At 34.1% G+C, this 144,179-nt stretch overlaps 7 protein-coding genes across 10 annotated transcripts; 5 read left to right on the forward strand and 2 right to left on the reverse strand.

Annotated features, from left to right (window-relative positions):
- Positions 1-1,086: 1,086 nt before the first annotated feature.
- LOC128206395 (lymphoid-specific helicase-like) lies at positions 1,087-33,808 on the reverse strand. Of its 2 annotated transcripts, XM_052908801.1 has the most exons (27): positions 33,718-33,808; positions 33,207-33,326; positions 32,484-32,656; positions 31,763-31,863; positions 31,313-31,412; positions 26,931-26,987; positions 26,094-26,212; positions 25,059-25,501; positions 23,192-23,283; positions 22,699-22,785; positions 20,509-20,637; positions 18,861-19,043; positions 18,338-18,412; positions 17,165-17,313; positions 16,460-16,585; positions 16,136-16,238; positions 14,426-14,587; positions 14,018-14,035; positions 13,468-13,526; positions 12,807-12,942; positions 11,652-11,735; positions 11,018-11,137; positions 10,523-10,639; positions 10,189-10,348; positions 8,428-8,540; positions 7,907-8,006; positions 1,087-5,421 (listed from the first exon to the last, which is right to left on the reverse strand). In XM_052908801.1, exons 2-27 carry the CDS (start codon positions 33,316-33,318, stop codon positions 5,405-5,407), a joined length of 3,135 nt encoding a protein of 1,044 aa, XP_052764761.1. In that variant the 5' UTR covers positions 33,319-33,326; positions 33,718-33,808; the 3' UTR covers positions 1,087-5,404. The 2 variants fall into 2 exon arrangements, with proteins under 2 accessions (XP_052764761.1, XP_052764762.1); XM_052908802.1 differs by lacking the exon at positions 14,018-14,035.
- Positions 33,809-40,627: 6,819 nt separating this feature from the next.
- Positions 40,628-43,126, forward strand: LOC128204838 (NXPE family member 3-like). Its single transcript, XM_052906246.1, has 4 exons — positions 40,628-40,777; positions 41,287-41,556; positions 42,115-42,335; positions 43,120-43,126. Exons 1-4 carry the CDS (start codon positions 40,628-40,630, stop codon positions 43,124-43,126), a joined length of 648 nt encoding a protein of 215 aa, XP_052762206.1.
- Positions 43,127-45,995: 2,869 nt separating this feature from the next.
- On the forward strand, positions 45,996-46,649 carry LOC128204839 (NXPE family member 2-like). Its single transcript, XM_052906247.1, has one exon. It carries the CDS (start codon positions 45,996-45,998, stop codon positions 46,647-46,649), a length of 654 nt encoding a protein of 217 aa, XP_052762207.1.
- Positions 46,650-52,494: 5,845 nt separating this feature from the next.
- On the forward strand, positions 52,495-57,406 carry LOC128206178 (uncharacterized). Its single transcript, XM_052908483.1, has 3 exons — positions 52,495-52,865; positions 56,133-56,183; positions 56,377-57,406. The coding sequence occupies exons 1-3, from the start codon at positions 52,685-52,687 to the stop codon at positions 56,997-56,999; spliced, it is 855 nt and encodes a 284-aa protein (XP_052764443.1). The 5' UTR covers positions 52,495-52,684; the 3' UTR covers positions 57,000-57,406.
- Positions 57,407-68,945: 11,539 nt separating this feature from the next.
- Positions 68,946-74,603, forward strand: LOC128205292 (uncharacterized). The gene is made up of 4 exons (XM_052906824.1): positions 68,946-69,095; positions 70,529-70,700; positions 71,480-71,673; positions 73,898-74,603. Exons 1-4 carry the CDS (start codon positions 69,047-69,049, stop codon positions 74,002-74,004), a joined length of 522 nt encoding a protein of 173 aa, XP_052762784.1. The 5' UTR covers positions 68,946-69,046; the 3' UTR covers positions 74,005-74,603.
- A 14,224-nt stretch (positions 74,604-88,827) lies between these two features.
- On the forward strand, positions 88,828-95,024 carry LOC128207020 (uncharacterized). 3 transcript variants are annotated; one of them, XM_052909814.1, is made up of 7 exons: positions 88,828-89,353; positions 90,663-90,897; positions 91,211-91,455; positions 91,719-91,845; positions 92,919-93,049; positions 93,328-93,743; positions 93,872-94,062. In XM_052909814.1, exons 2-7 carry the CDS (start codon positions 90,795-90,797, stop codon positions 93,915-93,917), a joined length of 1,068 nt encoding a protein of 355 aa, XP_052765774.1. In that variant the 5' UTR covers positions 88,828-89,353; positions 90,663-90,794; the 3' UTR covers positions 93,918-94,062. The 3 variants fall into 3 exon arrangements, with proteins under 3 accessions (XP_052765774.1, XP_052765773.1, XP_052765772.1); XM_052909813.1 differs by having other exon boundaries at positions 88,833-89,353; positions 93,647-93,743; positions 93,872-95,024; XM_052909812.1 differs by having other exon boundaries at positions 88,837-89,353; positions 93,328-95,012.
- A 44-nt stretch (positions 95,025-95,068) lies between these two features.
- On the reverse strand, positions 95,069-97,491 carry LOC128207021 (uncharacterized). The gene is made up of 3 exons (XM_052909815.1): positions 97,198-97,491; positions 96,387-96,534; positions 95,069-96,027 (listed from the first exon to the last, which is right to left on the reverse strand). Exons 1-3 carry the CDS (start codon positions 97,484-97,486, stop codon positions 95,577-95,579), a joined length of 888 nt encoding a protein of 295 aa, XP_052765775.1. The 5' UTR covers positions 97,487-97,491; the 3' UTR covers positions 95,069-95,576.
- Positions 97,492-144,179: the final 46,688 nt, after the last annotated feature.

Here is a 144,179-nt window from a genome sequence, read left to right on the forward strand (position 1 = left end):
ATTTTCTCTAATTTTTCGTTTTCTTAATATCACGGACCTATTTGGTTTAAATGTCCGTGCTAATATCGATAGAATTAATTTCATGCCCAACCATCGTAAGCTCATTTCCAGCGATATGCTTTAACATACCAGCTTCGGCACATATGCTTTTTGCCTATTTTTTGTGTGTTAAAGACCATCGGTACTCTTATATCCAACATAGATTTAGCACAATTAATAATATTCTTTTAATATTCCAAAAAGGATGAATAAATGTCGAAAACAGTGGTTGTTATGAAGGATGCAGAGTTTAATTTGAAAGAAATGAGCATTAAGCAGAGTATTTCTACCTTATGAGAATTAAGTAGAACACAGCAAGTATTTTAGCATTCACCAATCATTTAATATTTTTGTGCTTTCTGCTATTAAATACACGGTTACAATCTTGTTATCAGTAATTAATATTTTCCATAAATGCATGATTTAGTAAGTAGTTAAAGGTTTACCACTCAAATTTTATGTTTGTTATACAAATGTATGCCTCAAAACAGTAGTAATTATAGCAAGTGTTCAGATGGACTGAATCCACCACCGTTGACCAATTTGTATAAATAGTTCCACTAGCGATAGGCGATCGGCTGGATTTTCAAAACATGTTGATCGAACAGCCAGACAGACAGGCATACATACAGACAGACAGACGGACGGACAGACTGACAAGACAGACGGGCGGACAGACAGACTTATTGACCATTCAATCAGATTAATAATTTAATATAATATCAGAAAATCTAAGAGAACAAATGTGGTGTCATTTCGCATCTAGTGAGTAAGTGCTGGTAAACAAAATCACACTCACTGCAGGTCTTAAGTATCACGTAAAATGAAGAAGTGAAACATTTTCTAACAAACAGCAAGCATAAATTTCGAATTGTCAACAAAGCATCGACACCGGCAAAACATCGTCGCCAACTTTCAGGCCAATAGTCGACCCACCACTAATGTACACAGTGCTAACACGGATACTTAGCTTCTACCGTACTCAAAATACATTAATCAAATTAATTTCTATGAACAAGGCAACACAAATAATATTCATATTTTTAATTCTCAGAATAACAAATCTAATTTAATGAACACATTTGGTGTAAGTTATGACTGGTGGAAATAGTGAATTAACAGTGCAAATAATGTAATAACAAGTGGAAATATAACATAACAGTGATTTTGAAGCTGGAACATGAGAAATAACAGTTCTTAAATTGTAGCACTAGCCTAGGTAGCATTAAACGAACAATCTAACAGCAGAAATAGCGGTTTTAGGAAGTTTTTAAATACTCATAACTTTTTAAAGGTACTTGCCCATGTTTTTAATGCATTTTTTTTTTGTAAAACGAAATAAAGTGTGGCAAATTATAAGGTGGTTAAAACTTATATACCAAATCTGGAACCCTTTAGCGGATATTTGCTAAAATTTCGTTATTGAGAACAACAATATTTATTAGTGTTGATGACGCTGGCGGGTCAATTAATAATTGTCCTGGTGGCCTAGTGGTGAAGGCATCTGTTTTTTTCCTTGACTACTGGCATGGCTTCGCACCCCACTTAAACAAAATACTGTTTGTTTACTAAAATTGTATTATTTCTATCTGCAAAATAATGGTAAAATAAGAGTTTCCAGATACATAACAGTGAAAACTAATTTTTGGTTCAAAAACATGAAGCGATTACTTTTGAACTGCAGTTCTTTTTTAGTAACACAAAACTATCACGCTCATAATGGTCATATTGTTTGTATACATCATACTTACAAAAAGACATTTTTCTGTTTGTGGCAGTTCAAATTAAAAAAAAAAAACTGTTCCAAGAATTGAGTAGTAAGTAACGACTTTATATACAATGTAAACACGAACAAACTGTAATGCTATTGCTGAAAAACAAGAATACATTTTCTTACAACATCTTGTATATTGCAAGAGGAACTGCACCAGTATTCGGAGAGTATCTTAAGTTATATCCTAACTTCAGCCATTTTCCAAAGTTTATTATTTCACTGATCATTTGATATAATTACTTAATAAAATCCGAAATACTTTATTATCATTGATGTTATTGAAAATACATGTTTTTTTAAATCCTCTTTTTTCTTTTGAATTGACTATAAAAAATTAGATTCAACTTTAAGTTGTGAAATGACTCAAGATATTTTATGAATACCGGCCCTCGTCACAGTTGGATTAAAATTTACATGATGATTACAGTAAACATTTACTTACATACATACATCATAATGTTATTTTTTAATTCAGAATATGTGGCAAACATAACAAGATGTAACAGAGCTACAGGTTTTTGTATTACAGCAGATCATTGACAAACATGAAAAAGGCCAGGGGGTGAATTTGAGTATGACAAATTCATGCCCAAGGCAAGATAAAGGGCTTAGCCCCTGTTCAAATTGTCTCCAAAATAATTTATATTAATTTCAATGAACTTCCTCCTGTTTTCAATGCAATTGTTAAAACCAAAAACAACCTTTACAACAGTTTGAAGATAAAATCTGTGTGTCGATGTCAGGATTACCGTAATCCTGAACCTAAGAACCATGTATGGAAAACATGTAGAAATCCATTCTGTAACATACTAGTAATATATACAAGTTGTAATTAATGTCCATGAACATGGATGTACGTGGTACATCCTCACTTGTGTAAAAAATACAATTACATGACAAAAGAACATCACAATAGTATCATTAATTCCTTGAGTGTTATACTTGGGAACAAAATTAAAATTCGTTTCAAACACATGGTAAAAAACCCATATCATTTATAACACAATCATACAGTTTCTACAATGGTTTACACAAGAAGTTACTGCCATTTTACCATACATGTACACACATAAGCTCATTTAAAAGCATAACATATTATACAGATAAAAATCTTACTTCAGTCTCTCTTAATGAATGCATTCCAGATGCATTTAAACAGGTAAATGAAACATAGTTATATGAACAATCATAAAATCATATAGTGTTTAAACATAAATTGTACAACATTGATTAATACTTGTTTTTAAAACTTAATTCATACAACTAGCAAATCATTGGTCTGATACCATTATCATAATAATTTGAAATGATGTGTAATGAAGGTAAACAGTAGTTACTGTCCAGTTCATTACCAGGTGAAGTGATCGTGTTGATAATGTTATGGCAATTCTAACTACGCAACCAACAAATAGCCGATTATCCTATATACTTCTGCATCTTATTCTAAAGTGATATTAAAATATAAAATATGTCTTTTCTTGTTTTCCGCCAGCTCTCTTTTTTCTTTCAACCAAAATTTTTGATTACTACAAATTGAAGTCAGATTTAGTGATCTCCAGCCTGTTCTTAAAACAATATTTTAGTGGTGTCCATTCTTAATTTCCAGGTATGAATATGCAAACATGGCAAAAAGTTTTCTATCAACTATTACAATAAAATGCCAAAAGATTGACAACAATAACGCAAAGAAAATAATTCTGCCAATGCCAAACTAAGAGTGTTCATGATGTGTACAGAAATATACCACAACAACAACAACAGGAACCTACCTAACCCATACTTAATTCAGCTTGTGGAAATCAACTTTTTCTTAATAGGGCTTACAGACACAACCATTCATCATACAACTCCAAAGCAATTTTCAAGTTTTAGCATATTTTTATATTCAACTGAATTTCAAGATCCACTAAAGAAGAATCTCAATTAGGCCTAAAAAAAATGTTTGGTTAGGGTTACATCCTTTTCAAAAATAGGTAGGGTAGGTAGGCTTTTTTTTTATTAGAATGTCATTTTCATCATTGTATAATGGTGTAAAAGCTATCTTCTGTATACATTTAAGGTTTTAAACTACATATTAAAAAGCAATAAAAACAAAAAACAAAAACAAATATTATTTTTTTTGTTTTTCAAACTGACTATAAAAATGGTAGGGTCGGCGCCTATTCCGTAGGTAGGGTCGGGTAACCCGAACCAAATGTATTTTTTTTTTAGGCCTTATTGTTCATTAAGTACATGTAATTAAGTACATGTTATTTTATATTAGCTGCACTGTTACAAAGTTTGAGGATGGGTAACCATGTGTATGTCTCCTGAGTTGAAATTATCAATAACAAAATATTAGCACATCCCTGGCCATGTAATTATCACAAAAGATGGTCAATGATGTTTTTAGAAGATTTTCAATGATGTCTTGGAGCTTGAATGCTGACATTCAATGACGTTATTACATCTAGGGATATTAAATGGCGATAAATAAGGATGTCTTGAATGCTGAATGGCGATATTCAATGTCTCGGATCTTGAATGGCGATATTCAATGTCTCGGATCTTGAATGGCGATATTCAATGATGTTTAAGATCTTGAATGGCGATAAATAATGATGTCTTGAATGCTGAATGGCGATATTCAATGTCTCGGATCTTGAATGGCGATATTCAATGTCTCGGATATTGAATGGTGATATATTCAATGATGTTTAAGATCTTGAATGGCGATATTCAATGATGTTTAAGATCTTAAATGGCAATATTCAATGGTTTAAGATCTAGAAAGGCGATATTCAATGATGTTTAAGATCTTAAATGGCAATATTCAATAGTTTAAGATCTAGAATGGCGATATTCAATGATGTTTAAGATCTAGAATGTCGATATTCAATGATGTTTAAGATCTAGAATGTCGATATTCAATGATGTTTCAAATCTTGAATGCTGACTGGCGATATTCAATGTCTCGGATCTTAAATGGCGATATTCAATGATGTTTAAGATCTAGAATGGGGATATTCAATGATGTTTAAGATCTAGAATGGGGATATTCAATGATGTTTAAGATCTTAAATGGCAATATTCAATGGTTTAAGATCTAGAATGGCGATATTCAATGATGTTTAAGATCTAGAAAGGTGATATTCAATGATGTTTAAGATCTTAAATGGCAATATTCAATGGTTTAAGATCTAGAATGGCGATATTCAATGATGTTTAAGATCTAGAAAGGTGATATTCAATGATGTTTAAGATCTTAAATGGCAATATTCAATGGTTTAAGATCTAGAATGGCGATATTCAATGATGTTTAAGATCTAGAATTGCGATATTCAATCATGTTTCAAATCTTGAATGGCAATAAGCAATGATGGCTTGGATCTTGAATGGCAATTTTCAATGAAGTCTGGGATGCTGGCTGGAGATGTTCAATGATGTCTCATTTCTTGAATGATAAAATTCAATGATGGCTTGGATCTTGGATGACAATATTCAATGATGTCTCAGATGCCGAATTGGGATATTCGATGGTGTCTTGGATCTTGAATTGCTATATTAAATGATGTTCAATCTCGAATGGTGATGATATTCAGTTGTGTATGTTTAGCATCGTGCTTGTCCTGAAATGGAAAAAGAAGAATAATGAAAGCATTAAAAGACATTTAATAGTTTAGTCTTGACCTTCTATCAGTAAAGGACACCAATAGGTATGTATTTCACATTAAGAAAGCAGAAATAGGTATGCATGTGTTCTTACATAATCATGGCGTTTCTTATATCCATTAAAACATGAAATACATTATTAAAGTAAACACATAAATACTGGATGCAGATGCAAGCCTAGTCTAAGCTATCCTGTTTTTCTTTGTTGATAAAGGCTACAAATATATTGGCAATAGTGTTTACACACTTCCACACTATATTCCCAGTTTTTAAAATAATATTTCATTGACAATACATTAAAGGCTTTATCAATATTTTACATCAATTCTTTTACCCGAAACACTGACAATGCAAAACTGCATGTTGTTACCCCTGCCTTCAATTGGTTATTTACCTATAAAAACATTTACTTAAAAGCCTGGAGTAAATTGTGCACTTAAGCTGTCAAGATATTATGCCAACACACATTGTAACCAAGTTTGATAAAGATTTGATAACGGGTAATGAGGTAAGAGAGCAGTCAAGATATTATGCCAACACACATTGTAACCAAGTTTGATAAAGATTGGATAACAGGTAATGAGGTAAGAGAGCAGTCAAGATATTATGCCAACAAACATTGTAACCAAGTTTGATAAAGATTGGACAACGGGTAATGTGGTAAGAGAGCAGTCAAGATATTATGCCAACAAACATTGTCACCAAGTTTGATAAAGATTGGATAACAGGTAATGAGGTAAGACAGCAGTCAAAATATTATGCCAACACACATTGTAACCAAGTTTGATAAAGATTGGATAAAGGGTAATGAGGTAAGAGAGCAGTCAAGATATTATGCCAACACACATTGTAACCAAGTTTGATAAAGATTGGATAACGGGTAATGAGGTAAGAGAGCAGTCAAGATATTATGCCAACACACATTGTAACCAAGTTTGATAAAGATTGGATAACGGGTAATGAGGTAAGAGAGCAGTCAAGATATTATGCCAACACACATTGTAACCAAGTTTGATAAAGATTGGATAACGGGTAATGAGGTAAGAGAGTAGTCAAGATATTATGCCAGGGTTCGAATTTAGACTCGCATACTCGCAAAATGCGAGCGACATTTGGAAATTGCGAGTGACTTTTATTCAAGCTCGCAAAATTCTGCGAGTGGCTTTTTCTAGACCACAAAATGTTAAAAGGAAAGTAGAATAAACATGAACTTAATTCCGCTATGTAGTCGAGTGTAAACAGCATATAAGTGGCATGTTTACACTACCGGTATAAAGAAGACAGTACGGAGTCACGCTCTAGTAGGTTTTCAAATATGGAAAAGGCCGAGTTTTATCTCGAATCTTTCCGGGATGCTCCGAGGCGTGCATAATACAAAGTAAATACAAATGACGTAATCACCTAGCTCAATCATTGGCTAAATTTAGCGCTTTTGCGCACTATATGTAAACCCCATCATCCTTTGAATATATTTCCACCCAACTGTCAAATGAATAGTCTTCGTTATTGATATATTTCATGGTACAAAGTATCCACGCTACATTTACTGTTGCTTTTTTATTTTAAATTTATTATTTTATTGTTTTTAATACTTATAGACTTAATGAAATCTGTAGCGTGCTTGTCGAATGGGTATTAAATTACCTGATGGCGAGGGTAAATAAACATTTTTAGTGAACAATGTCAAATTATTGGACAGCTTTGTTATCAAAAAGCTGCCAGCATCAGACGAGTCTTTCCATACCCCCCAAATAGAATAAGCCATCAACAAGTTCTAGTAGTCGAGTCACTCAAGATTGATACTTTTCAATAGTCATAATATGTCTTAGGTGTTAATTTCTACTTTAATTAGACAATATTATAAGGGAATAAAGCAAATAATAAAATTGCAAGTTGATTTGTCATTTTGCGAGTTGCCTCAAAATGCACTCGCAAAATTTTGCGAGTGCTCCTCAAAGTTAAATTCGAACCCTGTATGCCAACACACATTGTAACCAAGTTTGATAAAGATTGGATAACGGGTAATGAGGTAAGAGAGCAGTCAAGATATTATGCCAACAAACATTGTAACCAAGTTTGATAAAGATTGGATAACGGGTAATGAGGTAAGAGAGCAGTCAAGATATTATGCCAACACACATTGTAACCAAGTTTGATAAAGATTGGATAACGGGTAATGAGGTAAGAGAGCAGTCAAGATATTATGCCAACACACATTGTAACCAAGTTTGATAAAGATTGGATAACGGGTAATGAGGTAAGAGAGCAGTCAAGATATTATGCCAACACACATTGTAACCAAGTTTGGTAAAGATTGGGTAACAAATACTGAAGTAAGTAAGAGATCGGACATGAAAAAGTGCTGCAGCACAATGATGACACAGGACAAGATATCCCTATATCAGCCATGCTAGGCAGATGACAGACATAACCAAGTGTTACCTTTCCTGGCCTTCATATTCTCCTCAAACTCTTTCATCAACTCGGACCTGTCCAGCAGTGCCTGCATGTCCTCCTTGCTCATCACTTCTCCATCCTTCATCTGTGACAGGAATAGAACAGAAATGATTGACATATATGTATGTATGTATGTAAGAGTGACAAAAAAGCAAAAACTTGCTATTCCTCCGTGACAAACAAGGGCCATTAGTTAATAATTATCAAAGCTGGAGTTATGGGCCTTGCTGTACATGTGCATATTGTCTCTGGCAACAGGTGTACCAAATTTCTTTTAAATATCTTGTTTTTTTGAGTAGAAAGGATCAATTTCTTAATACTAAAGGTAAGCCTTCCAAACTGGTTCGTATTCCTTGAGACTCGAAGTATTTCGCCGGTTCCTGGGAGCCAAGAGGATTCAACTGTATATGTAAATTGGCTTTTAATATCTTTGCATTTTCAGATTCAAAGTTCTGGGCAAAACAGATATAGTCTAGTAGTTGACAGTCCAGAGTTTAACAAGGTACCTCTTTGACTACATTCGAGTGGTCTCTGGACTTGAGCAAATCCCAGAGTTCTTCTGGACACAGTGGTTTCACCTCACTTGTGAAGTCCTTGTCTATGCCTCTCTTGAACTTTCCTGTAAAAAGACATACAAGCATTATTATTAAACCTTAAAAAGTATTACACCAGGGGTTCTAACAGCTGATAATGGTCAATCCTGAAAAAACAAGCATTTTCAGTGAAAAGATATCCCCCGCCAACGATGGCTTGTTTGTGCTTGATGGCTTGTTTGTGCTTGAAGGTTAAAAAAAATCTCAGAAAGAATAAGATAAGCACATTGGTTTATCCCTTTCCGAGCCAAATTATAAAATATCGACCGGGACAACTTTATGATAATTTTTTTTAACGAAATAAATCAGAGGGATGATTAAATAAAACTGTCTTTTCCGAAACTGCTTACTCGAAAACATCTATCATTGCAAAATAGTACAGTATAAGATAAGACGCCACCTTTAAAAGCGGCGTCTTATCTGGAACTGCACTATTTCAACAGCATAGGTATGCGGTGAATGGGTTAAAAATCGATATTACAAAACTAAGGGGATGTCATTTATTATTACTTAAATACCGGTAACACAGGAAAAATATGAATACTAGGTTTTGCTACTTAAACCAACAGTGACACAAATACAATAGATATCTTTACTCTTCTTAAAGTGGCGCTAAAATGCATGGGTAATTATATATCAGACAGTGTTATAATAAATGTAAATGATTTGATACCATATTCATTCGGTTGACTTCACAACGGCACATGTTTTGCCCAGTTGCAAACATGGATCTTTTAATAAATCAAGGGCAAATAACTCATATAGAAATTACACAATCCAAACTATAAATATGTTGGTTCAAATTTATTTCAAGTTTCAAGAATTTCTACCAACTAGTTACTGAGAAATGGCTGTAAATGAGAGTTATTCAAAAAATCAAGGGCAATAACTCCAAGTACAATTGACCAATCCAAAAAAAAATGAACAGGCATCATCCCAGTATAGTAATTCATATTTATTTTAAGTTTCATGAAATTCTGCCAGCTAGTGACTGAGAAATGGCTGTGAATGTGCATTTTTCAAAAAATCAAGGGCAATAACTCCAAGGACAATTGACCAATCAATTTTTTTTTTGGATGGGCATCATTTTTCAGTATAGTGGTTCATATTTATTTTAAGTTTCATGAAATTCTGACGGCTAGTTACTGAGAAAACGCAGGTGACGGACGGAAGGAAAGACGGACGGACGAACAACGCCATTTCAATATCCCCCTCCCTATTTCATAGGCGGGGGATAAAAAGCTGTGCGTCTGTCTGAGTATGAGGGATGCATGTCCTATACAGAGTAAAGGGGCTTTTTTATGTAATTTATATTCATTTCAAGGTAATTAATTCCTCCAGTTCTTATGCTTATGTCTGAATTTTCAACTGTTTCCTGGTCTGAACTTAAATGTTCTCAATACGGACTTCAGGATTAATCCTTAACCTTAGGATCTCATATTAAACACAAGTAGGGCTGAACCAATTTCAGTGATGGTTTAGCGGCCACAATAGGCCTCAAACGGGGCAAAGCAACCTGCAGCAATAGTAGAAATGGCTTCAAGAAGCCCATTTGAGGGCTTCACATTTGAAGCAAACTGTCAATACTAACTACAAAACAAAGAAACAACCAAAAGCAACCAGTTAACTGTTTCTTTGTTATGATTGGACCATATGGTAAAATTCTCTACCCACCCTTGTGTATAATCATCTTCTCCAGTTTTCTCTTTCCCGCTGCGCGCTCCACAATTTTCTGATCTATCGTGTTGGCGGTCACGAATCTGTACACCATCACTGGCTTGGTCTGACCGATACGATGGCAGCGGTCCTGGGCTTGTAAGTCATTCTGGGGGTTCTGGATATACAAAATATTGTTATGAAAGCCAAGTTATTGCAGTTAGAGACCAATTCTCTGGCCAGTTTGCTTATATTAATAAATACATATTTTTTTTTTATGGTAGTACCAATCACTATCATAGATCAGGTTCATTCAAAGGCCTGACACTGGCAGTCCGAGTTAGTAACCTACCCAGTCGCTGTCGTAGATGATGACTGTATCAGCCCCTATCAGGTTAATCCCAAGCCCGCCAGCCCGTGTACTCAGTAAAAACACCCATTTGTCCGGGTCAGTGTTGAACTCATCCATCTGAAACATCATGTTTATTTTATTAACACAATACTTCAAACAATTTTGTTCATCATAATAATTGTGTCATAATTTGTGTAAAATCTTAATGATTAAGAACAGCAGGGTGAGCAAGCCCTTTTGTGTAAAATCTTGCATTTTCAGAACAGCGTGCCAATCAGGGAATATGAGAATTTTGCTGCTTGATTGAAAATTTTACCTCAATGGCTCGGCCATGGCAGAACACTAACACAATTAGTGCTTGGTATTAATTATAAAAGAAACTCTGCTATATAAAATCCTGTTATCTTTTTGTACCATATACAATGATTTTTGGCTATGCTTATTTATAAAAGTTACTTTTTTCAGAGTAAATTCAATTAAAATTATTTGCCTTACTGCTATCTGTCGATCTTCGACCTTGGTGTTTCCATCAAGCCGACAATGCTCTATTTTCCTCATGTACAGGTAGTCCCCAAGAATGTCCATCATCGTTGTAAATTGGGAAAAGATCAACACCTGTAGGCAAGCATAAGGAAAATATACAGTAATGGTAAATCACTTCTGGTATGTGTATAGAACCTACAGGAAGGTTTGTCTAAAAAAATGAGCACTAAATCAAAGCATGCCATTTTGAATACAAGAAAAGTCATTCTGTGCAAACGCCAACACTGGTCTGTTGTTTTTTTTCAGATTTGAAAGGGGCATCACCAGGTCTTAAAAAAGATGTGCCAATTGCCTCTAAAGACATAGTGTACCAAGTTTTATTTTATTTTTGAATATCTGGAACTGTTTTTAATGTTATGGCCGTTGTCAAAATAATATTTATTTATGTTTTGGTCCCTGCAGCCATTAGATCTGCGAAAATCCACAGACAGGTCACATCTCTGTCTTTTTCATGCAATATCTTGAGTTGGCCCGGTTCATGAGGTTTAAAATTCAAGACACCGTTATCTTATCATTGGCAAACATTGGTAAATTGATATTTAGATGATGAACAATTAGTCATTTTAAACTGTAACCCATTGCCCACCTTATGTCCATCTTTGTGGAGTTCCATCAACATCTGATCCAGTACCAGCATTTTGCCGCACTTCCTAACTATGTCTTCATCCACCTGCGCAGTAAAACAAATTGTTTCATACATTTTTAATTTCCATCTAAAATATTGAAGGATTTAAACAGGAAGTATAGACACACTCTTTACTGATTCCCTGCAACACAGTAGCATGGTGCAAATATATCTCCTCATTTCTATTCCAAAGAAATAGGGTATTCGATATAGTTTCACTTCCTGACAGAAACGAAATAAAGAAAACCCTTTCCTAATTTCATCAAAAAACAAATAATACTCTGGAGGTAATACAGTGCTCCAGTTAGCCCATTTTTTGACACCAGTCCGCCCCTGCCCCTTTTCTTATCGCCCTGCCCCCTTATATCTGGGTAGTTCCTCTTTCACGATTGCTTTTGTTTTCGCTCTTTATGCCGTATGTGTCCTTTTTATTTTCAGAATCATCAACAAAGATTGACGGCCCTGTACTCGACTGTCATAAATGACATATTGCGCAATACACATGATAGTAGTGTTTCCGTTGGGTGTTTTAAGCACCTACATCAGGCAGTCCTTGGTACTCAGTGGGTACTCTTATCATGTACTCGCCAAGTAATTTCCAGTCACATCAAGTGGGTACTCATAAAAGGTACTCACCAAGTAGTTTCCAGTCACATCCAGTGGGTACTCGTATAAGGTACTCCCCAAGTAGTTTCCAGTCACATCCAGTGGGTACTCGTATAAGGTACTCACCAAGTAGTTTCCAGTCACATCCAGTGGGTACTCGTATAAGGTACTCCCCAAGTAGTTTCCAGTCACATCCAGTGGGTACTCGTATAAGGTACTCCCCAAGTAGTTTCCAGTCACATCCAGTGGGTACTCGTATAAGGTACTCACCAAGTAGTTTCCAGTCACATCCAGTGGGTACTCGTATAAGGTACTCACCAAGTAATTTCCAGTCACATCCAGTGGGTACTCGTATAAGGTACTCACCAAGTAGTTTCCAGTCACATCCAGTGGGTACTCGTATAAGGTACTCACCAAGTAATTTCCAGTCACATCCAGTGGGTACTCGTATAAGGTACTCACCAAGTAGTTTCCAGTCACATCCAGTGGGTACTCGTATAAGGTACTCACCAAGTAATTACCAGTCACATCCAGTGGGTACTCTAGAAGGTAGGGATGATTGCACACTTTCCGTAGCTGCATCATAATGTTCCTCATTTGTAAGCTCAATTCTGCCTCCGGGAACAGGTTCTTCTCTGGCTTGTACCTGCAGTACAGAGCACCATGCTGATATTTCCATGTAAAAGTTCAAACCTGAATAAATGTTATTTATTATTTTAAATTCATTCAGTTACAAAGAGAGAGTCCCTCAAAAGGGTGCCTATGCCGATCAAATTTACAATCTGATTGCCAATTTTAAAATTATGAAATTATGAGAAGACTTTGATATTTCAGCCACAACTCATTTCCGCATCATTTTTCATTAACAAGGGCACTGTAATCCGTAAAGGCCAAACTAAGCGCATAACAGTAAGCTTTTAAGTTATGGACCATGCAACAGTGTATTGTCACTGGTTAAATGTGTACCAGTTTCCTTTGAAAAATTTTGAATACTTTTTCAGTCTGGCCTTCACAATACTGAATTTTCTGAAAACCGAGCTAAAAATGGATTTCCACAACTCACCAAATACAGACAGATCCTTAGTATGACCAAAAAGTAGCTGAACATATCTTTTCAATTGGTATCATAAAGTGCACATGAACAATGTTATGAAAATTATGTATTACTTACGTTCCCTTGCCTCTGATTGGACGACCTTTAGCATCTAAGTCCACTTCTATTTCAGGTTGCTGAAAAAAATAATTTATTTTAACAACATATGCCACATTGAATATTTTAGTGAATGATGCTTGGTCAGTTTCTGTTGCTGAACTGTGTGGTCATCATCCCTCAGCCTTTTAATGAAAGATGATGCATGTCAAAGTGGAACATGTTGCCACACCTTTCAACAACAGAAAACAGCCAGTTGACCATTTTCTGCAAATAAAACTAGCACAATGATCAAACTTTAATATTTTTGCGGACTTTATTTTTTAAAAAAGTAGGAATAGTAGGAGTTTTTTAGAAAAAAGTAGGAAAAAAGTAGGAAAAGCAGGAAAAAGAAGGAACACTGGAAGGCCTAGAAATGCAATTCTGGAAGTAAAATTTTAATCTCATATTCAGCCTAACAAAACAAAATAGGCACAACAATTAAATAAAAGAATAACATAAAATCTATATAACATCTGTATAAACAAAACAGCAATAAAAACTGATTATTTAGAAAGCAACAAGGATATACCTGCCACCACATATCAATCTGTAAGTATTAGAAATGGAGTAAAAGGACAGTAATAGGGACTCTTGTAGAAGCTGAAATTCTCTTTCTATTCAAAAAACAGCTCACCTATGGTATTTGCAGCCTATTGTATAACCGTGCTAAATACTTTGGTTTCATTAAACTTAGTCAAAGTGTTTATCGATTGGTCCAATACTAAGAATTAATATTAACCAACCAATTATCCAAAAATAAATATCAACCAATCATTTCTTTTAAATGTGCAAACTAGCCTAAAGATAATCTTTGAACAACGAGAGCGCCATCTTGGGGAAGTGCACTGTTGCCATTTTCTGGCACCCTGCTTAAGATAATTGGAAGTTACGACATAAATCCTTCATTAAAACTTTTCTCCTGAACCATATCACTCACATTATTAGTTTTGAACTTGTTGAGGATTGTCCGGTCAACAGTGGATTCGTAGAACTCCCTCTGAACATTGCTGAGGGGCGCATACACGATCAGCTCCTTCTTGGGAGGAATGTCAATATCAACATCAGCTTTAACGCGACGCAGCATGAACGGGGTTAGGATCTGAAAGGTAATACAGTTTATTTGGAGAATATTAACATCAGCTATCACGCAACATAAGAAGAATGGGGTCGGGATCAGAAAAGCTAATATTGATCATGTTTTTCAAAGGAAATATTTGAGATATCATAACATACATATGAAAATATAAATAATACCTCAAAGAAATTCATTTTCCTCCAAGGTATCTTATAAAAACATTATTTACTGTTCATAACAATCATATTTGGCATGTATTTATAATAATATGCGTGTATCCATAATTGCGTTACAATCAGAACTACTTCATATGAATATGTGACATTGTAATGCATTCAAAACAATTTACAAAATTAAATGTTTCCATATGTATTTAAACTAAAGATTTTGAACACAAGTCCATGTGCTCAGCTTATTTCTTGACATACTTATCAGCATTCTGTAATAATAATGTACGTAAGTATCAATGAATGTGTCATCAATGCTTTCCAAGGATGACAAGACACCAAATATCTTAAGCCTGAAAATTTAGTTTGAGTTTCAGGCCCATAGTAAGGTTACAGGGGTCAGACCCCTTATCAACCTATTGCAATTATCTCAATAACTTTATATAGATAAAGAAGCAGATTATAAGTATCTTCCATGGCTGAGAGTGTAAGATAGGTTCATTCCGACACGAGCGTTGGGTGTTTTGCGTAAACAAGGTTTACAGAGTTTCCGCAAAAACCCTGCGTGAGGGTCGGGATGAACCTATCTTACACGAACGGCTATGGTAGTTGCTTTTTCTCCCACCTCAATTAAACAGAATTAAGTAAAAATGTATTTTTTGCTGGAACTCTTATGTGCTTAGTGAAAAAAATTACGTATGGATATGCGATAATACGTGGTTGTCATGGATATGCTCGTAGTGATTCAGATTTTGTTAATACTCAGATCGCTCTTTACTAAGTAAAGTGAAGCATTATTTCTTAAAAGGTGCATGAAAACTGTTTTATGGTGACATTAAAAGCGAGAAATAATTATTTATCGTTCTAAATATTGCCACAAGACAAGGTTTCCACGATGCTACAGACGACAGTCTTCAACAAGGGAGGTAATTACAATGTGATGACCATTAAAAAGGAGTTCCATACGGGCATTTTATCTTCGCTCGTGGGCAAGATAAGAATTTCTAGCATGGTTAAATTATTGGATCTACTTATATAAATCTGGGGTGGGAGAAATTGAGTTCTTGCATTAATGAGACACCTTCTTGAAATTGTTTCCAAGCTATTTATATCCATTTCATGGTACTTCTTACTACTTTTAATTCAAATATAAAGCAAACAAGAGAAAGAAATTGAGCTGGACACAGGGGCAAACAGACAGACGGATGGTGCGATTTTGATATGTCCACCCTTGGGGGCATAAAAAAAACACCTAACAACTGAATGGCAATCTGAAATTGAAAGCTATCAATCAATATTTCAGGACTAATCGAAAACATTAATCATCACAGACTTAACTTTGTTCATTCTATATCATATATATATAGTAACCCCCCCCCCCCCCCGATTCCCCTCATAACTATACTTGATGCAGCATTCCAAGGATGTTGGTCTTTTTCTCCTCCTCTATGATAGCCTCATCCGCTGCATCATCTGATATCACAGTCACATCAAACCACGTCTCAAAACTGGAAACAACATGACAGTCATATTTTTGAATACTGTTGTTGTTAGAAATTTGAACTTTTATGGTAAGACCTACATTCCCAGATCATTTCTGGCAGTAGAAAGTGTAGTAGAGACAATAACTCCTTTTGTAGTGGCGTCCCCATCTGCAATAGCCTGTGGGTCTTTTAGAACAACTTTACTTCCCTTAGTCAATGAACTGGGAATACAAAGAAAGACCCACCTTCCCAGATCATCAAATATCTCCGGCAGTAGAAAGTGAAGCAGGGACCATAACTCCTTGAGGTTGTTCTGTAGTGGCGTCCCTGTCAGCAATAGTCTGTGAGTGTTCTTGTATTGCTTCAATTCTCTGAAAGATACACAAAAAGTTTGTGTGAAAAAAACAACAGAAACATAATCACCAGATGGCATCAGTGCCAATCACAATAACACTACAGCATACCACTACATTATCAGTGATATTTTTTTAATGAACAAACCAGTGACTCTTACTTAATAAAATCAATACAGGAGAACAAGAGAAATCTACATATGGTACAAGGGGCTCATATCAACACAGGTCTTGGTTGTAAAATGAATTAACTTAGTGTCAAATTTTCGTTGTTTAGCAATATTTATTTGTATTTCAACTTTCGCAAGTATGAAAGATGTAAAAGATGAAAGAGGGAAATTTGTAATCATGATTCATCTGTGATTTGCATACAGATTTAAGGTTGGTTATGACTAAAATCCTTTCATAAATTGGGCCAAGTTTTCTAAGATTCTATAACATACTGGTGATTCCCTAGTTATTGTGAAGACAGATGAGAATTTTGTCAACAATTTTTATGCTTTTTATGAAATAACCAATATCTGTTTTACCTCTTCAATGCTTTGCCTTAGGGCCATTAGATCAGTGAATATATTCAAGTTTGGAATGTATACTCACTTGAGCAGCCTACATTCTGTGTTCTTGAGTCTGTGTCCCTCGTCCACTATCATGAAAGTCCACTCAAACCTCTGTAAGTTGGCCCGATCTCTCATGGCGATATCGTACGAGGTAATGACAATGGGCTGGATCTTAATGCCAGGCAGAACCTGATATAAATGAACTGGTATATAAACTGTTGGTGTAATACACTGGTGAAACAAAGTTGATAAAGGAGGAAACAAGTACATTTAGCAAAAATTAGAGCTGTCACAGGAGTGAAGAATACCCCCAAATTCTGCCTGGACGCAGGAATGGCAAACTATTTTTTGAAAAAAAGGCCATAACTCCAATGTTTTGTACACTGCATTTACACTGATCAATGTGTATTGATCAATTAAAAACCATTGAGTAATTTAGAAGTTACGCTTCTGAAAAGGAAAAGTAACAAAGGAGAATAACTCTGTAGTTAGCTGATAAAGAGTTATGGTTCTAGTACACTGCACTTCCTATTATTATGCTTAACCCTTTTATGAAGTTTCGTTCTATTCAGAAGTTTTCAAGTTATGCTAGGAACAAATAAAATTGCAACAGACCAGCCGACAAATTGGATGTCAATTTAAGGGTTCCCACAAATCATAAAAAAAAAATCCTTGACCTTTCCCTGACTAAATTCCAATTTTCCCTGACGGAACTACCAGGGTTCATAGGAGCTTAATTGGTCATCTATGAGCATAATTAATAATGTTGGTCCCCATCCTCCCCATCAGCCATCCCTTACCAAGTCTTCTTATATAGTGTATTGGCTATTTTTAAAGTCATCTTTTTTAGCAAGAGTATAAACTGATATGGCCTTATTTCCTACTTTTTGCTATTTTACACATTGGATCAACAGCCTCCAAAATTTCCCTGACTTTCCAAGACTTTTGCATATTTTGCCAATTTCTCTGACCAAATAAAAAAAAATCCCTTACCTCGACTTTTTTTCCTGACCGTGGGAACCCTGAATTTTGTTTAAAAAAAAAATACATGTCAGACCGTCTATGGTCTTATATCAGCATTTTAGCTGAAAGATTTTTCTTTTCTTTTTTTTTTCAAAAATTAAACACTGCACATGTTTTTTTTGCTAAATTTAGGCAATGGACGGTTTCACCTAAATCAAATAAGTTCTCTATAGATAAATGGATACCATACCTCATGTTTCTTCTTCATCTTGTTTGTAAGTCGAGCTCTCTCCTCCCTCGTTCCATGGTAAAACAAGATCGGCAACTGTGGAGAAAATTTGTTAAAAATACATGTAAAATACATACAGGTTTTATCTGAATTTTTATACATGTATGTAAATATACCTTCAGTTTTGACAAATTATTTGATGAAATACAGATATTAGGTGCTAAATTGATTATTAAAGCTTTTTTTAAGGAACTGTCAAAAGTCGACATTAATACCAACATCTCAACTCGCCTAGACATCCTTATATAAATTTTTCTTCACTTAAAAAGCAGATAATTGAACTTATTTTCAATGCCATTAATTTGATCCATATTTGCCAATAGAGGCTTAGAATCATTCACATTATTGTTGACAGCGAACCTACAATAATGCTGCAAAAGAGTCACAATTTTTACTAATATTTTCCTGTGAATACATGTAAAATGTTTTAGTTAATTTAAACATGTAGCTTCAGACAAATTAAACCAAAAGCCTAAGCACTCACTCTTGGAGCAAATCTTTTGAATTCATTTCTCCAGTTTGGGAGAGTTGACAGTGGAGCTATGACGATGAACGGCCCAAGAGCCCCCATCGTAACAATCTGACACATCAAGGCCACACATTGTATTGTTTTTCCCAAACCCATCTCATCTGCGAGGATACCATTGACTCCATTTTCAAACAGCACCTGTAAGAGAAGACAGTGAAGCTATAACAATGAATGGCCTATAAACTCTAGCTTGTAGCGATCTGACACATCAGGGCTGCACATGTATCATATCATTTTACTGAATCCCATTTCATATATCAGGATACTGTTGTTGCCATTTTCTAACAGCATCTGTTAATAAGTTCTAAAAATTGCTGTCATTGTAATAACACACACTTTTATAATCAGGGCATACATAGTTTATTTCATTTTTTTAACTAAAGCTTTTAATTCAATTACTCGTTTTGCATTGAATTGGTGTACTTGATCTTTTGTCAACCTCTACCCCGCACAAATCCTCACTGAATCCAAATACGATAGAACCCCCAGATAAAACTGCATACAAAACATTTCTCAACCCTGTGTATAAGGCCTTAAAAAATACATTTGGTTTGGGTTACCCAGGGTAACCCTACCTATGAAATAGATGCTGACTCTACTATTTATATGTGAGTAGGTATATTTTTTATATATAAATATATCTTCTTTCTTTTAAGTGTGTCAATAAATACGTTAAAACCTTTTTTCTGACAAAAATAATCTTACATACACTACCTGTTTTGGGAAAGGATGTTACCCTAACCAGGGATAATTCTAGTAATCGATTTCCGCAATATCTCGCATAAAAATCGCTCAAATCGCATCAAAATGACTTAAATGCGAGATATTCTCGCGCTTGATCGCAGTTTGTGTATTTTGTGCCTTTTCCATTTTGTTGTTTTACAAAATAAAGCATCGTAGTCGCAGATAGCTTCTTGTTTATATTTATTGAATTACTCACGAATTGCCTCCCCTACATTGAATGCATTTGTCTTATCGAATCTTTTGATCGATATCGTCCACGCACTAAGTCTTGTTTTCAAGCGTTTTTGTGACCCGGAATAATTTTGTTTAAGCGGGTTACCACTGCATTTTAAATGCGTCTACAATATCGAAAGCGTCAAAATGTCTAATCAGAAAACGTTGTTTGCATTTCTTGAAAAAGGCCTCTGGATCAAAATAAAATACCAGGGCCAGATGAAAACAACAATGGAAAGCCTTCGTCTCCCAAAAAAAGTCAAAGCACCTTTCAGCAAAAATGGCTTTATCCTATTTTTTGCTCAAATAAAAGGAGTATGAATGTTCATGCTGTCTGTACTGTTAACAAGTGTTTCCTTCTAGTCAAACAAGTGTATATATTATATCTATATACCTATATATTGTAAATTTGTAAATATATTGATATTCATGAAACAAGTTACTTTTATGCATTGTTTTATCACTGCGTTATCCATGTATTATAAAAAATCTCACTGAAATTAAAATTCTCTCACCAATTTTGGACAAATGGGATCAATTCTCTCGTTGAAAATCTTGAAATAGAATTATCCCTGCCTAACTAAACCATTTTTTTTTTGCCCTTAGTGTAAAAGGTTCATTCTCATGGCCGAGAAATAACACCTACCTTGAGCCAGTTAAGTCCTTCCACCTGGTAGTTTCTTAACTTCCCTCCTGTCAACAAGGCTGGCCTGGTTATAGTGCCGTCTGGTTCTATATCGGGGAATCCAGTAAATAGGTCTATGGCATTGGGGTCCTGTGGGCAAGATTCATATGAGAAGGTAAAGCCTTAACATCATAAAGTTTTCTGATGGTCCTCTTGGGTAAAATAATGCATGTGAACTCAGTAAGATAAAGACAAGGAGCTTCATCAGGCAATATGTTGTTTAAAAATAATAATATCCTTTACAAAAACAGAGGGGTGAATAAAATTGCAAATGAACTAAAGATTTTCAAGTTCATAATTCCAGTTAGAGTACTCCCCAAAAATTAGACAGTGCAACTTTGTTTTAATTCAAACACCGCAAAATCCACAAATTCATTTAATCTAATTTCAAGAGATGCATAACAATGTACGCAGTGTTCGACACTAACGGGGTCCCGGGATCATGAGGACACCAGTTTTTCGGGAGGGACACCTGAACTTCAAAGTCCGGTATTCCGTCGGGACACTTAAATTTTGACCGATAAAAGCTAAACATCAATAAATAAATAGCGTTTCTTTTATTTATTACATAAATTTAGGTCCCCCTAAATTTCTTAAAAGTGCATGCAAAAATGATATTATTATTAATACATTGCACACACTAAAGCGAAAGTGTGGCTGACTTTTTGACTATAGTTACGTCATGAATCTATAAATAAACAGGTCATTTCACAGTGCGCATGCGGGTTAACACTTCCATTTTGTTGTTTACATTATCAACAAGGTCAGAGGTGACAGACTGTTATTATCTGTACAAAAATTATGTTAAATTAGTTTGCTTATGTGTCAGAACCGCCCAAAAAAGATGCCAACACTACTAACCTTGATGACTTAATGATGCGACCTTCGAGTTGTTACACTAACATTTACGGCACAAATACCGGAATCCTACTATTCAACATTTTTTGTTTTATGCTTTGATCGAAACAACATAGAAATAAAATTCCCAAAGTTTTATAAATGCAATCACAAATTTTACGACATTTTGGCGCAAAAATTAATATACACAATTTTTCGGTCGTCTGCTCTTCCAGTATGCACTACACCTGTTGGGCAGTCTGATTGATTGATCAGCAGCTCTACTTAATATAAACTTGAGTCTTCACAAGCCAGATGTAATAGTCCAACTGTTTCTTGATCAAAAGCACTGACATGTGACAAGACCCTGAACCATGACTTATTTAATGCGTATTTTAAGAAAATCTAAAAATAGTACCAACCATCAAGTTTTTGTTTACATTGTATCCATCTTTGTTTTTGACTGAAAACAAAAGGGACTTAGACATTCTACCGCTTTTGAACCCAATCTACTGACTAGGAGACCCATATCTTCCTCTTGCCATCGCCAGAGGTTCATATGTCTGACACTGTACTATTAACTTGTCATTACATGCTGTTGAAAACATGTATAATATGGTGTTTAAAAGACAATGAATGTGCATGTTAGATTTATTATTAAAACAGGTTAAGTAATGAAAAAAATGTAAAAAATGGAAGGGACTCCTAATTTCATGAAGGGACATCTGATTTCAAATGTTGGTGTCCCTTCGGGATCCCTTGGAAAAATGGTTAGTGTCGACCCCTGTGTACGTGTTGTAGTGTCCACAACAGCTTGCCCTACTGTGATTGAAAGTATGATAACTTTTTAACTACTCCAGACTGACCAACAAAATTTTTGGAAAATAAGCTAGATACATGTACCAGTTGGCAAATATATTTTTTTTTTCTATTACGAGAAACTTCAATTTTTGCTCTCAAGTGCAACACATCTGCGCAAAATATACTGAATAAGGCGTTTAGCAAACCCCTTTGGCGAAACAAGCCAACTTCTTACACCAGTGGTCGAAATTAACACAAGCCCACAAGCCCTGCACTGGATAAATTCTTTCGGGCTTGCTCAAATTCTGAATTTTATATAGCAGGGCTTGTTAAAAAATTTGATGCCAAGAAATAGTATAATAATTCGGGCTTGTTGATCTAAAAGTCTAATTTCGATGACTGTTACACTTGTGCTCAAAATAATCTAGCAAGCCCTTTTATATCAAATCCACAATCTGAGCAAGCCAAGAAAGCATTTCACCAGAGCAGGGCTTACGGGCTTCGTCTGCTAACCTTTTTCTCTTCTTTCATTTCCTCTTCCTCCTTGTCATCATCTTCCTGGTCTGCTTCCATGACCAGCTTCTGTCTTTTACTGGAGGGCTGGTAGACAAAATAACAACAGGTCAGTTACTCAGATATCGTGAGTGACTTGGTAACTTTAACATGAATGAAAAACTTGATTTCAAAAGAGTTTGTGTCTTGTTCATTGTAAATTATTTTTTTTAGTAAATCAAACAAACCAGGCTTTATTCTCAAAGTTCTTAAGCATAACAAGGTTAGGTGGCTTATTTTATTAAGCAGATATATTTCTTTATCATAATTTTACACACAAAAAATATTGTGATTATCATAAGGAAAAAATTCTTAAAAGTCTGAATACCCTTAAACAGGTATATATTACAAAAGTAACAGCGAAATAAAAATAGTGAGTTCAATGCTATGCTGTTATAAGGGGCTTTAGATGTTTAAAGAAATTAGCACCATACAAGCTGAAAATAAAACTTACTGTAAAGAAGTGAGTTAACAATTTGGCTCCCTGTGGTGATTTTTCATTGTAGTTCAAACTTTTCCTTTTTCTGCCTCGCTTTGATTTTGTGTCTGTAAAAAAAATTAGGTCATGTTTTTATTAAACCTATTGTGCAATGAATTTACATGTTGATTTTTGAAATGTCATTTTGACTGCTTGCACAATCGTAGTGCTGTAATGTTTGACAAATACTAGACTGACTATTTGACAAAAATCATCAACCAAGGTAAAATGGTCTGAGATTGAAATATCACCATCTTTATGTCAGGATAAATCCATATTTTTATCATCTCTAGAAAATTCTGAAATATTTGACAACAAATAAGCAAAAATACAACTACAAATTTCATACATGCAAATGAAGATTCAACAAACAATATCAGAACAAAGAAACAAAATCAAAAGGGAACGAAAGAGAACATAACTATAAAAAAAAATCTAACAAAGGGTCAGGGTTTGTTTTTTTGAGGAATTATGGTACATTGACCCATTCACTTTGGAATTTGGATATTTTGCGTCATTTTGCAAAAAAAATGCATTTAAAAAAAAAAAAAATTTACGAAGGATAAGTATCCTCCAATGCCCTTCTTTAGTTGTTAGCATGTATATCAACTATTAATTTAACAATACTTTTGCCAAATAGAACTTGTCTGGGGGGTTTTCTTTCTTTTTTTTAAAGAATTTCTCATGTGGAAATTGTTTTCCAAATTAGCGAAAAATTCCTTTAGATATTTGGAAGATATCTAAAAACAAACCAAACATCTCTATAAAACCACCCTAAAAATGCCGGAGTCTTTTCAATTAATAAACTGAACAGTGAACATAAATATCTAACATATCGGGTCCTCATTTTCCATATCTTCATGGTCACTTTCATCTTCAGCCGGTATAAGCTTCTTTCCAAGACAGTCTCTCAGACAATCCTCAAAATCTACAGACAATGTACAACTCGGTATTTATAGTTCAAAAGTACATGTATGTGCATACAAGCTGAAACCGTTAAAACTGCACTCTCACAGATTAAATGTTTTGACAACTTTTTCTCTCTCTTAGAACAAGCCAATTTTTGCGAAAATCCATGGAAACCAGTTAAATAAGACTGCTGACAAAAAATTAGATCCCATATATTCATAAGTTCAGAAATTGATGTTTTAAGCATTTTTCTTAAACCGTTAGTAACGGTTTAGGCCATAAAACATTAATTTTCTAACGGATATATGAAAATCTACATTCTGATTTTTTGTCAGCAATCTTATATCATTGATTTGAAGATATTTACGCAAAAATATGCTCTTTTCAAAACAAAAAATAAAAAAGTAGTAAAAATGGTAAATCTGAGTGCAGCTTTAACTGCAGGGACCCTTTTCATTAAAAGATCTTAATCTCAACTTCAATAATCACAAATCAGTTATCACTAGAAGGTATATCACAAGTTACCTGACCGACCCTATTTTTTTGCCAATGAATAAAAAAATTGTTGGCATTTCATAACAAACCTTTATCTTTTAGGCCTAAGTGTCACAAATAACAACATTTAGATGTTATTTGATTTTCTCCACTTTCTTCTCTGACACGAAGATGAAGCAACATAACAAAAATATGATCATCATTTAGAATTTTGACTACAATCGTCTATGATATTTATTGAAATAGGCCCGAGGAACTGGGTTTCGTACAGAATTATAGTTGTATACTTAAAATCTGTAGGGACACCATCGATGACAATACTTAATTTTTTCTGTTTCCTTTAGTGTTTTTAATGTTAATTCGTCCTTAACCTTAGTTCAGTTCATAATAATATATTGCACATTGAGAACAGCAGAGCTAAAAATCAATCCAAACCAACCTTGAGTCTCAGCATCCACTTTCACTCTCCCGCTCCTCCTGACCTGTGGCGTATCATTCTCTTTCTCTGACCCAGGGGACATTGACTGATCGCGCGCAGACGAACCATCTCTATCTTCCTCTGGCATTTCGTTGTCTTTCACCTTCATTTCAGAGTCTTTCTCTGACAATTTAGTGTCTTTCTCTGACAATTCAGAGTCTTTCTCTGTCATTTCAGTGTCATTCTCTGTCATTTCAGTGTCTTTCTCTGTCATTTCAGTGTCTTTCTCTGACGGTTTAGTAACTCCCTCTTCAGGTACTGTCGTTTGTGAGATTCTGTCCGAATCTTTTTCTGAAGGATCAGCCTTTTGCGAGGTTTCATCCAGACTGGGTTCTAATGCTTCTTTTGCCCCCTTAATGTTTGGCGTAGAGCTGGCTATCATGCCAGGTGTGGATGGTGATGCCCTGAATATCAGACACCATTATTTCACAATTTTTATATTGGCAACGCCATTTTTAAAATTTGTTGAAAATAAATTATCCTTCTTGATTTTCATTAATAAAATCCTAACAGGAACTTGCAGATACTCACCTTAACAGGATATTGTAAATCTAACCCTTTCAAAGAGGTTACTAAAGCCCATGGGGAAAATTGAGCATTTAGTGTCTCATTTTTAAATAATCATTATAACTATAAATGATTATGATTTATAACTGAATCAAGCGTTTCTCTTTATATCTTACCGTATAAAACAAGAATGTGTCCCTTAAACGCACAATTCTCTAAGGAATCAGACCTTTGTGAGGTTCTGTAATGCATTTGTTTAAAGCTAGTTATTTAGCTTGCACAATACTGGGTAGACTTCTGTATATGATGACTACATTTTAATAATTAACATACCAACATAGCTCCAGATACCACATGTATACATCAAAAGAAACAGATACATGTACCACAGAAATATGTATTTTTTTTCTTTTTACATCATTTCATTTATCTGCTCCAACAATTTCTATTTAAACAACCAGCATTTCTAGCAGACCTCCAGTCAAATACCTTGATTTTGGTGTAATAGCTGGAGAATTAGCGGCAGACAACTTGGACTTAGGGACCGGAGCTCGAAGAGACATTTTTCCTCTTGTCGATCTTCTTGATGAATTTGACTCTGTTGACTTCTACAAGAAAAAAGCTCAGGTCATGAATGTTGTGTATTTATCATATCCTTATCATACTATTACAGTATTATGATATCTGTGCATGATATGCCCCGGCTATTGGATCTTTGCTGCATGATCCCCTCTCTGGTCTTTGATATTTATTTGATTGTGATAGAATTTTTCAGTGACTTTTCTCTTACCAATTTAGGCATGCGATTTGCCCTAAACCAATGATAAAAAACCTTCCCCTATCCAAATGTGAAAAAATATATCCCATTTTCATAATTTGAAAATAATAAACTTTTTTTTCTTTCTTTTTTATAAAGCATCCTTGTTTATTTCTTGGCATTCCAAATTTAAAAGAAAGGCCCTGGCCTTATTCCCAAAACAGTTAAATAAACAACAACAATACTGGTATTAAATCTATCCCTAGTTACATGATATGTTCATTGTGATTAACACCCAAAGACATAATAATGTCTCAAAATAAAATTAATGACCAGATCCTTCATATTTTTGCCATGGTTTATGTATAAAGAGAACAAAATACAAGATCACATTACTTTTTTTATCAGCAAATTATATAGTGAAATTAATATTTACTATTCACAAAAATAATTTGGTTCATAAAATTTGGTTTGGCAGGTAATTAATTTTTTTCTCAAAATAACCAGGCCTGAAAATGTATGGGGTATTGGGCGTAGTCTTGTCGTTAATAGAAGGAGAAGATGCAAACCTGGCTATTTTCAGTGTCCTGAGAATGATCAGCTAAAACAGCTGCATTTGTTTTGGCCTGAAACATAAAATACAACAATTACACATTAGCCATATCAAAATAATTTCATTAATTCTTCTGTCAGTGTAAGCTTGCCTTAATTGAATGCACCAGTCTAAGACGATATGCTATATTATCCAGTGTATATTGTCAAAAGAACTTTGCTTATACAAGTGGTTAACTGTTTGGTATCAGATATGATTCCAACATACCCGCTACAGGTTGTCAATAGGAAATTTCAGCTAAGGGTCCAGGGAGTCTATGAATTCTATTTCTTTCTCAGGAATGTAGTTTCTAATGAGACACAATATATTCCTGCTAAATTCTTCACCATATCTAAAAGCTTTCTTACTTGCAGCCAAGTCTGGTAACATTAATGCAAAAAGCTTCGGCTAAAACACGGTATTTGTCCATTTTATATTTTTTTGTTGTTATACATAGATTGAAGGAAAGTGTGTGATTTCAAACTTAATTCTTTGCAGCCAAAGCATGTAACCTAGTCCACTCCTGCTGGCCTCCAAATTTCAAGTGAAAATATCAATTTGTATTCGAGTAACAGCAAAAAACATATCCCAAAAATGGCCATTTTCAAGCGTTATGCTGTCTCATTTGATTTTTATATATATTCAAACTGTTATATATCTATTTTGCATGATGATTTGGAAAAAATGCATTACCTCAGCTTATAGAAAATTTCAAGTGCTAAATTTTGGTGGGTAAATCAAGAAAATAGACAAATTATTACAGAAAATATGACTTATTAACATAAAGTGGTGCTTTTGCCAATTTTTCAAAATCACAATAAGTATCCCTTGTTATATGCATGAATAACATTGAAAATTCACCCATTTACAAGTGATAACTGTTTTGTAAGACTGATTTTTAATCAAACTTCCAATTTTTTGTTGCTTTGGGCATTCATGATTCACATTCTTAAAAAGAAGGAGGTTCACCTGTAAGATTTTCAGGGTTAAAAAATCTGTAGAGTCCGTAACCATGGGTTTGTATCTACATATGTATTAATGACAGAAATGTGGCATTCCACAAATAAAAACCTCTGTATGAGTATGTTTAATGGCTGAAATATTTTTGGAATATTTTGATTTTAAGTTGCATTTTTTTACATATTTAATGTTACGGACACTACAAAATCTGCCTTCAAATTTTGATTTGAAATTTCCATTGTTTTCAATAGCATATTTCCTTATATTTTTTCATGGTAAAAGCAATTTTTTTTATTGTGCAATATTGCATCATCTTTTAACTATTGGAAAATACCAATAAAACGGCTGATGCAACAATATTTGTGATGAATTATTGCATCATCCAAAACAACCGCCTTTCTAAGAAATACAACAGTGCAGCTGTAATGATGGAATCAGCTAAGAAAATGGCTTATTTTGGGTAATAGTCGGTCAGATTCCAGCAAGAAGTCCTTTCAAATGGAAAACACTAAAGGTGTTGGTTCCAGTGATGCTCTAGGTATGTATTATCCTTATCTAAACATTCCATGCTATGTTACGTAGGGTCCGTAACCAAAACCATATGTCTGTACATGATGCCCTGAATTAATGCAATTCTCCACATGAAATGCACATGTTGTGATGCTTATTTGTTGAAATTGCCATGCCCAACATATAACAAACTAAACTGGTCTTAACAGGTTGTTTAATGGAAATCCTATGACAGTATGACACACAATTTCATTTTGTGTAGCCTATTACGGAGCCGAGATGAAATATTTTTACATAAAGATTGGCGTGTATGCCAATGAATACAATCAGTGTTATAATATACAGATCACAGACACAGTGGATACTTGTTAAATGTACAGAATTGAAGCTTAAGTAATATTTGATTTGTACTTGTACTCAGGTTACAGACTCTACAAAATACGGCCACTTGTTTCTAAGTCTACTGTAAGTATGTTCAAAAACATTTTTATGAACAGAAACAATACAATTGAACCATATAGGGACATTTATACCTTTTGAGGTTTTTCTTTTCACAAAACCTGTCTTTATATGAAGATTTATATACCATATATATTAATATTCTAAGGTATACATTGAACCCAACCGTTTAAGGTTAATTAATATTCAGAATGTCTTTTTACAGAAGAGAGCAGAAAATCATCACTGCGATCCCGGAAACTTGAAAAAAAATGCTGAAATGAATGCTGAAAAGAATGAAGACATAGAAAAGAAGCAAAAGGAGAAAAACAGGCTGAAAGTCAAGGCATGGAGAATGCGTCAGAAAACAGAAAACTCCACAAAATATTCTGAAATCAAAAAGAAAGACACAGAAAGAAAGAAGGAAGCTCGAATGAAAGTGAAACTCATGGCCAATTCAGATCCTGAATTAAAAGCCTCCTTAAGAAAGAAAAAAGCTGAAGAAATGAAAAGATACAGACAGAGAAAAAAGATGAAAACAACATGTTCTTCTGAAGATCCTGGTGTTAAAAAGAGTAAGAAACCGGCTCTGGAAGAAAAAAAGAAAAAAGCTGTGAAGCGAACACAAGCCTGGAGAATGCGAATTAAACTTAAGTCTCCTACAATTCCAATTGTTAACACAGTTGATGAAAATGACAGTCATGGAGAAAGCAGACAGAACAAAAGTAACTTATCCCGTGCAACAGTATACAGACGAGCGCAAATGGTGAAAGGCATTCTGCCTAGGACACCAAAGAAGAAAGCCGCCATTTTAAAGAAGCTTATTGAGTCACCTTCAACATCCAAAGTACTTTCTGACCAAGGAGTAACAATGACACCAGCTTGTAAGAAGAAACTTGAAGTAGCAGATGCTATAGTGAGTTCCTCAAAATGTGAGAATATAGACATAGTTAATAAGTGGGAGAAAAGAAACCTTGATGTTATTAGTAAAGTCCAAGAAAAACTAAATGTAAAGAAGAAACAACCATCTAACAAGGAGCAGCCTAAAGCAACCTGCAAAGAACAAACAAAAGGACAGAAACAAATAACTTTGAAAAGAAAATCGGAGACCAAGCAAGCAAAAGCCAAGAGGAGAAAAATAGAAGAGACAGCAGCAACAACATCCCAACAAGATACAGCCTTTCAACCTGGTGATTTTGTTACCGTTGGGCTCAAACCGAGAAAAGGACCCATAAGTGTTTACGTTGCTGAAATTACAAGTAAATCTGAAACAGAATATGGGCTTAAATATATGAAGAAAGCTGGAAACGCATATGTGTGGCCTGAGAAGTCAGACGTTTCTCAGGAGCCAACAGAACATATCATTTCAAAGCTAGAAGCTCCTGAACTTGTCAATGAAAGAGGTCATTTTAAATTCAATACACAGGAACTCGGCAAAGTTAAAGTTAATCTGTTGAAAATACACAAACATGTGTATTTCAAATAGAAAATGTTGAGCATGTGTTGGTTCTTACAATGTGTAGAGTCCGTAACCGTAGTGCAGTCTATTTCTATCTCATACAAAAAATATGTTCTATTGATATAAACAGCAGAAACTGACTATACTTGATAGGAAAAGTGTTTATTTTAGAAAAACAATGTGCTTGGGGCACTTGGTTCTACAAACTTTAAAAGTTACAGTTAAAGTTGTGTGATCATTTTTGTCAATTTTTAGAGTTCATCGCAACTGGGATGAAATATGTTTTTTTTATGCTTATCTCAAGCAGAGATTTTATGCATTTGTTTGTTAACATTCTAATTGTTAGTTTTCTGTGTTAACCTGAATAATACAGACTTGTTTCCATTAAAATCTTTGTTGTTATATGCCTGTTGTAGTGTCTGTAACCTTACACTGACCTGTATGTAAAAGTCGCCAAAAAAATAAATTTATAAAAGCGACTGTAGGAAAACAAATATCATTTCCAATGACTGAAACTTTAAACTAAAAATGGACAAAATTTCATGGCCCTGCATGGAAGTTCATTTTTCCACCTTGGTGAGACACTTAGGTGGACAAATACCGTGTTTTAGCCGTTTATGTGTTCTAGTTTAAATATATTTGTTACGCATTTTGACCTGTTTCTTGGTCCATAACCATAGTGTCCCAAGAAATTATATATGGGTGACATATTGGGGTTTCTGATAACTTTATAGGTTCCCAATACTTTGAAATTCCTGATACTGCTATAGCAAATAACATCCAATGTATGTCAAGTGCAAATTTTACTTCAAGCAAATAAAACTATTTAGAATCATACCAAATTTTACTGTGGATAATAAGCGGATATTCTCAATTTCAGTGTGGTCTTGAGATTTATTAAATCAGATTTTACCAGACTTCTTTCTCGCCATTTTGCTCCAGTGTATGATATTTCTTAGCGTTCTATTTACTGTAAATTTAGTACTTCCCACCTTGTTAGCATCTTGAGCCTCTCTTTTTTCTCGGTCCCTGGCCAATTTCTTCAACATGGCATCTCGTTTCTTCATCTCCAATGCTTTCTGTCGCTCCATTCTGAAATATGAGTATTTTAATTTGTCTTCAAACTACTTATAATTCTCAATAACTTCAAAGACTAGACAGCAATTATTTATTCCACTTCAAACAGACTGATTTCCGTTATGTCTTGAGATACATATTTCGTAAATATATTTTTTTTTACCAGGGTTTTTTCTAACCAGTTCCATCCAGTGTTTAAAGTATCCTACCATACTTTTTACATGAGAAGAACTTGGAAGAGTTGCAATCAATAAATAACCCTTGTTTGAGGTATTCTGTATAATCTTCATAAGAAATTTTGAGGCGATCAAATCTTTTAAGTGTTGCAATCAATCGATCACCCAATCTCTCAATCAATCACTTACCTCTGTAGCAGGTACTCTGTATACATGTTACTCTTCATGAGGAGAACTTTAAGTCGCTCGTATCTTTGTTCCTTACTGTCCTGTTCCAGGTGGAGCCACATCTGTTAAACAAAAGCAAATATATAAAGGTGTATAAATGAATGCTTTTAAGAGTTGAATTAAGGATTGACAAATTCCTCAAAAGCCCAGTCAGTGGAATCTTAATAAGTCCAAACTGATCTATTACAATAATTGGCTTCAAACACTGGAACAGATAGAGCTATAACAAGAAATTTTGTTCAAGCTTCGTTATTATTTGCTAGCTTAATATGACAATGAAAGCATCATAATGAACTGGGTGCTAGGGAGAAAAGCGCAGAAAATATAAAAAAAAGAACTGTGTTTAATTTAAGAAATGGTTTCAACTGCAAAATATGGTAATTTTGCATGCATTTATACTATTATTATAAAATTAAATTACAAAAATTACATTTTTTTACACTTACATAGTCTTGGACATTTATTTCTAGAAAAGCAGAATATTACTTCCTAAAGAACAGGATGCAGTATTATTCCATTACTCTTCAGCTAAAAACTTACAATACCTAAACTTGTAACTTAAACATGTAGTCGGTCAATAGCTATTTATAGCTAACGCTTCTCTGTTATGTCATACCAACTGAAAATAAAATTTGATATCTTGTCTTAATGTATAACAGAGAAGCTATCTGCTTGCTGTTACCTCTTTTCTCTTCCTATATTCCTCTTTATCCTCCTGTTCCCTCTCTTGTTCCAGCCTGGCTTCCTCATCCACCTCGGACTGGGTGATAAGCTCATTGCCCTGCACTGATTGTTCACTATCCTGTACAGATGCTACTGTCAGTGGGGAGTCAACTTGTCGGGAGGCTGTCAATTCTGTAAAATGAAGATTTATACCATGATTTGAATTGAAAAAACACAAATAACATGTCTGTAAAAGGCCTTGTTTAAGCCTACAACCCTCTCCAATCTGTGGTATAACACAAGGATGTTTATTATCTTTATTGCCGTGGTGTCTTTTCTCACAGGTCAGTTTTCACATCTGTCAAAGCATAACTTTTTCAGCCCATTTTGTAAAGACTGCTTAAATTTGAAATTCACCAATGAAAAATACACAGGAAATTTGGCACTCTGCTGTGACACCAGGGCAAAACAGATGCACAGCTGAGGATGCACACACCAGATTTTCCTTCAAGACTCAGCTTTCAAACATTTTTTTATCAATTCTGTTTAGAATTCAGACTTGGTTGTCAATTCCATATCATGGTTTTGTATTACTGTCAGATGTCGATTATTTTTACAAAAAGGCAATTAGATTTTTATAAAAAAAATGGTTAAATTCATGGCCCAAGTGCATCATTAATATTTATGTCACCTTTTTCACCAAGCATTAAATTTTCATGTAACTTTAAATATACAACTTTACCAGCAACTGCCACATCAGACCCAGCTCTGCTAGCTGCATCCTCCTCCGGCATAGTAGCATTATCTAAATCAGGCTTAAATGGAGAGGCCTGGACTAACCCCACCTCACTCATCTTGATTTCTGTAAAACAAATTATACTAACTGTTCACAATAAATTCATGCAAACAAAACCCAATAAAATCAACAGTATGATGTCTGAAACCGTGGTGGCATTGTAATGATTGTTTGTCAATGAAAAATGAAACTTTCACTTAAAGATTAACACTGGCTCATATAATTCTGGCAAGGTGTGTTACAATATAGTGTTTGTGGGTCAGAACCAACCGCCCGGTTAGCTAAGTCGAAAGGAGTGACGTGCTTGTTCTGACGATCGTTGATTCGTTCTCCACACAGCCTCACAGGCATATGTCGCGAAAATGAGTGACATATAAACAGAGTAGCACCACTGCTACGCGTTTAAATAAACTCGTTCGCAAAGGCTGTTTGTGTTAGATATACTTAATTTAGTTACCTTATAATGCCTTGTGGTTAGATGCAACAGAATCGAGATAGTATGCAATATTAGTTGTACGAAAGCCCTCGCGCCAAATTCGTCATTTATGTAACAGACGACGGAACACTGAACAATTGTAGATTACAGTTCATTATAAATTGAAAACATCGCATCAGTTACGTCCCTTGACTCACTGTGTGACCGTCCCAAAATTTCAACTAATTAAATAAATGTGATTGGCTCTGCATTGTAAGAATCTGCTAGATTTGTAACTCCATCGAAAAAAAGATAGTTACATGTATACAGCTGCAGAGCGTTCAGTAAGGCGAGCGTGTACAAAACGCTCGCAAACGTTTTGTTTTGTATCTCTGTTGCAACTCAGCGCATACACGTTAAGCGGGAAACCAAACAGCAAACATTCGCCGCAAACATCTTAACTGAGCGCGTTGCGGATGTGAACAAATATTGATGTAGCACTAATTAATTTTTCGGGCGGTCAAAATTTCATGAAACGCTCATTTTGGTCTGTTTAGCCATAAGTCGAAATTGTATTTAATATTTGTATTGAACAGTAGCTGAAGAATACCATACACTTCGACAACTGTAATGATTCTACTTTATTTTGTTTAAATTATCGAACAAGGTTAGTAATAGTAAATAAATTAGTAAATAAATAAATAAATTAAAAGAAAAGAAAAAATAAATAATGTAACAATGATAAAACTGCTGCTGCTGCTACTGCTACTGCTGTTACTACTGTTACTGCTTCTGCTTCTATTTCTACTACTTCAACAACAACAACAACAACAACAACAACAACAGCAACAACAGCAATAGCAACAACAACAATTACTACTACTACTACTGCTACTGCTACTGCTTCTACTACTACTACTACTACTACTACTACTACTACTACTATTTCTGCTTTTGCTACTGCTGCTGCTGCTACTGCCGGTGCCGCCACCGCCATTGCTGCTACTGCTGGTGCTGCTACTGCTTATGATACTGCTGCCGCCGCCACCGCCACGGCCACCGCTACTGCTGGTGTTGCTACTGCCACCGCCGCCGCCGCCACCGCTACCGCTACTGCCGCTACTGCTACTGCTGGTGCTGCTACTGCGTTTTAATGAGTGTGTGGTATGTATGTGGTGTTTGTATTTGTGAATGTTGCGCTTGAATCACACGGTATGTATCTCTAGTTCATTGTCATTTGGGACCTTACTTTGTGCCCCTAAACAGGGTTTTTAATTTTTCGACCACTCGGCTTGTCCCTGCAGATTTCACTGTACTACTTATGAAACTCAGAGAAGATAAATTCAAACGTTTAACTGCTACTTAGAAAGATCTTTCTGCATAATGTGAATATTACAACTTAATTTAATTGTTTTCAGTTTATATTAGGATTATTTTAATTGCTCATTTTATATAAATGGCTCAAATAAATACTCAACTTATGCATACAATTTCCGAAATTCATAGATCCATAATAATGTATTATTATGTGACATCTGCGCATATCTGTGACAATTTTGTTGGTACTTTTTACATAAGATATATGTTTAGACCATACAATATTAATGGTAAGGCAAATTATGCCGTTTGTCAATAAACGCTGAAACTGGTAATGTACATAAATGCACATTAATTTACGAATGAAAGTACATTGCTGGCACCATCTGGTTCCCATATAACTCAGTGTCTGTTTCTTTTGCTCGGGCACAATATTCCCATATATCTTATAATTAGGATGGATTGTGTACGTCAAATAAGGTAAACGACACTTATTTTAAGAATAATGAAATGTATACTTCAAAAACATATCATTAATGGAAAAATAAGACATGAATATATATTTTTATCTTAAATTTATCATATGCTTTGTACTTATTATTTTAAGAATACATTAATGTATACTTTAAACACATATTATTAATGGAAAGATAAGACATGAATATATATTGTCAACTTAAATGTATGATATGCTCAGCACATTGAAAACACAGGCGTTTGATCACATCATAAAATAATGTTTTTTGTAATATTGTAACTAAAGTTATAGCCATGATAACGACATAATCTCTAAAAGCAATTTTATTCATTAATCCCTGATCGTTCAACTTGTATTACCCACCATAATCTCCATGCTGATGTTCTTTAGAGACCTACGAAAACTTGACATACTTCCATCAGATCGGCTGAATTGCCTGTTAAACACGTTTCTGGACAGAAATTGTAGCGGCATTTGGTTTGCATGATACACGTCTGTTGGTCTTAAGAAAGAAAACACTTTAAGAATTATTTGTGTTAATACCAGCACTGACATGATATTGATTGACTGCTATTTATTCCACTAATAACATGTTTCAACTTAGGTGAGCGTTAGTTTCCCCTTCCCTGAATGCAATAACGAGATTTTGTACGACCAGTTTTAAAAACATTTTCAGATATTTTTCTTCAACCTTTTCGACCTAGGAAGACGTTGGCGTCCACGTGCTTTGTTCTTGTTTTATAATTGGTTATCTTTAATGCCATCATTCATTGTAAGTTCGCGAGAGTTTGACATCATTCAAATTATTTCTGAAAAGTCTGTCAACATTGTTACTTAGTTTTTATGTCAAAATGCCCCAGACTACCTATTCAACAATGTCTTGAGAGTTCTTGATGATATCTTGTCAAATAAGAAAGTTATTTACAAAAATAATGAAAAGTAGTGGATGAAATTTATTTCCGGGTTACAAAAATGCAAATATCTTTTTTTAAAATACCTGCAATCAAAACAAAGCCCCAAGACATTGTTGATGGGGCAGTTCCGATAAATTTGACTCACAAACATATATATATCCTCCGAGTTTCTAAGGCAAAGTGGTGTACACATATTCCCAAGTTAGCTAGCTATCTTTGAATGTCTATATCGTTCCATTGAGGAGTCGATTCCGATGTTCCGGGTGGATTTATTCATTTGCAGGGCATACAGTGTGTGTATACCACGTGATTAATTTCGTCATAGGTGCTACGTCGGAAGGCAATATTTTGCTTCAAATAAAGACTTTAAACAAAGATAACTTCACTATTTTTTCACCATTTTGAATGAAACAAAGCACAGTCTATGCCGCTTACGGAGCTCTGCCTTCGGTCTTTTACCAAAGTTTGATTGAGAGTTTAGTTTTCAAAACACTTCGACAAACCTTTTCACAATACGGCCGTCTGACGGAGCACTGTCAAAATATTATTTTGGAAACAGGTTTGTCGAAGTGTTTGATAAAACAAAGACGTACGGGGCTCTTTAAGCGCCATAAACTGCTCTTTGCTTTATTTAAAATGGTGTAGTATAAGAAAAGTTATCTTTGATTTAAGTCTTTATTTTAAGCAAAATGTTGCCTTCCGAGGTAGCATATGTGACGTAATTTATCACGTGGTATACACATACTGGGATAGGTGTACACCACTTTGCCTTAGAAACTCAGAGGGTATCTTTGTATCGATCTGCCTATTTTCAATGATCTCTTTTTTCAATAATTAAGGTAATCAGCTAATGTTTTGTTAATTTTAATTGGAATCATGTTCCGGCAAAAATGACATTTTATTGTTGTTATTTAGCAACATCATTTATATCATCACTCTGTTTATTTCATGTATCCGCTGTATCTAAAAATCTTATTATTTAGTAAACATTTGATTGTTATACATACCTTTATTAAATACAATCCCAACCTGCATTAATTGAAATATTATTATATTGAAAGGACTATGGCATCCAACGAAATACTACAAGATGCACTCGGCTTACTCCCAAATAAAATTTACCACAATTAATGCATTTGCTTAATATACCATACCAAAAAGTATGAATAAATGTCAAAAATAATGGTTCCTGTGAAGGATACCGAGCTCAATTTAAAAGAAAGGGTGCAGAAAACACGGTATTTCTACCTTGTGAGACTATAGTAGATCACAGTAAATCTTTTAGCACTCACCAATCTTTTTTTTTCAGCTATAAGAGACACGGTTTCAATCTTGTTATCAGTAATTAATATTTTCCATAAATGCCTTATTTAGTAGGTAGTTAAAGGTTTATCACTCAAAATCGATGTTTGTCATACATGTGTATGTATTGATTTTGAATAAGAGTGTCGCTTTTAAGATGTATTGAGTTTACATGTAAAACAGTGGTGTGTCATGTGAACTTTTGAGATAAGTGGTGTACCATGTAAACTTTTGAGATAAGTGTTGTGCCATGTAAGCTTTTGAGATAAGTGTTGTGCCATGTAAACTTTTGAGATAAGTGGTGTGCCATGTAAACTTTTGAGATAAGTGGTGTGTCATGTAAGCTTTTGAGATAAGTGTTGTGCCATGTAAGCTTTTGAGATAAGTGTTGTGCCATGTAAACTTTTGAGATAAGTGTTGTGCCATGTAAGCTTTTGAGATAAGTGGTGTGTCATGTAAGCTTTTGAGATAAGTGGTGTGCCATGTAAGCTTTTGAGATAAGTGTTGTGCCATGTAAACTTTTGAGATAAGTGGTGTGTCATGTGAACTTTTGAGATAAGTGGTGTACCATGTAAACCTTTGAGATAAGTGTTGTGCCATGTAAGCTTTTGAGATAAGTGTTGTGCCATGTAAACTTTTGAGATATGTGTTGTGCCATGTAAGCTTTTGAGATAAGTGGTGTACCATGTAAGCTTTTGAGATAAGTGGTGTGCCATGTAAGCTTTTGAGATAAGTGGTGTACCATGTAAGCTTTTGAGATAAGTGGTGTGCCATGTAAGCTTTTGAGATAAGTGGTGTACCATGTAAGCCATGTAAACTTTTGAGATAAGTGGTGTACCATGTAAGCCATGTAAGCTTTTGAGATAAGTGGTGTGCCATGTAAACTTTTGAGATAAGTGGTGTGTCATGTGAACTTTTGAGATATGTGGTGTGCCATGTAAGCTTTTGAGATAAGTGGTGTACCATGTAAGCTTTTGAGATAAGTGGTGTACCATGCAAACTTTTGAGATAAGTGGATTACCATGTAAGCTTTTGAGATAAGTGGTGTACCATGTAAGCTTTTGAGATAAGTGGTGTGCCATGTAAGCTTTTGAGATAAGTGGTGTACCATGTAAGCTTTTGAGATAAGTGGTGTGCCATGTAAACTTTTGAGATATTTGGTGTGCCATGTAAACTTTTGAGATATGTGGTGTGCCATGTAAGCTTTTGAGATAAGTGGTGTACCATGTAAGCTTTTGAGATAAGTGGTGTACCATGCAAACTTTTGAGATAAGTGGATTACCATGTAAGCTTTTGAGATAAGTGGTGTACCATGTAAGCTTTTGAGATAAGTGGTGTGCCATGTAAGCTTTTGAGATAAGTGGTGTGCCATGTAAACTTTTGAGATAAGTGGTGTGCCATGTAAGCTTTTGAGATAAGTGGTGTGCCATGTACACTTTTGAGATAAGTGGTGTGCCATGTAAGCCTTTGAGATAAGTGGTGTAAGCCATGTAAGCTTTTGAGATAAATGGTGTGCCATGTAAACTTTTGAGATAAGTGGTGTGCCATGTAAACTTTTGAGATAAGTGGTGTGCCATGTAAGCTTTTGAGATAAATGGTGTACCATGTAAGCCATGTAAGCTTTGGAGATAAGTGGTGTACCATGTAAGCTTTTGAGATAAGTGGTGTACCATGTAAGCTTTTGAGATAAGTGGTGTGTCATTTATACCCGAAATATGTTGGTGATATCTATAGACTGTAAAAAATATTACATTGTAGTTAATGACCAGCAGCAGCTAAATTATATATTTAACGTTTTTTGATTTAGGAGTTTTGGGTTCAGCAGATATAAGTTACATTTCTCGTTGTTTCGTTATTGACGGGATTCCTGAGTCGGTTGGGATTTTCCAAAGTTATATTTAGATAAGGTCAGCCCAAGAATATGCTCAATTTTGTATACTTACCCGCATTGTCACGTTAGTTTTATTTTCAGGTATCATAAGCGGATGAGTGTATGTTTTCTAGCAGTAAACTCCGTCTTCTTATTATGCGTGTACAGTGCGACGAAGAATACGCTTAGACGCTTACGCAGTTCGCCAATCACGAGGTTTGAAATTAATCTACTCTGATTTAAGTAATATTTATTTTAATAAATTAAACAAAAGAGTACGTAGAACCTTAAACATGATTACTACATGATTCTGGGGTGGGGAGAGGATTGGTTTGGCGCAGCCAGCGCGCGCCCTATAAAATCGTCCAAGTTCTCTTGTTTTCAATAGGAGAACAAAGTAATAAATAACGCCCAAAATGCACAATTTCGTATAGGAAATTGTTAAAATATCCGAGAAGAAAGTTTCGGTTCTTAGGGAGGGACGCTAGTCAAATGGTTACGCCTCTAAGATGCACCCTCTCTAACGTCAAATCCTGGATCCGAACCCGATATGGTATAACTCAACAGCTTAAAGAGCCCCGCCTTTGTTTTATTACCGGAGTATAAAAAGGTGATTAGTTTCATCAAACATTTTTACAAACCTGTTTCGAAAATAATGTTTTGACAGTGTTCCGTCACGGCCGTTTTGTGAAAAGGTTTGTCGAAGTGTTTTAAGAAACTAAACTCTCAATCAAATTCTGGTAAAAGACCGAAGGCGGGGCTCCGTAAGCGGCATAGACTGCGCTATGTTTCATTTAAAATGATGAAGGAAGAGTGAAGTTATCTTTGTTTATAAAGTCTTCATACGAAGCAAAATGTTGCATTTCGACGTTGCATTTATGACGCAATTTGTCACGTGGTATACACACACATTGATATGGACGTGCTATGAATATATGAACAAGTTATATATACTACTTGTGTATTGTATGCACTGAAAATGTCTGTCAAAGGTAGAGAAGAGAGAAAAAGTAGTATTCTTTGTTGGCTATAAAAGCTAGTAATAAACCCACAATACGTTAAAATTTAAAAATGGAACGGGTTTTACAATATTCTGTTCTGTTCATAGTCGATTATCTGTATGATTCTGTTGGCTTTTCGTCAAAACAAACTAACATAACGGATCAATATCCATTTCGCCAACATAAAATCTTTGAGCGAGTTCCTAAAGCTGAAAAAAATGTTGATCTTATAATTTCCTAACTAAATTTTCAGAGATAAAGAAATACCTTACGCCTCGAAACTTACAGACGAAGAACATGGACGATTAGCCTTACCGTTTAAATACCTCTTGACTGAAAATGAAGCTATGGACGAGGGACCTTGTTATACAAATGTTGAAGTTGCTGATCCGTCCCAATCGATTATCACCATGTCACGTAAGGTATTTGTGATATACTCAAAACACTATCAATGAAGTTCACAATCAACTTTCCAATATACATGTAGGATATTAGTATAATAAACTATCACATTCTCATTTAGGATATTAGTGATATACACAAAACACTTTCAATGATCAAAAATCAATTCACAATCAACTATCACATTTCGTGTTCGGTACTTGTCACAGTCTATTAAGTCTATCGAGAGGTTTAAAATTCGCGAATACATGTTATATAATCATCTGAAAACAATAATTGAACATTTTGCTAATAATTCTGTATTTATGTTTCTTAGCAGATTGGAAGGATCGTTTTGAGCTTGGCGAAGTCATAGAAGTTAGTGTCACACTTGTCACTTATGGAGGAGTTCGAAAGACGAATGGAGGAGATTTTGTACAAATAATAGTGAGAAGCCGAGATAATACGACATCTTCGGTGGCTTATAATACAATAGACAACAGAGATGGAACGTACACATGCTCTGTGAGATTGCTTTGGGAAGGGCAAGTTGAAGTGGTCGGTATTCTAGTATTTCCAAAGGAAGTAATTGTTGCGGATTATCGGCTTAGAAATGAGGTAAGTACTAGCTCGTAACTTGATCTAATTTCCACACGAAGTAAATCATTAGTCAGACATGCAGTGGCTCTATTCTTAATACCAACTTTGTTGAGACACTGGAATTGGAATGGTATGCCGACTTTAGACATGGGTTTCCTTACTATCACTCATATCGTTATTCGAACTATTCTACATACGGAATTCAAATTTTTGTTAATACAAGTGGTTGTGTATTTAAACTAGCTCATTGTCAATTGATGATTGTAAGACATATCCCTGTTGTTTCCATTGCGTTATTACGTAGAGTAAACATCGTAACAACTATTAAATAAATAACTAACAATAACCATGTAGCTAACGAGTGTAGGACAAAATCCCCCCGGACAAAATCCCTCCAACTAATTTTTGATTATATCCGCTTTGTAAAAATGATGGGAGTGATTATGTTCGCATTAAAAAAAAATGATCGGGGGGGGGGGGTATGTCCACCTATACAGAAATGATCGGGAGGGATTTTGTCCAGGGGGATTTTGTCCACCTCCCGTAGCTAACACCTAACTCCTTCTTACTTCGCAGATCTTGTCTACACACGGAATAAAAGCGCTGTTCAAAAATGGGAACACAGAAGAAGAACACTTTTGTCATCCAAACCATATACACCTAATGAGGCGCATGAACTATTCCTCCGTCTGTAATTTCACATATCTTAACTCTGGTATACCTTGGTATTGTGGAAGACCAGGCAACATTAATCTCCTTTGTAACGATTGGGAATATCTAGCATCCAGCGGCGTTGGGTATAACCTACCACTTTCAAAAGTTGAATATGAATTATTTCAAAGGTGTGTACATTATTGTGACCAACTCATGTTCCAGTTAACTCGTATTTCACTGACAGTTCCAAGGCGGTTATCCCATCATTTATTTTCACAGCTATTTTCAGTGTTTGTATACCCTGTGATAAACTATGTCATATATACTATGTCGGAAGGCAACATTTTGCTTAAAATTAAGACTTAAAACAAAAATAACTTTTGTTTAACTACAGCATTTTAAATGAAAAAAGCGCAGTCTGTGTTGCTTAAAGAGCCCCGCATTCCTTTCATTACCGGAGTTTGATAAGATGATTAGTTTCATCAAACACTTCGCCAAACCTGTTTCCAAAATAAAGTTTCGAAAGTGCGACGTCAGACGGCCGTATCGAGAAAAGGTTTGTCGAAGTGTTTTCAGAAACAAAACTCTCAATCAAACTTTGGTAAAAGACCGAAGGCAGAGATCCGTAAGCGGCATAGACTGCGCTATGTTTTATTTAAATTGGCGGATAAATAGTGAAGTTATCTTTGTTTAAGGTCTTCATTCGAAGCAAAATGATGCCTTCCGACGTAGCATTTATGACGCAAATTATCCCGTGGTATACACACACTGATTTTGATGCGTGTGTGGTCTCTGATTGTTGTGTTTGTATTTGTGTATAAGGCCATTTGGGCCCTTGCTTTGTGCCTCAAAACAAGGTTAAGTTTTTGAATGTTTGAATACTGGGCTTTTCCATGTAATTTTCAATTTGTATATTTGTCATTGTAGTTGCTAGTAAATATATTTGACCACCGTTTTGTCCTGGTTTTTACACTTGATCAATGCCCCGTAAATAACCATGATTGTTAGATTGTTTTTGCAGCATGCCAAACCGAATATCTTTATTTAAAGTTATGGTGGTCATTAGTCTTTTTACTCACATAAGATGTTAACTTCGGATGACTGGTGATTCATATGATTGATATGCATAAAATACACGCATATAATTACATAACACATACATGTTGTATGCTTAATGGTTTATATTTATGCACAGTTGTTGAACAGAGCCTCTGAAATGAATTTTAATTTGACATCAACAAAGCCTTTGATACCGAATTGCATAAGGTCTGCTTATCATCTTACAATATCTTGTGTATGAATCAAATTACTATCATGGTTCTGTAATAATCGCATTAAACGTGAAGCTCTTTACGGCTCTAAGTCTAGTTGTGTCTTGCTTGAGGCTGGAGTTCCGCAATGATCTATATTAGGTCCATTACTATTTTTAATTTGATTGATATGTTTTCACAACGAAATTGTCACACATTATGTCTCCTGTACATAATGTATGACGGTATGATGCCAGGGTTTCATTCATTCGTCACACCATTTTCTGTCGATTCTAAAAGTTACCAGCTCCGAAAGGCCTCTGATAACTGAGCGATTTTGACACTACGCTTTTCGCTCTTATAATTTATCCTTTTCGCCTTTTACTGTATGAGCGTGTAATGAACATTATGAACATACTTAGAATAGTACTACAGTTTCAATTTTTAAACAGTTTTTTTTTAAAGTCAATCTTTAATTTGCACTTCCTACTTCTCCGGAAAGAGACGTCTGTTGACTGTCTATATTCGACATACAGTGCATTTAGCTACATTATTTTATACAGAAACATTGTGATTCCACCCTTTGTAAATACAACCTTTCGGAGAGAAACATTATATTATATATCGTTTTAATAAGTTTCTATAAATCATGTACATACTTGTATAAGATGTAATTGCAATGCGATTGTCTTTATATATATGTCGGATGAAATATGTAAAACTAATGCGCCCGACTGATTTTGCAGAGGAAGACAGCAAATCGGGTCGCCCCTGTACGTTGAGGTAGTCGGACCAAGCGGTTGCTTTTTGGCTCCTCCTGATCGTCCGTGTACAGACCTGAGTTTGCGAAAATTGTGGTCACATGACAGACCAAGTGGATATTTTTTAAAATGGCAATGGATCCCTCTTCATTGTCCGGGTAAGATAATTGTTATTCTACTCGTCGCTTAAAGAAAATTTTAATTTCGTGCTGGGGTCATTGATAGATGTAGGACCACAGCCAGGTTTTGATGAGTGAAAAAATGATGCATTGTATTGGGCTGTTAAGAACGTTATAAATTTAACATAAAATATAAGGAATTGTGATTAATTGAATTGATTGAAGGGTTTTCTTGCTAAATGTGTAAAGTGTGTTTGAGTTCATTATTATATCATAAGTCTTTAGAAGAACATAATAAATGTTTGGCATATTTAAGGTTTTAATTCTATGAAAGCAGAAGAGTGCACCTGCTCGTCTCCGTAAGGACAGAAGAATGCAGCACCATTCAAAAAAGCTAAAGTCCTAGCGGAAGTCATTACTGTCAATACACAGTAATCAGACTGAGACTGCTATGTTTTAGAAATGTAACTACATTTTTGTATTATGATTTTGAACGAAACCTAGAATTGATTGAAATGGTTCCGGTATGAGATAATAAATGTGTCTTCTACTTGTTTTTCATGCTCGTCAAATGCTGACGAGCATTCTCTACAGATACATACAGATAAATAACCGTGTATAAAATACAAACAAAACCCAAATTACGAACACTCATGATGAACACCAATTTAAACAAATATTTATTATAAACAAAGCGAAATTTACATACACAAATAAAACAATTACCTTTCCTTAATTAAAACAAAACGTGGAGAATTGTATAAAAACTGACGGATAATGCACAGAATGAGATTAAAAAGGCCTAGTAAAGATGAAATTCAAACAATGTTTATAATAACATCGTTTACAGACAATTTGTGAAGGTAGATGTGAGATTATGATAATAAAATAAGAACAGTTTTAGAATGACAAAAGCTTATAGAAGAACGGTGGTCATTTGGTGCTGGCAGACACGGTGGGAAGGTCCGATAAAGATGTAAAATTGATATATATTTGAACATGGTGGAAAATGTGCTTGTTGATACTAAGAGGGACATGTTAATATCCTGAAAAATACCATTTAGTAACTAATAATATTGTTTACGTCGGCGAGATTGTCAAACAAAACTCTTCTTTATTTGGCTGTAAAAGAGAAAGTTTTCAATCCCCCCAGACAATAATTGTGATACTAGACAATATTACGGAGGACTATAAAATGAAACCAATAGAAAATGTTTATGTTGAATAATTCTTTCTCGTCAAGTTTATTTTGTTTTATTGCATAATAACAAGTTCACTTTTAACATATTTGGAGCAAAAAAACTATAGCATAATAAGCAGTGTTGATAAGTTTTATGGTATTGCCCACATTGATATGACTATGCCGTAGAAACAAGTTTAACCCCGCAGTAGGATCGTGTTCCTGTGAACTTGTGAACTGACCGTTTCAAGGCGGTAACCCCGTGATTTATCGGTAAAGCGGTATGAGAAGTCTGTATGTTCTGTTTGTAATTGTGTATGTAGTGTTTATACGTTTGTGTTTCGAAATAAATGCCATTTGGTTCCTTGGCTTATGCTTCTGAACAGGTTTTGTTTTTGAAAGTTTGACATCTGGGTTTGTCCCTGTAGTTTAAATTTTATAATTGTAAATATCATGACTATCTTCTGCTTTTCCAATTGTAGTGTTGACACAGATGGAAATGGAGCGGTGCATTCAAAACAAAACTATCTATCTACTCGGGGATTCTACCCTACGACAATGGTTTTCTATTGACCTGCAGAAAAGATTCAACTGCAGCATTTCAACGGAAGCTTGGACGAACGACAAATGGCACAAGCCTACCGAGTGCACAAATCGAATCAGTAACCTAACCATCGTATGGTATCCCCACAGTCAACCGTTTTTCGTCGGAGATGGATTCGATAAAATCAAATACACGTTAAAATCGATAGCACGATACATAGACGACATTGAGGGAAATGAAAATGCCATCGTCGTCGTACATGTATTTTGCCACAACATTCCATTTCATCCAAATGTTTTTAGAATAAAGATACAAACCATACGTGACGCAGTTAAACGATTATTAACACGGAACCCAATTGCGAAAGTCCTTATTAAAGGGCCCCATTCGTTCAAGAACAGTCCACCCAATCCAAGATGGAATGATATGTTCGGTCTTGTGTATGCTAATATATTGTATGAAGAATTCATTGAACTTCATGACAAGGTTTATTACCTGAATAACAGAGATGCAACTGATGCTCAACAAACGGAATACAATCATCCTGAGGAGTACATAGTCTGGGCAATGGTCAGTCAAATGCTTACTTTTGCTTGTTCATAAGTGAAGTGTTTATACAAGTAAAAGCTTACCCTTTCTTGCTTATGAATGAAGTGTTTTAACATCCAACAGTTTCCTTTTGAATATTTATGATTCAAGTATTACAACATGTTATAGGAATGTGTTGTTTTACAAAGTAAAAGCTTACCCTTTCTTGCTTATTAATGAAGTGTTTTAACATCCAACAGTTTCTTTTTGCATATTCATAATTCAAGTGTTACAGCATGTTACAGGGAGGTGTTTTTTACACATATTTATGTTCTGTTTTATCGAAGTTGCATTAAAGAACGTTGTTTTCAAAGTTTTACTGACCGTTCCAAGGTTGTACCTAACAAGCCTTGATAAACATAACTAGTTTTTTATATATAGTATGTATGTACTGTGCTGCTTGTGGAGTTTTGTGCTGTTCTTCCATGTTTCTTGTTTGTGATTTTATGTTCTATGTCTTTGGCGTTTACCCAGTGCCATTAAACCGGGTTTATGTTTAAACGTTTTGCTAATGAGCTTGTTTCTGTAGCTTATCGCATAAATATTATCATAGCGCCATATCATAATTGCCCGATACGGTTTTACTCAAGAAAAAAATAGTGGCGAATTATGTTTTGAAAAAATGATGGTTAGTTTTAGACACGCTGCCATATTTTATTTGATGTCTTATAATACCTGGTTTGTCGTTCCGATGGTTGAAACAACAACTTCTTGGTTAAATTACGACGCGAACTGCTTTTCTTTTATATAATATTTAAAAAGTATGCACTAGTTACGAGTTCGTATATAGAGTGTTTACGTATCAACACACATCTGTATAAATCTTTTGACAAATTGTATGTGTGAAAATGTATGTATATCTGTGTAATTTTGAACAAACATGAGTTAATTTATATACATTTTTACAAGTTTTGTTTAAATTCCCCTCCATAATCTAAGAAAAAACGAACATTTGAAATAATGATTGAAGTTCAGATGTAAATAAAATAACATTAATTTGCATTGGATGGCCCTGTACTTAAACAATATAGATATCGTTATGTTTGCGGCCGAAAGTTTCTGCATCATACACGTCAGAATAGTGTCTTTTTAGTGTTTTTTATTGCTTTGTGCCACAAAGCTAGGTTAATTTTCAGAATTCTTTTACGTCCTTAAGTTCGCTACGCAATTGCATGTTTAATCGAGTCCTTAATTAAAGCAAATAAATAAAATTTACAATCGCTCATATACATATAATTATAAAAAGTCATCATTGAACTTCTTCGTTTCAAAATAATAAAGCTTTTAACTATTAGTGCTGCATTTGATCGAGCGAAACCCGGCTTCAAACCGTCTAGTCATCGCAAGCGTGCACCACGTCTGTTAGCTTCACTTTTTAACCATAACTCTTGGTACTCAAATGTCGCTTGAACGCTAATGTATTTTCGGCCATTATTACACCGTTATGATATTGAACAGCTGGATGCATATGGTTACATAACGTTAATACATAACCATTTATGAGGCGAACATATTGCTTTTATGTATAATGTTAAATTAGTTTGACAACACCTTGCGCTATGCATATTTAGATATATCATTAAAATTTACCTCTTTCAACGTGTACTCGATATATATGAACACGTTAAATAATATGTTTTTGCCAAGAAAGCAGCATTTCACAAACGTCCAAAAGGAATTTAAAATAAATAAATAAAAGAAGTTAAATGTTTTTTTAATGTTGGTATTGACAGTACCTTGATTGTAAAACAATATTTAGTTAACCAGTGAATAACCTTTCCCATTAACTTTTACAGGGATGGGTGTATTAGATTAAACACGTAGAGGACAGACCTCGAACACCTCGAGCAGAGACAACAATACACCCTCAACGTATGCATCCAAGTCTAACTTCATGTACTGTATTTATACTTACAGAATTAAGATTACAACAGGGCTGAGAAGGAAGTTTGAACAAGCCGCTTAGCTAAGCATTTAAAAACGAACTATCCATTATCATATCTTTAATGTAATTTAATGTATATTTAGTCATTGTATACTTTACACCAACTTTAAGCAATAATTTTAAAATCATTTTTTGAAACTTCCCTTTCATCTAAAATCCTACAGTGAAACAAACAATTATCCCTTACATACACATAATGATTATTAGTTCCTTAATGTCAAAAAGAAAAGAAAAATGAATAAGAGAATGGTCGATAGGCGTTATTAAAATTGATTTATAAATACTTAACTCGGTTTGTTCGGGGTCATTGCATATGACTAAATGATTTCTTAAAATACATTTTTCGCTTTCAAAAGTCGATGCAAGGGGCCTCGCAATTGAACGTTCAATTACCAGTTTCTTACATAGGTCGCACATCAGTTCACTAAAGAAAAACTTGGTATGGACAGGTATAACCGTTAAGTTTGCAAAATTTACAATAGACAAAACAAAAATAGTTGCAATAACTTTTCGGTCTGGTGTTTTGATGTTATGATGGCAGCTATTCGCGATGTCCCAACCAACCCAAGGCTTCTATTTCTTGCTTTGTGTTGACCTGGGATTTCGAACTCAATATATTGCCATACGTACATTACAATTCTACCTTTGTTTTGTTTGTATTCATACATCCAGACCACTTGACAATGTAACTTAAAATCACGTGTCTACAGATAGGAAGTTTTTACACTGAAGTCGATTAAAATTAACCAAATTGGTCATCTGTGCCTTTTATATCTTGGAAGAGGCCAAGATCAAAATCATTGATACAGGAATATATATATATATATATATATATATATATATATATATATATATATATATATATATATATATATATATATATATATAGATCTTCAATACTCTAAATTGTAACTGGGCTAAGCATTAACTTGATGATGAACTATTAAAAATCAACAAGAACACACATTGTCCTTGTTCTAGCTGTTGTCTAAAATTGAATAGCCATTAGAACGGAAAATTACTTAAATCCGGACCGCCGTACCACCAAACCGTCCATTTTCATCCTTGCTTTTAGAACTATACTTGAATAAATGTATATTTTAGTTAGAAACATTCATATTTCAATATACAGAAATGCTATTTGATTTGTACATTATTGAAAGTAGTAATCATTTATTTCTCAGTTCGAGTAAGGTTTGTATTTGTGTATGTCGTTTTGGTCCTTGCCTTGTGCCCCTAAACAGCGTTAATTTTTTAATTTTCGACGATTTGGCTTGTTTGTGTATTTTTCATTTTATTATTGTGTACATCAGATGTACAACGGACATTAATCGGCTATAAAAGCGCGTCTGGGAAATTGGTAAGTTCTCACTCGACCGTTTAAGAGGGCACAGTATAGGTTGATGCGATAAATAAATATATTAATGTTAATGCATTTTTATTACAGTACAATATACGAATTTATTGTGCCCCTTTATTACAGTACAATATACGAATTTATTGTGCCCCTTTATTACAGTACAATATACGAATTTATTGTGCCCCTTTATAACAGTACAATATACGAATTTATTGTGCCCCTTTATTACAGTACAATATACGAATTTATTGTGCCCCTATATTACAGTACAATATACGAATTTATTGTGCCCCTTTATTACAGTACAATATACGAATTTATTGTGCCCCTTTATTACAGTACAATATACGAATTTATTGTGCCCCTTTATTACAGTACAATATACGAATTTATTGTGCCCCTTTATTACAGTACAATATACAAATTTGTTTTAAATTACAATGCATAACTACCGCGTAGAATGAGCGGGACAATAACCCATGGGTTCCGATGATCATGAATCTCCAACGCAGTGATCTCCCCTGACAAGCCGAACATATATCTGCCAACACAGGATTTCAACTATATGAATTTTATCACATTTTTCATTTTGTATTATTCTCTTTTCTTTGAACAGTTTTCATCAATGTTGCATTATTCAAAGGTGCAATGACGTCAACACATTGTTTTAAATTTAAAATTGAGGTTACAATATTTACCGATATGATATATGGTAACGTGATTTGCAGTGATTACTGTACTGAAAGGCAAGTAACACTTTGTTGTGTTTGACTATGAATCGGCCGTCGTACAAGTAATGGACACGCTTCTCCCCAAGGTGTTCAGGGTTCTTCTCCGGCATGGGTTTATGTAAGTTTGGTTGGTGGTCACCAAGCAGGACAAGTTGGTTTTCTCCGGGCACTCTGGTTTCCCCAACATCACAAGACCACACTTGCGCAACATCGTGTCGAAGAGAATGATTGAGCATTAAATTGAAATAACTTTCTTTACAATCGTTGTTTTATAATATAGTTTTAAAAATACTCTTACAAATTGCAGTCTTTTGATAGCTGTCATCGCTTCACGTGTGATAAATTGTCTCTTATTTACTATAAGCCTATTTTTTTGAGATCTATTTTTATGATAACAATTTTGGTGACTTCTTAGAGTAAAAGATTAAAATTTCTGATATTTTTCTTTCTGAAGTTTCAATAATCTCCTGATTTTGAAAAGCATATTACCTCGAACTGCTTTTTAGCAGAAAGTTGAGCATATATGGGCAAACATTGGATGATCAGATTGTTTAATTATTAAATTGTTTTGATTTTAAATCTCAATTTGTTTCTTTGAGAAAATCAGCATTTATTAAACATCATTCAATGGTGACAGCAGCCCCGATTGAAATGCAGTCTCGAGTTAAGACTAAATTCATTGGCACTTTTATGCCTTGAGTTGTATATTTTCACAATGTTCAAGTACTTTGTACTGTATACTTCAGTTGCAGGACACGCGTTAATGGTTCTAAAGTTATACGATCAGATTATAAGAAAAAAGTGCTTATTCGAAGAAAGACCAAAACATTTCTTTTGCTATGGAAATGAGGAAAAACTTATAAAAAAAGATTTTCGTCAGATCTGCTTGTCTTTAAAAAGGTTTAAATTGTTTACCATGCTTACAAAATACATATTTTTCTTGTTCTTTACTGGTTTTCTGCACATTTGTGCTTTGCACCCATCCGATGGACTATTTACAGAGTTCATATTTAAGAAAACGACCATTATAAGCGGAACAATTCTCTCCGAAACATACTCACGTAATTCTTTCTCTTATGCATTAAAATGCAAAAAAAAACACAAAACGGCTCGGAGTGTACATAGCTCAATAAACTACTGTAACGATACAGCAAACCGGAAGTGCAGATAAATCGACAGACCAGCGACAGGATCAGCCTCTGTGGACGGTTTAGGATTGAGATATAACGTGAAGGTGATCTAAATATGTACCACGGTACTTTCTGCCGTTACACTTCATACATATCGTGGGACAATTGGTTGACAAAATCTCGTTTTTAATGAATATGCATGAGGCAGGAGTGACAACTCTTCTTCGAATGAATTCGCTTGTTACAATCAAATATGGTTCAATAAATTTACAGTGTCAGTAGCCTCCATGGCCGTGTGGTCTTGACTTATGCCAAATATTATTGTATTGAGAAGGCGGACCCGGTTCAACTCCGCATTCGCCAGAATATTTTTCAACTGTAAAGCATCAGGTACTTTGCGGAACCAATGAAACTGCCTCATTAATAATGATTACGAGACTTTCTTAGCCAAGTTGCCCACGGTACACAACGAAGCATAGCGTGTGATGAGACAGCATGGTTTGGGCAGAGTGAAACGGCTTTAGCCAAAACTTTTAGTAATTTTTGTCAATTACTAAAACTGTAATGGAAGTCAATATTTCAAAAAAGTATGTATTAGCAAAAGGGTTCCCGCGTTTGACTTTTAATCTTACATTTCGTTTATGATGACTTCCGGGTATAAATCTGCATACACGACATAGGCTTAATATTCGTATCAGTTTTCTTTCATGAAGCACCTTTTATGGTTATTTCATCTTCCTCATTGATAGTTATCCTTATTCCGTTCTCATTAATAATTCATGAACTAACGATACCTCCTTTCTTCTGCTTTACGACGGACAACTGCATTGGAGGAAGGTTTAAAATTCACACAACTGAAACTTATAATTGACACAGTCTCAAAAATGGATCTAAGACAAGCGGTGTTTGTTCTACTAATTTTGCAAGGTTTAGCGAGTAGAACCTTGTACTGCCTGGCATCACAGACATGTAAGGACAACGATATTCGTACGGCAGTGTTGCTGAACCGTGAAACCCAGACAAACCTCCGGGAGATGAAATTGGACATGGAACAGCAGCTGCAAAGTAAGATTTCTATATAGTTCGCAATTTACTTTGATATATGTCATTTTTATAGTTAACTTTAATTTTAGCGGAATGACACTTGTTAATTGTTTGATTAGGACATTTTAGTCCAGACATTATATACATATTATCACAAAAGATGCATAAGAGATTATAAAAATTAAAAATATATTCCACCGGCTGCAATTATCGAACCCGATGTTTCGCAATTTACTTTGAAATATATACTTTTATAGTCAAATACAATTCGGCGGAATTAAATGTGTCGCATGTTAGATTGGCATAAATTATAAAAGTTGAAAAAAAGATTTGATGCATGTTTTCACTAATATTATCATTTATTGAGAACCCGTTTTTGTTTGATCATTCTCTCCAAAAAAAGGATAACGTAAAAGTACAAGGTGCATTAGCATCTGTTTTTATGTGATCAAGTACAAAAAAATCTGACAAAAAGAAGACGCTTTGACTTGAAATTAATCTATAATATATGTATATATATATATATATATATATATATATATATATATATATATATATATATATATATATATATATATATATATATATATATATATATATATATATATATATATTTAAGTAAAACAGAACAAGAATAAAATATTCAAGAACTTGTATGCCAAAATTTGATTAGATACCGGTGTGTTAAATACTTCACGATTAACGGTTAATGTTGTGTTGATCGAGATTAAAAATATCTGCATTTTTCGTTTCGCATCCGGAGTGAAATTATACTATAATAATGTTTGCATTATTGTTTTGTCTTTGTTAGTAACACATGTCAAGTTAACTCGTATGTTCCTTTGACCAAGGCGTTTTTTGCTTATTTTTCTTATTCTGCAGTACTTTGAGAATTGTCGAAATCGCTCCATTTTTTCTTTCATTACTCTTATTTAATTTAGAAAGTATTATTTTCCTGCTTCCCTTTTTAATTTGTATACTGACTTTATTTAAGGATATAAAAAGGAGTCATAAAACCGCTACGTAGCGGTTTGTATATAAACATATCAGCTCCTCTTATTGTTTACGTATTGCATTTCATTATAATTTATTCCCCTTGAAACTAACAGGTTTGTAAAGAATGGGGTATTATTATCGTGTTTTATTACAACTCTTTTCCATCATTTACAGGCTTGCGAAACGAATTACAGGCTGCATATCCTCGGTTTCTTTTGTCAATGGGGTAGTTAATATTTAAGTGTGAAACTGTTAAAATACCTGTTTCTACAGGATGGTCATGTAACTCGACACCTATTCGCTGTCTGAAAGCAATTGCTGTGCGGTGTCATTTTTATCGAACTACTGTAAACTTTTATGTACTCGTAGGCATGAAATTACGTAGTAATATGGAGGGATGGATAAGGACGGACGGATGGATGAACATATATATATATAGATATAGATAGATAGATAGATGGATGGATGGATGGATGGATGGATGGATGGATGGATGGATATGGATGGATGGATGGATGGATGGATGGATGGATGGATGGATGGATGGATGGATGGATGGATAGATAGATACTTACATAAATTGGTAGGTAGGTAATATGTAAGTTATTCTCTGAAATGGTATGTTCACAATGCTGAAACAACGTAAGAACAACGTCGGTTTATCTGCAATAGAAAAAAACAATCGACCAATCACAAACTTGGATCTTTTAGTTACATAATTATTTCGAAAATTTTGTGTTAATCGAAATTTGAAAATATTTATGTTAATTATAAAAGCGCACAAACTGGTTGATGCATATTTTGTTTAAATTTTTTATGCATTATCATGTTTAACTCACTTGACTTAATGATCAAATTAGAAAAAGGCATATGCTTAAGGTACAGATGAAGACATATTAGCGAAATTTTGGCGCATTCTTAAATATGCACCATTACTCCCAAATAAGATTTTAACATTTAATACAATTGTTTGAATATACCAAAAAGGTTAACAAATGTCGAAAACAATGGTTCTTATGAGGGATACCTAGTTTAATTTACTAGTAAAAGAAATGTGCAAAAGCACGGAATTGCTACCTTATGAGACCATAGTAAATCGCAGTAAATCTTTTAGCATTCACCAATTATTTAATATTTTCGCGTTTTCAGCTATTAAATACACAGTTTTAATATTGATAAAAGTAATTAATATTTTCGATAAATGCATTATTTAGTAAAAAGTTGAGGGTGTATCACTCAAAAGTATGTTTGTTTTACATGTGTATGAATTAATTTTGAATAAGAGTGTCACTTTAACTGGGAATTTTGGCTTCGCAAGGGAGTAGTTAATATTTGAGCGTGAAACTGTCAAATGCTGAAACTTATCTTCAGGACAATCTTGCAAACCGATACATCTTAGCTGTTAGCAATAATAATTGCAATGTGGTATCATATTTGTCGAACTACTATAGAATAATATTTACTCGTCGGTATGACATTTCGTATTTTTTACAAAAAATGCAATGACGGAATGTCAGTCCGTTGATTTTTAGCTCGTTGGATGGATGGATGGATGTGGATGGATGGATGGATGGATGGATGTGGATGGATAGATGGATGGATGGATGCATGCATGATGCGGTTTTGAATATCTTGGTTATTCATATTTCATTGTCCTTTTTTGTAAACATCAATATACATACAAATTAAACATAAACACAACTCATTTAAAAAAAGAAATGGGTTGGGCTGCAAGTTATAACAGCATTAGTTTCAGATGTTCTCAGATTAACTATAAAGTTTGGTAGAACTTCTGTGATAATTTATATTTTGAGACTAAAGAGTTTTTAACGATAATAATTGAAAAATGCTCGTCAGTTATTTACTTTTAAACCTACTTGTTTATTTAGTATAAAGGTTAACGAATACAGATAGTTGTGAGCGACGCTTAACGTAATGGGATCTTGTAATGGGATATATTGAATTTAGGAGTACACAGTATCTATATATCTATACATATTTCAATGAAATATATATCCTGTTTAGAGGCGATAGATAAGTGCCCAAAACACAAAACCGTTTAACGCCAAATGCGTTACCATAAAATTGTATATTGAATCAATTTCTTTCATTTCGAATATACATTGTTTACAGTATTCTTCAGGTGAACACTAATTAAACATTACATTTAATATTGGGGGCTATACTGTTTTCGAACGTTATATCGATTTAGAGAAAACAAAACATTGAAATGAAGGCACAAGTAAAACCATGACTGCAATTTCTATCAATGGATATTGTATTATTTTTCAGACCAGGGACAAGAGCTTACACAGATGCAAGAACAGTTGAATTCACTAATTGGTAAATCAAGCATCTTTCTTAATACTTTTGATCTACAATAATGTATGTGTTTCTATGTAATTGGTATATAAACATGACAGCAATTTTGATATTGATATGCAATGGATTATTAGGAACAAGCCAAACAGTCAAAGAATTAATTTGATCTAGTGATAAGAAGGAAAGAGGTGATTACAAATTATTTTCCTTGTAGACATAGCAGACACGGTGAAAGACTTGAAGAAAGAAATAGAAACACTGAAGACAGCTGTCGTTGAAACAACTGTTAATGTTACAAGCAGCAGTATCTACACCAGATGGGGCCGACGCTCGTGTCCTGATGATACAGAATTAGTTTATGAAGGGTTTGCAGGGGGTGGCGATTATCACGATTATGGCGCGAGTAGTAATTACATATGTCTACCTAAAGATCCTATATTTGTTGGTGAAGGATCAAATACGGGTTATGCAAATTACATCTACGGTGCCGAGTATGAGACAAATGGCACAACCATTCTTTCTACCTTGAATGACCACGATGTTCCGTGTGCTGTTTGCCGGGTTGCTGGAAGAAGCATTGTCATGATCCCGGCGAGGAATGTCTGCTATAGCGGATGGCAGAAGGAGTACTCTGGCTATTTAATGTCGTCTTATTACGGACATTTGGGGAACAAGGAGTTAGTTTGTATGGATGGATCTCCTGAGGCAGCTGAAGGAAGCGACAGTAGGAATCAGAATGGTGCATTGTTTTACATCGCTGAAATTAAGTGTGGGTCGTTAAAATGTCCTCCTTATCTTGCAAACGAGGTGATAACTTGTGTTGTTTGTTCCAAATAGGATATATAGATAATACTACACAAGTAAACATTGATGCGCTCTCTAGCATATTTGTAATGCCCCACTATTAAGAAGCTCCTCGCCATTATTTCTACATTGACCAACGTTCATTTAATGACTTGGGACACAAGATAGAAGCTCATAACGAAACGCCTCCTCCGTTTCTCTGTTTATTTACATGTATGCATGTGTTTTAAAGCCCTGATACACAAAGCTATCTTTTTTCTTGAAACTAACGTTGTCTTAATAATCCATGCTAGTATATAGGAAAACGGAAGAGAAGACACGATATGATAATATTAGAACACGACCTGACGATGGGCCGGGTGTTATTACTATTTATATTAGTATTGTAAATATTATTTGTGTTATGCACATGTCACTATAATAAACAACTTACATACTTACTTACGTACTTATCTGCTAATTTGGCAACTCGTGACAGCATTTCTCCTCGTGACTAAATTGTATGTAACTTAAGTGTCAAATCATGTGACAAGCTCGGAGACATGTAAAGTACCATTTAAAAATGGCTGTTATGCATCAGTCAATTGTAACCACACCCCTCCCCCCCCCCCAGGTCCGGGAGGATACCGGGGATAGCCGGGGAAATTGGCTGTGTTTTTACCTTTCCGGTGGCACCGCAGTGTCGGCTGAATGCGCTGGTTTTGTCTTCGAGCCAAATATAACGGGGAATTGGCCTTACCTAGGGTCCCTGGGGTGCGGGGGCATTTGGCGGGGATTTTACCATCAGTTCGTCCCCGATTTTACCCGGGCTTGGCTGGACCGAAAGTCCCCGCTATTCCCCGGACCTGGGAGCGTGGTTACAATTGACTGGCGAATTACCATGAACGTCTCAATAAATATTGAAACCCGTGCAAGAATAACACTTCCCTTTGACTTTTATTTGATAATTTATATATTTATGTAAACCCGAAATACTAGTAGCCAGTGTGTGTATACCACGTGATAAATGACGTCATATAACGTATACTATATACGTGAAATGTACAAAAATGCGTTGTTGTTTTTTCCAAAAATAAATAAATAATTTAAGGTACGCTGGAGCCGTAGGAAAGCCTCGTTATCTGGCAACGCAGGTGCCCTCGGGTAGGATTTCTCTATCCGGACCGGATACACATGACATATATTATTAATCTGACACACCCCATGCTAGATTGGTCACGCCCTGTGACGCAATCATGTTTATATCTTTTATTGTAAACTTTATGTAAGCATAATTCCGATATTTCAATAGATGTACCGGAAATGACCGTGTATATGTACACTGTTGGTATTGTTTTACATTTTACGATAATAGAATACTCCCGGTAATGGGATCACAGACCATATAAATATTTCTAGCACACCGGATAGGCATTTCCGGTGAATTCAGCCGTGCCGGAATAATAATATCTGTCATCTGTACCCGTTCCGGATAAAAAAATCCGACCCGAGGGCACCTGCGTTGCCAGAAAAAATATCTATCATGTGTGTCCGTTCCGGATAGAAAAATCCAACCCTCGGGCACGCTGCGTAGCCGGTAACTCGGCAAGCCTCTTTACCTGGCAACGCAGGTGCCCTCGGGTCGGATTTTTCTATCCGGAACAGGATCACATGACAGATATTATTATTCCAGCACGTCTTATAATTTACGTATTGCAATTCAATTTGATATATTATCCTTCATACTCACATAGAGAATGATGTATTATTACCGAGTTTTGTTACAACTCTTTCCATCATTAACAGGCTAAAGGAAAAATCCTAGTGATAAAGCATGAAGTTAAAGATCCCAAACAAACTTACATTTCTGTGTAGAATTATTTCCTCATAGTACAAAATTTACAATATATAATTATCCTAGGTTTAAATAATATTGATTTCAGTAAATCATTTTTCAATTTCAATGATAAAAATACGTTTGCGAATAATAAAATGATTTAGTGTGGCAAAAATGCGTGAAAAACAGAATGGTGATGATGCAAAAAACATGGTTGAAGATGATGGCCATGATATAAAGTTTACTTTGCAGCTGCCGTTCCACCTTCAATTTCATCTCCCAAAGGGTTGTCTGGGTTTCTCGGTTCAGCAACACTGCCGTACGAATATCGTTGGCGCTACATGTCTGTGATGCCAGGTAGTACAACTTTCTTCATGCTAAACCTTGCAAAATTAGTAAAACAGACACCGCTTGCAATAAATCCATTTGCAAGACTGTGTCAATTTATTTTTTCGGTTTGTGTGAGTTTAAAATCCTCCTTCAATGCAGTGGTCTGTTTAAATGGATGTATCATTTATTCATTAGTTATGGAAATACAAGGAGGATAACTATCAATAAGGAAAATATAATTTATTATCATGTTTCATGTAATATGGCAGAAACGGGTATTAAGCCTGCATCACAGACGCATAATGATACTCGAATGTCATATAGGCGAAATATAAGATCACAATTGAAGCATGGGGACGGATTTGCGAAATTTAGTTTTAAAGTAGTAAGTTCCATTACAGCGATAGAAAATAATTAGAAATGACTAAAGTGTGACATATTGTTATAACTCAAAAACCGTATCACCGTACTCAAACTAAATATCTATGGTTGCAAATTTCTAAAAAGTAATGGAATAAATTAGGTTATATGAGTAGTTATTCCATAAGATATAAAGCATCATTTGTCATGCCCTCAAAACAAACATACATATACAGGTTATTGTAATGTAATTTATCGATCAGAAGTTTAAACACAAACATTATCATGAGGATTTATGTACACATGGGTTTTAAATGATGGAAACATTTCGGACACTGTACTTTGAAATATGTGTGTAAAATATATCTAACCGTTTAAAATGCATTTATTAATGAGATTAAATGCACTTAAGCAAACGTGCATTTTCAATCTACATGTATTTCCATTTCTTTCTGAAGCTATTGTAATAAATTTTAAATATCATTACCAAAGTAATGTAGCTTTGTTCTGTAGTGTCAATGTCTAAAATGTTTTATATCGTCAGTGTTGTCGTGCATGACCATCTTATTTACAAAAATATACCTGTCAAAGAATCTTTCACTGAGAATGAAGGAAAATGGTCGCATCATTGTACACATTGATGCAAATATGTGATAGTACTTTATTGTTGAAATGAAAACGCTAACAGCGTAGAAAAAAATATCCAGTGAAATTCCGTGACTTATCGGCGAATAATGCACACTAAACTGAAATTTATTCTTGTGTTTATGCCATAACATGTCTATATATTCAGATTAAAGGTTAGAGACCACTAATTAACATTTTGTTATCCGCAAATACTAAAACTAGAATGTTAGTAGGCTATTTCCCGATGACAGAACGATGAACCATCAAAACCATAGCCTTCCATTTGTCTTGACGAGCATATAGGGCTTCTGCACCACGTATATAAATTGCTATATCACTTTTTAAACCCCCCCCCCCCCAAATAACAAACAAACGAAAAACAATAACACTCTTTTTTCATTTTGAATTGATTATTTCACCAGTTTGTTGTTTTATCTAGTTATTTATTTTATGACTGTTATGTTAAACATGTTGCTTATTACAGGCCGTTTCCTAGCATTTTATTTCGGATATAGAATGGTTTGAGCAAACATGAACGAAACATTTTCTCCATACTAATTTTATGAAAGAACATAACAGCTACTCCTTGAATTAGTTTAGTTAAATAACTGCAAACAACATTACGCATAATAAGAATGCTGTTCTCTATAATCGGAAATCACAATTCAGGTATTGTTTTCACGATTTCACGTTTTCAGTTCGGGTTTCCTGAAACTCAGTTTATCCATCCTTTGGATAAATAAGCTAGAAACACAGGCAACGATGGTCTGAAAACATGCATATATATATATGGAAAATAACATTTGTACAATGACTTACGACTGTACACTTCCAATTATTTACCTTTAAAAGAATTATACATAATCTGTGTGACTCTAGTTTTGTGACTGCTGGCCCTTTAATTAAAGCCTTAGTTATGTTTAGTGTTTAGTTGAATGTTCTAATTGTGTGCTTTGTATGTTAATATGATATCAATGTTATTCTGTATTTAGGATTGAAAATATATCGTTTATAACGTTTATACATTAGAGAAAATACTTGCAAAAAGGTCACCGAACTAATTCATAATTCACAGTTTATATACTGACGCCTTATGTATTTGATGCATTCTAAATAGCGCCTAGCAATTACTGATAGACATTGTAAGATATGCTGTTGAGAGTTAGATTGCCAACCAAGGGTGATATAACATGTCAAGACCATCTGGTGTCTTATTCAATACAGACCTATTATCTCATTCACACGTGCTCGGTGGATCAGACAGGTATCTTTAATGATTAAATATGATCGGGAAAAGTGATTCCCCGTAATGTGTTCAGGTCTTAATATGTTGGAGATGTTTTAGTGGATTGATAAAGATAAAACTAATATATGGACAACAGTTGGACGCCAATCATGTGCGAATTGCTTGTCTCTGCCTTTGTATCAGCCAATTAAAATAATTCATTGAATTTAACAATCGTATGTCAAACTTTGGATGCATCCACGCATAGCTTAGCAATTTGGTGACCAATCATATGGCTAGAACGTAAGTCCATCCGTCATTGTAAGTATTTTGCCTGGAATAATGTTTACGGGAATATATTTAGACATAACTTTATCATGTAATAACACATGGATTTTGTTTTACATACCACGTGTTTTGTTGTTTTCCAACCATTACAGTTCGACCTGCCCTGTGACTTTGCATGAAACTTATATATATATGATTGTCTTACAATGGTGTAATAACGTGGCCTACCAATTATTGCCAATAAGTTTTACATTACAGAACGAACGCATAGACAATTCTATGAAATATAGAAGTCGGTCAAAATTGATTGACCACATTCTGGCCCAAATTCTAGTGCGAAATGTATACCTGCACGAAATTACAATTTTACTTGAAAACACAAACCACATACTGAAGAATTGGGACTTGAAGCGGATTAGAGTGTTAATCCGAAGGTAAATTTATTCAGTACATAGATACTACAATGAAAACTGCAGGGACAAGCCCATAAATCGAACATTCAAAAATTAATCCTTTTTAGGGGCACAAGGCAAAGGCCCAGACGGCAATGAACTAGAGACAGAAACATATCCGCATCACGCACGCACGCACGCAAGCACGCACGCACGCACGCACGCACACACACACACACACACACACACACACACAAATACAAACACTAAAATACAAAGACAAAAAATACACAGTATACAAAAACACAAACACAAACAAACCGCACCCTCATTAAAATTGCTTAACCTATACGTGAGCCTCAATGCCGATGGATCGGTATGATTTACTGCCATACTATGCAGAATAGAATCTTTTGCCAGGCTCAGCTTCCCTCAATATTTACTATTTAACGTCTTAAATCTGAATTTGAGACTCAAGACTAAAGATTCAAACCCCAAATCCTAATTTCATTGTAAAAATGCAATTTGAAGAGCAATACCTTTACTGTATATGATTAAAATCACAAATATTTCAAGAATTTACTCATCTTCTGTTGACATAATTATTTCTGAAACATGCGGAAAAGCATTTTCAAGACGGTTAAACTTTGTGTACAAGGTATTTGTTTCATCTGAGCAACCATTGTCATTTTGAAAACGTTAAAAAATAACGCATTCAAAGTATTAGAAGTACGAATAATTGATTAGATCATATGTTTTGATAGCTTGTTGGAAACAAATATTAATCGATTCTTTTTTTTCTAAAATTCACCAAAGATAGTTTTTCAAATTGTTATTTTTAATGTAAAATTTATTTATAATTCATGTTTCGTTAGTTTGAGTATTTTGAAGTTTCTGAGTACTTAAACAAATGTTCTGGGAATATCAATGTCGGAGACAAAAAATGTGCAATTTTAATTTGAGGATTCTTGAGCAACACTGATTCTTAATAAAATCCTACTGAAGAGTGTAAAAGTGAGTATGTCTCTTAATATTATTTTCTAATTCGACCTAACATTTGTCAAAGCATTTGTCATTTAAGAAAAAATCTGCAAAACATGTTTTACTCATAGCACTTGCCAATGTGCGGCTGGTAGCAATTAACAGAACACCAGAGATAGTCGGTCCATTGTAATGCACTGTTTTTAGAATTCGGTAAATATAACAATGGTATTAATAGGTGAACTTTCCAGTTCTGGCAAGAATATTTGTTTAAAAAAGAAGTCAGTAAAAAAATGATTCGGATGAATCGGTTGTCCTTGTAAAAATAACCGTGAGTATCCATTCAGCGTAAATGTCAAAACGATGCAAAAAGTACATATGCGGTTTTTGCCGTATTCATTTAGCTGGTCTTACAAAATAATGTACTTTTTGTATATATATATATGTATCTTTTGATCTTGAATACACAAATTTGCTTCGAATTTGGAAGACGAATCAGATAAAGGTAAACTTCTTTAACAAAAGCGCCTCTTTCAAATATGTTATCCCTTCTTTGTAAGTTGATGTATATATATGATAAGCTGCCAAATGATTGAGAATTAGGCCAACAAGTGTTTAGTTTCTCAGGCACCATCTAATTAATTTCCTTTACCCAGATTCTTTATTCATTTCTCAATGAGTTTAGTTCTATCAATGTATTTCAGAGTTTAAGATTGTAATTGTTTTGTTTTTGTTTAAAAAATGAATATTCCAATTGTATGATATCAAACATATGTAATTATTTGTCGAACACCTTTATATATTTCAGTTTAATATATGTGACGTAATCAAGCCAGGTCACAGGCGAAAATTAAGTCATGCGATAAATCAAAGTTTTCAAAACGCTTACTTCTGAAATGTAAGATTTGTTTATTTTTTCCTGTTTGTTTATAACAGTACAAACAAACAAATGTGGCGCTTAAAATTCAGCACTTATCGCCTTTTGTCATTTACAATTTTGACCGCGTTTTACCCCAAATTGCGTCATATTTTAAGCATAAATGACCGCAGTTCTGAAATAAAAGGAATGTATGAAATGAATAAACAATCCGGCTCTCCCGCCTTTAAAATTAAAAGTGTTCCTGGTGAATGTCTCACGCCATTTTTTTTCTTTGATATCTTCATGCAAATATTGTTGTTAATACAAATTGGCCCCAATTGTGACACCAATGCATTTAACAGGAGATGCACAGCAGGGGATTATCATACCAAACATTCCTTAAACTAGGCCTTTAACTCATCTGTATTAGGGTAAAGATTATGGTATAAACACGATTTTCGTCTTGCTACGTAATTGAAACCATGCGGTTGTGTGTTGGAAAACAAATTGCTGATCGCCGTAATAAAATATCGCAATTTGCATGCTCTTATGTTCCACGGAAGCTGCATGGCCTTATCTCGGCTGTAAACGCTAAAACTGCCCAATAAAGCAACACAGGCAATTGTTATTCGCTATCACAAATAGATCTTGCATGAAAAATCACATATCAACAGAACAATTTCCGAAATAATGTCGTTACTTAAGTATGTTTGCGTGACAACGAGGTATCTAGTTCGAACATTGTGTTATCTATCGCATTCAAATTGCACATTAAGATCCATCTATTTATGTTAGTTCGGATATTTACGCTGTTGTACGAGTATAGCGGTTATAGTCGTTAGTTATATGATTCATTGATTGTATAATAGCCTTTTGAGCATTTGTATCGCCATTTAAAGTCAAACCGGCCAGTTAGGCAAACAGTTTTTGGTAGTCCACCCAACGTACCATTTGAACTTAAATGGTAATGATTACAAAACGATTGTGAAAAAGGTATTAACATTTCTTATCTTTTTACTGACATTGATATTTCTTGGGAGTTTTCCGCTTTGGTCTAAAAACATTTTAAAGGAGTCGGAAAGTATAACGTTATCATTTGAGAAGTTCCAAAAGAAACGTTGTCTACGCGAATATCAGCCATCACCATGCACCTAGTCTCGGCCATGGCTCCTGTACATGTGATTGCAAATTTAAGATCAGAATACGTATAGCAGAGTATAATGTAATCCCAATGCTTATTCTTTATTGTTAATCGAAATTTGCACTCTCCAAACATGATATTTATGTTTTAAAAGGTAGAAAAATCCATTTCTATAGAAACTTACGGAACCAACCATGAGCAGCATAAACATGAAACTATAACTTGAATAGGATTTTTTATTGCTGAACTTCAAATCTGGTCGCATGCACCTAGTCTCGGCCATGGCTGCTGTACATGTGATTGCATTTTTTCATTCTTTTATAATCTTAACGAATTTCTTAAAACCATTGTATTTTTTATTAAACCAATGTTTATCAATTCCATGTGGAGATTGAATGCTAACCCACTTCTTTCTTTGCTGCGACGAATGCAGATACAATATTATAATTAATAAAGCGTTTGTACTTCGCCAACTCATTAATAAACCTGTCAAATTCTGGTGATATTTCAGACCGAAACGGACGTAAACAAGGAAGTATGTTGGCAAATTGGAGTTTGTTGATGAATGGCTATTAATATATTTTCCATAATTCAAGATCTCAAAAGATATCGAGAAATAAATAAATTTAGACTGATTATTCAGACGCATATAGAACATATAACGGTGTGGTTAAGAATGCTTAAATATATAATTGAAGTAAAAATTCTACATTTTCTGTTCAAAAAACAGAGAAACCATTCCTTACTTCCGAAATTTTGAAAAATACTTATATAGTCGAATCAATATTGAACGTGAAATAGCTATTATGAAAGATAAATTAAATGTGCATTTGCTTTTCTTTTATAATCATCAGATATATAATTCATTTTAGAAAGCCAGATTGTCTCTTCTCCTTTTCTTATTATTTAAAAAAAATATGGGAATTTTCTTTCTTTCATTTTTTTTTTCGCCCAATCTCCCCCATTTTTCTATATCAGAAAGTCGATAAACAATTGGTTCTTGATGTGAAAGATACTTTTTATATACATGTCAAATGTTTTCTACGTATAGCTGTATGAAGTGCTTTTTGTATATGTTTGAATAAACAAAAATACAACGAAAAGTACAGGGACAAGATCAGTTCGGTTTTCCTTTCTGAAATTTTCTCAAAGGGTAACACATTTTTTCGTTCTCCAAAAATTGATTTTATTTGGCATTTCTGCGGTCAATTTTCTCCCAATTTCTCGTGTACTGGTAAATAAAATCGTTCAACGAAACGTTATCTGTATATCTCAAGCAATATTAATTAAATATTATTATTGCTTGATGTTTCGTTGCCTTGTAATCATTTGAATTTGCATACCACGCCTGGTTGGGATTTCGAACCTCAAGAAAATATTTATGTTATACGTTAAAGGTTTCAAGGTAATAAAGATTTCCACTGTAAATCATTTCTCAAATTCCTGCTTACATATAACTACATTCTCATTTGAGAAACCATACCAGAACAAAGATAGTGGCATCGTTCATGCTCCGTTATGGGAAAAGGACCAGACTTCTGGAGCCGCACCTAAGACCAACAGGTCAAGTCGTCTGGCGGCCAAGACAACACATCATTTGCAATAGGGCCAACAGTCTGCACGAGTCGGAGGGAAGCCTTCATATGAGTTCCCCGGGTATACGGCCCTGAACGAAGGTCATAAGCCGGGACAAGGATTTCCCGATTAATGCGCGCAGATTGTCACAACAACATGTAAGCTGTTTCAAGCCACTTCCAATACAATTCTGCCTCCATTGGTTACACTGTCCAAACGGCTTAGCACCTGTCCAAGAAATAATATCGCTAGACAGTCTGTTGAATTATCTATCTTGCTTGACCCCCTGGCTGATATGACGTCAGAAAACAGCATACCACTTTTATTTTAGGGCGTGCTGAGGTCGACAAGGGTCCACAAAAAATTCGCTTCTTTCCGATACTTCCGGTCGCGCAACCTCGCCCCACCGTCATTCAGGCGACATCTGGGACATAGCACATTCTCCACTAGGTATTGCCATCCTTAAACAGTCTTTGTCACGTTTATCAAATATTATTGCTGCCAGTTTACTTTTATATGGTTTTACATACGGTTTAAAGTTGAATTACGCCGAATTACGGAAAGCAATGGAGTCTGTTCACAATAGGGTGAAAATCTATGTCGCAAATCTACATAAGAATATGGTGGCCATTACTTAAAACAGACAGAGATAAAAGTTTTTACGATAAGGACGGTGTCCATCTTCTAATTTTGGCTTTGACTTGCCTTTCCAATGACGTTTAAGCCATGTACGAAGTCATAATAATATATCTTGGTTCGCTTGTTCGTTGTTAAAAGTTTTAAGAATTAAAAATGTTACCTAATTCATCTATGGCTACAAGTAACTTAAGCTGTTTTTTTCAATGCACGACTTCTTTCGGCATATCGACCGCCCAACATGTATTTCTGAGGGCTTCCGGGATTCCATTACGGCCCTAGGTAGACATTTCTGGCGGTGGATCCCTTCGTTGATCCATATGTCGGCTTCGATGTGCCAAACTATTTCGAATAACGAAATCTGGAACGTTACCGCTGGTTGTCAGGGTCCGCTGCCGTCGATGACTCTAAATATGATAAATAATTTGTGATCGGTTGTATACTTTGTGAACACTTGTTACTTTGTAAACATTCGCTACTTTGTGAATATTTGTGACTTTGCGAACATAAGTGACTTTGTGAACTTTCCTGATTTTGTGAACATTCGTGATAGGGATGACATGTATTGTCAAGTGACGGTATTGTCTCCCGCTTTCCCTAAAATCCGTCCATTCTTCTGCCAACACTTAATATCAAATTACATTCATATATAGATTTTATCATTTAATGTAGAAATTTAATATGTATAGCCTTTTATAACTTACCTATAAGATATTATGATGTGTGAAGTTTATATAAATAATGTGAACTGTGGTATAACGTGAACAGTCTTGATTCCTAAATTTTTCATAGTTTAGCGTCTAGAAGTCTAATATGAAGCCGTTGGCCAAACTATATAGCCAGGACCTTCAACAGTAGATACAAGATGTCCGTCAAATATCTGAACAAAAGATGAGAGATTGAACATTGTCAATCAACCTTACATAGCTTAGTTAAGTTAATAAGTTTTTTTTTAAACATTTTATTAACAGTTCGTAAGGTTGTTTTCGGTCCTATGCAATTCCGAAAAAATCAACTATTCATAACATTATCTGCTTCCTAATTTGGTTTACATGAATGTATTATACATAACAAATAGCTAATATATCACATACTCTATGTAGCTATAATATACTCAATAGTACCTTTTTTTGTGCATAACATAATTGTTATAACATTCAGTGATAGAACAACGAATTTGCTATACATCTTTTCGCTCAGAAGCTATTAAAATAAAACTACACAAAAATATTATATAATTAAAAACAATGAATGGAATTATATCCTTTTAAATTTTGTAATTAATATAGTATATTTATTGCGCTGTATTGTATATGTTTTGTAAATATTTCAATTAAAATAGTATCCGATGTTTGGATGACTTTACTTCTCTCACTGAGATAAACGGAATGTTTTAAATCACTGGTCATAAGCTATGACAGATCCGTGTTGAGATTTAAAACTAAAGTACAAAATAATAAGTAGATGATAGCATGCTGGTATTGTTTAAGCCCAATTATCTTTTGGCACAACAAGATAAATATTTCAAAATATTGATATTATTCTTAATTGTTAAAGTCGCAAAATGATCATCGTGGTAAAGAATAGGCACGGGGCCTTTTGTTTAAGGACAATCCACATTCAATGATGAATCCAGATTAAAGCCATTTTGTGTATTCAATAAAACTCTGGTTCAATAATTATGCTATTCTTTTGTCTATTGTCACAATGTACAACATTGTATCAATTGGAATAATAGGTTCAAATATCATCATGTGACAATATTTATTAAATGAGCTATTGTAGAGGCTTTGAGTTTTATTTATGATCTTCATATATACTGAGTGAACTGAAAACATACAGTTTCAATTATGAGCGGGATATTTTCAATTTTGGCTATTTTTCTCGCAGTTATCACAGGTATATTTTATTCTATTTTTTGTTTATCTAAGCGGAATACTTTGTAAAAGTAAATATTATTAGTTGTTTAGTACTCGAAAAGGGAACACTGGTATTACAAGTATAAACTTTAATATTACACATGGTGTAACGAATGCAGTTATTTTATAAGAATGTCATTATGCGTATGATGTTTTGATTGTTTTTATTCACACTGAACAACATGAAATCTCATACTTGCACTCATAACCACGTGTATACGACTATGAACATAGTGTTTCAAGAACTATGAAAACATACATCATTGGCTTAAACACTAAAAATACGTCATACGATTTAGCAGTCCAGACGGCAATCTATCTATAAAACCTCATTCTATTTTTTTTAAATAGTGGCGGGAACCTATCACTTTCTTTTCATGTGCATATTTTTATGATCATGATTAAATTTCCTAACAAATGAGTGTACCTGTTATATTTTAAAAATTAAGTCTGTTATGCGTTTTTCCCAACCTCTTCACTCATCTTCCGCTAAATCCGAGCAAATTCGATACATAAACCCGTAACCAGCCAGTCGAATTTCGTACAATTTGGAAACATTGCAGAAGTGTTGAAAACGGTAAAAGTTTCAAGGATAGATAACATGGATATGATAATAAACACTTGGAAGGCTATGTTTAAAATTCAAGAAAATATTATAACTATATGTAGTACCTTTACTTTCGTCTCGAGTCAAGCCTTCTTGCAGTACCATTTTAAACTGGAACCAACCATTTGTTCTCGTGGATTCCCCGCCGTATAACTACCTTAATTTAAAAGCATACTTGATTAAACTGTCCAGAGTACCTGCTCAATGTGTTCGTGTGCTATAATATATTTTTACAGTGTCCATAACATTACCCTAGTAGACATTAACCTGAAACAATCGAAAAAAACCCACTTCATAATTAAGGTATTCCATCCATCATTGAACCCTAAAACAAACATGTAAATTTGATTCTAAGTTACAAATGTTTAGTTTGAATTTTGTTTTTGCCAAGACCATTTTTAGGGACAAATTCATATCTTGTATCATTTCATAACAGTATTGTCATTCTGGTGTTAATAGTAACTGGTGCAAAAATAAAATAATGGTTAATCAATATAAATGAAACATTGGAATCATCCCGTCAGATCAATCAATAAATCTTTCTCACCCATTCCGTAAATAGAACGAGCCAACCGTAACCGATAATAATTTGTCTTATGACGTCTCAATAACGCGGGAAAAATAAATAACTTCAAATGACTTATAAACGTAAAATAGAAACACCAATGCCAACAACACATTTAAGATATCAATCATTAACACTCTTTAACATGCTGATTTAAGTTGTTCGAAAGGCAGTTCATATAAGGAGTGAAAATTGAGGTGTAAATATTTAAACATGAATCAAGTTGCTGATCTTTTTTCAGGTGTTTTTGCCGGTGATTTTTGCTTCACAAATGAAGATGGATTCCAGTACTGTTACGGGAAATGTTGTGACTTGGGTGTATTCTATTTAAACTGGAGGTATTGTTGTAATGGCGGAAGTATGAGTGGAGGTGCCATGATAGGGATCGTGATTGCATGCATTTGCGTGATAAGGTACATTACAGTTTTATATAAGTGGTCAAACAAAAAAAATCACCTGATTGATACGGACTATTTAATATATGTCTTAACGGTATCAGTATTTACAACAACTGCATAAATAATTATAATAAGAATGCCAGTATCATCATTTCCTTTAGGTTTAATGTTTGATTAGTAAGGCGAAATGAAAATAACATAGTTAGCCTAAGCCGAGGGGGGGGGGGGGGGTGTGTGAAGATAGGTAGATTGCTTGATGGTCGTCTAGGTAGGTAAGTAGGTAGGCAGTTAATAAGGTTGGTAAGGTTTTCGTTTAACTACAAAAATTTGAAGACGAAAACAAAAATATGACAGGAGATTCTAAAACAACTCTCGGATCGAAGGTATGTTTTTAAGGGAAGACGGATTAAAGCGAACATATCAAATGTTAACCGTGGCCTGTTTTTGCGGAGTTATCAAAGCCAGTGTTGTCACTGTGCTGTTTGTCCTGTTTCCAAGAAGAAGTGGTTCCTATTGCAAAGCATGGCAATCACAAACTGATTACTTTGTTCTCTGTAGGCGTCTGCCCCCCCATCCCCCGCAGCCTTGTCGGCGCCACGCTACCATTTTACGATTTCTAAGTTTTGAACAACTTCGTGAGGAGTGTTCGAATTTTGAATGAATAGATATCCTGGTCAGTCGATGATCCATTTTGATTTGGGAATCGATAGGTTAAGGTTATGATGTTATTTATAAAGGCGATATGCATACATCCGATTCGCGGAATTCTAGTTTTGTTGTTGTTGTACTTACAGTTTGACCAGCACAGCCATATACTATTTCTTCTTCTACCTTCCAAATGAGAAAAAGAGAAAAACCAATCCAATGCAGCCATCACCCTACCCTGCCACGGGCGTAGCCATGACCTCTACTAGCGGACATATGTTCCAGACGACCCCCGCATACCCGAACCAAGAAAATCTGTATAATTCAGCTGCGGTTTCTAAAGGTATAACAAAGACACACTTTCTATACAAGGCAATAGCCTAGTATTCTCTATAATAATTCATAACTTAAATTATATTATATTGAATGCGATTCTTGCTTTAATCTTAATCTTAAACAAATACATCGTATGTAAATGCAATTGAAAATAGAAATGAAAATATAACAATGTTATTTCAGCAACGTTGGGTTTGCGTATAAATTCATTATACATCAAATTTATATTAGATAAACAGATAAGTTAGTTACACCCATAAATCTATGGCGTATTATGCCAGTGTTCTGTTTTTTGGTTTCTATCAAGGACGCAAAATATTTATAACAACTTCGCGCATTTGTGCCAAGCAGATGCAAACTGGTAGGACCAAACCACCCATATGGCCGCTCTTCTTTCCCCGGTGAAGCATTTTTTGATTGCAAATTACGCTAATAATTATGCACACGAACTACTTTTTATTACATCATTGTACGTAGTTGCTAACCTAAATAGTATTTAAATGAATACTCCCATTTTTTTCCAGAATTATGAGACATATAACAGCAGATCACTAAATCATTTTTAGTTTGTCTTAGGTTTAAATACCGATCTCTACATGAACATGAATTTTCATTAAACGCACTGTATTGTGAACTTAAACATAAAAACAAATAAAACGAAATTGGAGACAAATGTTTGAATTATACCAAAATATGTTTATATTTCTTTAATGTCAATCAATTGATGAACAATCATCATGGAAGACTAAAATCAAATCTGAAATTAAAATGGTTCTAATACATTAAAGCTGCACTCTCACAAATTGAACGTTTTGACAACTTTTTTATTTTTTGTCTTGGAATGAGCCAATTTTTACAAACATCCATGAAAACCAGTTAAATAAGACTGCTGATTTTTTTTTAGATCGCAGATATTTGTATTTAAGTTAAAAAAATAATGTTTTATGCATATTTCTTAAACCGTTTGTAACGGTTTGGGCCAGAAAACATTAATTTTCGAATGGAAATATGTAAATCTACGATCTGATTTTTTGTCAGCAATCTTATATCACTGGTTTGAAGATATTTACTAAATAAATTGCTCTTTCCAAGACAAAAAATAAAAAGAAAGTTGTAAAAATGGTAAATCTATGAGAGTGCAGCTTTAACTTACAAATATCGAAAAACACATAATCAGTAACAAAAGATACATTTCATGGTGTGACCTCTATATTAACGAGGAGCAACAGAGTCTGAAATAAAAAAATGTTTAGACCGTTCAATGTGTGATTTTGTGAAGCCCAATTTATTGTTCATGTTGGAGATAAAAAATAATTTTGCATTAATATTTATTATAAGTTGAAAATAAGGAACATTATTATTTCTTCTTTTTATTGATCTATAATAGCACGCCATTGCAATTCCATAGATGAAAGTTATACTTTCAAATGTGTTAATTTTTCCGATGTACGTAACATTTTCGGAATACGCTTGTGATTGGTCAAATGACGTTTTGTGAAAAATGTATCTGACGTCGATGAAAAAAGTGACGTCATTATCGCCGCTGTTTAAATAGCAGAATTTATGCTACAGTCCGCCCGGTTAGCTCAGTCGGTAGAGCGTTGGACTGTGAATCGGACAACCGTGGTTCGATTCCCGGGCGGACCAGGTTACTTCTGTTGTGATTAGTTATGAAATCCTTTCTACGACTATTCGCACTGTACCACTGCCCCTTGCATGTACAGAAGTTGTCAGTTCCTTGCAGAGGTGAAGGCACCTAGTACTGGTTAACCGCCTGATAGTCTGCCCAACATATGTGTGCGGTGGTTGAACTGTCACTCTGGGGCCCTTCAATGTGCTCACGCCGGTACCCGAAGTATAAACTACTAACACCACCACCACATTCGTTTTACTTTGAAGCGTTATTTACAGCGTTGTACGTGGATTATCATACAAATCTTTGCAAGTAATGGGAGTAAACATCAACCAAAATGTTTAAGAAGTGTGGTTCATCTTTGAATAAAAACGTTTGGTCATGCTTCGAAATTCCATAGAGTTGAATTTTCCAAAATGTTTTTATGTAAGAGTGACCCTTAACTATCATGAAACATATGTCTAATATATGTATAAAAACTCCGATGCTTATGCAAATAAGCCGGAATATAATATTCAATTCTTAAAGGTATTGTGTTGACTAGCATACGAATCATATTCAAACTAAACTTTATTTCTACATTAATTGTTATTGTTAGTTCCAGATGCACCACCGGCGTACGTGGCGCCAACACAGTCAAGACAGGTCACCAGATCAAGTGACCCTTTTGCCACACCATATCGTGACCCATTGCAAGCAAGATAGCCTTTGTTTTGAGGAACATCTATCAAGAGCTATTGGAAGCTAGAATGCCTTTGTTGTGAAGAACATCAAATAACTAACATACGTACATAGATAAGGATTATGTACAATGAACGCATATCTCATAATGTGTGAATTATCAAACCCCAATTGCAATGAACATTTATATTGCATGACGTCATTTATTCTACCATGTTACTTTGTAAATATTAAATTATGTTTTTGCTATTTTACGGATCGAAATCAAAGAAAAGAGCCCGGGATATCGTTCCTATTCGTCTTCTCCTCATCCTAGACTAGAAAGTTGATAAATTGAAATTAGATACTACGCTTGTCAACAATAAGCAAAGCTCTACATCTGAATATCGATCAAAAGTAGCCTTTATGTTCATAATGTTTATAATCATTATTTTTTTGCTATCATTAATTTTTATGGTTTCATTTGTTAACGTTGCTATCACGTAACGTTTATAAAATTGAACGTATGTACTTGTTACATGACATTTGTAAGAATATTAAAAGTAGTTGCATCGGCACGGTCAGGGAAAACGTATGCTCTTTCATATAATATGAATTAAAGACATATTATATTTTTTTCAGTATTAAGCGTTGTTATAAGCAGTTTCTGTACTCGATGACTTTAATCAAATAGCCAAAATGTACCCTAGTTCCCGAGTACATCTTAATCAACCATATGAAAAATAGTTGCATTGCACTCCATCAGGTGAAATCATAACTTCGATTTAAAAAGAGAGACCAAGGAATATTAGCTTAGTTACATTCTTCATTTAGAGGGAATGCAGGTTCGGTTCATACTGTATGAAGATTTTGAGAAATATAACACAATTGTTCGTTTCTTTAGACCCACCAAAATGAAAATTGTCCTGATAATGGTCAAGGGAAAACAGTACTTATATAGTAATGAATAAACGTTCTGATATCTAAATAAAGAGGGGCGCAACTTACACCAAACGGAAGGTTAACATCAATGTATATTTCCCCTTGTTTTTCCGCTATTGGAAAAGGCAGAAAAGATGATTTGATATCTCTTTTAGCACAAAAAAGAAATCAGATGTAAATCAACTAACAAATCAACGACTTTATCCAAAGACGTTTAAGATGCCGTTTTGATCTGTTGACGTGTGAAATAAGGCGATACCCATCATCTAATTAAGGGATCAGGCTTAAGAGCGAAAAATGAAGAGCCGAAACGAAAGTTCAATATAAATAGAGAATACTAGGTTAGTGCCGTTGATGGAGGAAGTTTATCTGGCAAGGCGAAGGAATTTATCGGGTGGTCCTGTTACTTTGTTTAATAAACACTTTAAAACCTTAAAATTAATAAGAATCTTTAAAAGTAAGGGGGACAACTGTTTTTTCCCTGTTGACGTCATCACACTCGGTATCCATGTTTAAATCGCCCCCAAAATAGTTCTCAAAACTGTTCAACTTTTTTAGTACGTTTATATTCAAAGTCGTTGCATTTTAATACGTCAATATCAATTCAAAACATAAAAATACTTTTTAACGTGCATAAGCATGGATCAGTCTCCAAACATTATCTGATGATGTAACAATTATTCCGCAAGTCACAGAGTACAGTACACAGGTCAAAATTCAAGATCACGAGTGTTTACAAGCAATCGCAACATATTAAATGGATTCAAATGATGTTGATAGTGTTGAATGATCATAACTGCACCGGCAAAGAGATCATTCATTTCTGTTGTAAGTGAGATTTTGTCATTCACCACAGAAATGGACTAAACTATCGACGAGTATCGTTGATTGCTGTTTCACAGTTTCCAGCATTTGCGGGTGGGGTAAGATTTTCACATCACATGTAGATTTCAGGTCGATTGTTTTGCCAGTGTCATTATTTTGCATAATGATGGGACTTTATGGGCGAGTGATTATTGAGGTCGGCTGTTAGTGGTCCATTGATAAGATACTGAAACAGCATTTCTGCTGTTCTTCTGACATTGCAGAATATATAAAAGAAGTTCGTTTTCGCGGTCACATGACCACCTGCCTGTAGATAAACATCACGTGGTCTACAATCCTAATAAACTAAAGTTTACACGGCATCTTGTTATTGGAACGATTTGCATGCAGGTGACAGGATAAAAAACCTTCCATTCTGTCTGCTTCAATATCTTCAAACAATCTAAAACGATTTCTTGGTTTGCCCATCATCGAATATCACCGATACAAACTACGCTATGTTTCGGCTTCGTTGTGTTCCGTGGGCTAGTTGGCTAGGAAAAAACGGGAAATTATGAATAACTAACGAGGCAGTTTCACTGGTGCAACTAGGTACCAGGTGCTCTCCCGTTGGGAAATATTCTGGAGAATGCCGGAGTAAATCCGAGTCCGCTACTGACACTGTAGAGTGATTAAAACGTATTTATTTTTTACATGCATATTTATTGGAATACGAGTTGTCTCCTCTGTCTCAAACATATTCATTCAATCGATATTTTATTTGTCAGTTGTCCCATGGTATGTATTAAGTGTAACGGAAGAAAATACTATGGTTGCCGACGATGGGTTCGCCTTGCCTGATCTGATTTGATCCAGAATGTGTTTGCTTCCAGTTTATCCAAGATGAAAAGTATTTTTGAAAACTTGTTGTAATAACTTCGCGCAGGTGACTAACCAAAAGTTTATAACCCCTTTACATTTTGTCTAGTGGTCTGTCTGTTTTGGGAGAAGAAGTGCTGAATAATGGCTGAGCGTATATGACCGCGGTTGAGAGCAGGCCGCGCGGGTGGCTGCGTATCAGACATGTAAAAAGTATTCCCTATTGCATTTGAAATGCAGGACATAGAAATGAGCGCTGCTGCATGTCACGGAAACGAGTTGGTTTTGTAATAGGGGTTTCTTATCTTTACTTTAATTTTACTCAGACCTATTCTCATCCTCGTTTTTCCTTACATTATTGACGACAGTAAGCAAATGTTTCTTAGGTTCAAAACTACTTAATAAATTTCCTATATTTACCATAAAGAATTGCCCGATTTGCACGCGAAATGACAACGATTTCTAGTGTGTTACGAGCTCCAAAACCAAACAGTGGAAAACCATCTATTATTTTCACGTAACCAAAGCTATACACCACTGTCATTTGCTAATTAAAAGAAATACACATATGTGATGCAACTTCTGAATTGGAGTAGATTGACGCCCTTTTGTGTCGACTTTTGTGTTTTTTTGTCGACTATTAGCTAAGTATATTTTGAGCCCCCAGAATATGGTACAATAAATGATAAAGACGTCAGTACATTGTTCAATTGTTGAAGGTTTTTTATCCTTGATATAATATCTCTGTAGTGGCCTATTCTAAAAGAGTGGACCCATCTTGATTGGTTGCATATTTGCCTTGGTTTATTGCTTGATGATATATACATATTGTAGACGCCTATTCTAGCGCTATGTTAGCTTTGGAAATAATACCTGGTCACAAAGTGAGAAACAGTTACATCTTTACATGCAGGGGTAATGTATCACCGTCTTAAACGGTATTGAACGTTGATTCGCTGGTAATGATGAAGAGGGTTTGGTTTACGTGCTAGGACGACGAGGAGAGCCGGGTGTGCGTGGCTATATCCATCTGTCCGTCTGACGTAGCGCACTTTACAATATAAATGTCGATGTTTCGAACTACCCAAGTTTTAATTTCCCAGTTTGTTATGAATTGTTTTTCAGCGTATTTCCCATCCTCATACCGAATGTTTTCTTCGACACCGATAATGTATTGCGTTGTGGAAATATGCTCATATGTTCAAATGGCTGTCGTAAACTAAATGCGAAAGAAAAGCCAATAAATTAATAAAACAAACAAAGTTTCTTTTTACAAAAAGCACATTTTCTAAACAAATTACATTAAAATATGACAGTGCATAATATACTCATATTTATCTTCTCAATTACACTTATATACTAATAGTGTTAATGTTTAAACAGTGATAAACGGGTTTTCACCCCTTATCAAATTTCCTTTCAACTGTTATTGCAATTTTTATATCTATTGAAAATTTTAACAGCTAGCAATTGTTTGATTATTTTGGATCACGTTTTCGGGAAAAAGTGTGAAATAATGATTTCGAGGGAGTTAAGTGGTTTTGTGCATGATTTGTGTATTTGGGACCTGCCATTGTGCTCGACTCCTCGATCGTTTTAGGTTTCGATCCAGCGTTGGTATACTTTATATAAAATAGAAGGAAACATGTTTGAGACTAAGCTTCAATCCCGAGGGACCGCCGGTTCTCGAACGACCACAGTATTACTGCAATAGCCAATAATCCGTCAAAACAAGTCGAACGAAACGAAAGAAAAAGCAAATACAAAACGACCAGTATCAGAAACAACTACACAGGCAAATGAAATAACTAACTAATGTTTAAGTTTATTTAATCTCTGTATAAATTTATCTTTTGTTTAAATACCCTGAGTGGAAATGAGGCATATTGCGGTGGAAAAGGCATTAAAATACGTACACTCCAGACTCGCTATGTCGACGTCGGATATGTCGATTTCCGGTTGTGTCGACTTTTTCTTCCGGTCACGAATTTATTCCTTCTTATTCTATATAAAATAAATCTGGTTGTGTCGATTTTTTTTATCTCGACTTTTTCGCTATGTCGACCTCGTTTTTCAGTCCCTGTGGTCGAATTTCACACATTTCCTGATGACGGTTTGCGGCATGTCGCAAAATACCGTGCGCGTCATTAAGATAAGATAATATAAGATAAGATGTATTTAAAGTCGGCAAGACAGATATATAGACAACATAAGCTCTGATGACAAATGTATATGGATAACATACATAAAGCAGCTACAAAAGAGTAAAACTAAAAAACTTACAGCATAAAAACCATGGGAGACATGCTAATCTTACCAAAAGAGGTTTAAAAGAGCTTAAAAAAATATTAGTACAAGACAAAAACGTGTAAACGACACAAGTATGTTATTAAAAAAATGGCATAAGAAATCAAAATATCAGCTCAAATCAGATTTGAAGTGACCTGATTAGCATGTTACTCATAGTAAATTGAATCATTTGGTATAAGTTATTAACTATTATATTATTACTTACATGGCACACAGAAAATCACAACAATGCTGGGTTACAGGTATTCAGGTTATACAAGATAAACAGTCATGCATGATATTTTCTAAAGCAGCTAAACAAAAGACAAAATAATGCAAGCAACACAATGCAATAAAAGGCAGGAATACAAAAGCATAACTATGCCAAATAATGTAAGAGTACAACAATGCAAATTAAGGCAAGAATACAGAGCAATACATATTTACAACACAGTAAAACAATGCAAGCACACAGAAAAAGAACAGGAACAGATCATGCATTCAACATACATGTATGTAGGTTGCAAACAAGAACTACAGATTAGAAAAAAGCTGTACCTGGGTTATGTTGTTTAGGCCCATGCACAAGCAACACATTTACTTTCTTTACCATTCCAATTTGACATTAAGCTTTTAAACTGATTAAAATTGTGCTGGAACGATATTCTTCGGTTCCATAGCACAGGCGCAGTATTTCTGAATGTGTTCTTACCGTAGGTGGTAGTAGCAATACGGGGTACCTACAAAATATTAGAGTATCTGAAACATATGTTTGAGTTTCGTTTATCAACAAGATTGTGAAGAACAACAGGTAATATTTTGTTAACTATTCTATAAGTTTCAATAGCCATGATACGCATCCTTCTAACACGAAGTGTTGGTAAATTTACTTTTGTTACTTTTGTTAACAAATCTTGATAGGGTGAGCAGAAGTCATTATAAACAAATCCAAACGCCCTTTCCTGAATTTTTTCCATTTTCCTAGTATTAGCTTCACCACAAAAATACCAAGTCATTGGACAAAAATCGAAATTTGACAGGATGAAGGTATGAAAGACAGTTAATCGATTTAGCTTGCTAAGATTATGACCGATTCTCTTTAGAATGTTAAGCTGTTTAGCTGCTTTTTTGCATAAATTACCAATGTGGAGATCAAATTTAAGTTTGTAGTCAATATCAATCCCTAGCAGTTTTACAGACTCTTCACATGTAATTTCAGTGTTGCCAATATTAAAGCTCGGATGTTTTAAATGGGTTTTATTACAAACAGCAATGGCTTGAAAGGTGTCAGGATTTGCTTGCATTTTATTACAGGTAAACCAATCTACTATTTAAAGGAGTTTATTTTCATCTTGTAAAACTGATTTGACTTCTTAAACATTCTTGGAATGATAAGACAATGTATTGTCGTCTGCATAGTTGTTTAAGGTGCCTTTATGAATGAAGTAGAAAATATTATTAATGAAAACATTGAATAGTAGGGGACCAAGTATAGATCCTTGAGGATCACCTTTGCTTATTTCGGCCCAGGAACTTACTATATTTCCAATTTTTATTTTTATACGGTTTGAAAGATATGACTGCAGGAGGTTGGAAGCAGACACTGAAAGGCCATAGGCTGACAATTTATCTAGTAAAATGGCATATGGCAGACAATAAAATGCTTTAGATAAATCCATTAGTATTGCAGCCACATATTCGTTGTTATCAAGTGCCTGCTTCCAGTCCTCCAACAGTCGAAGTAATGTAGTTTGGCATCCATGGCCCTTCATCAAAGCACAAAGAAAATTGTAAAAAATTGACTCAAAATAGGTTGATAGTTGTTCATGTAACACTTTCTCAAAGATTTTTGAAGGAATGGGAAGTAAACTTACAGGTCTGTTGTTTGACAATAAAAGAGCGTCATTCTTATTATATAAAAGAGCCACTTGAGCCTGCTTAAGTCTATCCGGAATTGAGTTTGTGGTAATTGAGAAATTTATCATATTGGTAATGGGTTGTATGAGTGAAGGTTTTGCTAGTTTGATGAGTTAAACGGAAATTTTGTCTGCACCAGTGGCTTTCTTGACATTAAATTTATCAATGATCTTGGAAACCTGATTTTGACTAGTATGTACAAAATTAAAGTTGTCTTGTTGAAAATTTCTGTGTTTGATTTCCGAGATGCTAGGGTGAATACTGCAGTCATACACATAGTCTTTTCCAATATTTTCGTCACAATTTGAAAATAAATCATTAAAAATCTCAGCAACATTTGAGTCTCGAGAGACAATTTTGTCACTTTCATTTAAGACGATTTTTGGCTGTTCAGTGCAAAATTTACTTGACAGATAAGGTTTTATTGTATCCCAGAATTCAGTAGATTTAGTTCCGCGAAGACATCTATTCTGAAAGTAATTGTTGACAGACTTTTTCTTTAGTTTACTAACAAGATTTCTACACTTTCTGTATTGTTCCCAAGTTTTAGAGTTTTTGCATTTTAGGTATTTATTGTAGTACATTTTCTTGTTAAAAATGGGTTTTCGCAATTCTCTGTTCATGGAAGTTGTTTAGTTTTACGATACATCTGTTTTAATGGAGCATGCTTATCAAATACTTCTGTAATGGAGGATTCAAATTTATCATAAACAGTACTCACAGATACATTTTCACTTGTCAACTGGTGTGGATCGGGAAAAGTTACAGCTGCTAAATCATTATTCATGGCATCAATGTCAAGATTTCTAATACTTCTAAACTGAATTTTTTGTTTTTCATAGTTTGGAGTAGCATTATTTATCACTGTACATATCCTATTATGCCAGTCACTGATAAGAAGATTCATGGTTTTCATACGAAGTGATTTTGAGTTGGTATAAATGACATCTAACAGGGACGGTGTACAATTTTTCATGAAACATGTCGGTAACTTGATCAAATTAGTTAAATCAAACAGTTCAATGAAATCTAAAAGAGGTTTTCCCTTCACCTGCTGTAATAAATCGTAATTCAAATCCCCTAGTAACATAAATCTATCAAACTGTGATAGCATTTTATCAACATTTGATAACAAGCAGTTAAAAAATCATTATCTTTCTGATTTGGTGGTCTATACACACAAGTAATAATCCACTTAGTTTTATCCAAGATTACCTCATTCTCTAAATTTACAGATTCTAGGTCTCTCCTTCGACGTGCTGGGATCTCCGATCTGATAAAAGCAACCAGACCACCACCATTTGCAGTTCGGTCGTGTCGCTGAAGTTTGTAGCCTGGAACATTAAACAAATTGTCTCGAAATGATGAGTCTAATTTGGTCTCTGAAATGAATAATAAGTCAATAAGTTTGTCTCAGAGGATTTCATGAATTTCCAAGAATTTGTTACGCAGACTGTTAATGTTCAGATGAGCAGTAATACACTTTTTTGTATGTTTAATTCTGAGTGACCGAAGTTCCTCTAATGGTGAAGAGGAGCTGACATCAGAAGTTGAGTCGCTATTAAGTATTAATGGAGATATCACTTCTATCGTAAATAGAGTCCGAGAAATGGAATGTTGAGCACGGACTACAGAGCCAGGGGTCATTACTCTGAGCAAGTTGTTGATATAGAGATGGTGAGACTTTTGCACATTTTTTATTCCACCACCTGTAACAAACTTCGCATTGCAACGCACGATGATTTTTTGCCACAGGTTTTTCACAATGGCCACAGGGATTCAGTATCGGCCCTGGATTTAGAGCAATGTCACCACACAACGCTAGTAGGTAGAGTTTAAAGCAGTGAGAAAGCTTCACTGGTTATGAATAAACACGACGAGTGTGTCGAAGATGATAATTGGTGGTCAAGACGTTTGAAGTTAAATTTATACGGAAATTTTGTTTTACCAAGTCGTTACTGCTGAAAACATCACAATATTCATAGTCAATGGACTTCACTGGGTTCTGGTTTAGTAGGATGGGCTCTGTCTGTGCATGTACATTAAGAATAAACAATACACTGCTGATAAGGTAAGGTCATTATAATTAACTGTCTTAATTAGAGGATACAAAAATGTAATTGGTAAGTGCGAATAATTAAAGTTGTTTGTTTTTGGTTTTTGATTAAAGAGATATTTATTGCTCAGGCTTTTTTTGGTTTTGTATAAAACATGAAGATTTTATTCATTTGATAACAATCCCGAATGGGCACAGAAAGAATAACTTAAAAAGGTCAAATGTTAGTTCCATTGCTTTGGTCGACCAATTCAGAGAAGGACCCGGTATAAAATCCGGAGGGATATCTGGACCGGCCATTCTAAGGTAAGGGTTCTAAAAGAAAATTGTCATCGAAATTTTATAACGAGAAGGACCAAGCCATCATCGAAGTCGAGAAGGGTATCAAGTCAAAGAAGCAGATAGCGGCAGAATACGGCGTCCCCTCAAACACACTATCAACATGGCTCAAAATTAAATTCAATTGTGGATGTAAACATCGGACATCAATCAAACGTGTTGGGATTGGTGATTTTTTTTTTGTAATTCGGATGAGTCGATTTTTCGTTATCTCGACTTTTGTCACTAGGTCCCGAAAAAGTCGACATAACGAGTTTCGACTGTACCTGCATTCCAAAGACACTTGTTTTCAGCCTTACCATGCCCACGACATATTTGTGTATGTATCCATTTCCATTTTGTTTAAGACATAGTTAAAAATACAGCGTATAATAAGTTAATAACGTATAATGACCACGTACAATTTTCAGAATACCCTGTGTGTAGACATATTTAAAGTTACGAATTAATACTAAATATAAATATTCAACGGCGTCATGACTGGAAAGAAATCTTCAGCATTAGTGCGTATTGCTAAAGCTAGCAAAAACCACCGCTGCTAACCAAAGTTAATGATTTTCATTATCATACCATATCACATGAATTCAATTAAGATTAAAACAATGGCATTTCACCATTAGCAGGTTGCTTAATTGAAGAAATAAATTGCAAAAGCAATTTCAATTTGCTAAGCAATCCACAAAAACTAATTGCTGATCGTTTTAAATGAAAACCATCTTTTCTGCAATCATTAAATGCAGCGGAAGTAACAATTGCAGAAGTTAAAACATTATCTCGGCTATAAACAGTAAAGTTGACCAATAAACCAAAATATATAATTATTACCTGCTATCCCACATATATCAAACAGGAGAAATCACATATTGACAAACCAATTTCCGAAATAATGTCGTTACTAATGCGTATTTTTGCGTGACATTTCGGTATCTACCAGCATCGTAGTGGCACATTTCGCATTCCCTTCTCCTATTAAGATACTACATTCAAATGTCAGCAGTTTTCACACCAACGTCATAGGTATGCTGGTTTATCCAATTGCCTTTGTTGAAATGTGATCCATTATCTTGGAAATTTATCTCTCACGAAGTGCGCGTGTTTTGCAATGGAAAAAACGCAACACAAAATTAATGAAATTAATCTTGATAATGTTTTGTTATTTCTGCACTTGATTGTATTTATCTCATTTTAACTGAATTGTGTAGGCATGTTGTTTACAAAATTTGCAAGAATTAATCAAGCAAATAAACCATTGTTTTTATTATTAACCCAGTTGCTATCAGTTCCACTTGGCGATAGAATGAGATCAACTTAGTTCTCTCGCTGTGGCAAATAATGCAGAGATGAGGTTAAAATGAATCAAGCGTTTTGCACTGATTTGCAAATGATAAGATATCTTTTCAATTTAGGCAACATTTCATATGAATGCAAATTCGGATGCAAATATATTGCCGATGGGATGTTGCCGTATTTTGATGAATGGATGTTTAATGTTTAGAGACAAAACCTTTTGATGTATTCAAATAAGGCTCAAGTTATTGCTTAACAAACTAGTTTGAGCCCAAAGTAGATTGGTGTTTCAAAGAACTTGTGTTTCACTTACCGTTCTAAGGCGGCAATTCCATTATTTATCGGTAAAGCAATTTCGATATGTGTGAAGTCTGTTTTTGTGTTTATTTTGAGGATCTTTTTATTTCGTTATGAAATAATGTGTAATAAGAATGTGTGATGCTCATAGTTTCAAACAATAACTGCATCGTATCTTTGAAAATTGTTTAGCATTAGGTACTCTGAATTGTTTTCTTCCGTCTGCAGGTACAGTTGGGATGTCTAATCATTGAAGTATTTGGGGTTTACCTAGTTTATTATTGTTTGTTTTATTATAACGTTTCCTCTAGTTAATGCATTCTTTGCACATTACCATTGTAAAAGCAGAATGAATGAAGAAAAAAGAAAGACATGGTATAAGCTCCAGAGTCAGTCGTGTTTAATTTGATTTGTGTTATATCACTTGTCTTTTTGCGTAATATGGCCATATTTAATAGTCTGATAATTCTCCAATTTCGAAAAATCTGGACATTGAAGTTCTATTGCAATAATAATTAGTGTGTGAATCAACATACTCTAAACGAGGAACACAACGCCACAAAATAACGAGAACAAACTACATAAAAGGTATTTATAAATCATCGTTATAAATAAATGATCGGATCACCGCTTTGCAACGACCAGTGAAAACCCCCCAGATCACTACGGGATCTTCAACGATGTCTCAACCTCACGCAAAACACAAATTAATAACCTGAATTCCATATCACTTCGCGCAATAAAAGAGTGAATGCAAGCATCAGTTTGAAGGAAAACGGTATGCTCATGTACCTGTATCTTTGAGATTAAACGACTATGAGGCAAACATAAGTAGAGTTAGTTGGATGTTTGGGTTTATCTCAATACGGGCTAAAGAAGGTCAATTGAATGTTTTAAGGTATTGACTGTCGGTATGTTGAGGTTTAAATTGTATAGCAGAACTATATTCATATGGACCTAGAGTCAATGCTATTGTTAGAGATTGTGTATGCTTCTCTGATTCGGAAAATCTTAAATGGAAAATCTATTTTGTTAATAAATTTTTAGATAACGTAGTTACTTGAAAAACTAATTAATGTCATAACACCAGTTGATGTAAAGCAATACATACAACATTTAAGGTAGAATCGGTCCTAAAGTATAAAAAAGTTGGTTATCATAGAGTCTTGCGGCTGATAGTAGATATAAACAATAGTATATCTGGTGGGATATTTCAAGATCAGTGAAACGAAAATCAGTTGAAACTTTACATTTTGATTTAAGAAAATCAATTCATCTACTTATTCATGAAATTATTATAATTAAGTTCAATTTGAGAAGATAGACTTATTAAGACAGATGTAATGAATGACCTCGACGTTACTAGTTAAATACATTTTAAGGCCGTTACTGTTGGAATTTTGTAGTGGTGGTTTCAGATGATAAAATAATAATGTCTTTTTGCTATGATTCGCTTAGAACGAGTTTTAAGAGCTTTATTTTGCATTCCGACTTGCATGTTCTGGAGTTGTACTTCCTGGTTTTCATCTGGCCTATATATATAGTCTTTTAAACATTATCAGACTTACCATTGCGATTATATAATCGTACATATAATTGTTAATTGAAATAAATGTTTAAACCCTGTAATATCTGTTTTAATCAGCAGTCTTATATAACTGGTTTCAATGGATTGTCGCAAAAATTGGCTCATTCCAAGACAAAACATAAAAAAGTATATAGTATATTTAATTATTACTTCACTTGACCTGTGTAGAAGTATTATACTTAATATAACAAGGTTTATCATCGTTGTGAATCTATTTTAACCTAATGTTATTATGTTTAACATTGGAATATTTATTTGGGTCTTTGTCTTTGTACCAATTAGTACTATTTGTAAATGGCCAAAAGAACGATTTGCCAATAAAACTGTCAAACATGTCATTATTATATTGAGAAGAAGAGCGATAAAATCATGTTTAACGTTAAGAGAGGTGTATCAGACGAGCCTTAACTCAGTTGTTACAACGTTTATAGAACAATACCAATATCAAAACACCCATATGAGATGATATCAAGTATTTCAACTTCTACATACGAGGACATGTTAATAAATCTATTTTAGCCTCTTTTACATCTCAATTTGACATACTGGATTACTCTCAGCGTGCGATTTTTTTTGTTTTGAGAAAAAAAATACTACATCATACGGTAACTCTTTTACATCAGGGACAAGTTTCTGTTGTTTTCTGGCATCTCTTTAATTACGACACAAATGATGCATACTCTATTCATAACACCATTTACAACTTTCTTTATTTTGATTAGCTCGCTTTTAATTTTTTAAATAACGGAAACCTTTTTCTATGTTCATTACATGATTGTTATATAACATCCTGAGCTAGAAAAACATATTCGCTATACATTTTCTGCGTTTGATATCACTCAGAAGCTATTAAAATAAAACTACACACAATAATTATATGATATAAAACAATGATATAAATTATATTTTTTTAACATTTGTATTTCCTAGCATATCTGTTAATAATATCTGCTATGTGTTCCCGTTTCGGATAGAAAAGTCCGCCCCGAGGGTACCTACGTTGCCAGGCAAAAAAAAAAGAGAAAAAGTTATTTGTATTCACTGCATACGTCAATAAGTTCCTTCGACATCACATCTTCTAAAGGTTATTTTGTTTTGTGTTTTAAAGTTTATTTTTATTAAGTTAATGTTAATGGAACTCATCTATTTAAATCTCATAATTATAATTACATAAAGTGTATTAATTGAAATTGAAATAATTACGTCACAGCGCGTGAATCATCTGGCATGGGGGGATGCCAGATTGAGATTTTCAGCACGGCTGAATTCACCGGAAATGCCTATCCTGTGTGGTAGAATGTTTAGTATTGTAAATATTTGGTAAATATTGCAATTAAAACAAGTATTCGCTGTTTGAATTACTTTTTTTACCATGGTGTGAACAGAATATTTGAAATCACTAGTCAAAAGCTATGACAGATCTGTATTTAGATTAAACATTTTAACACAATATAGATAGAACATAATTACATGAGGTTATTGTTTAGGCCTTATTAGCTTTTGAAACACAAACATCAAAATTTTAAAACACTGTTATTATTCCTAATTATCTAAGCCACAAATTTGTCATTGTCATAAAGAAGATTCACGATGCCTTTGTTTAATGACATTTTGCAATCTATGACGAACCCAGATAACCACCATTTCGTGTATTCAATAGACTTCAGGTTTAATAATAATGCAATTATTTTGTCTATTGCGCAATTTTAAATTTGTAATACGGCCAAAAACTACACTCTAGTTTCTCATGCACTTTGTTAAAAAATGGGAAGGTAGTGCTCATTTTTTTTTATCTGCCTATTTCTTTTTTTATCCTATTTTGAATTTAACACAATGCAGGAAACAGTGTATTTACACAATTTATGGTACATATGACTCATATTCAATATAAATATAGTGTCTAACATGCATTTAAAATGTAAATGATGCTTTAGGTTTGATTTTGTTTCATATGGAACAGCTCATCTAAATGTTTTGATCAATTTCAACAATAGTTATTTTACACTATAACGCTTTTACTACTTTTGACCTATAATGTTAGACCTATGTTACAAAACAGGACGGTTAAACCATTGGTGGGGCACGTTGACATATTATTATACTAATGCTTTAATAAAATATCTGTTCTGTTCTGTACATGTGTACAATAATGAATGGAATTCAAAATTATCAATTCATATTTCTCTATTTGTCCTGAACTTGTGAAAACATGAAAAATAAGGTTGCCTTTTCTAAAAAGATGAATGATACGATAGTGATAATGACAAATTTCAAAATTCTGTTTTCAAGAGTTACATTAATACATTAAAACACGCGTATCAGTCATTATTTTAAATTCACTTTAAAAGGTTGTATAAAGCGGACATTTTCCTGACAAGATGATGGCTTTGCTTCTAACACACCTCCAAACTAAGTCGAATACGCTCAATGGCGATTGCCGAGTAGCTATAAAAGCTTCAAACAAGAGAACTGGACCCAACCTCACTTATGTAGCTCACGTTTGAGCCGGTACAAAGATGTTTATGTTTACAACAATTTGTACATATCAATGCCATCATCAGAGTGCTTGTCAGGGAAAAAGCGGCTTCATACGAAATTTTGAAGTGATTTTAAATTTAAAGACTGATACGGTTGTTCCTCAAATCGTACGTTTGTCTTTTTGTTGTATTTCGTAATAGAAGCATAAAACTATTTTAATGTTTCTGTTTGTAGTGCTGTTTACACGGGGACACATTGGAGATTGGAATTTACTAATACGGTACACATTCTGACGGCAGAAAAAAAACGAGAATGGAACATTTAATTTGGCTTGTTCTTCTAAAGACACTGTAGTTATACCAACCTATCAAATATCATCATGTGGCAATATACAATAAATACACAATTATCTAGCCCTGGAGTTTAGTATTGAATCGCATATATACTGAGTGAAAGGAAAACACATCGATAAATTATGAGCGGGATTGTTTTGGCTATTTTTCTAGCAGTTATCTCAGGTATTTCTTTTTATAATTATCTTTTTTTATTTTGTATCGTATATCTAAGCGGAATATTATGAAAAAATATGCATGTTCACTTGTTTAGTGTTCGAAAAGAAAACACTGGTTTCACATATATATACTGACATATTTCCAATGGTGTAATGTATTAAGTTCTTTTAAAAAATGTCATTTTGACAATATATTTAGTTGAATGTGTTCCTGAGATACTTAATTTTCTTTCTTAAAAAAAATAATGTTACAAGCATGACACGTATTAAGAAAACGACATTAGGAGTCAGTAAACAACGAAACTATATGCATTGGTATATGTAAAATGATTCCTGTTTACCAGTTTAGTACGAAGTTCCAGAAATGATTTCAGCTTTGAAACAATATTTTTTCTTATTATGAACACTTTGTCTGTTAAATTAAGAACAGCAAACCATATCAAGACACTTTCGGGGTTTGTGTCATCATCATTTGCTTAAAGTCAGTATCTATAATGTACAAGTGACTTAGTCTTTGTATCCAATCTGATTAAAATCATATCCCCTATATTGCTGTGCATGGGGATCTGACCGGCACCAATTGGAGATCACCATCGCGTGACGTAACCATTAACCAATCAACGCCTAGCTTTCATATAGCGAAAACGAAAGTAGAAGTCGAAAGTTTCTATTTTTATCGCTGGAATTTCCGAATTTTTAGTGCGTAATTTTTACAACGTGTAATTCTCACACACACCGTCTGTGAAATCGCCATGTCAAGATCGTGAAAGTATTTCATTGTTTTGTTTGATTTGTTTGCCAATATCTCGCCCTAGACCTTACGTGAAAAGATCTCATCACCAACATTAAATATTTGGTTTACTGTAACTGTACAAAATGGCAGAGTTGACAGTTTCCACGCCGAAGAAACATCATTTGCAAGATCGATGTGTTTTGTGTGGGATGGTGTTTTGTAATGTTGAAATAACGCCTTCTGGCAGAAAAATAAAAACGAGCGTGAACATGAACAAAAAATTGAAAATAACGAAACAAACAGTTGATGATCTGCATTTAGTTATTGATATGGACCTGACCTCAACAGATGCTACTGGGATTTGCATTAAGTGCAATCGACTGGTGATGAGACTAGGTCAAGGTCATGGTCACCTTTCTTTTAAGTTTTGTTTGAAAGAAGGATACTGGCTTAATTTTCTAATGTTTATGAACAAGAGTTATAATTAAGATACTCAAAAAGCTTATTCGATAGAGGGTGCCAAGATTCTCTGTGATGTCCTGTTAATGTACATGAATAAGTTAAAAGTTCCCTTGTTTTTCAGGACATGAAACGCTTGGCTAAGTTAGGTGTATGTGTCTTTCCTGAGACAGTCAGAAATAAACTGCAGTCCTGGCAAAGTAATCTTGATGAAAAACTGTAAGAAGTGAAGGAAAAATGGTGCAAGGGTGACAGTATGACATATCAACTTGTTGGCGATAACTGGGATAAAAATATAGTACCCTCTTACAGGACTTCTAAAAATTCAACACAGTCAATACATCTTTTTAACGTTATTGGTAAGATTTTTTTGTCCATTACATCAGTGAAAACTATTTTTGGTTAATCGAGTATTACAGTAACCATTAAAATATCAATTGAAACATAACATGTATATTTTCAATGATTTTGCCAAAAAACAGAATTTTATATGTTGTGGAACTCATACTTTTAAGTAACAGAAAGAGTATGGATTCACAGTTGGCATAGCTAGAAATAACCTTTTTCGAATGATCTGATTTGCCCACATATGTACAAGGCATTTATTTTGTCTGACAACTTTTAACCTCTCTCGGGCACGTAAGACATGGCACAAAATATTATACTTTCCAGGCGTCATTGACCGGATTGTAATAAAGAAGGAAGAAGGCACTCCTGTTAGGACAGTGGACAGCATGACAGCCGTTGACTTTATACCATCTGAAGGGGACATTGACAGTCTACAAAAAGAACTAACGTTCCTTGTGGCCAGATCTGTTATCCAAAATATTAAACAAATGGAAGATTTGTTTGGGAAAATTTACCCTGGCCATCTGGAGCATATCCACAGTAATGAAGCTGGAATGAAAACTTCGCAGGTAAATCTTGTGATTTAATAAGGTCATTTATTTTACATATAATCCCGTCATATATGTGGTTTTAGTTCATTTCTTTGATTAATTTAGAAAGAATTCATTTAAATACCAATTGATACATATATATTGCAAACCTTGTATTACTTTTCATTGTACTGTTGTGAAGAAACCTTAATTAACGTTGTGAAGATTTTACTTAAAGAGCATAAACATTTCTTATTATGTTTTGAAAGCATTTAAGTTAAATATCTTGTTTTTATTTACAGTATTCTCTTGGTCTTTTTGATTGTGATGAAAAGAAAACAGCAGATGTCATAAGGTTGTTGCAAAACTTGACAGAGAAATACGTTCCCAAGAAGGATGGGGAGATTGTTGAAGAAGTTTTTTTTGGAGGTTATTTCATGTATTTTTTATGCTTAAGATTTTACATAAAAGTAAAAATTGAGTAAATCAGCTATTTTAAGCCATTTTTGTGGCTTCGTTACTGATTGAAAAAAATCTTTTGCCAATATCAAAATGATATACAATAGACTATTTAAATACATTCGTCTCTTTAAAGTATGTACCTTTACTAGATATATATTATACATCTATACAGGAAACTTTTTCTAAGTGTAATTTAGTCTTAAGATGTATATGACACTGGTTTATACTTGCTTACACTTCAAAATGCCAGTCTTTATAAATTATAAGTAATACTTTCTATATCAAAAGAATAACAGTGAACAAGTTCTTTAAGCAAAAGAATATTTATGCCCCCTTTTGAAAAAAGTGGGGTATATTGTTTTGCACATGTCGGTCGGTCGGTCGGTCGGTCTGTCTGTCTGTCTGTCGGTCGGTCGGAATACCAAATGGTTTCCGATCAATAACTTGAGAACGCTTTGACCGAGGGACCTCATACTTGGTATGTGTATTGGTCATCACCAGCAGATGAACCCTATTGATTTTGAGGTCAGTGGGTCAAAGGTCAAGGTCAGTGTGACCTTTACATGAAAAACGGTTTCCGATCAATAACTTGAGAACGCTTTGACCCAGGAACCTCATACTTGGTAGGTGTATTGGTCATGACCAGCAGATGAACCCTATTGATTTTGAGGTCAGTGGGTCAAAGGTCAAGGTCAGTGTGACCTTAACATGAAAAACGGTTTCCGATCAATAACTTGAGAACGCTTTGACCCAGGGACCTCATACTAGGTAGGCTTATTGGTCATGACCAGCAGATGAACCCTATTGATTTTGAGGTCAGTGGGTCAAAGGTCAAGGTCAGTGTGACTGTAAGCTGAAAAAAGGTTTTCTGATTGTCCATATTTTATTTAAGTGTCCAAATCCTACTAACAATTTGGCTCCCAAGGGGGCATAAATGTTTCACTAACATCTCTTGTTTATTTAATACTTGACCTTTTCTATAGTATAAATTGGTGTCTAATTTTCATCAAGCATGCTAAACTTTTTATTTTATATTTAAGGAGACAGACTGACTGATGAAAAAATTCAGGTTGCTCAGCAAGCAATGAGAAATGCTGACAGTGGCTTAGAGAGGTTAGAAGGCTTCATTTCAAAGATAGAGGATTTTCATCGCTTAATGAATTTTCTGGAGGTATAGTCACGAAACATTTGTCTACTTTTCTTTTTAGTTGGTAAAACATATATCATACACTTTCAACCAATCTCAGCTGGTTTGCAAGGTGGTTCGATCCTTCAGTCAGACAGATATCTTAATACAATAATATGGATAGACTGATATAATGTAATTTGAATATGTATTACTGTCCTCTATGGTACAGGTCAAGTGTAATATATATATCCTGAAACATTTTAAATATAACTGCAGTTGATTATTGTGAGGTTAACTCATCCTTTTGCATTGTTTTATAGGCAATCCACAGGCTGTCATACAATACACAGTCTTCCAGAGATAGGGGAACTGTACATTATTACAGAAACTTACTGAATGCGCGAAATGTCAAGGGCGAAGTAAAAAACTCTTACCGGGCATATAAGCAGCTATATTACACATTGTTTGATGCCATTTGCTGTGTGCTGTTCCTTAAGAAATTTGAATTGGATAGCTGTGATTCAACTATTCCAGTACCACAAGGCATAAAAGATTGGGAAGCAGATCAACAGTTACAATGGCTAAATGACAAGTGTGGTGAAATTGTAAAAGAGATTTTTCCTCATGATTTATTTGCAGAATTGCAGAATGTGCTCGCAGATCCTGATCACGAGGAAAATTACTGGGTTAATTCTATTGAAAATGACAATTTCAAGTGCCACTTCTGTAATTCAAGGTATAAATATGTAACATCTTTGAAAATGCATGAAAAAACTAAACATCAAGTTAACATGTCTGCCAAGGTCCAAACAACAAACTCATTGCTTAGGCAAACAGATGAACTGAATGACTATCTTGTTTCAGTTTTCCGTCTAACAGCTCTTCACCAAAACTTAAACAGTGCTGTTGATATGGGTGATGGCTACAGAGTAGTAAGGAGTGCCAAATTTGAAACGCCTATATACAACAGGACCAACAAAGTTAAATATTTGATAGGAAGTGTACATCTTACAGCACTTGTGTCTGGCACATTACCGGCTCACCAATCAAAGCGCTTAATTGCAAACAGATTTATCAATATTTCAGGTGGGAAGAACAATAATTTGTCTTTGGATGAATTTGTTGAAATTTTAAACAGAGACACCAAAAATGCAACACATGGCTTTCAAACAAAAGACAGTATTGTGCAACATTCAAAAGAATTTCCCCATCTTGTTCATGCAGTTAAACATTTTGATGCTATGTGTGAAGTAAAAAAAAGAAAAGGGTTTCACAAACTTCCTTCATACAAGGAGGATGTCAAAAAGGTTTTGATAGATTTGCTGTCTATTAATGGTTTAGAAGTTCGTCCTGGCCGCACACTTCATTGCCGTAAAATTGTGCAAAAAAGCAGCAATCCTTTCAGTGACTGTTTTGTTGGTTTGCCAGTAATGATTGCCAGACACAAGCCAGAATTGCCATTCAGACGTTTGCGGAATAAGAACATGTAATCTTTCCAATGTCTTTTCGTTTTGTGTTTTGAAGTACAACTGTACATGTAAACAAGGGTGCAATAGCAACAAAATACGCCTGTTTGTAGTAAATATATTCAATCAAATATATACCTGTTAAAATTAAACGTTTTTAGGTCAATATAAAATATGCATAATGTGGTGAGGCACAATCAGACTGAAGATGTTAGTTTCTGCTGCATTCAATTATAAACTCTATAAAAACTCAGGATGTGGTTAAATTTGACCTTTAACCTCAGAAGAGTGACCTTGACCTATGAGCAAAGGAGCTGCTTCTTGCGCATGAAACATTTGTGTGAAGTTTAATTGTGCTTCACATAAAAAGCTAAACAAGATAAAATCTACAACATTTTATAATTTCATTTTAACTTTATTCTTCATTAAAATGCTATATTCATTATACTGTTCATTTTTCTTCTTGCATAAGGTATATAGTGAATTATAGCCATTGACTATAACAATTGTTTTTTAATATGTGGTGAGGCAAAATATTAGTACATGATTGTATTTTATTAGATACTACATCATTTTTGAAATTAAATCTTATAATTTAAATTCTAAGATATGTTTTTGTTGTCTTTTATAATTTTCATTCAAAGCCACCATCGAAACTGACATCAGATTCATATTCGTAGGAAATAGTATCACTGTCACTACTGACCAATGCATCTTCTGCTTTAGCGGAAAAAGTACCTACTAAAACTTCTATGGGATGGGGTGTACAGGAACCACATTTGCAGTGAGAAACACAGAGATCACAGCACATATGTGCTGGGTCTGAGACAACCTCTTCACTGGTAAAGTTTTTCAACAAACACCTCCTCCTACATTCCACAGAACCTATTACTTCCTTCACTTCTTTTGAAATATGATTTAATTGATACCGATTACAAAAAATAACACAGACTGAGGGCTCATCATTACGACCACATCGTCCACTTTCCTGTAACAGATCAACAACATCTTTTGGTGGTCCAAATAAAATCACCCCATGGCAGTTCTTGACATCAACACCCAAGCCTAAAGCTGTTGTTGCAATAACTACTTTCATTTGGGAGTCAAGCCCTAAATTTTGCACAATGTGTTCTTTTTTTTTCTTGCGGCGTTTCAGAATGGTACATTTCAACCACATTTTGATCCATTAAATTTGTTTCAGTAACAACATAGTTAAAAAGTTGGCATACATCTTTGATGGAATTACAGTATATCAAAATCCTTGGGAAGTCTTTTTTCAATTCACACAATTTATCTATTAACCAAAAAAAGGTTTCCTCAATGGCAATTGGTGTTCTTTTTACAACATATTTGATATTGGCTCTGTTTGGAGAGGTTTCAATAACTCGGGCCTTTCCACTAAGATTCAAATTGCTCATTATCTGCGTTTTCATTTTCAAAGTACAAGTAGCACTCAGGGCTAACACTGTTGCGTCTGGAAATATTGAGCGTAATGTTCCAATATAGCGGAAATACTTCCGAAAGGCCTTCTCCTCGTCAACATCTAGACCACCCCTAAATAAATAAAAAAGTTTGTTTAATAAAAAATACATATTTATAGTTATTTGTAAATTACAGTCATTTTGTAAGAATGCCGTCTTGTAAATATTCAGTCAGTCTGATAAAACTTGGAATTCTTTAAAAGTTATAAATGACTGAAAATAATTTGTATCGGTTGTATCAGACTCCCAAGTGTTTGCATACCATACCATGTACAAAGCACAACCATTGTAAATGTTACACATGCTTATAAAGTGCATGACAAAATATCACTATTATATTCACATAACCAGATACACAGGAACATGGTTTACATTTAGTCTAGGTTCTTTCTTGTTGTTTTGTAAATTGTAATTATATTTTACAAAACCTACCACATTGAAATTGTGTGACACTCGTCAACAACTATCAATGATACATCTTTAATTTGCCTGACCCACTCTTCTGCAAGTGCCTCTGGTGAAGCAAATATCACACTGATCGTCCCATCGTCAATTGCCTCATTGGCGTCTTGGTCTGTGCCTGAAAAGCACAATTTATTTCAATAATTCAGTAAACTAAAATTCTTGCACCCGAGTTTAAATTTGACATATTGGTTTCTAATGTTTTTTTTAATTTTATAGCTAGTCCACAGATGTCTGACCAATTAATTGGTCCATTATGGAAATAAAGAATTACGGAGGTTTTGTCACACTACCAGTTCGTCACACTGATTTTATATAGTAATACAAAAGAGGTTTCGTCACACTTTTTACATAGTTATTGAAAAAGAGATAGTCCAAATTAATGATATTGTATTTCACACATATTTTATAAGGTAATAAAATCTTTGAAATTTCATGATTGTGATTAATTAAATAAGTCAGCTGGCCATTTAAAAATTATGATATTAATTATTAATATTGAGTTTAATTTGATTACTGATGAATGCAAACAACTAATCAGTGGCACATTTATTATCCATTGTTTGTTCACACATTGGTAATATCTATTATCTCCCATATAAATTAAGTGTGACGAAACCTCTTTGAATTTACTATATAAAATCAGTGTGACGAACTGGTAGTGTGACGAAACCTCCGACACCCGAAATAAACAGCAATAACCTGAATAACTCAGTTGATCAGTAATATAAATCTATGCTACAAAGTAAGAAAAAGGACAGAATGTTGACTTTAAACAAACCTCTCAAGGCAGCTGTTACTCCAAACTGCTGCACTCGTCTGACTTGGTCTTCCATAAGGGAGATGAGGGGACAGCATACCAACACCGTGTCATGATTTTCAGGATTAAGAGCTCTTTTTACTGGTAAGAACATTTGGTACGGCAATGATTTACCATACCCAGTTGGCAGTATTGCAAAACAATCATTTCCGTTCAGTATTTCCATTAGAATTTCCATTTGATTGTGTTTTAAGGCCGTTATAAATTCCATTTCACCAACAACTTTCCGGATAGCCATGGGTATCGCCATTTTGATGATCGCGCCTACATTCATTCCGTAACAGGCGATTTCATTGGCTGATCTATTTTTAGCGATATTGGAAATCCGAAATGTAATGAAAACGGTTTGAAACTGGTGACGGTCAGATCTTCGTGTACAGAAGATCAGGATTTTAATCAGATTGTCTTTGTATCAATCCATCTATGAAAAATGACATGCATAATATCATTAAAACAGATTACAATGAATACTCCATTAAAAACTACTAAGATGGGGAGAAACATTTTAAAGAACTATTTGAAGAGATACAACGACTATGAAACATTTCGTTGTGGTCCGACACCAGTAGCGTTATACAGAGTGTTCAATACGCTGTGTTGGATATTTTACTTTTTACAAATCACAATGATATTGATGGGCATATTATGAAACTAAAATATTTTGTTGTTCATTGTCCGAAAAGGGAAAACTGGCTTAACGGAATCATATAATTTATATAAAACTAGAAATGTGTCCATAGGACACGGATGCCCCCACTTCGATTTTTTGTCACAGAAAATAAGCCATAATGATTATTCAGGATAATCTGAGGGCCCTAACTCTTAAATGATTAAAGCGATTTCCATGGCTATCGAACTTGATCAAGATATTATGGTCACAAACATGTGTTAAAAGTTTGGTGAGGATTGGACAAACAGTTTTTAAGAATTAGATCGGAAACAATCTTCGGGACGTATTTTTCAAGTCTTTTTTTGCAAATAAAGGGCCGTAACTCCTAAATGACAAAAGCGATTTCCATTGCTATCGAACTTGATCAAGATATTATGGTCACAATCATGTATGTAAAGTTTGGTGAGGATTGGACACATACTTTTCAGGAATTAGATTGGAAACATATATATTTGAAGTATTTTTGGCAAAAAAGGGCCGGAACTCCTAAATGACTAAAGCGATTTCCATGACTATCGAACTTGATCAAGATATTATGGTCACAAACATGTGTTTAAAGTTTGGTGAGGATTGGACAAACGGTTTTTAAGAATTAGATCGGAAACAATCTTCGGGACGTACGTACGTACGTACGTACGTACGGACGTACGGACAGACGTACGTACGGACAAGGGCAACCCTATATGCCGCCACTTTGTGGGGGCATAAAAATTCACTAAAATAAAACAATGTTCCGTTTCATTTATGTTTTTATAAGTTTCTTTGCATATTAATCTATTTTTCTTAATGTATCTTCTTTTAAGACTGTTTGCTACTCCGCTACCTGTGGGATGCCCCTCACACAAAATTAACAGTTGATGATGTAGCTGTCATTCTATATTTCCGATTCGTGGATAAATAGTGTTCGCGGTAGTTTGTTTTATTAGTTTCATGAACATTTATTAATTAACCTTTATTAACCTATCTTTGTTCCAAATATAAAGGTTAATAGATAATATATTTTTTAAATAAAACAGGGCATGAATAAATAATAAAATAATACGCCACCATTTACTGAAAAAATGTTTAAAGTTTGAATGTGAAAGCAGTTCAATTGCGATATATCGTTGGATTAAAAACATCTATCTTAGTTTTAGAGTTTGTTTCATACTACATTGGCAAACAATCATCCCTCACTTTCAGAGACGATCTCATTACATTGAAGACGGGTCATTTTCCACATACAAGGGTGAAGGTTGTTGATACTTTTTGAGGCATGGGTGGGTTTTATATAAAACATCAGTTAATAGTGTGTTAAATTTCAGAGAAACTCGAATTACAAAGCACATCAGTGAAATAGATATTTGATTGACAATATAAAATTTATGTTCGAGCAGTTGCCTGTAATTTGTTTTGTACGAAAGCAAATGTTCGAACATTCACCCCAGAAGTTCGAGAAACCTTTGATGTACAGGATTACCCCTTTTTAAATGGTTAGTTTGTTTTTTACAAATATGTCTGATTTCAACTGATGCATCCTTCAATAATTATCAAATTGTTATTGTTGGCAACATTTTCTGGTTCAATATGATCTGTTTAGTTGTAATCAAGGGGAAGTAACTACATTTGATCTTAAAATTAGTTCTAAAAATTGTTTTTTTCAGTCCCTAGGTTTGCAGTAAAAATATCAAAGTTATTATTTCACCGATAAATGTCCATATTTCATCAAAAATCATGGAATAAATAACGCTAAAGTTTTATTTTAAAGTTTCAAAATGTAAAGTTTAAATATTATAAAAAAAAATTCAAGGCGAGAGCTTTATGAAACAAATTGATATTTCATATCATATCATAACAGTCATTTTGATGTTAATTAAAATGTAACAGATATTTTCTTTTATTAGTGATGGTAATCATTATAAAATAAATGTTGAAATAATATTGAAGGTAATAATCCTAAAATAGATTTTCACATCTTTGCATCCTAACTAGGGATTGGTAACATTGAAGTTTCACGTAAAATCATTATAATTATAAAATCTTCAAATAGGCAATAGATCAAATTTCCTTACACATTAATACAATTATGAATATGTTATGCTAAACATAAAGCCATTTATGAGTTAATTACTTTTTACGACATAACAATCAACATCGTGTGATTGAGCGAGTAAAATGACGCCATCATTGTGACTCACCACAGTGACGTCAATAAAAAACTCATAGTGAAACTTAAGCATTACTAGAACAAAATCCTGATATTCACCAGAGAAATGAATAAGTTTGATGTATTTTAAATAAAGGAAGTGAAAATGAAGGGCGATTTCATAATAAAACTACAATAAAAATACAGCGACAAGCCTAGTTTTCGAAAATTTTAAATAAAATCAATGTTTAGAGCCACACGGCAAATAATCATTGCTTTCCTTTCCTTTTTACAGGTGTTTTTGCAGAGGATTTTAGCTACTCCAATTATGATGGTGCAATGATAGGAAACAAGATCGCATACATTTGCCTTGCATGGTAGTATATAGTTTTATAATAGTTGTGGAAAAATTTGAATACAATTCACATGAGTGAAGTACTTTTTGTTTTATTTGTTTGATCTAAACACAATGAATTGCAACTTTTCTCTTACCAGTTTCCATATACAGGACAAAAGTATAATTAATAAAAAACATATTGCAGACAACGTTAGTATCGTTTTTTCCATGAGGATATAAAATACTGAAAAGAGCAATTGACCTTAGCCGACCTTAATTTTGAGGTATGGGTAGCAAGTAAGGTTGGTGGGTAGATAAGGTTTAAATTTGAATACGAAATAGAACTATAACAGTAGAAGCTGAAGCAATTTCGGGTTGCGGTTATTTTCATTAGAGGGGTCTTGTAAGCCCTCTCCCCAAATAAAATAAAAATAAAAAACAGCAACAAAAACCTCTCTTAATATTTTGTCCTTTTTGAAAAATTGCCATCGCCAGTGTAGTCTTTGTGATTATGTGCATTGATGATTAAATAACTAAATTGCAACTATAATATTGATATCGATGAACATCCTGTAGTTTTCTCTCTAGTAGAAAGTGATTCCTACTTCAAAGCACTTCAAACCATTGAGGTTACTCTCCCTGGCGAGTACGCCTGCATCCACGTCAGCGTCGTAAGCGTCACGTTTCGTTTTTGATAATCAAGTTTTAAACAACTTCTTATGGAGTCTTTAAACTTGATATACACACGGTTGGTGGTTAGAAAATGACCTTCTTGACTTTTGAATCAGTAAGTAAAGGTCTTGATAACCTTTACTAAGATGATGGTTGTTCATCAGATTCGCGAAATTTTAGTTTTGTTGGTGTACTTTCAGTTTGACCTGCATAGCCATACAGTATTTTTGCTTTCATCTTCCAAATGAGAGACGGAGAAACGATAATCCTGATCGACCACCACAATACTCTGCGGAGGGTGTAGCCATGACCTCTACTGGCGGTCATATGTTCCAGACGATTCCCGCATTTCCGAACCATGAAGGTCTGTATAATCCAGCTGCGGTTGATGAAGGTATAATACAGATAACATTTCTGTACATTATTTAATGTCGTTTAATCACAAAGTCACAAAGTTTGAAATATAAAACAGCCTTTTTAAAGTCACCCAACCGTATACCAAACCTTTTCAAGATCTAAAGAAGGTAGCTCGAAGATGTGAATACAACAATCGAATTTCTTATTATCAGTGTTAAGAGGTTCCATTCAAAGGCTATTTCGCGTAAAAAGTGACAGTAAAATCACACTACTGATTAGTTCCTCCGCCTTGCCAGGTAAACGTTCTCCATCCACGGCACTAACCTAGTATTCTCTAAAATAATTCAAAAACTAAATTTTATTCTGTATAAGATTCTCGCTTGAAACTTAATCTTTAACCTTTACCAGCAACTGTCACGTTAATGAAATTCAAAGAAAAAAGGAATATATAACATTTGTTATCAAAAACGTTGGGTGTGCGTATTAATTCATCATGAATCAAATAAGGTAGTTGAACCATTATGTTAGTGTCACCCGTACTTCAATGGCGTATTTTGACAGTTTTAGATTTTCAGTGTCTATCAAGGACGCTTAAAAATAACAAGTTCGGGCATTTGTGCCAAGCAGATGCAGAGTGATCGGGCTAAACCACCAACATGTGTTCTCCCTTTCTTTCCCCGGAAGCACTTTTGAATGCAATTAACTTTAATAATTATGCACACGAACTTCTTTTTAATGCTTCATTGTTCGTTGTTGTTAACATTAATATTAAAATTTTCTATCAATTAAGACATGCCCATTTTTTAAATTATATATCAACCAAAAATACATCATTTTAAGTATTTCTTAGAATTGAACAAATCAGCCTGTACTTGGACATGAGATTTTGTTAAACAAACTTTATTGATTACATAAACATTTTACCAGAAGTGTTAACATTTCTTTAATGTTAATAAATATGTGAACAAGACAGGATAGTTCATATTAAAAACATGAATCAAATTACTTTCCTTTTTTCCGGTGTTTTTGCAGAATATGTTTTGGTTCTTGATGGATATCAGTGCTGCTTCAGAAAAGTTTGTTCCTTAAGTGAATTCTGGAAGTATTTTAGTAATGGCGGAAGTACCAATGGAGGTTCAATGATGAAGACCGTGATACCATGCATTTCCGTGATAAGGTACTTTTTTTAATGAAATTGGTTAAACAGTTTGAATTGAATTCACCTTATTGAGGATTATTTTATTGATTTAAAAACAATGTTTTGCACCTTTTTCCTCAACAGTTTCAGTATTCACAACACTATATAAATAATAAAAACTGTCGGATAACGTCAGTACTGTCATTTCCACTAGGATATTTATTTGATAAGGCAGGCAAATTGAAAACAAAACACAGTTGCCCAAAGCCGATGGATGGGTAGGTAGAAGGTAGATACGTAGGTTGGTGGGTGGGTATGCATATATATAACTGTATGTATGTATAGATGTGTGTATGTGGGGGATGGGTTAGTAGGTAGGTGGGTTGTTTTACGCCTACAAATCGAAAAACAAGGATACTACATGAGGTGCCAAAACAATGAGAGAGGACGGGTTAGGACAAACATACTTGTTTTGAACTGTGGCATATTTTTGAGGAATTATCGAAGCCAGAATTGTACGCATAGGTTATCCACTTAATTATTTTTAAATATTATATTGATATCGAGACATATCCTGTAGTTCTGTCTCCTGTAAGAAGTTGTTCCTTATGCAAAGTTTGACAAACACAAACTGATTCATTGTCCAGCGTCGTTGACCGCGACTACAGTTTAGCGGTTACTAAGTGTTGAACAACTCCGTGAGACGTCGTTAAACTTGGTATGCTAAGTTGTCCGGGTCAGTCGATAATCCATTTTGGTTTTGGAATCAATAAGCCAAGGGAATGATGACATTCACTTAGATTATGGGTGTTTATCATATTCGCGAAATTCTAGTTTTTCTGTTTTTGTACTTACAGTGTGACAGCCATATGCTGCTTTTTCTGCTGCCTTCAAAGAATGAGAAACGTTAATTCCAATCATCTAAATAATCAGCTGCAGGTAAGGTATTATAAAGATAACAATATTTTAAATAGTTCAATGTCGTTAAATGACACGAGGTCACAAAGTTACTAAAAGAATCAGTAATTTTATGTGTTCTAATGCAGTTTTTTTAACGCCACCCCATCGCATACCATACCATTTCAAGATCAACAATAAGGTAACTCTTAGATAGAGTATGTGAATGGGACAATCGGTTTTCTTCTTATCAATATAACGTCTTCCTCTTTAAAGGATATTTCTTGTAATCAATGAAACGATAAATATACTACCTATACTATCAGTTCCCTCCGCCTTTCCAGATAATCTTTCTCCGTCTACGACACAAGCCTAGTGCGCTCTATAATAACTAAATTTTCTATTCTGAATTAGTTTTTTCGCTTTACAAATTATCTTAAACCAAATCGAAACACTTGATGTTAATGCAATTAAAAAGATACATAAATATATAACAATTGTAAATCAGCAACGTTGCGTGTGCGTATGTAGGCATCATGAATGTTCACTTGTTGAACAATTATGTCAGTTACATATATAAATCAATGGCGTATTTTGCAAGTTTTCGGTTTTTAATATTTTTTGGTTTCTGTCAATGATGCAAAATATTATTTACAATTTTGCGCGTTTGTGCCGAGCAGATGCAAACTGAAATGACTAAACCCCGATTTGGTTATCATTTCCTTGTGAAGCACTTCTGAATGCAAATTACGCAAAACATTATGAACTCGAACCTCTTTTATAACATGTACATATATTTTAACACTGAAGTTGTTTTAACACTGAACTATCATGAAACGTCTACTGTTTATAAAGTTACGCCCCTTACGCAAATTAGTAGTATTTCTTTTTCGAATGTTGCATCAATAAAACGCCTGTAAATATTATTCAATTCTTAAATGTATTATGTTGGCTATAGTATTAATTTTATTCAAAGGGGACTTTTTTCTCATACAATAATTGTTATAGTTTCCAGACGCTCCAACGGCGTCCGTGGCACCTACACAGTCAAGTCAAGTCACCAGATCAAGTATTCCACTGGCCAGGCCATATCGTGACCCATTGTAAGCTGGAAGACCTTTGCTTTGAGGAGCATCGTATGTGACCCATTGCTGTGACGGAAACCAAATAACCAATATACGTACATACGTGAATTATCAAACACCAATGTCAATGAAGATTTATTGTATGACGTCATTGTTTTACCATGCTAAATCGTAAATGTTGCTTTAAAGTTGTTTCTCTAATATACGGATCATCGTGCTATATCAAAGAGAAGAGCTCGGGTTTTCTTTTCTATTCGTTCTTTTCTTATCATAGACTAGAAAGTTAATACATTGAAATTAGAAAGTATGCTTGTCAACAATAAACATAGCTCTGCATAGCAATCAAAAGTAGCCTATATTTCCTATTAATCATTATTTGTTTGCTTTCATCATTTTTTATGGATTAATTGTTTAATGTTGCTTACTCGTTACGTTGAACCAACTGAACATATATACTTGTTATACATCAAGTGTATGAAACTTTAAGGTGAAACTGCGGTAATTCCCGCTGTGTAATATAATTCGAAGACAAGCAATATAGTAATAATCTATGATGTCTAATGACAGATATAAGCAAATATTCTTATCAACTAAAATAGGCATGCTGAGGAAAATTGTAATGGGGGAAATCAACACAAAAGTTTGTTCGATATTTCAGATTGGCTGTTTTTATACACTATTCCAGCCATGACACACTGAAATGAATAATTATAAAGAGTATGTTTAGACGTCATATTTACAACATATATTGGTATACATGCATGTTGTGTATTCGGTATGATAATATATTTGCAAATTTAGCTTTTATACCTGTCATGGCTAATATTCATGTTGCTTTATATTAAAAATGTACATTTCAATACAAACTTACATGGAAAAAATGTATAATATTTTTTTTTCAGGACTTAGTGTTATCATAAGCAAATTCTTGTTGATTAAATTGCCAAAATGGATCGAAGTTCACTTGTATATCTTAATCAAGCATATGTACAATAATTTTATGAATATCCATCAGGTGCAGTCAAAACTTCGTTTTAAAAGCAGTTTTAAAAGCAGGGTCAACGAATATTAACACAGTTACAATCGTTATGTTTAGGGACAGCACGTTCGGTACACGCTGTACTAACAATTTCGAGAAAAAATGTTTGCCTCTTTCGCACCACCAAAATAAACATTGTCCTGATAATGGTCAAGAGATGGCAGTACCTATAAGACCCATAAGACAATAAGTAAACGTTTAGAACTCGCAATAAAGGAAGGCGCAATGAACACGAAATGGAAGGTTTAACACAATGTATATTTCCCCATGTCTTGTCGTTATTTGACAAGGCGTATACTGTGATTTTATATCTCTTTAAGCCAACAAGAAATAAGACGTAAATCAATTAACAAATCGACTGTATCAAATGACGTTTAAGTTACCGTTATGATTTGTTGACGTGTGAATTAAGACGATGCCCATGATCTTATTTAGGGATAAGGCTTTAGGGCGAGATTTAAAGAGCTGAAACGAAGGTTCACTTTAAAAAACCGTCCAGTTTGCCTGCTTTAATTTCATAAACAAAACTAAAACGATTGGTTTTTCAATCGTCGAATGCCCTGATATAAACAACGCTATGCTTCGGCTTCGTTGTGTGAAGTGAACGACTATCTTGAAAAAATAGTTTTCATAAATATATACTAGATAGATAATAAATGAGGCAGGTTCAGGCCTGGAAAGCCTGTGATATATGTCAGCCTGTGATATATGTCAGCCTGTGATACATATCAGCCTGTGATACATGTCAGCCTGTGATACATGTCACCCTGTGATACATATCAGCCTGTGATATATGTCAGTCTGTGATACATATCAGCCTGTGATATATGTCAGTCTGTGATACATATCAGCCTGTGATACATGTCAGTCTGTGATATATGTCAGCCTGTGATACATGTCAGCCTGTGATACATGTCAGCCTGTGATACATGTCAGCCTGTGATACATATCAGCCTGTGATACATGTCAGCCTGTGATACATGTCAGCCTGTGATACATGTCAGCCTGTGATACATGTTAGCCTGTGATACATGTCAGCCTGTGATATATGTCAGCCTGTGATACATGTCAGCCTGTGATATATGTCAGCCTGTGATACATGTCAGCCTGTGATATATATCAGCCTGTGATACATATCAGCCTGTGATACATGTCAGCCTGTGATACATATCAGCCTGTCAGCCTGTGATACATGTAAGCCTGTGATACATGTCAGCCTGTGATACATGTCACCTGTGATACATGTCAGCCTGTGATACATGTCAGCCTGTGATACATATCAGCCTGTGATACATGTCAGCCTGTGATACATGTCAACCTGTGATACATATCAGCCTGTGATACATGTCAGCCTGTGATATATATCAGCCTGTGATACATGTCAGCCTGTGATATATGTCAGCCTGTGATATATATCAGCCTGTGATACATGTCAGCCTGTGATATATATCAGCCTGTGATACATGTCAGCCTGTGATATATATCAGCCTGTGATATATGTCAGCCTGTGATATATATCAGCCTGTGATACATGTCAACCTGTGATATATATCAGCCTGTGATACATGTCAGCCTGTGATATATATCAGCCTGTGATACATGTCAGCCTGTAATATATATCAGCCTGTGATACATGTCAGCCTGTGATATATATCAGCCTGTGATACATGTCAGCCTGTGATATATATCAGCCTGTGATACATGTCAGCCTGTGATATATATCAGCCTGTGATACATGTCAACCTGATGTACCGCAAGGTACCTTATACTCTCCCGTTGATTTTTTTTTATGGCGAATGTCGGAGTTGAACTGGGTCCGTTACTGACACTGTAAAGTGATTGGACAATATTTAATTGCAGCATGCGTATTAATTAAACAAACATTATTAGTCAACTGTCCCATGGTATGTATGAAGTGTAACGGAGGAAAGTACTATATTTGCCGGATATGGGTTCGCCTTTCCTCATCTGATTTTTTTTGTTCCAAAATATCCTTGCTCCCAAAATAGTCCTACCTAAACGGTATATTTGAAACATTGTTGTAATTATTTTGTGTAGGTGAATATTCAAAAGTTAATAACTCCTTGATATTCTCTATTGCATTTGAAACGCAGGACTTGGAAGGGTGCTCGCGGCTACCTGTCACGTAAAACGTGTTGGCATAGGGACTTCTTATCTTTCTTGTTGTTGTACTAAAAACTATTCCCATATTTTCCCCTAGATTATTGACCACAGCAATTGAATACTTTATAAGTTAGAATCTAAATACATTTCCTATATACACCATTGCGAATTTTCCGATTTGCACGTGAAATGGCAACGATATCTAGTGTTTTACCTATGTAACACAATGATCCTCTCCATTTTTAATTCATCTATGTTTATGTCATCATTCCTAGCTTTAGCTACTAGGTGGTGAAATACCATTGTTTCTTTTCAATGGAGCTTCATTACCGTTACCGGCAGGTGTCGATTTGATACCATGAGAATAGGTGGTGCACAGGCAATCGCTTTAGTATATGCTAAGAATTGCCCTAAGACCTGAATAATAATTATCAAAGGATCTGCTTCTTGCTAATCTCATTCGTTACTTGCTATTATCGAAGATCAATTGGCTACGGCTTTGGTCAACCGCTAATGACTATTTAAATAACTGTCCAGAAATTCGTTTAATTACCTTGTTTACTAAATTCCTATAAAAGACCTATTTAGTTAAATTTAACGTCACTGAAACTATTGATTGACAAGCTTCTTTTTGTGGCGATTGCCAGTACAAAACTTGATTATTTTCATGTGAGGTTAAATGTATCACATGATATCGTTAAACTTTGGGGAATTAAGAAACACTTCTGATTGGTAAACTGCAATTGTTGTGAGTTGGGAAGTATAAAACACTTATCCAGAGCTTGATAAGAACAAAAAAGTTAGTTTAGGGTCAGAGTCTGAGTCTGTTTCAGGTAAGGAGTGTCGGTTTTATTCTGCAAAGTAGTTAACATCTGAGAGAATGTAATTGGGTTTAAATCTTCAGGTCTACGGACCGAGTCTAGGCAGTCTGAAAGGTTAAGATCTGAGAGTCAGCTTGCTCTCGTATAATAGAACAAACTAATTGAAAAATAAGAAATAAATAATTGCTAACAATAAAACTGTTATCATCGGACGTGGTTGTTTTGACATTATAAATATACGGTTGAACGGCATAGTCTTTAGGAAGGAAATTGGAAAGAGGGTGCTACAACGAGCTATTATTTAAACGTAACCAAAGCTGTATACCACTACCATGTGTTCATTTAAAGAAATAGACAAAGTATTTACGTAACACTGAGAATTTTAATATCTGAATCGGATGCCATTTTATGTCGACTTTTGTGTTTTTGTGCCGACTTTTGTATTTTGTGTCGCCTTTGGTGTTTTGTGTCGACTTTTGTGTTTTGTGTCGACGCCGAGGCGCATTCTTTAATGCTGGTCATAGGCGCGCTAGCTAAAAAAGTATATTTTGAGCCCCCAGAATATGGCACAATATATGATAAAATACATCGTTCAATTGATGAAGGGTTTTGTTTAACCTTAAATAGAAGGTAGAAAAGTTATTAAAATACCTGCATTCCCCGAAAAACTTGTTCTCAACCTTGCACTGCCATGTCCACGACCTATTTGTATATGTATACATTGTCATGCTGTTAAAAATATAGCGTATAATCAGTTAGTTACATACCAATGACCACTTGCAATTTGCAGAATACCCTGTGTGTAGACATATCAAAAGGAACGAATTAACACTAAATACATCTATTCAACGGCGTCATGACTGGAAAGAAAGCTTTACCATTTGGGCTTATTGGTAAAGCTAGCAAAAACCAACGCTGCAAACCAAAGATAATGGTTTTTATTATCATTCCATATCACGTGACTTCAATCAAGATTAAAACACTGACATTTCACCATTAACAGGTTGCTTAATTGAAGAAATAAATTACAAAAGCAATTTCAATGTCTAGCTAGGCAATCGAAAAAAAAAATGAGTCAGGGAAAACAAATTGCTGATCGTTTCAAATGAATATCGTCTTTTCTGCAATCATTAAATGCAGCGGAAGTAACAATTGCAGTAGTTAAAACATTATCTCGGCTGTAAACAGTAAAATTAACCAATAAACCAGAATAGATAATTATTACCTGCTATCCCACATATATCAAACAGGAGAAATCACATATTGACAAACCAATTTCCGAAATAATGTCGTTACTAAGGCCACACCAAATTTATATTTCGTTCCGCGGATTTACCGCTCCTATTTTTTTGAAGATGTAAAAAAAATATTTTTATTTTTTTTGTGCGCCCGCACCTCCATTTCGATCGCCAAGCAGATTTTCTTCAGGTAATAATTTATTAAAAGGCTAAAAATAATCAAGTATAATTTTTCTTCGCTAGTTTTCGTGTTTTTGTAAAGGGAAGTTACCGATGCGTAGTGTTTTTATACTGTATATCGATCGGTTTAGCATGGGTTTCAATAAATTCAATCAAAATGGCGGCTTCCGGTATAAACAATGTGGCTCGAAGTTTGGAAATTAAATCTTATTTTTGACAAGAAATATGTTTTGAGCATGCTTGACGTCATTGTTGATCGTCTCATGCACTAAAGGATCATTATTTAAAGCAATCATTATGCAATAAAGCATGTGTATCTAAAAACTGGTAGCGATTATATTGCATAATTAGTGACTCGTTTTGAATGGAAATCGGAATGATCAACTTAGTACTATTTTAGTACTATTTTATTCAAGGAATAATACAAGGGACCAAAATTTTACCTCGTTACGACGATGCTGAGAATGACAGGTCAACTTAACTGGAATGTGAGTCATTTTTTGGTCCAAATTGATGTATCAAGCTCATTTTTGATCAAATTCTGGCAAAACAACAGTTTTGAATACATATCTTATCACAAATAGCGATATAAACACTGGTCTGGATATATCTCACCACAAGTAAGCCTAAGTTTATTACCTTATATTTTGTTTTTATTTGCAGCATAATCCGGGATTGTAATGCACTTGTCAATTGTAAAGACTGCCCCGCCACCCCTCGCCCTTGTTCCAGGGGTATACCGGGGACAGCAGAGCTAATGGGCTGTGTTTTTACCTTTCAGGTGGCCCCGCAGTGCCTAGTGAATGTGGTTTTGTCTTCATATTGAAAATAGTCGAGAATGGGCCTAACATAGGTATTCGGGGTTGCGAGGCCATTTGACAGAGATTTTACCAGCAGTGTGTCCCAAAATCAATCCTAAGTTATGTCTAAATACAGTTGCATATTATGTTAAACTGATTCAGGTAGATTTATTTAAGTCGTTTCAAACTTTTTACTAAAAGCAGGGTTATTCATTATTATGAATGATCGTCATATTAAAGTACGTTTTAATTACATAAGAAATTAGATTTATCCATATAATGTTTGTACTAAACACGGATTAGTAAATAGTATGTATTCAGACATTTTCCCAATGTCCATTAGAGGTTCAGTTCAAGATGGCATTAAAATTGGTTTAAGGGCAATTATTTTGAACAATCTTTCTTATTTATATAGAATATAATGAAAAATATATTTTTCGCTCTTCGCTCGCTTCGGTTTTTATGAAAACTGACAATTTTTTTTTTTCGCTCGCTCGCTCCATTTTTTTTGGCAAAATTCCGAGGAACTAAACATGAATTTGGTGTGGCCTAAAGTACATTTAAGCGTGACATTTCAGTATTTACCAGCATCGTAGTGTCATATGTAGCATTTCCGTTACCCATTAAGATACTGCACATTCAAATATCAGCAGTTTTTCACACCAACGTCATAGGTTTGCTGCTTTACCCAATTGCGATTGTTGAACTGTGATCCAATATCTTGGAAATTTATCTTCCACGAAGTGCGCGTGTTTTGCAACGAAAAAAAGCAACACAAATTTGTTATTCTGCACTTTACAACCAATTCTATTTATTTGATCTCAACTGAATAATGCAGGCATGTTGTTAACAAAATTTGCAAGAATTAATCAAGCAAATAAACCATTTTTATAAACCCAGTTGCTATCAGTTCCACTTGGCGAGAGAATGAGATCAATTTAGTTCTCTCGCTGTGGCAAATAATGCAGAGATGAATTTAAATGAATCAAGCGTTTTGCACTGATTTGCAGCGTTTGCAAATGATCGCATAATTTTTATGTTTTGGCAGTTTTTTACCATGAATGCAAATTCGGATGCAAATATCTTGGGATGTTGCCGAATTTTGATGAATGGATTTTTACTGAATAGAGACAAAACCAATACGGTTTTAAAATAAGGTTCAAGTTATTGCCAAACAAACTAGTTTAAACCCATAGTAGATTCGTGTTCCAAAGAACTCGTGTTTCACTGACCGTTCCAGGGCGGAAATACTATTATTTATTGGTAAGCAATTCTGATGTATGTGTAGTCTTGTGGTATCTTTTGGTTCTGGCACCCAGCTAGTAGTTTAGTCCAAAGGAGATAACCGGGAGCCAGGACCTGGGAAGAAGGGAGTTTTTTGGTGTTTGCTTTTGTGTATCTATTTATTCCGTTTTGAACCTGGCCTTCTTGGTAAGAGCACCCGATTCTCAACCATGCAACCCGGGTTCGATTTCTTGCCTTGGCGCATGTGTGTTTGGTTTGTGGTCTCCAAGCCGAACATGGGTTTCATCAGAGTACTGCGGTTTGCCACACAACCCAAGAACACACCCTCGCGCAACATCAAGCCATATATGCTTAAACATGGGAGACTATTATAGTGGGTTATAGTTTTTGCCTTTCTAAATGACCAGTTTAAAACATAGATTATGAGGAGGCATACAATGCCAACACAACTTTAATAATAAGCATTATAATGACTATAAATGTAAGACGTAGTGAATTGAATACAGACTATCTGTTATTCAATTCAAATACACCAAAAATATATTATAGGGGCATAAAGGAACTGCAAGCAAATATTTGGCTGCATTCTGTACAAATTTCATATAGTTCTCTTATGCGAGGAAGTTTGATTTATGGCTGATCCTAGTTTCATTATCCACATTTCAAAGTTTCTTAAAATGATGGAATTTGTGCAATGCAGTATTAAATGGATACTTTTCTTCCTAACATCCAATCATTCGGAACTAGCGCACTTGTTGTTGATACTTATATATTCGTCCAGTATTATATGATACTGATATCTGAGAATGTTGCATTCAAGCAGCAGTTTTGAATATCAAGTTTGCAAACTAAACTTTTTTAAAACTGTCGGGTCATAAATTGTCCGAAATACATTTTAATATGCCATTTCAAACTCCATGTTTTTTGGAGGTAGGCCCAAACCTCTAGGCCAATTGCCTTACGAACCTTTCGTTACGTCAACTGGATATTACATTTTACTGCTTGTATTTATACTTGACATTTTACAAAGGAGCATCATTCTTGGATTTATGCAGTTGGTTATTTTATTAAAATAGTAATAATTGTTTAAACTTTAAAAAAGGAATGTACACTCTAACATAATACACACAGAGAGTGTATGTGTAAACGCTGTTGTTTCAAAACTAATGGATAAACAAGACATGACACTTATTGAAAATGCATACATCCACTACAGATTTAACGATGGTGTGTTATGAAATCTAAGACAACACAAGACAAGACATTTATCATAATCGAAATCGGAGACCTGTCATTTTGGAATACCAGAATGGGAAGCTGATAAATTGAACATTCAGAGTGGGTAACATGACTTTGGCAAACATTATTACGTATTCATAAAACATCTGAATATAATAAATTGTTTATTTCTCTAAACGTAAGCAAGCATGATCATTTAATTCAGTTGTTTATGTAGCTAAAGCTTACACGAACGCGGGGAGCGATTTGAAACGTATCTTCATTCCTCTCAAGACGAAATGACCCGTTAAAATGATTAAAAGCACTGAACCATGAAATCATTCCGGCTGTTGTTTGAGATAGGGGAACCAATTATAGTTTTGTTGGCTAAAGCCATTGGTTTTATACATAAAGAAGAGCATTTAAATAATTTAAAAAAATGTTTGATTTTGACAAACCCAACAGTTAATTGGCAAATCACAATATAGAAAAGGAAAAAAAAATAGAAGGGATGTTTTGAATCACATTTCCATATACAAAATAGTCCCTGTGTCAATTTAAAAACAAGCATTATTGATGATATTATGCAATTATGCGTAAAATCTCAGATTTGATCAGCAATAATAAATGCGTCAAATGGGTATTTAAAACGGGTATTATATCACTTTCACCTCAACGCTAAAAAGGCAAAAGATGATGCAACTTTTTAATTTTTGAATTTAGCGGATGATATGTGTACAAAATTCGTTATTTTAAATGTGTTTTGTTCAATTAATTCCTACTTTGCCACCAATTCCCAAGTTAAAAAGAGCTAAACGATCGCTTTCATGTATTCTGTGTGCATACATAACATGCTTGTTTTTCTTTTGACCCTAGAAGACAAAGTCCAAGAGTTAGACAAATCATTTTTCGAGCACAACCGTTTGTAGATTAAGATTGGTGGATATTGGGCCATTTGTTAAGAACTTTGTAGAAGTTTACAACGTAATAACGACATTGTTGTCCATTTGTATATGTGAAATAAGCGGAATATTTGATGAGGTGTAAACATACTTTGAAACAACAAGTCGTAACAGCTGAAACACAGCAGGTCTAAAATGAATCCAGTAAAAGATGAAAGTTAACAACAATGACGTTAACAACTTTAAAAACTTTAACCAAGTTCTTTAAACATCGGTCCAATGTTCATTCACAGTGAACCAGCATTGTATATATATTCACATTTGATTAGGCCGAATATTTCATATTCTAAATATTGTAATTTAAATAGCTTTTTACATGACTGCTAATTAATTTTCTTCAAGTTAATTGATGGTCGAAATGTAATTTAACTGTTATAATGAAATGAAATCCATTTAAAGAATCCTGTTTTCAACAGTTCAAAATAAAACGCCTCATATTATAATATTCACTATGGTGGCATATTTAAACATGTTAATCAAGTCAAGCTATGCGTTTCTATTGCCGGTAGTATATGACAAAAATAGCAATACTATTATTTTTTGTCATCAGAAAACAAGTCGAAACATTTGGTCATATGACATGTTACATGATTCTCATTTCAACATTTGGTAATTAGTCACTGATAAACATTGCCTTTCATCTGTGTATTGTAGTTTCAACGTTATTTTTATTCTGATGAAAATAGTCAGAATCTGTGATATATTTGTGTCTGAACTCTATGGTGTTCACAATGTTTAAGGCGGGTATGATAAGCACTGTTTATAGCATCATGTTCAAACAAATATAGAACGAAATATATAAACAGTAACAGCGAATGGCTAACTATGAAATCCCGACACGGTTGCTCCCAATGTAGGGTGGCCAAGAAATAACTTTTTCTTTGAAATTAAAACAATTAAGGTTAAATTTTAGCTTCGTTATCTCCCATTATAAACAATATGAGCACATGGCGTAATTGGCACATCATAAACCACCATTACCATACCGGTAATTGGCTAATTTAACGGCGCACGTGGAATTTACTGTTACACGGGGAAACGTTATTGACAAGGCACCGGAAACAAGAGATTGATGAATACCGATTCTTTAGTGATCTTTAGCCAAGGCACGATTTCAAACTATAGTATACGACCGCTTCGTAATTGAGTTGAGGTTGTTTAGCTTCAAACAATCTTGTAGCCAATTGAAGGCGGGTAGCACTTGTATTCCAACAAGTACAGTTCAAATATGCAGTAGCATTTTCACGCTGAGTTAATGGTTGTAAATGTTGTTAAACATCTGAGAATTTTAATTCTGGCCCAATCAATATTAATAATTTAATTGAAAACGTTTATAATTCGAAACATTTTTGGAAAAGAAACCGTTCACCATCCACTTACTTTAAATGAATCCATAAACAAGTTTTGCATAACATAAATAATGCAAAACAATGTAATGATTAACAACGATTTATTGCAATCAGAATCGAATTATTGCATCAGTCTGGTGTTGGTTTACTTAACACACCAACACACAGGTCATTGCTCTTGGCAGCCTTGAAACTTGCAAGTTATTACTAATTAATGGACGTCAAATGCATATTCTTATCCGTGCAATGAAAACTACAGGGACAAGCCCAACAACCAAGAAACACCCATGCCAATTACTTTAAAAAGCTCAACGACCTGATACAGACCTCACCTGCTGATAATTTAATGAAACTGGGCCGGAATTCATAAAACTTCTGAGGTCATTTCATAACTTAAGTCAATTTCTAAAATTTTCGAAGTCAAATGTATAAGTGTTTATAACAAGTATGTTGGTCAATAGCAATAATGTACTTTGGAATATTTTTTTTTATCCCATATGGCTAAAGAGATACTAAAATTAGGAAATGACTTAATAAGTTTTATGAATACCGCACCAGTACTACTTTGCCGACGTTAAGCTCATGGTTGGTTCAAGCATTGCATTTTATCTTATCTGTTTTCATTGTTTAATAGGACCTGTGCGTTTTGTTCATTTAACGTTACCCACTCAATGATATAATACAACTTTGAAATGAGTGTATTTCAGATCAACCTGACTTGTTCCTTAATTGGTAGTTGAACAAAAGGTGAAAGCTTATGAGGATTCGTTTTAAACTCATATTTCCGGATTTTAAAAACAACTTTTAAAATACATTGAATGCACATTCGAAGGCCAGGGAATGTATACATTGTAAATCAGGATACAATTCAGAAAAAATGACCTCGTTTCAAATTGAGGGAATTACAGGCGATGGCGCGTGATATATTCACAAATTGTAAGCTTTATTATTACAAACGACTTATACTTTGCTACACGGAATCTGCACAGGTTTAATTAATATGTTTTTAGATTTGCAAGGGTATTTTATCCCATAGAAGGCATCTGGGATGTAACGACATCGCTTAATTTACATAATAGGTCCATTGATGAAACGGTTACGTCATTTACCGTACTTATGCAAGAAAGTGCTCTTGATGTATTTGGAAAGCCAAAAAATGTTCATAAATAATCAAATTTGAGTACAAATAATATTAAAAAGAAAATATGGTTTAATAAGGAGTGCTATGAGGCGCGCAAAGAATTTAATATATCTAGAAATAAGTTTTTACATAATCGGAATGATGAAAATAAAATGGAATTTCTGAATAAAAAAGGAACATATAATAATATAAAACGTAAACAAAAAAAGGCAATTTATGCGCACTGAGGGCAACCGTATCAGTAAACTTGCAAAGAAAGATTCAAAATCATTTTGGAAAACTATTAAAAAGCAATATAAACAAAAGGATAGTGACCCAACTGGAGTCACGCTAGATAATATGTATGATCATTTTGATACTTTATATGGGGTACATGTAACCAATAATACTAATCATACGACGTCTACAAATACAACTATTTACGATGATGATTTAGATATTGAGTTTACAGAATCAGAAGTAAAGGACGCTGTCTTTGCATAGAGTAATTCAAAAAGTCCTGGAAGTGATTTACTTATGCCGAAATATTTTAAAACTCTTTTGACATAATTTCGCTATTTTTAGTAAGTTTCTATAATAAATTATTCAATAATGGTGTATTCCCCGGGAACTGGGCAGAAGGTATTATAATCCCAATATTTAAAGGCGGGGCTCATGCGGCTAAGAATGTTCGAGGTATTACGCTTAATAACATATTATCGAAAAATGTACTCAAAATTACTTGTAAATCGACTAAGAAAATGGTGGGATAAACATAATACACTTATTGACAACCAGTTTGGTTACCAAAAAAATAAATCGACAATTGACTGCACATTTGTATTACACGCCCTTATCACGAAATCTCTTGCGAATAAGAATAAATTATATGTTGCATTTCTAGACTTGGAGAAAATGTTTGACCGGATTGATAGGGTTTTATTATGGAGAAAACTCTTGTCTTCGAATATAAGTACAAAATTTGTAAAAAGCCTACAATATTTGTACTCTGTTGTCAAATCAGACATAAGATACAGAAATGAAAGGTCTCCTCCAATAAATTCTAACATAGGCGTCAAACAAGGGGAACCGGCTAGTAGCATTTTGTGTCTCTTCTTTCTAAACGATATCTCAGGAAGTATAAATAGCAACTTAAATGGCAAATTAGAAATTGATGACCTGAAAATATTCATGTTATTATTCGCTGATGACGCGGTAGTTTTTGCAAATGATCCTAAAACCTTACAATCAATGTTAGATGACATCGAAATATACTGTAACAGGTGGGGTTTGCATATCAATGTTGATAAAACAAAACTCTAAGATCGATGTTGTCTCTTCATTCAAATATTTGGTTGTACATCTTTTTTAAAATGGAAACTGGAATCGCACTCAACAAAGAGTCGCCCAACATGCATCGTTTCTGCTCCATAATTTATTCGTCGTTTACAATATTCTGGACCTTCCAGTTAGTATATAAGGTTGAATTGTTCGACTCGCTTGTTTTACCAACACTAAATTATGGGGCAGAGGTATGGGGCTTCCATGAGGGACCGGATGTAGAAATTTTGCACTTGAAATTTTGTCGGAAAATATTAGGTGTGAGACGCTCTACCAATCATAAGCTCTGTATGGTGAACTTGGTCGAATACCGATGTCAATACACAGAAAAATACTACTAATAAAGTACTGGATAAGATTAATTATTTTTAACGAGAACTTCTTAATATATAAAACATATAATATGCTAAAAAACGATACTAATAACGAACTTAACTATAAGGGATGTAACTGGGCATTCAGAGTTAAACAGATTCTCTATGAACACGGGCTTGGCTATTTCTGGGAGAACCAGTTTAATATGTTTATCGATTTAAGTGTTATAAAACAGCGTATTCTAGATAATTGTCACCATAGCTGGTATTCATCTATAAATAACTCAGGACGCCTTGAAACATATTGTCTTTTTAAACATACATTTCGGATAGAAAATTACCTTTATGATGTAAAAGATTCAAAACTAAGAAAAGCAATGTCAAAATTTAGAGTTTCATCACATGATCTACAAATTGAACGTGGTAGATACGTTAATACACCTAGATCTCAAAGATTATGCATCTACTGCAACCAAAGAATGATTGAAAATAAATATCACTTTTTACTAATATGTCCGAAAAACGCAGACTTAAGAGCCAAATAAATTAAAAGATATTACTACACGTGGCCAACAAAGCAAAAGTTTATTAATTTGTTATCTAACAATTCAAACAAATCTCTAATTAACCTATCAAAATTTATTTACTATGCAAACATCTTAAGAAACTAATAAGTATGTTGTTGTTTGTATCCATAAACAAATGTTTTGCTCTTCTGTTAAAACAATTTGTGTCTAAATCCATGCCTTGCACATGTATGTATTTTGTATTTGCTATAAACATGTCTGATATGTTTAATGCAATAAAATGTTGAATTGAATTGAATTAGGCATCATTTAAACATAAAAAGCTAAGCAGAAATGTAAAATACGAGGGATGATCCAAAATACAGCCCATTAAAGAAGACGTGATATTGGAGGAGTCTGTGTCTGGTAAAGTACTGTTTTATAATGAGTTCATATGAACTTTAAAATGTATTGTACAAATAAACAAATGGCAAAATGGAACAATTATATAAAAAAGATCAATCGAAAAATTGTTCCTAAAGTATATAGGTTATTTACAATGATATGGTCACTTTTCAGACTTGGACACTTTAAGAGATCTTTGGCAGGTGAGTTTCACACTATGTGTAATTGCATCGTTCGTTAAAAGAGAGTGTATACTGTTGTACTGTTATGTTTTCTAAACTGATGTTGTTTGTATCTGGTCAATGATAAATTGAAATTAATATACAAAGTGATATGAGTTTTGTGCGTTATGTTTAAATATGTAAAAGCTGATGCTCGACCCGAAGTGACTGATTTGTTTATTCTTACGTTTAATTAACAGGTGTTGAGGCAGGCATGAGGTTCAACGCTCGGATACTGGTTAAACGTCCCCCACAATGAACGCCTCTGTTTTCCTTAACCGTCCATGGCATTAAATCAAACATTCATGATAGAGTATTATGGTATCATAGCATACACAACTATTAATAATGCTTGTCGTGTGTTTAACTAGTTAATTTCCTTCATTATGTGACGTCAGATTCTTCATAGTATTTATAGAGTTGTTTCCTATAGTTTAAGTTGTATAGAATATGTGATGTTGTTTAATCTCTCTATTATAGCTGTTGAAGCTTCTTTCGCAATCAATATTAAGATTGATTATGTCTATCAGAAAAAAGGTCTGATTGTATTCTGACAGACAACCAATGGAACTTGAAGATATCAGCTATTTTCGAACGAGGATGGTGTGGTATTCCTACCGTGGAATTTATAAATGGTGTCTTAACTGTCTACAAACTTATGAGTTACGCAAAAAACGCGCCATCTTTTTTATTGTATCGTTCATAACACTAATTATGTCATTTCAATATGGTGCAACTGAATAAATACTTCACTGGTTTAGAGAAACTATTTGACGTTAACAGTGAACTAGAATTACTATGAATCTTGACTTCAGTAAACAAAGGCGAATTAAAATTTGAGGTATGGAAGAAAAGAGAGAAATCCCGTGATTCCGTTCCATATCGAAAAAGCCTACCCTCGTGCAGGCTGCGTGGCTGGTAAGTCTACAAGCCACATTAGCGACGTACACACGTGTCCTCGGTTTGAATTTTCTATCCGAACCGTCAAAAACATGATCTATTTCATTCGTCTGACATGACGTTTATCAAACATTTAATACATGTAGCTAAAAAAGATTAAACAAGCATATTAGAACACAACAAACACTTCGTTTAAATACTGTGCTTATAATATGTTTGATTACAGATGTTAATTGTTTCACTGGATTTTGCCAAAAAATAATATATATACAATAGGCATTGCATAAACGATTAATATACCAGATAAAATTGAAAAATAAAGGGTTGTTAACGAAAAGCGCATGTACATTAAGCATATTTTTTATTAAATCATTGGTTTTACAATTTATAATGGATTGATCGCGGTCGAATGAATCGTGCTGAATTGACGTATAACGTGATTGCATTTTTTCTTCCCGGCATTTTATATGTTTATGTTACTATCTTTAAAATACACTGGTTAAAACCTCATAAAAAACATTGAAATTGATTTATATAAGCTCGCTATTTCAAAGCATGTGTATCCCGTTGGATGGACCGTAGAAAATATATTTTACGAGTAGCACGGATTGTTTTATAATACAATTGGGCATAAGGAGATCCTTCTGAACAAGGTACAACTACTTGATGTATTAAATACAATTTACAAACTCAAAATTGCAAACACAACATCATCGAGACACATAAATCAAAGACATTCGTAGAACAACTCAAACACATACCATCCGATTTCTGTTTGTTTGATGTATATGCTATTTGTATACTTAAGATTGTGTAATAGAATTGAAAGAAAATGTTATGGCACCGTCGTGTAAAAAAGAAACATCAACTCAAATCTTTATCATGGAACCTTCGACGAGACATTCTTGTTTGAATATATATTGAAAACGTATAAGACGTGTCAGTTCCATGATTTGAATTTATAGTAGACAATTACGTCGATTTGGTACGTACAGTTTGCAGGTATTTTGAGTGATATTATTCAGCTCCATTTAAAGTTCAACATATTTTATGTGTGGTTTTATTTCATTTCATATAATAAGTGCCATCATTAAATAACGCCTCAAAATGTATGTAGGTAAGATAAATAACGTACACCAAATTCAAAGAGTAAACATTTTTTTTTATAGAAATAGTTTCAAATAAAAAATGTGGACATAATCAACATATTATAACTATTATCTGGAGTTTATTTCCTGGACGGACAGAATCGGGGTTATTAATTTGGTATCCATTTTTTAGACGTATGTGGACATTGTCTAAAGATGAAAACTTATGTTAATTAATAATTTCGATGACGTATTAGTTATAAACATGCCCATGATATTATCTGGATACAACAAAGGATCGGCTTATTTATCTAGTCATTAGTTGCTAAGCTTCATCCAAATGGAAGCAAGCAGCATTTTAGGAATGTCCTGTAAGAATGTGATTGCTCTCAAGTTTCAGACATTTTTCAACGAAAGTTGTTTCAGCCAAAACAAATTAATCTCCTAAATGAGATAGGCCATTGGCATATCAAATATTTTTGTTACATCGCTTTCGTTCAGCACTGTCTCATATTGCGGATTGTGAATGACTTCCGTCTGTTGGGTTTTTGAATGTATGGGAAACAAAGACGTTAGCGATGAATTATTGAGGTAGCAGAATTACTCAAATAGTTTCATAGTTCACTCTAACAAAATCGGTTATTTTATTCCTTATTAAATATATACCGAACATTCAAATGTCATTACAGATAACTAAACTATTTTCGGATGTGTTCGCTAAAGTTGATAAAAAACATTGTATTTGTGATACGATTAATTGACCAGCAAATTGTCCCGAGTCGCGTTTTTCTTGCCAATTGGATAAAGTTCGTAATTATAACGATTGATGCTCACATCAAACCAATAGACCGTTTAATAAATTTACAAAAAGGTCAAATGCAGTTAGTGTTGAAAGGATCAAAACATATGTCTCTATTAAAAAAAAACATCAGGTTTTTTTCAAAATTGTGTGTAAAAATATTTCACCTCCTTAACTACCAACAAATAAAGCAAAATAAAGATATATAACTTTATTATTTAATTCTCTTCATAACTCTAAGAAGACGTCGTTGTTTCACAAACTGGCTATTATTACTTTTAAGGCAAATCAGATCAGATACAATATAGTCACTATTACAGCCTAACGTAAATTGGATGTTATTGCTCTCTTTTTGTTGTTTCTTTTTGTTTGTAATCATGTTAATTTATTTATTATGTTGTTCATATTTTGATGATGGTTTTGATGAGCATAAGCTGTACATGCTTGTATCTAAAAAATGTTCGTTCTGTTTAACTCTTGCAAAGTAATTATTACACCTCTACGTTAGAATAAATATATTTTTTTAGTTGTTCTTTCCATCCCCGTATGCATTACCCTATATTATAAACATATATAAGTTATAATGCATCATAAAGCAAAGAAGCAAACAAATATGATGTTTTTTCGCACAACTATCAATATATATTGGATCACCGCTTTAGAACGACCTGTAAGCAAGAAGACAACTTGAGGTAAAAACTTGTGGATGGATATTTAACCTCATTCTTGTTCCAACATATTTCAACGATGGGTTTTACAATCTACAGTAAGTTTAGGATCTTTAAGAACAGTCCCAGTCCCTGCACTTTGTAGACTTATATGTTCAAACTGCTCGTAATCAGCTGGGCGACGTCGACTGGTCAATTTTTTGTTCTTTAATGATTTTATGCTGAGTTAGCTGTTTCAGGCATTTCATAATCTTCGAAAATATTAACAAACAATTAATCAGTAGAAAACCTGAATAAGTTGAGCTATAAAAGCAAATATTTTCTAAATAGTTCTTATTTACCATCAATTACCAAAACATAATGTTTTCAATTTTAGAATTGTATTCCAATTGGTGATAACATTACCAAAGAATTTACCTGTCATTTGTTGTCATTTTCTTGTTCAATTTAATATATGTTGTAGAGGAATGTATGGTGTGAAATGATACACAAACTGGTAATAATAAGAGTGATATCAGAATGAAGGCGTTTTAATACATTTACCTCGACCTTGGCAAACAAGATATACTTGTCTTACTGTTGGAGACGCAAGTAATCTTCATGATCGTAAGACACATTGATAATCCAAGTGTCGTTTCCTTGAAGATAAATGCCGTATTTCGTTCCCGATGGGATTCTCAAGGACATTATTTGCGTGACCTATGGATATCATTTCCATTATTCCAGCATATTTTTGTTTTATGTGTCTTTTCATTAACAAGTTAACTCATTAAACGTCTATGATGTCTGCCTTCCCTGTTATTCACAATCATGCAGTCATAACAGATTCGCATTGTAAAATATTTAAATGAAAGCATTCGTCCTTGATAAGGTTAAATTAAAGTGGCAGTGTCTTGTTAACAATGAGTTACGACCGTGATATTACATCGATAAGAGAATGATATGGTTTTGTTATTCCGGTATCTCGAAGTACCTCGTTTCGCAGTCGTAACTTACGTTTTCATATCATAGAAGTGACATAATATCATGAGAGTAACGATTTTGCGAGAAGTCACAATACCTCGTGGGTAACGCCAGCGTTGAAAAAACTTGAAAACTGCCTATTACCTTCATACGGGAGTTTAACTGACTATCTAAAAACACTTTTCAGCACAAATATGTGCAACTTTCCCTTAAATTCAACAGAAATGTAGGATACGTTCAATTAAAAGCTATGAGTTTTCAAAGATTTTTCAAAGATTACGGTATTCTTCGTTTTCCCTAAGTTCATTTCGCCTCACTCTATGCAGTAGTACCTTATTGATGTATTGGGGAACTTTTAATCTATGTTGAATTTTGAGGTTACATGAGTGGGCAATTTATGATTGGTGGTGATATGTTAAGGGAGAAGGTGGGATGGAAGAGAGATAGAAGAGAGAGAAAAAAGCAAAGTAAAAGTATTGTCGCCCAGCCCCATTGCTTGCAGTTAACAACCATGCAACAAAAATACACTGAGATTTATTGCAGTTCAAATTTTCGTTCTTTAATCGGATCTGATTTATGGAATAGTACTCCATTATAAAACGTAATGGATAGTGCTGATTACTTTTTTCTGTAAGGTCTTTCTCAAATATTAAAGGAATTGCTATCGAACTGACTACAGGATGGTTTGAAGTTAAACATCAAATAATAATTTGATAAGAATCGACGCAAAACATTTTTGATAATGAAAAAGGCTGCAGATCACACATAAAGGCAAAAAGTGGCACACATTATTTATTTCCCAGCGTTTCATCTTGTAACAAATAATTTCACCTACGCATTTAAGCACCTGTCCAATATACTAATTAAAGGTGATTGCTGATTGTGGGTTTTTAAGATGTCTGGGCTGGCTGCGTGCTCCCATAATTAAATTGGCCAAGGATTTTCTTTTTGAGTTAAAACATCTGCTCATTGTAATTTAGTAAGCAAGGCGTTGGTGTTTTGAATATCTTATTATTGATGCAGTTTTGTTTTTTGTAAAACTGAATATTTGTTCGCCTTTTTTGGAAAATGAACGACTCAAGAACAAATAATTTGATATAATGATGAAATTACCATTTTGGCTAGACTTAGTTTATAGTTAATATTCTTATTAGTTATAGCACAGAAGGCTAGTTTATTGTTAAAAAAGCGAGATAATTAGATATTGTCGTTACTGCCTCGCTGATAGAATTAACGATAATTGTATTGCGTCTAAAGTTTATATCCGTTGTTTAATAACATTAGTTTCACATGAGCAAGCAAGACATACACCTCCCTGCATCTTGTATCCTGGCAACATATTACCGTGGACAGATACTTTGGAAACAACACTGTTTTCGATATCATCATTTCTTTGGTGATACGTGCTGTTTGATTAAATGTATAATTAGAATTTACATGACTGCCTGCAAAAAGCTATTTTAAAGGCCGGTGACCGATACATCTTTATCTTTTCCTTAACTCTTTAAATAAATATATTTATATTAATGAATTGTAATTGACCTAAATCTTCGCTGGAGTGAATTTTGATATAATTCATATTGGCTTGTGATGTTTATTTTTGAACTATCAAGGATACTTCTAGATAAGTTAATTTATTGAATTTAAAACTGTCTTCACAGTATATTTTAAGAAGAGTGATTGGCATTTTTGATAAGTTTCACTTGTTAACAATAACTGTAATGTGGTGATGATTTTGTCTGTCTAATGGAGAAATAAGTAGTAGATAACAATATGTTGTTTTTAACGATACACACATATTTAACAACGAGAAGACAGTCACAAATAACGCATTAAGACAAAACTATTAGTTGTTTGTAACCACCGTCGTTCGTTTCTCCCCTTTCGTTTTTACAGTAAAGGTAACTAGTAGCATTCAGTGATATCCCCTCAAACATTGCGATATATGATGAATCTAATTACTGAAGCGAAAAGAGTCAATGCAATTATTTACAAGATGGTAGAGAGAAATATTTGTTATTATTACTTTAAAAAGAGAATCAGAAATCCATCAATAATTTGCTGAATAGCTTCGAATGCATTTCAAGAATTGATATCCTAAGTATCATCAGAGATCAGCATTTTCTCTCCACATAGCAATATTGGTTGAAATTGCGCATCATCAATTCTTCATCAGTTAAAAAAAGGAATGATGCATTATCAAAACCTGTTTTGCTGATCCCCAAAATATTCATCTGAACAAGGCAATCATTAATTTCCTTCTGCTGGCAATATCCCTGTTTTTACCATTGTTTTGTTGAAACTGCACTTTTCTTCAATGATTTTCTAATTCTATATTCCTGTGTGTGAGTCAAATCAGTCTTAGAAAAATATTTCAATATTGTTTGAATGCCATGTTTTTTCGGCTAATAATTTGATTAAACCAATTTAATTTGGTTACTTTATCTCATACAGCAGATGATTTGAGTTTCAAAAATTTGTAGTTTTTGTTTCAGTTAAACGGTCAATTAACTGATAACATTTATGCAAATTTCTTTCAGCCTTTATGTGTGCTTAAGCAACGGAAACAACAAATTAAAATGGAATCAGTTTTCACGAAGAGAGATGTAACCAAGGTTTGCTCTAGAAAGCGGGAAAATCATCAATGATGTCCCTAAAATAGTTTCCATTAGTACTTTTAATTATTGTTTTCTATGTTTTCAAAATTCACTAAAGTCACAATAAATCGTTTAATTAATTTAATTTAATTAATTTGCCTATCAAAAATATTAACATAATGTAAATGGACACTCGTATTATATGCCGAAGCAAATGTTCTCTTTAACTTAAATTATTATATAACTTATATTATTATTATATTGTTGGTCTGCAAGACCAATTCCTGATATACTATGCCATCAAACGCCGTCGATAAAAATAAATCATTTTCATATTCAATTTTTTGTAAAGGATAGTACTGGCGGGACGTTTAATTTCCGCGAAACATAACGTTATGTGCTTGTTTGCGTGTTCAATGTTCAAGAACAACGGCGAGTGACCAGTGATAAGCTAGTGACAATGAATCGACCAAGTACACTTTGTGTATCCGTCATACGGGAAAAACGTTTCTAATGTGATATAAACGCACTATTATTTATAATACTTAATGGTAAGTAGAGTTTAAAAGATAATTACTTAACTCTTGGGATGGACACTATTGGTGCGTTGTCCGTTAATGTACTGAATTACACCAGATGCATCTGGAAATGTCAGTTTATCATATCTAGACGGTTTATCATCAACATCTGCCAAAGATGACACGAACACGTAGAATCGGCAACTGGCACCGAAATATAAAATATTACACAAAGAATCCTTGCCAATTTAAAGTCAATACAGTTAAATATAAGTTATTATAAATGTATCCCTGTATATTTCTGTGTTGTCTACATTTAAGCTCTGTTGATTAAGATTAGAAGGTAGATTGACCGTGATCTTAATATGTCTTTATTTTATGTATTTAAATTATATAATTACTGCATATTTCAACAATGTTTATTTATCTGACGTGCAAGTTGGCATCTGCTGTCTCGAAGTTAGTTAAAAAAGTTAATCCTATGCGAAGTGTCATGACTTAGTTTACACATAGACATCCTCGGAACACATACAGAATTATAGTTAAACGACACATATCATATATTACTTCTTATAAACAATCGTATTTTATGTTTTTCAAGATCATAACGACACGTGTAATCCGATTTATTAAATGTCCAGAAAGATGCGTATATTAAGTCACATGATCGTATATGACTACAGTCCGGTTGCCGGTTTCCGCGAATGACTATAGTTAAATTTGAATAGCTTGATACGTCAATAATACATTTTTTAAATATACTCTAGGATATATAATGTGTTAAGACATACTATTAGCGTCGTACAGTTTGTCTATAAAGGTAGCATTAAATAGTTGTTTTAAGGTTTATATTTATATATATGTATTTGAGAATCTGAATGGATACCTTGAATGCTACATCCTCGTTTTCATTTAACTCACAAACTAAGTATTGCTCTATGATGTTGTATTTCTTTTTCTTTATTTTTTTTTTTTTGGGGGGGGGGGGAGGGCGTGGGTGTGGGGTGTGTTTGTGTTTTTTGTCTGGTGTCAGTTTGGTGTTCTGTCTTGTTTTTTTTTGAAGTTGTTTGTTTTGTATTTACCTGACACGTGAATGTTTACTATATTTATTTATATATACATATCATCATACATGCATAATGTTATTTGTATATTTCATGAAATATGTATATGTTTATAGACAATGTACTATGTACACGTCGGAATAAATAGTTCTGTCTGTCTGTCTGTCTGTCATAACATATTGCGATGAAATTAAATGCGTTTTATTAACACATTTTTGTATATTGTTGCAAATATGTGATCATTTTAACGATAACTACAGTTCACTGTTACGTTCAGTGCAAACTGTTTACGCCCGGGAAATAAACATTTCTATTAGATAACAATACAATGAAAATATCTGATTTGCAATTGCTATTGATATCTGTGATTAAGTGTCCCCCGTTAGGTGTATATTGGGCCTAAATCTATACGCTGTAGCTGATCAGGAAACAGTTTTTGGGAAGTTACAGTTATATACTCTTTATTTCCACTTTTCAGTGAATATACATATAAAGTTATTGACAGGTTAATTGCAAAGAATAATGAAATATAAATATGTGAACAAACAAAAAAAGTACGGTGTGTTATATAACATGTAAACACAATAGCAAGAAATAACATGAAATAAGTTTTTGTAACAGCAATTTCTTCATGAGTTACAAACCCCCTAATTCGCCCATCGTCATTCGGCTTATCGAAATTCGAAATATAAACCATTAACCAGGTTGGGACGTTTTAGATGCAACTCCTTGTGATTACGTCATGTTTTATAGAGAACATTATAATATAGACTAATGCAGTCTATAGTCGGTTATACATATTGACCGTGTCATAAATAAATTTGAGCGTCTTATTCAGACATGTTTTATGCAATTTTGAAATGAAACGCAGCGAGGGTCCCTGCTTGATAAAGTATGCGAAAGAACATTTCATTTTCAGCTCTTTTTAGAAAGCTTACAAAGTTGGAGTCTAACACAGAACATAGATCACTAAACAGTCTTTCTCTTAACCCAGCTGTGTCATAACAGCTTAAAATAAGGTTTCTGGCCAGTTCGGAGACATGAGCGTTACATATTTTACATTTGTAGGGTTTGAAGTACCGCACTATTTAAACATTCACCGCGCTGATTGCATGTACTATTTCATCTATTCCGTTGGCAAGTAACCATATGTTAGAAGGTACAATGCTGTCATGAATTATTCTGTCGGTGTCTGATTTAATGTTTTTTACCTGATAAATTGTATCATGCCTGCGCCATTCAATATATTTGTTATTCTTCCAACGGTATAGTGGAGTGTTTTGACCCGCTTTCCTGTCCAGCGTCATGATACTGTTTATCTAGTGATCCATATTAAGGTATGTCTTTGAAACTTGAAAAGACTTGAACTACCATTTTATGGAGTTAAATTAGGGTCAGCTCAACTATGCAAAATCGTTTGGCTTCAATTGCCTGGAAAACAATACCCATTACAACACTTTTAATTAAAGCACAATTAAAGGTCGTAATGATCGATGATCATAAGTATATACGACTGATTTCTAAACAGGCAACCGAGAAGATCTGAGAGGTGGAACCAACCTGAACTTTAACTTGTTTGAAAGTCATTGTAAATCCGCTGCGTACATTAATTTATACAAATGTAGGTCTCTTGATTCCCTACGTTAGGCCACCGTCGGCGCATCTCTCACGTCATTGCGTCACCGTCTCCATTCGCCTACAAGGCTGATTTATACCCTAAAATACCGCAAAAAATGCCTTAAAATGGGGTAGGCAATCTCGAAAATATCTCAGCATCCCTGCACCTGACCAGGCTAGGACCAATTTTGCCATTTAGGGGACGCTCTACCCTACTAAGATGCACTCGTCGGGGTGCCCGGGATGATATATGGTCAACGGTTTCTAGCACGTCAAAGTATGCGCAAATTCGCGACTATTCTTACTTTTAACGCGCTCCCATGTAGCTTGTAAGGGGGAGCTAATCTTAAAGATATCTCCGGATCCATAAATGATAGGAGGTTGGTACAATTATATAGAAGGAACTTTATATATATATTATATCTGGGAACACTTTAAAGATTGTGTCTGCGCGATCAGTTGTAGATTGCTCAGTAGTTTGTTCGAAACATTAAAGTTCTTCACACTGCGATACAAACATCCGCTCCTACAAATAGCGTCTTGTGTGTGACTTGCTCAACCAGAACGACAACGGCAATACTATGTGGTCGGCATCGTCTTGCTTCGCAATGCCTGTAATGTTATTTCCACCTGGCACCAATGATGATGAAATTATATAGTTTTAAAAACGTTTATAACATGATAAGGTTAAATGTGTTTTTTGTTAACAACAACGTCGTATATGACGGCATGTGTTTAGGTTTCTACTCCTGACCATTGCACTCTTTATCTGACAATTAAGAACAAAGAATAAATTTTGCAATGGCAATTTAGCACTGATTTAAAATCTCATCCAGCACCCATATGCCGGATGATGCAAACATAGCAATGTGCAACTTCTATTTAATAAATTGTATCGTTTTTGACAAGAACAATGCCTTTAAAAAAAGCGCAACCAAATATATAAGTTTACCATAGTTTTAATTGCAAATGATTATAAATGATAACCAATAACGCGCGTCTTAGAGGAATTCTTTCACGCCAATAATGGTCTAAACGTACTGCACGTAATGACGTCAGATATGTCAAATTCGGTAAGGCTACTTCAAATCCAGATTTCGTTTACACTGATAAGTAGTATAATACATTCTGGTCATTTTTTGATAATCATAAGTCATTAAATGTTGACAAAATGAGATCAAGAAGCGGATATGTCTATCGCCTTCTCCATTCTTTAAATCTGCCACTGTTAAAGCAATACACATACACAGATAGCTTTTGCTTGCGCTGATTAGCATTTGGATGTTCATCTACAAACCTTTCATTCGCCTGCAGATGATATTGTTTTTTATTAATAAAAAACAATCGATCGCGCTGATCCTAAACATCACTTGAACAAAAAAATGATTTTGTGCGGCTTAATATTAAACCAGTTCCATGTTAATTATCATGTTACGAAAACTATCTAGCGTGAACATAATGTAAAACAAGCTGATTAAAATGGGTTCACCATGATAAAACTATATCAACATACTTCACAATACTAAACGAATCTGGATGAAATTATGATTTGATCTTACATTATCGAAAACATTTATAAATGTTTTGTGCGTATCATTTTTGTATGACAGATATTTCCGGATAGAACATCTTGTGAAGTACTGGTCATCTGAAATGTTAACGCTGATATTCTACTTTAAGTGTGATAAAGATTTGAACAAGTTGATAAATGTATGAAACATAACAATTTCTAATCTGTTTAAAATGTGCACTGTATTCAACTTAAAGTTCTAACGTGTGTTTCAATAAGAACGTATTGTTTTGTAAATAGGTCGTCTATTATCAGTGCTTTAGTGGTGAAACAATCTGAACGATGAGAAATTTGCTTCTGTATGAACTATTGTTAAAGCTGTGATAGAATGGAATAGAATATTCTTTAATATGAGATGAATTTTAATATTTGAAATCACATTAAAACAAGTTCAAAGTTAACTGTCGTGTTAAAGAATGGCGGTTGGTATCTTCAATACAGACTCTAATATAAATATTTAGAAGACATTTTAATATTAAACTAAGTTTAAGTATTTAAAATGGCATCAAAGCAAGTTCAGTGTCAATTGTGCTGCAAGGAACAGGCAGCTGGATCATGCAATGTTTGTGGAAACATTTGTGAATCGTGTTTTGTGAAGACGCATTTTGTACGATATCACAGAGGAGATATGTAAACATCATCCAACTGAAAGAGTGTTATTATTCTGTAAAATTCATGAAATAATGATCTGTGGTCGGTGTTTTCATTCTGATCATATGTCATGTGATGATGAGGTTGTTGATTTATGTCAACAGGCAGGGCATATTGATTACGACAAATTTAATGCTATGTCCGCAGCTTTATCTGAGATACAGGATGGAAATAAGCGCTTGAAGGATGAGGCGGATCGAAAAATAGAAAGAAGCAATACACAAAGGGTAATATGCAATAAAGAATTGGATGCTTTGGAAAACAAACTGAAACGGAAAGTGAACGAATCGATAAGTGGGTTCAGGCAGGAATCGCGTAAATTTCATGACGAAAACCTAAAAGCTTTTTCATGTATGTCTTCCATTTTTGAAGAGAAAGAGTCTTGGACTCTTAACGAGGAAAGTCAACTAGAAGAGTGTATTAATAACTCGCATACTGGTCATCTTTACATTATATGCCGTAAATTTGACAAGGAAATTTCAGAGGTCAGGAGGCATGTGCAAAAAGCCGAACATAGACATATCTTTAAACAGTTTACCCTTAAGGAAAATACGGTTGCATTTAAATGTTTGATGGAAGATCTAAGGGATGTTTGTGAAGTTCAGGAGCAATTCGATGGAAGCGATGAAGGAACTACAAATTCAATGGAGAGTGCAAGTCAAGAAACGCAAATGGTATGCATTGGTTCTTAACATGGAACACGATGCTATGTAGTGACGCTATGTTTGTAAATGATATTAGATGATGAAGCAAAAGAGATCGTCACAAACACCTGTTTACTCATTCTAATTAAAAACTCTAACACCACCTAATAGAATAACAGCAGTTCCTAAATGATATACTAAACGCAATAAACGGGTACAAATGTGCATTTTACAAAAAACCCATTTCCTTTCCCTAGGGTTAACGTAATTATTGGCACAGACTTTGACAATAAGGCATGTGCTGAAAGTGAATTAAAGCAATCGTCTTATATTGAATCCGTCTTCCGTTGCCCACTGTCCATCCTCGTCCATAGAACCTTAATCGTTCATCGACAACAAACATCAATGGAATTCTACCTTTTAACTATATATTACAAATATGTTCTAGTATCAAAGATGTGGTCGTCTTACAATGCTCTTTCAAAAATTATCTTTGTCGGTGAATACGTTTTAATTAACAAACTACATTATATATCTTAAAGGGACTGTTCACAAAATTGGCACAAAAAGTGTTTTTCTGTAACGAATCTTAAGGCAATTATGTAATAAAATGTTTTACTATTTGATATCATAATTGTACAAAAATACCAAAATGTAAAAATGAAATCGAGTCGGAGGTCGGGTTCGAACCGATGTCGCCAAAATTGCAGTCCAGTGTTGTATCCACTGTTCTACGAAGGCTTTCTCTAAATGGTTGGAATATTTAAGCTATATCCATAACTTGGTTATATCACGTGATAACATGGACTAGCCAATCACAATCATAAGGAATGAATTCTACTAGGTGGACATAGCTTTTATAATGAAAAAATACGAAATAACTGCGAAAAATAAATTAATTGTAAACAATGTGGTACTTCAGTTAGTAAGTTGTAATGCATTGTACACATTGATACCAAGTTTATGTCAGTTTTCGACAATTTTATTTTTCCCCGCTATTTCATCATACGGAGTACAGCCCTTTTCAGTGCGTCTCTGTTTGGGTTTAGTTTATTACATAGTTTAGTGCCTAACTCTGATTACTTGGTGCTGAAAGTTTTTTTGATATGCCAATTTCTCGTACATATAAGCAATTTGACTTTATTGACAAATATATTTGAACATGTGATTATCGTTTAAAGTTTTCTAAGAATGTCGAAAAACAGGTTCAAAACATAACAACTTAGTCAGGGTTTGTCCGCCTTTAAGCTCATTGTTTTGCTTGGAGTTGGTACGATATATTAATGTTTATGTCTTTTTTAATACCAACATGGATGTAAATGCCTGTATGTGAAGCATTGTCTATATGTAATCATGTTTAAAACTTTAAATTGTAATACTGCTTAAAACGATCAATTGCTAATGCCTCATACCATATATATTTCCAGACTCGTAAAGAACTCATTGAAGCATTGATTCGAGCGAAACTGGATGTAGATAAAGCAGAAACGGTGAGTTTGAAAAAAATATTTTAACTTCAGAGAAGAAGATGTCATAACTAAATAACAAGTTAAAGGTAACAACCATCACGCGGCTCCTGTTCTTTTTTAAATAGCATAGTAACCACAGCAGAAACGTTTTAGAGATTACATTTGCATAATCATGTCTATCTAGTTAAATATTCAATCATATTAATAACTATAAATATAGATATCAAATCATTTTATCATAATAGTTATTGAAATAATTATTGTCTATGTAATCATAATCATTAAGGAGATAAATTTAAATTCACTTAAGGTATTTTAGATATCTAAATAAACATGTTCGAGATACTTACTAATGGTTGTCACTGATGGTATGTTCCGTTATTCAAGACGATTGCATTAGCCGTTAAGAATGCTTTAAATAACACAATATTTGACATTTTACGTGGTCTAGTTGTGCTTGTACAGAATATTTCAGTTAGCGACTTTCAAACTGATATTAATTTTAATACAATGTTAACATGTTTACAGACCCGGCAGAAACTGTTTGATGAGCTGAAACAAGTGAAACAAGACCTAGACCATTCAGAAAAGGTGAGGCATATTATAACTATGCATTGAACTATAAATATAATGACCAAGACTCTAAGTGAGAGCAAAGTAAAGAAGTGATAGATGTAAATAATGATAAGCGTTCATATTTAGTAAATTAGTATGTAATTACGATAAACGCATTACCATAAGTGTTGTATACTGATAATATACATGTGATTTTACTAAAAGTCTTTTATTTCGCCTCAGTGTTTGTCCCCTAACGAGTGAAGGGTTCGTAATAGTGTCTTTAGTTCGACTATTAATAAACATATTGTATATGGTATAACAAGTGTTTATAAAAGCTAAATAGTCAATGGTATATATAGTGGCATATTATTTAAGGTGGTATACAGTTATTGATTATACATAATAGTTTTAAAATCAAAGATGGTATAAAAAGTTAATTAAGAGGTACTATATCATAAAGACATAGACTAAGGTTACCAATTAGGTAACAGAGATATGAATGATAGTTGCCAAGTTATGGTACATGCTATTAAAAAGCTCAACTAAGTTAAATAGACTTCTAGAAAAAGAAAGATCAATTCAAGAAATTTACAGATAGCTTCATAATATCAGTATAGCACCAGAATGGCATTGATCACAAAACTTTTAACAATAACCTTTTAATTTGATTTAAACATTATGAACAAAAAACACCCAAAAAATCAAACTTACAAAAATCACATACAAATTCACACAAGAATAAGAACTGTTTTGAAGATGATGATCTGGGCAGAATCTGCCTAAAAATATGCCATAAAATGGATAAAAAGATCCTAAAAAACACAAAAACAACAAAAACAAAACAAAAATTGTATGCTTTAATAAATGGTTTTATGATAACTATGTCCCCCAATTGGATTTGGGGAAAACTGGTCAGCTTACTCCTCACAGGGACACATTGGCAAACTATGAAAGCATCACAAGGAGTATAAAGGAGAGCAACTAATAAGACATACTAACAATGGCAACAAAATACATATACTGGCAATGACAATAACACAGTTAGTAGCAGATGGTTGAATACTACAAACAAGCGGTTAGTTGAACACTACAAACAAGCATAGCAACGTTGTGTACAGAAAACTAAAGCAAGCAGGCAGTTGTACAGACACAATACACACATGCGCCAATATAAGGAACAGAAAATGGAAACAGCATTTTTTTTTAAACACAGATTTAGCAATAAACAATAAATATGATCTATATAGCTAAAACTGATAAAAACAAATACTATATGCAGACACAATTTAATAATTAAGCACATGCGTGTATATCCCACCAGTGCTGTGTTCACAATACTTACCAGGCTTACAAGCGATGCACTTACATTCCGTTCCACTCCAAGGGGAGATAAGACTTTTATATTAATTAAAATTTGAACAGGATCTGAATTGATCAGGCAGTGAGTTCCATAGCGCTGGTGCTGCATTCTTGAACGATTTTTTTACCAAATGTAGATGTTCTTACTAGGGGTACCTGTAAAATATTTGAATAACAACAACCTTTTGACAACAAGATCAGATAAAACAGGTGTAGCAATATTATTAACAATTTCTTGAGCCATAGTTTGTTCTCATTCGGCGGATATGTAAGGTAGTTAATTTGACTTGTCAAGTAACATAGTAGAAGAAGAGTAATCATCATACACAAATCTAAGTGCTCTCCCTTGGATCTTCTCCACTTTCTTAGTATTTTTCTCTGTACAAAAGTGCCAGCTAATGAACAGAAATTATAGTTTGATAGTGCAAAGGTGTAAAATATAGTGAGTCTGTTTAGTCTATACAGATTTCTACCAATTCTCTTAAGGATATTTACTTGCTGTGCAACTTTTTTACATATACTACTTATGTGTGCATCAAAATTCAGCTTTCAATCAATATCCACACCCAAGAGTTTGACCACTTCATCACATGACGTACTGCCAGAGCTGAAAATATGGGATTTGCTAACAGTTTTCTTGCCCACAACAATTGCCTGGAATTTGTCTGGGTTAGCCTGCATGCAATTGAAATGGAACCATTCAAGAAGAATCCTGCTTTCACCTTGATCAGTTCATCAAGCTCAGGGAAGTGGAATGTGTTATCATCAGCATAGTTATACAGAGGGCCTTGCCCTAGAAATTAAAAATATAATTGATAAAAACGGCAAAAGGTAATGGTCCTATAATTGATCCTTGGTGAACACCTTCTTGTATATCTGCCCATGAATTTACAATATTACCTATCATAATTTGTTTTTTTTTATCTATCAAATACGATTTTAACATTTGTGTAGAATTTACAGAGATGCCATAGACACAATTTGTGTAATAATGGCTTTAGATAAGTCCATAAGTAAGGCAGCTACATATTCATTTTGATCTAATGCAGATTTCCATTCAACAAGACTTGATTTTTCTAAAAGCACATAGGACATTTGCTCACTTAATACATTCTCAAAAATCTTAGAAGGAATTGGCAATATACTAACAGGTCTATAACTACACACATCCAGAGGGTCTTTTTTCTCAAAGATAGGAGAGACTTGTGCACATTTTAGTTTCTCTGGGAAGACATCGGTACTGATTGACATATTAACAAGAGAAGTAAGATGCGGGACAATAGCCTCTTTGCCAGCTATTAACAATTTAACTTAAATTCTGTCAGCTCATGTGGCCTTGTTAGAGTCAAATTTATTTATCATTTTACAAATGCTTTTTTCATCAGTATGCTTAAAATCAATGTTTTTGCAAAGATATAGAACTTGTTTTGTCTTGAAATTTAGATAGACTTGAATGACTTGTCCAATTTGTAAAAAAATCATTAAAAATTTCTGCAACGTTAACGTTTTCGGTAACAATGTTTTGTTTTTCTCTTAGAATAATCTTATTTTTGTTGCTTTTTGATTTCTTAAATAAGTAGGGTTTAATGGTTCCCCCGACACATCTCTCATGAAAATAGGTGTTGATAGACTTTTTATTGATATTAATTACCAAATTTCTAGCAGCTCTGTATTTTACCCAGCTTTAAGAGTTTTTGTTTTGAAGAAACTTATGATAAAACATTTTCTTTTGATTCAAAAGTTTTTATACACTGGTTTCTTCTATTGGTAAGAATTACGTCTACAAGAGATGGTTTGATGTTCTTCATAAAGCATGTAGCACATTTGATTAAATTTTCAAGATCTAAGAGATCAATAAGATCAGAACGTGGTTAACGTCACAGTTCCTATCACCAATAAACATACAATTCTTAAATTTTATGAAACATATATCAGCAATACAAGTGAAATGTTCTGAGAAATTGTTCTGAATCATATTTGGAGGTTTATAAACACAAGATATTTACCTTTTGGTTTTGTTAAAAATCAATTCAAATGTCATACTATCAAGATCTTTGGATTCTAGATCTGTCCTTCGCCTCAGATATCAGACCTTACAAAACAAGCAATTCAACCTCCATGGGCATTCCGATCTGTACGCTCTAGTTTGCAACCCTCAGCTGCAGACAGATTGTCAAGACATGAAGAATCTAATTTGGTTTCAGAAATAATTAGTATATCTACAATCTTGTCAAGTTAAAGTTCATAAATCTCAGAAAGCTTATATCGCAGACTATTAATGTTAAGGTGTGCTACAAAGAATTTGTTTGGATGTTTTTGCGCACTGCACGGATGTCTTCAAAGTTGAGTCTATATCACTTAAATCGCTGTTGTTAAGGGGGTCAGATACAGATGATCCATCTACAGAGTCGAAGAAGTCTGTGAAGTGATTTTTTTACAGTTGCTGCATATCCAAGGATCTTCTGTTTCGCCGAGACATTTGTATTCATGTGCAACCATGGATAGCATGCATCACATAGGACACCACGGTGATTTTTAGGCGCTGCATTGTAACAGTTACCAAAGGGATGCTTTACGGACCCAGGGTTCAAGGAAATATCCCCACATAGCATAAGGAGGCACAGTCGTTGCTTTCTTGAAGTTATTGTAATAGGGATTGAGGTTGAACGAGTCTGGAGTGGTGGATATGGTAAAAAGCATAATATAATTGTCAATAAATTGGGTGCATACTACGTTTGTTGTGGAGTCAAAGCTGCAGATCAAGTCCTGCCTACTGCAGCTTAAACTGTTTTAGGTTGATTTGTATACCGATGCTGGGTTCGACACTGTTCTGAATGGGGTAGCAACGAGCCATATGGACAGGCAGGTGATTGAAATTGCCAAATTTTTGATTCGCAACATCTTGGGGGATGTTTACATTAGGACCGTTAAGTCATCGGCCATCAGACGCTCTAGTGGCGGGGTTCAAGCGTCCAGCAATTCAGACCATTGTAGAAAAAATTAAAACACCACTTTTTGCCAATGCTGATAAAAGGCATGAATTAAGGATCATTCGAAGTTTTAAAATACTTTAAATAAAAACTGCCCAATATGAATAAAACACTATAATAATAATAATATAATATTAGGCCAAAATTATAACGTTTTATTGTGTAGTAAAAAGTGCGTGCACACCACGTACCAGTTAACAATACTTACAAATAAAACACTAAGTCCTGACAAAAGTAAATGTGTGCATGTGTGTAATCATTGAATTCAATTCCTGAACAATTACGTGCATGCTTTTATATACTATTAAAGTGTAATTTGCCATTAGCTACAATACATGAAAAAGATGACGATATCTCGAAAAAGGTGACACCTGTCACAAACATGTTAATTGAACATCATTCCGCATTTCAACCTTACCGACTCACTTGCTAACTACGTATACATAAAATGAATTATGTTATCGACATTTATATTCATCAAGAAAGATGTTTTATAGCATGTGATCTAAGCATAACACATCATTTCCGAGAGCGAGAACATGTTTAGTTAATGACGTTGGTTTGTTGAATTGAAGAAAAGTTGGAGGTAGGTTCGAACGCCCGGAGGGAAATATAGCCGTGATAGTTATTGCAAGGGATTTGTGTAATTGTATAGAGTGTTTGGGCTTTGTACCATCTAGCCGTAGCATTGGCGTTAAAGAAGCCGCACTGGCAAGCGTGGTATTTTATGGACGTTTGTATTTCGAGCCAAAAGCGAGTACAAAGGCTAGTGATATTAATCTCACTGGCATTTGTATAGTAGTTGATAAATTGATTAGGAACCTTTCAGATACTTTTTCTATTGCTTATCTATTGGTTAGAATGCATTGCATATGTAATATATAAATAGTTCTAGCCATTTATATTTTCACTTTTTCAGGAAAGAGCAGTAGTGAATGCTCAATTTTTAAAGATGAAAGACAAAATCAAATGTAAGTTATCCTTAAATTAATACGTATAGTTTAGGTACTAAAACATAACTGAATTGACAATGCATTATAACAAAAGCATAGTTATTATCGCAAATAAAATTATTTACATTATATGTATTGTGCATGTCTTCAAATAGTGTGAATCGTTGGGAATATCTCGTTTAATGTTAACTGGTATGTTTGGTTCTTTATGTGATTAATACGATCAGTTTTTAAAACAATAAGATATGCGGTGCATACAACCATCCGATTCGAAATGTTGAAAAAATGTTTTGCTACTAACAAATAATATTATTATGTTTCTAAGCGACTCAGCCAATTGGAACAGTTGACGTGAAAACCAGCATCAGTAAATTTGGTTGGCCTTTCATCGACTTGGTTTTTACATTCCCGGATGGCATTCAGACGGTAATAATTTGTGTATTTTTATATGTATAATCACGTGTATGACGCTAAAGTACTTGCAGAAAACAAGTTCATACTGTTAATATAATACCGAGTACGTTGTGATGATTTACTGCCGATATCAGACTTGTTATCTGCGCAAAAAAGATTTATCTATATTTTTGTTATTGCTTTTCTAAATTTGGAATAGCGTTATTCTGCTTGTAACAAAAACTTTCTTCCAATATTTCTGATTCTGACTGTTGAATCATAAGAGGCATAGTCCAAGCTTAGTAATAGAAGTCAAAATAAAAACCTTGTACAAATCAGGGTCAATGGATCTTTTTGTTTATCTCAATATATAGGTCGGTACAAGCTCTTTTCTAATTAGAGCTAAAAGTATCTGCTAAAATACATACATTTCAACGTCAATTCACGATTTTTCTTCGGTTAAATTATATTTTCAGAATATTTTAAGCCTTTTAAAGACAATCACCTTGAACACAAATTACAGTTTACAGTTTATATCACGGGACGTTATATTATGTATTTTGTATGTTTAATGACAACTAGTTTAGGAAATGTATCGGATAGCCTTTGACGTGTTTACTAAAATATTTCAAGACAAATTGAATTCATTTTTATCACGCTCCTGCTACATGCATTGCTGAAATATAATACCCAGAACAAATCTTAAACATGAGTCATTATTCGTAATACTTAGTAATAAAGTATTATACATAACAAATTATTTCAAGTTAGAATCACAATACAAACATCCGTTTTTACATGTTTATGACTTCATTTCCAGTTTAAGAATATCCATTGCTGATCTTCAAAAATTATTTTACGAAGTCAAGAGAAAATATCACTTTTTAACAACATGCGATATAAATGAAGAACTTGCTGAACTACTGATAATTAAGCCAAAAATAATCTATGGTATTGTTTACGATCTTGCATAGGGATCTTTTTCTGACCATTTGTTTATGAATTAAATCATACGAAAAAAGATTTTTAGCCAGAGACTCCGCTATCTTATTTGAAATGATTTTTGAAATGACATACACGTTAATCGAACTTTGTATACTCCACGGTCAATAGTATTAAAATTAAAATATAACCTACTTGTTCTATTTTAAATATATTGCAACCTCTTGCCTGTCCTAGAAAGAAGAATACTTAGAAAACGACGCATTTGAGCGACCATACATTTTTGTGTGACCCCGTGCTCGTTTCCCTCCTTTTGAAGTGCAAAACTAAGACATCGCAGTATGTAAAATAAAATTTTAACAACATTAACACCATTCAAACAATGACCTCTTAAACCTACGTAATAAAAGTATGAATTGCAAAAAAGAAAATTATAATTTCTGATATTAACAGTTATTGTAACAATAACACATCACGTATATATGCATTGATGATTGCATTTTATGTACGATTGATTTACCCGCATATGTGCACAACACAGATAACGTGAAGTATTATTAACCAATAAGCATTCGTTTCCAAAGAAAGGTTGACAATATGTCATTTAACCAGATATAAATTAATCAACTAATACCATATAGAAATGTTGTGCAGTTTTCTACTGTGTTTATCTAAACAGTGTGAATTATAGAATACTTAGTGTAGTAACTATAAAATGATATATATTGAGTGAAAACACCTGCTTTGATTACTACCATTATTTTCTTTCTTCCTTTTAACGAAGCTGAACATTTAAATTATGCCAAATTAATATCTAAATGTTTAAAAGATGATCGCATATGAATTAAGATTTTTTCTTGAAATGAACTAATCATACCGTTAATTAGAACGGCAACTTCACATTTTAAACGTTTTCTTTTAGCTATTTTTTTTAGCATATTTCCTTCAGTACCAAACAAGGGTCGAAAACAATTTTTTAAACATAAATTTGATGTTTTACATGAATTCACTATGTGTTTAAACCATTTCACTTTGCTATACTAATTTGCGGGGAAATGAACACATCAATTAACTAATACGCTCGTAAACCCACACATACCATTTCAATAATGAAGCATGGGAATTCCCTCAATCAACGCCATGGAAACGACATCAAGCGACTAAGACGGATCTCTATAAGTGCGAATTATTAATACCCATGCAGCATGAACCATGTATCATGTATGAAACAAACACTACAACTTTGAAACTTGTTTTAATCCAATGTTTACAAACTTGTTTTTACAAACTCGATTTGTTTATTATTTATTGATCTTTCCAATATTCATTCAGTAAATGGTGGTTATATAAGCTTGTCAACATGTTAATGCCCTATTTAAATGTAATATTTCGTGATTTAACAGCTTTATTGAGAAACAAACATCCATTAATAAAAGCATTTTAATGAATGTTAATGAAGAAATGATACTCTAGCCATCTATGATGAAAGGTTTATATAAGAGACGACCCAAAAGATTAATATTTAAAATAATTTTTAGAAAATAAAATAAAACACCAATAAACTCTAAAAATAACCATGAAAGTATCAGTTTATTTTGAGTTCAGTGTACGGCTGTGAAAAGATGCTTTTCTATGTCACTTGTGAAATAAAATACGATCTTACGCTTAAATCACCAGTATCATCTGCAAATATTACCCAAATGTCATGTGTACCGTATTGGCATATAGATATTAAACTTAAAAATTAATTGGCTGTCGTAATAAAGCGATGTCTGAATGTTTCGTTGTATTTCCAAGCGTATTTCGATTATTTTGAAAACAAATATTCCAACGGAACACGACACTATAATCTATTCAAAAACGTCTATGAAAAGCTTCAAATACCTGAAGTTAAGTGGGATTGCTATGCTAGTTACCTCATTGTAATCAATGAAGTGTTGTATTAACGCTATATTGACAGAAGTATCCAGTAAAATAAATTAACTTTGTTTCCTAAACAAAGCGGTTTAAGGACTTTGGAGTGATGCAAGAACACAATGGATATTGCAGGGACAAGCCCAGAAGTAGAAAATTCGAAACTTGATTGCAATGTAGGTTTGAAATGCCTTATTGAATATCATTTATTTGATGCCTTAAAACATAAATACATATATAAAATAGTACAATGAACACAAAGGTACTTTACAAATTGGAATGTCACTCGAAATGGGATACTATGTATGAACCTCGCTGCTCTATCTTGATAACCTTATATTCATAATATTGAAACAATACACTTAACAATAATATGTTTTGGATTTCCATTATAATTTTGTAAATACTAAAAAAGCGGGGCGATAAACGGACAGTATATCTATAACTTAAATTCATGCAATTCTTCTCTTCCTGAAAGTTACTGTACAATTAGTTAAAGTAAATCATCAATATTTTACAGCAATTAAATAGAAAAAATAAACTAACTAATTTAAATAACAGTGGATGTTATTGTGAGTTGAACATTGTTTGGTCAAGGATCTTGTACAGTATAATATAACAGCGGTCGCTTGAGTGCCGCGTTGCGTTAGACCTGCTAAGACAGCTTTTGTGGATTGTAAAATCGTGTAAAACCTGCTGAGACAACGGTAGCTGAATTGCCACGTCGCATATTATCTGCTAAAACAGTAGTTGCTGGACTGTCGCAGCGTTTTGGACCTGCAGTGACAGCTGTTACTTGAATTTCTCATCCCGTAAGATCGGCTGAGAAGTTATTTTAGATCTGCTGGGGTTACTGGTTTGGGTAGTCGCGTTAGATTAACTAAGAAAGCGGTAGCTGGAGTGCCGCGTCGAATCAGACCTTCTGTAACAGCGATAGCTGGAATGCCGCTTCGGGTCGGACCTGCTGTTACAGCGGTGACTGGAGTTCTGCGTCGGCGTCGGGTTAGACCTGCTGAGATACCGCTTACTGGATTGCCGTGTCGTTAAGACATTTTGAGACAGCTGTTGCTGGAGTGTTGTGTTGCGTAAGTCTCGCTAGAACAGCAGTGGCTGGAGTACCGC

Source organism: Mya arenaria, chromosome 10 (genome assembly GCF_026914265.1).
Source record: "Mya arenaria isolate MELC-2E11 chromosome 10, ASM2691426v1".
NCBI classification, from domain to species: Eukaryota; Metazoa; Mollusca; class Bivalvia; order Myida; family Myidae; genus Mya; species Mya arenaria.

Bases quoted from the DNA above. Each gene is read 5' to 3' on its own strand.
- LOC128207020 (XM_052909812.1), top strand. From the start codon at position 90,795: ATGACATATCAACTTGTTGGCGATAACTGGGATAAAAATATAGTACCC. The intron at 90,898-91,210 runs GTAAGATTTTTT...TATACTTTCCAG, and splicing joins ACATCTTTTTAACGTTATTG to GCGTCATTGACCGGATTGTA. The intron at 91,456-91,718 runs GTAAATCTTGTG...TTTTATTTACAG, and splicing joins CTGGAATGAAAACTTCGCAG to TATTCTCTTGGTCTTTTTGA.
- LOC128206178 (XM_052908483.1), top strand. From the start codon at position 52,685: ATGGATCTAAGACAAGCGGTGTTTGTTCTACTAATTTTGCAAGGTTTA. The intron at 52,866-56,132 runs GTAAGATTTCTA...ATTATTTTTCAG, and splicing joins CATGGAACAGCAGCTGCAAA to ACCAGGGACAAGAGCTTACA. The intron at 56,184-56,376 runs GTAAATCAAGCA...TTTTCCTTGTAG, and splicing joins ACAGTTGAATTCACTAATTG to ACATAGCAGACACGGTGAAA.
- LOC128206395 (XM_052908801.1), bottom strand. From the start codon at position 33,318: ATGAGTGAGGTGGGGTTAGTCCAGGCCTCTCCATTTAAGCCTGATTTA. The intron at 23,284-25,058 runs GTTGGTTTGGAT...TTTTTTTTACAG, and splicing joins AGTGGATGCTGAGACTCAAG to ACACAAAATCAAAGCGAGGC. The intron at 8,541-10,188 runs GTGGGTAGAGAA...GTCTTTTTACAG, and splicing joins GAAGATGATTATACACAAGG to GAAAGTTCAAGAGAGGCATA.
- LOC128204839 (XM_052906247.1), top strand. From the start codon at position 45,996: ATGGAAATGGAGCGGTGCATTCAAAACAAAACTATCTATCTACTCGGG.
- LOC128205292 (XM_052906824.1), top strand. From the start codon at position 69,047: ATGAGCGGGATATTTTCAATTTTGGCTATTTTTCTCGCAGTTATCACA. The intron at 69,096-70,528 runs GTATATTTTATT...ATCTTTTTTCAG, and splicing joins TTTTCTCGCAGTTATCACAG to GTGTTTTTGCCGGTGATTTT. The intron at 70,701-71,479 runs GTACATTACAGT...TTGTACTTACAG, and splicing joins GCATGCATTTGCGTGATAAG to TTTGACCAGCACAGCCATAT.
- LOC128207021 (XM_052909815.1), bottom strand. From the start codon at position 97,486: ATGGCGATACCCATGGCTATCCGGAAAGTTGTTGGTGAAATGGAATTT. The intron at 96,535-97,197 runs GTTTGTTTAAAG...TGTGCTTTTCAG, and splicing joins AGTAACAGCTGCCTTGAGAG to GCACAGACCAAGACGCCAAT. The intron at 96,028-96,386 runs GTAGGTTTTGTA...TTATTTATTTAG, and splicing joins TGTCACACAATTTCAATGTG to GGGTGGTCTAGATGTTGACG.
- LOC128204838 (XM_052906246.1), top strand. From the start codon at position 40,628: ATGGAACGGGTTTTACAATATTCTGTTCTGTTCATAGTCGATTATCTG. The intron at 40,778-41,286 runs GTTGATCTTATA...GCAGATTGGAAG, and splicing joins TTCCTAAAGCTGAAAAAAAT to GATCGTTTTGAGCTTGGCGA. The intron at 41,557-42,114 runs GTAAGTACTAGC...CTTACTTCGCAG, and splicing joins ATTATCGGCTTAGAAATGAG to ATCTTGTCTACACACGGAAT.